General features: G+C 33.7%; 8 protein-coding genes and 2 long non-coding RNA genes across 10 annotated transcripts in view; 6 read left to right on the forward strand and 4 right to left on the reverse strand.

The window, feature by feature from the left end:
• Positions 1 to 8,497: 8,497 nt before the first annotated feature.
• Positions 8,498 to 11,885, forward strand: LOC144420901 (uncharacterized). The gene is made up of 6 exons (XM_078110737.1): positions 8,498 to 8,526; positions 9,896 to 9,994; positions 10,166 to 10,284; positions 10,973 to 11,141; positions 11,232 to 11,353; positions 11,587 to 11,885. Exons 1-6 carry the CDS (start codon positions 8,498 to 8,500, stop codon positions 11,883 to 11,885), a joined length of 837 nt encoding a protein of 278 aa, XP_077966863.1.
• Positions 11,886 to 20,838: 8,953 nt separating this feature from the next.
• LOC144420868 (uncharacterized) lies at positions 20,839 to 21,442 on the forward strand. The gene is made up of 2 exons (XR_013474772.1): positions 20,839 to 20,970; positions 21,247 to 21,442. It is a non-coding gene; the product is annotated as an uncharacterized LOC144420868 (long non-coding RNA).
• A 496-nt stretch (positions 21,443 to 21,938) lies between these two features.
• Positions 21,939 to 23,341, forward strand: LOC144420873 (uncharacterized). The gene is made up of 3 exons (XR_013474777.1): positions 21,939 to 22,036; positions 22,236 to 22,348; positions 23,185 to 23,341. It is a non-coding gene; the product is annotated as an uncharacterized LOC144420873 (long non-coding RNA).
• A 104-nt stretch (positions 23,342 to 23,445) lies between these two features.
• On the forward strand, positions 23,446 to 63,280 carry LOC120343325 (receptor-type tyrosine-protein phosphatase C-like). The gene is made up of 27 exons (XM_078111311.1): positions 23,446 to 23,576; positions 23,809 to 24,096; positions 25,303 to 25,405; positions 26,288 to 26,408; positions 26,758 to 26,934; positions 27,230 to 27,437; positions 27,761 to 27,863; positions 28,281 to 28,412; positions 28,793 to 28,948; positions 29,288 to 29,373; positions 29,564 to 29,645; positions 29,983 to 30,044; positions 30,182 to 30,288; positions 56,057 to 56,153; positions 56,501 to 56,565; positions 57,046 to 57,180; positions 57,347 to 57,478; positions 57,610 to 57,761; positions 57,895 to 58,030; positions 58,521 to 58,621; positions 59,072 to 59,202; positions 59,500 to 59,576; positions 59,953 to 60,075; positions 60,479 to 60,613; positions 60,812 to 60,951; positions 61,047 to 61,182; positions 61,488 to 63,280. The coding sequence occupies exons 1-27, from the start codon at positions 23,468 to 23,470 to the stop codon at positions 61,566 to 61,568; spliced, it is 3,375 nt and encodes a 1,124-aa protein (XP_077967437.1). The 5' UTR covers positions 23,446 to 23,467; the 3' UTR covers positions 61,569 to 63,280.
• Positions 30,448 to 36,482, forward strand: LOC144421090 (receptor-type tyrosine-protein phosphatase alpha-like). Its single transcript, XM_078111312.1, has 14 exons — positions 30,448 to 30,531; positions 30,884 to 30,948; positions 31,540 to 31,674; positions 31,852 to 31,983; positions 32,116 to 32,267; positions 32,399 to 32,534; positions 32,703 to 32,806; positions 33,253 to 33,383; positions 33,681 to 33,757; positions 34,145 to 34,267; positions 34,664 to 34,798; positions 34,984 to 35,123; positions 35,219 to 35,354; positions 35,660 to 36,482. Exons 1-14 carry the CDS (start codon positions 30,462 to 30,464, stop codon positions 35,738 to 35,740), a joined length of 1,617 nt encoding a protein of 538 aa, XP_077967438.1. The 5' UTR covers positions 30,448 to 30,461; the 3' UTR covers positions 35,741 to 36,482.
• LOC120343328 (uncharacterized) lies at positions 46,083 to 55,901 on the forward strand. The gene is made up of 16 exons (XM_078110413.1): positions 46,083 to 46,209; positions 46,469 to 46,628; positions 48,001 to 48,099; positions 48,365 to 48,477; positions 49,625 to 49,793; positions 49,883 to 50,004; positions 50,252 to 50,542; positions 50,890 to 50,992; positions 51,559 to 51,679; positions 51,798 to 51,977; positions 52,273 to 52,480; positions 52,797 to 52,899; positions 53,234 to 53,365; positions 53,717 to 53,872; positions 54,873 to 54,958; positions 55,786 to 55,901. The coding sequence occupies exons 1-16, from the start codon at positions 46,152 to 46,154 to the stop codon at positions 55,899 to 55,901; spliced, it is 2,217 nt and encodes a 738-aa protein (XP_077966539.1). The 5' UTR covers positions 46,083 to 46,151.
• A 6,905-nt stretch (positions 63,281 to 70,185) lies between the features above and the next one.
• On the reverse strand, positions 70,186 to 71,214 carry LOC144420902 (uncharacterized). Its single transcript, XM_078110738.1, has one exon. The coding sequence runs from the start codon at positions 71,212 to 71,214 to the stop codon at positions 70,186 to 70,188; it is 1,029 nt and encodes a 342-aa protein (XP_077966864.1).
• A 4,496-nt stretch (positions 71,215 to 75,710) lies between these two features.
• LOC120342172 (SHC-transforming protein 1-like) lies at positions 75,711 to 94,330 on the reverse strand. Its single transcript, XM_039410885.2, has 11 exons — positions 94,054 to 94,330; positions 93,145 to 93,215; positions 92,111 to 92,297; positions 85,547 to 85,652; positions 84,191 to 84,350; positions 82,188 to 82,314; positions 81,362 to 81,511; positions 80,274 to 80,379; positions 79,647 to 79,748; positions 78,230 to 78,456; positions 75,711 to 77,821 (listed from the first exon to the last, which is right to left on the reverse strand). Exons 1-11 carry the CDS (start codon positions 94,198 to 94,200, stop codon positions 77,687 to 77,689), a joined length of 1,518 nt encoding a protein of 505 aa, XP_039266819.1. The 5' UTR covers positions 94,201 to 94,330; the 3' UTR covers positions 75,711 to 77,686.
• A 4,105-nt stretch (positions 94,331 to 98,435) lies between these two features.
• LOC120342901 (uncharacterized) lies at positions 98,436 to 103,479 on the reverse strand. Its single transcript, XM_039411950.2, has 4 exons — positions 103,266 to 103,479; positions 102,698 to 102,940; positions 101,335 to 102,098; positions 98,436 to 99,704 (listed from the first exon to the last, which is right to left on the reverse strand). The coding sequence occupies exons 1-4, from the start codon at positions 103,330 to 103,332 to the stop codon at positions 99,054 to 99,056; spliced, it is 1,725 nt and encodes a 574-aa protein (XP_039267884.2). The 5' UTR covers positions 103,333 to 103,479; the 3' UTR covers positions 98,436 to 99,053.
• Positions 103,480 to 105,732: 2,253 nt separating this feature from the next.
• Positions 105,733 to 108,950, reverse strand: part of LOC120342308 (uncharacterized) — a 5,904-nt gene continuing 2,686 nt past the window's right edge. Inside the window, exons 4-8 of the mRNA XM_039411082.2 lie at positions 108,926 to 108,950; positions 108,414 to 108,584; positions 107,901 to 108,118; positions 107,092 to 107,264; positions 105,733 to 106,090 (exon numbers count right to left, since the gene is read on the reverse strand). The exon at positions 108,926 to 108,950 is cut by the window's right edge and continues 144 nt beyond it. Coding sequence (XP_039267016.2) covers positions 105,961 to 106,090; positions 107,092 to 107,264; positions 107,901 to 108,118; positions 108,414 to 108,584; positions 108,926 to 108,950 — 717 coding nt within the window. The 3' untranslated portion in view covers positions 105,733 to 105,960. The remainder of the gene's footprint in view (positions 106,091 to 107,091; positions 107,265 to 107,900; positions 108,119 to 108,413; positions 108,585 to 108,925) is intronic.

A 108,950-nucleotide genomic window follows, 5' to 3' on the forward strand; every position in this document is an offset into this window, starting at 1 on the left:
CCAGTGGACTCTTGTTCATAGATAAAACAATAAAATTAAAGATATTAAATAGATATAACATATATATTTGAATATCCAATTCCTTGATTCAAATTCATAATAAAACAGGTACTACAGATACACAACAACATCTGAATACCTCAATCAACACTTATGAAACGATTGCTGAAGCATCAAATAGTTACGAAGACATCACCGATCCTCCAGAATGGAATCCATACGAGATAGCAGTTAGCCAATATGAGACAGTTTTATGAGAGTTAATGTAATGAAATGTATCAAAAGCGAACACAAAAGCGAAATGTGGAAATATCAAATATTCTGAACAGCAAATATTTCGTTAAAATAGTTTTGTGATAAATTCTGCATAAAATGAGTGAGTTCATGTTCTGTTAATCGACATGAACGAGAAAATCTAATTTATATGTCAATTTTTATTATAGCCATTTGAGGTGTGTAACAGTCGTATTCTTACCATTTCAAATGATGAAAGGTAGAGCATTGCTAAGATCATGTGAAAATTTACAAAGTGGAAATATCATGTAGCAAGAACAAATTTATTTTCCATGTAATTTAAATAAACAACCTTTTAATATTGGCGTTCCATGCATGTTAGTATTGAAGGAGAGTTCTCTCTTTTGTTACATCAGTTTTAAATTGATAGTGATTTAATTTTCACTTTTTGTATACTTGCATTAGGATTTAATTTCATTTTGATTGTACAACTCTACAATATACACCATTGTCAAATATTGTGTGTTTATTCAGTTGTAAAAAATTTAACAAGCTATTCACTCTCCTGAATATGTACGGTATGGCATTAGAATCTCTATAATCGTAATTATAATGAGTTTATGCCAAATCTAGGAATTGGATATATTTTCTGAAATGTTAAAAGCAATGATTTGCCGAAATATAAGACGATTCTAAGCGACATTGTCAAAATTTACTACTTGATGCCAAATGAACTTGACCACTCAAATACTTTCGAAAAGCATGTTGTGAGACTTGGTGTAATCGTTCCTCATCTTTTTATCTATTAGAAATATTTTCCCACAAGTGCAATAGAGAATCACCTCACGAACAAGATTCAAATTTTCGAAATTATAAACAAACCATGTATGTTGAACATGGCCACGAATAACTATTTGCATGCTTCAGGCATATAAACGTGTTTATTCTTTAATTTCTTTTATTAATGCACGCACATAGGAAATAACAGGTCTAGAGGTAGGTAGGTGTTCATTCGTCAGCTGAAAAATAGTTTGCACAAAACTTGAATTATGTAGCTACGATGCACTCTGGAGGATAACCGGTTAGAGACAAGTTTGCGTGACCGCTTTGTGCCAATCAAATAATGTCTCTTGCGTAAGCACTGTAATGTGGAAGAATCCATACATCTTTCTCGATAAACATCAATCACCTTTCCTTTCCCAGCACAACGTAGTGTCATAAAAAATAACATTTCAAATATCGAAAACATACTGTAACTAATTGTAATTGTGTGACTGCCGTCGCTAGGTACATGGAAAGTCCTTTATGCAGAAATAGCTGCAACGATGATTGAGATTGTCAAGTAATAATTAGTAAATGCAGAATCATATACATACAACAGTTTAGTAGACTATTGATCCCCAAATGTATTACAAAAATTTCATGAAAACATATATATATGTAAATATTTTAAAAAGGGGATTCACATACATATACGTACAATTAACAAGTCAATTCACGTGTCAGATGCAAAGAAAGTGTTGTAGACCACGGTTGTAGAGGTTCCTTGATGAGAGATAATACCAATCACTCAATATACATCATTTTGAGGTCTCTTTTTATCTATGATATAAAAACGAACTTATGGATTTTGCAACACCTATGGGCTATAACATACGAAGGAGGATAGAGGATTTGCTACTTCATGCTACAAAATCATAGTTTGTATATAACTGGGAGGGAAAAAAATGAGATAATCGCACAGCTTATGCGATTAAAAATTTTCAAGCTTAAATAATGAAACCTGCTGTTCCAGCTACCTTACCGACTATGTAGTTATTATGGGATGGTCATTTTAGCTGAATGTCAATGTGTATATCTAATTATTGGACACGTTTAGTGGACATAACGTTAGTTTTGTTATTATGTTGTTCTTCTTGTTCGTTGACACTTTTACTTGGAAATTTTTAGTGGTTAGAGATGAAATTCTTCTTCAGAAGGCTATTACTTCTATTTATTTCAAATATTTCTGTTAGCTCGGTGAGATTTGTTTTTGTTTGCTATGACGTCACTGAAAGTTCTGCGGAAATCGACGCCATTTTGTGTCCGACTGTACTGCTTCGCTTGGTGTGAATATATTTGTAGACTGTGAGCTGACGGTACGGTAAACCGTACTGTACTGCGAACAGACGTGTCCATATATTTGGGCGTAGCTCTCTTGTTTGTAAAAGGCTGACGTTATCAATAGGAATGTCAATAATTGTAATTTGTATTGGATGCATTAATTCATTAATATTTTGATATGGCCATTTTAATACGTTTTGGATTTTTCAAAAGTTACAGTAAGTTTATTACTTGTCACCTAAGCTGCAATGTGTTGCATTTCGAAGTTTATGTCCAATTACAAATCATTTGGCAAAGCTTATCTTTCAGACTGAGAGGTTGTTATGAAATAAACAGAATATCGATTTTAGACTTTATCAAAAATGGTGAGAACACCACTACCACAACTTTACACTTTAAACAATACAATAACGCATAAACAGTGAAGTATGCAGTACGACAGAACTAGGGTGATCAAGAATACCCTGCGTATCTGGATATTAATTACTCTGTAATGAAACACTAACGCCACACCGATATCATCAGCAAAGAAGGTTTTGACGAATAATTTAGTGTCACGCGGAAATTCGTTGACAAATTAATATGAATATAATTGGCCCAAGTATTGAATCTTGCGGGATGCCGAGAATGATTTAATTAAGTAACTTATAACGTACAGAGGAAACTATATCGGGAACTTTTTAAAATTTTGGTGGGTATATTCTCTCATCCTAATGAGGTACCTACAGATAGCAAGGAATGTTTATGATCTATGGAATGGAAAATTATTTCACAATTTTCCTAAGAATAGTCTAAAAAGATTTATTATAATGGGAAATATTTTCAGACGGTAGTTGGCATGTGAAGATAAAATGATTGGTAATATTTTTTGATATTAGCTGAGTAAATGCCCAAGAAACTCCCAAGTACATTCAATATCACCCCAAATTTCTTCAAATTTATCAACGTAATGCAATTTACATTACCTTAATTATTAGAGTCTTAATTAAATATTTGTTGTAAGTTTTATGTGATCTATGAGAAATTACGTTTCATTTTATTGAAAACGCAGATCCCTTCGGATTTGGGGCGACTTAATGATTTCTTTGGTGTCTGAGTATCAATAGTTGTTCAATTTATTGCAATTTCTATATCCGGATGTTGGCCCGCGTAAAATTTGGTGCATAAATTTCGCAGAACGGTGGGTAAGGATCACTGATGTCACTTAGAATAATGAAACGGGACAATTCATGATTTTTGTCATTTGTGAAGATATTACCGAATTAGAAGAATGAGGTAATATTGTTGGTGATGTAATCAAGAGCGGTGACAGATTATCAGTATAATTATGTGGTCAAAGAACAAATCTTTTTTTAACGCAGTTATATTTTATATTAATTTGAGCTAATGTAGGCTTGGTGATGGACTCATGATTTTACATATGGATATCTGTAATTAGGCTTCCCGCTGCTTGTCAGCAGGGAACCTATTGTATTCCTGTGTTTTATTATTATTATTTATTTATTATTATTCATTATATTATTAGGCTTCCCGCTGCTTGTCAGCAGGGAACCTATTGTTTTATTATTATTATTATTTATTTATTATTATTTATTTTTATTATTTTTTTTTTTCAAATTGGTCCTACAAACTTGAAATTCACCTCAAATGTGCAGAAGTTCTCAGCTAGCAATAAAATGCAAATTTTATGCATGACTGACCACGCTTTCACGCTCCAGTGAGCAAAACGCGTCTTCAGTTTTTTTGCGATTTCTCAAAATTGATACATGCTATTGGGTTGAAATTCATAACAATGATTAATGGACATGTTCCGGATACGATATGTCAAGGGTACGCATGAGTGACCTCGGCGATACGCTCCAGTGAGCAATATAGGATTTTACATTTTCATCTTCTTCTCGAGAACGCAGCTAGCAATAAAATGCAAATTTTATGCATGACTGGCCACGCTTTCACGCTCCAGTGAGCAAAACGCGTCTTCAGTTTTTTTGCGATTTTTCAAAAGTGATACATGCTATTGGGTTGAAATTTATAACATTGATTAATGAACATGTTCCGGATACGATATGTCAAGGATACGCATAAGTGACCTCGGCGATACGCTCCAGTGAGCAATATAGGATTTTACATTTTCATCTTCTTCTCGAGAACGACACTACTTAGAGACTTGAAATTTACATCACATGCAGATAATAAGTCCCCCATCATAAATTGCAAATTTTATGCATGACTGACCACGCTTTCACGCTCCAGTGAGCAAAACGCGTCTTCAGTTTTTTTGCGATTACTCAAAATTGATACATGGTATTGGGTTGAAATTCATAACAATGATTAATGGACATGTTCCGGATACAATATGTCAAGGATACGCAAGAGTGAGCTCGGCGATACGCTCCAGTGAGCAATATAGGATTTTACATTTTCATCTTCTTCTCGAGAACGACACTACTTAGAGACTTGAAATTTAAATCACATGCAGATAATAAGTCGCCCATCATAAATTGCAGACCTAATGCATAACTGATCACGGCTTCACGCTCCAGTGCACATAGCATAATTTTCAGTTTTTTTCGCATTTCTCAATTACTATTGAATATTAAGAACTCAAACTTGGTATTTGAGGTCGGTTGATCCACCACAACTTATGTTATTCTTTTGGGGTAGCACTCCCGGTCACGTGACTAAGTCATGCATGAGTGATTTTTTCATATTTCACGTTATTTATTAATATTTAATATTAGGAACTCAAACTTGGTATTTGAGGTCGGTTGATCCACCACAACTTATGTTAGCCTTTTGGGGTAGCACTCCCGGTCACGTGACTAAGTCATGCATGAGTGATTTTTTTCATATTTCACCTTATTTATTAATATTTTTATTTATTTATTTTTTTCAAATTGGTCCTACAAACTTGAAATTCACCTCAAATGTGTAGAGGTACTCAACTAACAACAAAATGCAAATTTTATGCATGAGACCACGATTTCACGCTCCAGTGAGAGTGTTTTTTTTTGTGGTTTCACAAAATTCTGCGCTTCCGGTCACGTGACTAAATCGTGCACATTACGCGGGAAGCCTGTTAAAGCTGCGAGCAGCTCTAGTTATTCACTGAAATTACACGTCCTTAAGTTTTTGCCCATGTCAAGATATTTACCGCAACATTCGAAAATTCTGCATTAGTTTCAATAATACGTTTATTTTTTTTTCATTTCAAATATTAGATTCAAAAGTTGCTATATTCTTTCCACAAGATCAATAATTAAATGATGAATTATCATATGAAATCTAAATTACCACAATAATATGAGGCTGTAACAGTAAATCTGCTATAATTCTTTACATTTGCTTTATGCTCGTTTACGGGAGACCGCAGCTTCGTTAGTAATATAAATAACGATAACACAATTATTTGGTTCCCAATAAATGTAATTATACAAATTTTCTTTTATTCATTTTATAACGGATAAAAAATATACATCGTTAGGCATTGATAAATCTTTCTTATTGAAACAAAAATATCGTAATTTAACGCCAGTCAACGTATTGAAGCATAAATGTTTCAAAATAAAGCTCCGCAATTTGGTCATACTGATTTGTCCTATATCAATCATATTATTGTTGATAACTCATATTTGTTACTAGACCCAATTATGGTTGGTTAAAGTCGGTTATTCGTGCATAAAATGCGTTGAAACGCTGGCATAAGATTTTTAATACCTAACACATTGCTTATTATTGAAGTAACTCTACGTAGTCTGATGAAATATTGTGTATACATAATCAAAAATGTCGTCAAATCCGTTGCGTGGGGTGTGATACATATATATACAATGTGGGATGTTTGGAGTTGAGTATGATTAGTAGTGGCATCATATAAGTATACTCTAGTTGGGCTATAAGAATTCTGATTTAAAGTTCTGTTATAAATAGCAATAAATATTGATTTCTTTTTGAATTACGTATGACAGTTTGGTCGTATTGTATTTTATAATGGCAATTTGACGCAACTAAGATGCTTGGGCGCGATTGCTGGTTTGTTCTGTCAACATTTCTTGCAATATCAAATGCAGGTAAGAACAATTTTCATTTGCATTTGTTTTTGTACGGTTAAAAATCATATCTAACAAGTTGTATGCATTATGCTATACCGCATTTTGCTGATTTTCTGGTATTCGTAGTTTCGTTTTCGGTTGCATAGCATATAATGCAATTTTGGTAAAGTATGCATTTTCGATATTATTGAAATCCAAGGCGTCTAATGTTATTTTTTATTGTGCACAAAAACTTATAATCTGCGCGATCAACAAAGAATATTTGGATTATTATTTTTTTTCCAGGACTTTGGAAGACAGTGGACAGGCCCTTCTACAAACTCACCTTCTATACAACTGCCTCTACCTGGTCAGAAGCAAAATCTTTTTGTGCGAATAGAGGATCAAGTCTTGTTCAACTCGATGTTAGCTTTATACAAAACGACGTACTTAACACAGTCAGAAGGTAATGATTTATTTAACATATACTCTCACAGTCAACACGAAAATATAGGGGACTGACTCCAAAAGCTTTATCAAAGTTTAACAAAGTTCGTCTATTGGTATTTGTATTTTTTATTAATTGTACTGAAAAAATAAATACTCATAATGTGTCTATTAATTAATGCCTTGCTGGTAATCTGTAACGAATATAGAGAATGTAATGAATAATGCGTAATTAGTTGATTTGGAAGCGCAACAGCCTCTCGAATAAAGCTAAGTTTTCTATCATACACTCATTAAAATAGGTTTGCATTTATTGTCAACAATAAAAAAAATATTAATGTAATAATACGTTATATATATTTGAATTTTGTTCGTAACAAATGTTTTAGCTGTAGACAGTGCTAAAATAGGATAGGATTTACATATTTATCCCGGGGGAGAGGAAAGCCGATAAGACGGCTTATTCATATGGCGAACCACGGCCTCTCGTCCGGTTACCATTCCAAGTCGGGAATGGGATTAGTTTTACTGTATTGTTTGTTTTCGGAAGCATGGACTTGGTGATGGAGGAAGCCGTAACCGACCAGCGGTCACGTGAACCACCCAACGACGGCGAGGAGTCCAGCAATCCTCTCGCACATAACCATCCCTGCATGAGATTAGAACCTGCGAACCCACGCAGAGTAATTAGAGGTGCGGTGGCGAGCGTATTCCTAACGCTTTCACATACCATGCGCCACGTTTTAAACATAATGTTTCAGATGCGCCGTAAATCTCTTGTATAAACATATATACACACGTACGTTACGCAATAAAGCTGTTTTTAACAACGAAGAGAAAAAGGTACGATTAAGGAGTATAGTTAGGCGTAATATTGTGACAACAGGCCTTTAGCGGTCTTACTACTTACTGAATACAGCGCGAAACACCGCAAAGAGCGCAAACAGCGCGAAACAGAGGGAAACAGCGCAAAACAGTGGGGAAACAGGGACCTCAAGAAAAATGTGCACCAAGATGGCGCACAACCTGAAAATAGTATGTGTGTGTGAGTGTGTGTAGCGGATTCAGGTTGTGCGACATATTGCTGCACATACTTCTGGAGCACCAAAAAGGTAGATAAAATTTCGCATGATGACCTATAATCCGGTACATAACCTTGTAAATATACCGGAAATAGCGCCATAAAACCATGGACAGAGGCGCCGTGGTTCTTTCGTGGCAAGAGGTGGTAATGACTGGGTCTCCTGTTTTGCGCTATTTCCCTCCTGTTTTGCGCTCTTGCGGTGTTTCGCGCTGTATTCAGTAAGTAGTAAGACCCGGCCTTTAGTATCGGTCTTACTACTTACTGAATACAGCGCAAAACACCGCAAAGAGCGCAAAACAGCGCGAAACAGCGCAAAACAGAGGAAAACAGTGTGAAGCAGAAAAAAAATTTGCAATGAGTTCAGGGCACCTTGTTTTGAGTTGGAGTACCACGGCAGCAAATTAAAAACACAAACCAACGTATGTAGCCAGTAATGCTGTAATGGCAGGTCTGCCCCTGCTGGTGACACATTCTGGGTACCATAATTTAGAACATTTTCCATATGGATATGGTTGGCTTTAGGGTTAGGGTTAGGTAAAAAGGGACCTCCAGAAGTATGTGCACCAAGATGGCGCACCGGAAATAGCGCCATAAAACCATGGACAGAGGCGCCGTTGTTCTTTCGTGGCAAGAGGTGGTAATGACTGGGTCTCCTGTTTTGCGCTGTTTCCCTCTGTTTTGCGCTGGTTTCCTTCTGTTTCGCGCTGTTTTCCTCTCTTTTGCGCTGTTTCGCGCTATTTTGCGCTGTTTCGCGCTCTTTTGCGCTGTTTCGCGCTCTTTTGCGCTCTTTGCGGTGTTTCGCGCTGTATTCAGTAAGTAGTAAGACCCCTTTAGTATCAATATCTACTCTACTCTACCCTCGATTCTAATTGGCCTTTGCTAATCAGCTGTTTGGCCTAGCGTCGCGTGATTTTACTCCAGGCTTCTTCGAGATTAGTACTTGCGTCACAGCAAGCGATTTTACGCTTCGCTTTTGTTGACAACGGTCATTTGAAGTTTGGATGAAAAAGGTGGTATTTAGGGGTCATTTTCAGCATGTTGCGGATTGATTTATAATAAATTTTTTAGGCTTTGGCAATTTAACTGGTTGTTCAATGGTTATTGGGAGATATTTGGAAAGTCTGGGCAATGGAAAATCCATGTTTCAAGCTGATAAATGACGATTTGGGGCTCCCGAAGTATGCGAACCAAGATGGCGGACATCGGAATGTAATATGTGTACTAGGTTAGGGTTAGGCCATAATTTTAGGTATAAATACTACGGGAGGCTTTTGGCTAGTCTTCGAACTGATAATAGGACTAAAATGAGAAAACTTGGAAAAAAATTATCGCCTAACCCTAACCTGTTACCCATGTTACGTTCCGATGTCCGCCATCTTGGTTCGCATACTTCGGGAGCACCGACGATTTTCTATTTTTCCAGAAGTTCTGAACTTTTTAATTCAGTAGGGAAAAAATAGTAAATTTTACTAATTTTTGCTAAAAGTCTAGAATGAATGTCATAAAGTCCGTCCAAAAGCTAACGTTGATAATCGCCTGTTGTTTCTAAATCCAACAAGCCGTAAGTGGGTGACGTGGAGTAAGGAGAATAAATTTTAGGTACAATCAAAAGTCACCATGTAAATCGCAAAAAAACGGCTTGGCGTGGAGAAGCCAAGTGCAATTAACAATTTTGGCATGAAAAGGGTCAAAGATGCAATGCGCCACCTCTAATCATGCAATGCGCCACGTTTGGCGCATGCGCCATAGGTTGGCCACCCCTGCCCTACACAGTAATTCGGCAGCAAAAACAGAAAAAACTATAAACTAGAAGCAATTTAGCCTGGGAGAAACTGCTTCAATTTAGGGCAAGTACAAAAAGCAAGTTTGTAACACATATCATGTTAACAACTACCTTCCTCAAACCGAACGTCTTTCATTTATTGGAATAATTTAAATTCATCAAAATACAGCTAATCACTTCTGAATAACTTATAACGAAACACATATGTTGTAGTTCTGGTTCCACGAGTTTATATTGGATTGGAGCAACAGATGAAGTCTCAGAAGGACATTGGAAATGGGTAGATGGATCTTCAGCGTCGATTACTTCCTGGTAAACAGTTTTCCTATACACATGAGGCGACTCCTTTTACACCATACATTTTCAATGTTTTGTTTATGTTGTTGCATTCATGTCGTAAATACGGATAAGACAATGTATACTGACTATTACTCTAAAAATACATTTTTATAGAAGTCTTTCGAATAATAAATTTATTCACAGGAGCTCGGATCCAAAAGAACCGAATGGGGGAAATGGAGAAAATTATCTCGCAATTGACATAAACGGAAAATCGTATGATTATGGTTCAGAAAACCGAAACCGAATTATATGCATGAAAGGTCAGCAAATCTATCAAGTCTAATTATTAAGTTCAAAATGATATACATTTAGGTTTTAAATGTTTGAAGTGCTCTAATTGGTTTTTTTAAGTCCTCTTTCGAGAGAAAAAAGTTTGTTGACCACCGGCTTAGCGTTTAATGCGGTAGACTTACCTGTGTTGACATGGCAGATTACAAATCTTGGGTTCAAATGTCATGTCTCGTACTAGGCCCCGGAGAAGTGAAATGGATTGATTATTGTAAAGATTCCGGTCTTTTCAAATAATAGTAGCTCAATATAAAATTAGGATTATGTGCCCTGATATCCCAATTGTATTCTTTTGTATGGATACTGGGAGCAGTAGTAGTAAGATTACAACTTGTCAAGAGTGTCGACTTAAAAATTAAACATTATAAGAAAAACAAACCTATAAACGGTGTGGTTTTGCACACTCATTCATGATGCAATATATTCAAAACTGTCCGTGAATTTCGTTCATCGGCATCGACAACACAACCACAAATTTATGGAAAAAATAGAATGTGTGGTTCAATTTTGGGTGAATTCAACACTTTTATTTTCCAGATTTATAAACTCATGCGATTGAACATAATAAGTCTAGCAATATATTATATATATATATGTTGTTTTAAGAGCAAAAACAGCAACCAACAACCATTCTTGCTTATATTTTTATTTTATTTGCAGTGTTCCCCAAAACAATTTTTGGGGATATATACAGACTGGAAGCAATTGGAAGACCTCCCATTAAAGTTACTTATGGAACAGCTCGTACAGTTTGCGCGAATATTGGATCGCGAGTTTTGACATTGTCATCGGTCACAAATAATATCATCAAGAACCATCTAAATTCCGAGTAAGTAATTATCGAAAATGAAAATTGGTTGGTTCTGATAAAACTGAATATATTAATTTTCGAATACTTCATGATATTTAATCATTTCAGCACTGATGACAAGCTCTGGTTGAATCATAATTCCGACTCTAATTGCTATTCACTATCATTGAAAGATTACAAATCGCGAACCACACATTGTTATGAGCAGCATTACTACATCTGCGAACAAGGTATGATATGATGGAATTTATTCAAGTTATTGTTGCCAAAAAAAATAATTTACTTATTCTAGCAGTTTACTCTGCCATGCCCTGTCTCCTGAAGCTCAATAAAATACGATTTATATTCAAAATACATCACATATATTTGAGTACGCTACTAAAATTTCTTTGAAAAGTGATTTATTAAAAATAAAATCTCAGCTCATCCTTATATGCATTGCTATTTATTAAAATATTTTCAGCTGGACCGCATGATATGCAATTATCTTTAACTAACTTCATTGCAACTTCCTATAATGGCACAAAAGAAATAACGTGCACGGTGTCTGGGTTTCCACCACCGACTGTTAAATGGACGAAAGGAAAAACTGCACTTCATTCAACATCAATAAATAACCAAGCTAAAGTCGGACAAAAATTGGTTTTGAATCTAAAACAATTGACAATTGAAGACGAAGGACAATACAAATGTTCTGCATCAAATACAGTTGGACAAAAGTTTTACGAGTTTTCACAAATTCTTAATGTAAAAGGTGAGTAGCTGCAAACAGTTGCGTTTATGGAGTAGGCTGGACAAGTTCATTTGGCATTACTTCGACGTAATTCGACGTAATTAATATCAAAGGTGAGAATAGGAAAGATGTTGTTCATGAATGTATGAATATAAAAATAAAATTTTATATCAAGCAATTGGATTTGCTTTATTGAGAAATATTTATTTGTGAACCATTTATTTGTTCGTTGTTGCTCTACTACTCTTTATAATGAAATCTGTAATGCTACTATGTGTTAAAAGATATACAAACATGTAACGGCTCTGGTGAACACAGGTTTTATCACATATTTTCAGTTCCAAGCAAACCATTGATTACAAAAATTACTTCGTCACCTTGCAATTCCAATTTGTTGGTCATTTGGAAGCCACATGTTCGTGTAGTTGGAATCCAACACAGGTATCTAGCGCAAAAAATACGACCAGGTGTTCCATTCCAGAAATAAACACATCTCACGTAAACTACCATTAAATATGGAAGAGACTGAATACCGTTTGGATTAGGCTGATATGTTGAATGCTAAATTTTCGGTATATTTTTGAATAATCTAATTTAAAATGATTACTAACAATAAAATATCATAATAATAAACAAAAACATTTAACATTTCTAGATACTAATGCATTATTCAAAATACTGAATTTAGCTAATCATTTTACTGGTGCTTGTAAGCGATTTAAATACGTCTATTTGTTGGCAGTTTGTTTTAAATCATCTATGATTATAGGATCTCCGCTTTAGGGGTCATATGGTTGAAATTCTCAATAGGCGTTTTGCTGTTAATCTAATAATTGCGTTTCCCCGGCCGGATTGTTGTTTCCCTGGCATCGATGAAAAAACGCGACAAAATTTCAAAAATTGCTACCCCCCGCAGAAGTACATACTTAATTGAAAAATCTAATTAAATCTAATGCCGTTATATCATAGATTTGAGATAATGGATCCTATCAACAGCAACAATTATAAAATTTACTCGACGACGCCGAATAATTTCTCCATGACGTCCAACGTGACAGGTCTGCAACCGTCGACATCTTATATAATTAAGGTATTTTTTTGGTATATATAGGATTTATAAATTTTAATTGGCCTAAATTCTCTCTGTTCAAACGACTATGGTCGTATGAAAAATTACCAATTTCGAGTTACCTGATACTAAACTTTCTTAGATTATGCCATGCTTAACAACTACGTCAACTTGCCTCAGTAAATATGCCGCAAGCACAAATGCAACCACTGAAGGTCCACCCGGTCCCGTTACAAAACCAAGTCTGAATATGACTAACTATGGCTCCTGCCATGTATCTTGGGCAACAGTAACGAACCCGAAATATATATCCGGTTTCAAGGTTTGTATACTGTCTACTGACGGTGTGAATGAGATAGCGCATTTGACAAGTGGATTTTTTATCACTTTGTGTTTAATTAAACGTAGAGACTATCATGTGACATGAAATCGTCATTTGTTTTAGAATTTCAAGTGGTTCAAGTTGATTTAATTTAATTATATCAGCATAAAACTCTTTGAAACTGAACTCCATCTTTAAGACATGTTTGATGCCGAAAAAAAGACAATAATGTTCTGTGAATTGTAAAAACAATTATACCTAAAAACTAATCATTTCATTTTAACTCGTCATCAACTCAACAAAAGCCATAGTGTCGTCATACTATGAAGATGATTTTAAAATAAATGAAATATTTCTGCCATCTGAGAAAACCTCATATGTTCTTCCGAAGATTTACAATAGAAATTACAATGTCTCTATTCAAGCTAAAACTTGTGCAGGGTTTGGACCAGGGTCAGAGGCGGTGGGGGAATGTGTTACCGATACTAATGGTAATTCAAAATTTTTCTTATTTTCTCTACGTTTCAGGTTTTCGTAATTTGATATCACAATCAAATATAATTATTTTCGATTATGTATGGTATACATCATATACACAATATATATCTTTATTGCATTTCCGCTTAGATTTCATTTGTAATTGCCGGCCAGATGCAATTTTATTAAATACGTAGATTACGTTGTAAAAATAATACCACACTCGAATAGTCTATAGGCCAGGGTATTATCTCTTTATTTGAACGCAAAACGCATATTATGCTTACTGTATGAATAAAAATGAAAAATTTATGTAATTCACAGCACCATCCAACATTCAGGCACCAACTGCCAGAGATGAAATGACTGAGTCTGGAATTATGGGATTTTCTTGTTAGCAACACAATAATATTTTGTCGGTGATATATATAACTAACCTCATACATCTAGACACAGACACACAGATCTCAAATACACACAAAAAAGTTTTTCCCTGTAAAGAACGAATTAAATACCTCTCACAATGCTACAATTTTATTTATTTTTACATTTATGTGGGAGATTTGAGTTCTTACATAGTTTGTTAAAAGCGGATTTAATAGAAGTTTTAGCAACCTTTAACTGACTGGTCAAATGTTCATCGGTCAATTGCCTTCTCCTTCTGCCTTTGGTGAGCTTCATTTTGAAGAAAAGTTATCTTATAGTAACGATGGCACCGAGCGAAACGGCGAAAGATTTAACTAACCGACAAAAGCAAAAAATATATATATATATATTTACTAATAATAAGTAAAAATACCATGATCTCTTTCAACGAAATAGTAAGTATATTTGTGAGCTTTCGTTAGATCATGGTCCAACTTCTTCGAACAATACAAGATATAACTTAATCAAATAGCCATATTTGATATATTCGCTATTTGATTAAGTTATATCTTGTATTGTTTGAAGAAGTTAGACCATGATCTAACGAAAGCTCACAAATATACTTACTATTTCGTTGAAAGAGATCATGTTATTTTTACTTATCACTTTAATACTATCTCGTTCAAGCATCCTTGTGGAGAGTACCACATACGGATCCGAAGGAGAAAGTAAACAAGGAGAAAGGACCTGCAGTTTAATACACAATATCCAAGTTCCCTTACTAATATTACTTATATAAATATATACGTATATAAAATCAAAATAAAATGTTCCCATTAACGCTTTTTATGTTTACAGTACCATCTATTTTACGAGCACCCACAACCGAAGAAAAGATAACTGACAATGGAACTTTAGTGATTTCAATTAACGTTCCAGATGAAACCAATGGCCCTGTGAGGTATCTAGCTTATCCTAAATGTTTTCCTTGTTTAAAACAACTGTAGGTTTTGAACAATTCGAAAAATAAGAATTCACGAATAAAGCAACGCTATATTTTTAAAAAATAAAATGATAAATCATATATATTTTATTTATTTATTGCTCGTAGATTTACACGGGACATATTGAGCTTTGTCAAGAATTACATTCTTCTTAATTTAATAATTTTGACTTCTATCTCTTATATATTACAGTTGTTTATTCATCATTGTTCAAGGCAATATAGAAGCTAAATTCCTATCTTTAATCGAAAAATCACGTATGGCCGAACTGAGTTCTGGAAGACTGCAAGATGAATACATTGCAATTGCTCTAAATAGAAACAGGTTTGTCTAACTAAAACAATTTATCAAATAGCCTATCATATTGCGCAGGTTGCATTGTCTATTGGCGTAACTAACAATTTCCTGAATATATTGTTTATCCCTCTCAGAAAAGGAATGACTAAGTGGACTTATGCGTGCTATTATATGTCATATTCTGCATAAATGTAAATTATTTGATTTTTGTTATTTAGATATAGCTAAAACAGCGTAAAATTATTGAATCAGATATATATTCGAGACATATGTTTCACCCTTCTATTAAGCTGATTTGTTCATAACTGACTCAAAGGTGATTTGTCATTAACATTTACGTAGTTAAATTAAAAACTATTCACGCACTGTACCAATTTGTTGATATAAATATAATCATTTTTTTTTTGCTTTTGAAGCATTGGGTCAAATCGTTCTTCCATCAATCTTATTCTTGGAAACGGAAAAAACACTACATGCGACGCCAGTAAACCAAACCATCAACAACAAACAAACAGCTCTGACAATGTATATAACGCATACAACAAAATATTATCCAATTCGCAATCTTACAAGTGAGATAAACTGCGGCAGTTAGCTTTTATTGATTGTCCTATTTTCCTGTTTTCATTTATGATCATAGAAACAATATTTCTGATATCAGCTATTGTTTGATTGAATATATATTATGAGAATACTGTCAGTTTGTAACTTATTGAGAAACAGCATATATCTATTTCATTTTGCAGAATATTTCTTGTAACGGCAACCCCGATTAAAGACACAGTTCTATTCAAAGTCAGTGATGAACTTTTAATCGGGAAGATTGTTCCAGATACCAATCAAAGTAAATTTGCAATTTTCAATATTTAATCTGTTTCGCACATTAACGTTCTTTAATTAAATTACAACACAAATTGTGACACAATAGATTCACAATGACAAATTTTTTTTCGTAACCGTTCAAGCCGCCTTAAATTGAGGTTTGGATGATAGAGGTATGACATGTTGGTGAAAGTTAATCCTGGTCTTATTCCAAAGTACAAAATACATAATAGTTTGTTACAGCTTGACGATTCATTCTACAAGCTTCGGCAATTTCTTTCAATTCTTTAAATTTTATGCATTACTCAGTCATTACTCAACGGCTACGGTTTACTTTCATTTTCATACAGATGTCATCTTAGGAGTGGTAGCTGGAGGAATACTTGCTATCCTATTTGCTCTTGGGTCTGTATATTATGTGAGGCATTACAATAATAAAAAGAAACGCAAAACCCCTGAAACAATATCGAGCATTTCAATAAATGTTTCAAAAAAAGAAAAGACGGAATATGTATCAGCAGGTGAGAATGTCGACATAACTAAAACTCTTTAACATGTTTAACTTGACTTTTGATGCCGATATGTAAACTGTCACCATTTTCTTATTATAAAAATGGGTCAATTTTTAATTCGTTTTTCCCACTTTTTTCTGGTAAATTTAATCTCATTAGCACGAAGAACCCCACAATATATGACAATTGCTAATTTACACGGAGCGAACCTATAAATCGTTTTGTCATTTAATAGTTTTCCAATCAATCTCTTTCATCGTTATCTACTGTACCAATTGTCTTGAAATTTTCACTGGTGAAAGATTGTTGTTGTCGCGAGGAGTTTATTACTTAATTTAATTCATAACTTTCTGTGTATTACATGTAGCGGTTTTGCGAACGCAGGTAAGCGTTTCTCGCGCTTAACCCCAATAGAAGGTTTTTTGGAGGGTAGAGTAGACTATGGCAGCGGTACTGTGAAATATTTTATGAAACATTTGTGACTTGGATCATTTGGTATTCAAATTCACGTTGAGACTGAAAGCATGAATCGTTATCGTCACAGGACCCTGATATCCGGATGCAGATAATGGTAAGTTACCGAACCTGTTCCACAGTTCCAGCTTTGTTCAGGATGGGACTAGTTGAAAAATAATTCGTTTTGCCTTTCGTGTCTATATATATGTGTATAGCCATAATGTTTATCAATAAAACATGAAAATGGAAAATATTAATGGGATATAACATATAAATTCGAGTTTCCGATTACTTGATGCAAACACATATAACAACAGGTACTACAGATACACAACATCATCTGAATACGTCAATCAACACTTATGAAACGATTGCTGAAGCATCAAATGGTTACGAGGACATCACAGATCCTCCCGATTGGAATCCATACGAGATAGCAGTTAGCCAATATGAGACTGTTTTATGAGAGTTTTAATGTAATGCAATATGTCAATTATTTTTGTTTTAGAAAAAATCAAATAATTGTTCAAGTTATACGTTATTGATCAATGATTTTGTAACCCAGGGGTGTGCCTTTGTCGTTGGGCCATATAACATATTTCAGACATCTGGGCCACACAATAAATTCAGTTTTGTCAAAGAAATTAAAAAATCCTCAAAATGAAAAATATTACCATTTCAGTTGAAAATTTCGAGTTCTTGCACAGTTTTTTAACACCAGCTTACATGACTGGTTAATCATAATACATTTATTACATACTTTCTTTCCATTTGAGGAATATTAGGATTCTTATCAGGATTCTATGCTTAATGGGAAAAAATCTGAGTTTTGATAAAATCCACAATAAGTAGCTTGACGGACCGGTCTGTGACCCACCTCTTGCACACCACTGTTGTAACCCCCACTAACACCTGACAAAAGCAGCAAAATGTGGAAATGTCAAAATATCAGGAAATCTGATTGCTATATTGTTAGCATATTTTCTCAACCAAAAAGTTAGATAGCCAGATAACAATTCAGACTGCCAAGCACATCATTCAACTTCGCTAGTTTCCCCAGCTAGCCATAACACTATTTAATTCTGTTACATTAGTGATGACACTATGTCAAAAGCTTTTTCTGATTAATTTTATGACGAAACAATACGAAAGGCGATTTTTTGATTACTCTCCGATTGTGACGGGGCCACAGATAATGAAGCAGCGGGCCACATGTGGCCTGCTGGCCTGGTTTGGACCACCCTGATCTAGAACTTTATTATTATTATTACAACTTACAAGACAGCTGATACACTCTCAAATTTATTAACTTAAAAAGTTATAAATCAGCAACAATACGTAAAATTGTTTTATAATAAATTATGTATTAATTAAATAAACGAGAATATCTGTCAGAGATCGAGGACTTATCAATCAAAAGTTAGGGGATCCCCAAAACAGCGCTCTTACTCTATAGTGACACCTTGTGTCCCATCACTAATTAATTATTAACTCGCTAATTATAAGACATAATTTGCCCTAAATCAATAGGCTTCTAGTCCGAGTTATGATGAATGCACATGAAAAATCTGGAGCAGATTCAATCTCGTTTTCGTGAGATATCGCGTGCATCTAACAGACAGGCAGACAGTTTTCAAATGATGAAAACCGAGCAATGGTGAAATTATGTGAAAATTCGCAAAATGAAAATACTATGTAGGGAGTACAAATGTATTTCTTATGCTAGTTACATAAACAAACTTTTTATCAAAGTCTGTCATGCATTTTATAATATTGAAGACGTGTTCTGGCTTTTGTAGTAATGATTAATTTCCCCTTTTCGTATACTTGCATTAAGATTTGATTGTACTGATAAATATATAGACACTAGAAAATATTGTGTGTGCATTGATTTTTGAATGATGTTACAAGATTTTCCGCAGAATACGTTTTATTAACACAATAAGAGTTGGAGTTTTTCCCAGTAGCCAATACTAATGAGTAGTTTTGGAAGTTCAATGTGATATTGAAAATATTTTCATATTTTTTGGTGGGAATGATATGCAGAATATTAAGGCGCTTATAGGCGAACTTGTCAAAGTTTACTACTAGATTCCAAATACACGCAAACAACATAAAATAGAATCGCAATGTGGGATTTATGGAATCATTTTTATCTGATAGGTTGATAAACTAGTAATTTTATATATTAGAAATAATTTCTGACAAGTGCAAGAGGGAGTCGAGCTCATGGATTCTATTATTGAACTACTAAACAGAATACTATTATCAGTCACCTATCTACAAGTTTTGTCAATATACCTTTTTTCAACTTCAAATTATCAAAATTATAAACAACCCATGCATGTTGAACATTGCCATATGTTGTGGATAGTGGAATGCATCAGGCATATAATCGTGGTAAATATTTGACGTCACGAGCAACCAACATTTCTACATTAACCTCGCTGCTATTGATATGAATTTAGCCATTCAGGTATCTACTTTGAATTTTAGACGGAATATCAGCTTGAATGTTGTTTTGCCTCGCACAATTGTATTACATTTTGGCGCAATTAATAATCATATTACCTTGAATGCATACACATGAGCAATGACGACGCCGTAATGGACGTAACTAAAATGAAACGGATGCTCGTAAATGAAATAATATAACTGAAATGTATTTCAAAGGTTAACCAGCAATAGAAAAGTTAGCGTGACCAACTGTATCAATAAAAAAAATGTTTTGTTATTTCACGTAACCCCAACTGTTAGTTTTATTAATATGTTGTTGTTTTTACTCATATCGTTAAAAATCGCCTTCCTCTTTAATTACTGGATCAATTGCTATTTCAGTGTTCAAAGATGGTATTTTGCGCTAGAAGGCTATAACTTTTATTTATTTCAAATATATTTGTGAGCTATATGGGATTCGTTTTTTTTTTTGTGTGCTATGACGTCATCACAATTTGCGTACCTCTTGTCGGTTATGCGAAAGTGGGAAGTTTTTTTATGGGGAAAGGTAGACTGTACCGAAAATATACAAATCGATATGGGGCCCTGTGCTAAACAAACTTTTTACCACGTACCAAAGCTAATAGAAATCACAGTAATAACTCTTTCATGTCAAAACCTGATTACCCGACAAGGTTGATATAGTACACAAAATCATATTCCATGACATAATACGCTCCACTACATCGATCAACACAAATCGAAATGATACTAATCCTGATTGATTGAAATAATAATATTTTTAAACTAGGTTCCCCCATAGGGCCCCATAAGTTTTTCTTATTAATGCTGATTACTTATATTTCTTATTGTTCTTATTAATATACTAATAATTGGTTGATGTCGATATTTATATTTCATTCATATAACATATCGGAACGCTGGTATAAGACTTGTAATATCAAGCCTATTGTATAATATTAATATCAATGCTTATTATTGAAGTAAATCAACGTAGACTCCTGAAGTAAATTGTATACACAACCAAGAATTTCTCAATGTTGTCAAATCCGTGGTGCGTGGGGTGTGAAACATATACATACAATGAGCCATGTTGGAAGTTAAGTATTATAAGTAGTGGCAGCCTGCAACTATCATCTAGTCGAGTCATGATAATTTTGAGATAAGGTTCTGGTGTAAATGACGAAATGAATTATAAAGCTTGATTTCTGTTGGAGAAATTTTTGACAGATATGACAAATTATTTTTAATGACGGCTATTCGACAAAACTAAAATGCCCGAGTGCAATTGCTGGTTTGTTCTATTAACATTTCTTGCAACGTCTGATGCAGGTATTGAAAATTCTGAATTCATTTTCATTTTGTTCATCAACTGTAAATTCCGGTTATGTGCATTGGGAAATGTCACGCATAGTTGAGTAAATAGTAAATACGTGCGATCAGAACCCCTATGTGATATTTGTGTTTTTGTAATTTTGTTTTTCGGCATAGGTATTTATTTCAGTTTAGCTTATAAACTATTCTTGTCAATAATATCTAGCATTGGATTCTTGGCGTCAAGTTATATATTCTTCAAGATAAAATTTGTGATGAATAATTTTTTTACAGGACTTTGGAAGACATTAAACAAGCCTTTTTATAAACTCACGTTTTACAACACCGATTCTACATGGCAGGCTGCTAAAACTTTTTGTGAGAACAGAGGATCAAGTCTTGTTCAACTTGATGTTAGCTCTATAAAAGATGACGTTGTTAATACAGTCAGAAGGTAACATTTTATTTCATTAAGACACTGCTTATGGTATTTGCAGATTAGTACTTTTGATAATTTATTTCCGTCATAGTTGCACTAAATATTTAAATAAAACATGTCAAATCTGTTAAAATTTAGCTGCATTTTCTATCATATATTTTTTCAAATATATTTCCAACGTCATCAGTCAGTAAAAGGTTTGTTCTGCATTTAGAAATTATTTGAAATTCGAAGAAATAATTTTTATAAATTTTCTCCAAATAACATAATATTCGGTTTGACTTTTTTGTAATCTTAGTCGTAACCGGTGATTTAGTTTAATAATTTTGATCCGTGGAGGAATGATTACTCCGATTAATTCGAAAATATATTAGTACTTAGAAATTTTTTTCAGTTTTGCATCAATTTAAATTAAAAGTTTGCATTGCATTTACATATTTTTTACACAAATATAAATCTCTTGTATTCATTGGGATAAGTTAAATGTCATAATACATATCATTACACCTATATGATTTATATATAAAAAAAAAATTCAATATGTTATAGTTCTGGAGCAACTGATTTCTATTGGATTGGAGCAACAGATGAAGCCTCAGAAAACCAATGGAAATGGATAGATGGATCTTCAGCCTCGATTACTTGGTGAATATATTTTTTTGCATCTTAATAAATCTAACAACTTACAAGATAATGTATGTTGACCATTGCTCTCAATCATAGTTACGAAATCACACATAAGTGGCTTTCGAACATGAATATTTATTTTCACAAATGTTCTATTTAAAAGCTTCTTACCAAATAACTTATTTTATTTTTTAATTCTCGCTTTGGTACTTTATAGGAATTCAGGAGAACCCAATGGAAAACGTGGAGAAAATCATCTAGTAATTGGCAATAACGGAAATTGTTATGATTATGATAAAAAACGCCACGAAGGAATTATATGCATAAAAGGTCAGTAAATCAATCATAATATGTACAAATTTTCAGACATTTATTCGCCCGATTTCTATCATGATCAGTTTGTCAAAGAAACGAAATAGCTTCATCACCCGGGAATTGTTATGACCCCAATGAATTCCATTTTTTTCTACCTTCCAATGTAAATTGATCTTCACAATATTATCATTATTTTAGACGAAACTGAGAAAACCAACGTCTAATTTTGTATGGAACGATTTAAATATATTTGTTTCTACGAAATTATTGCAAAATGTAATTCCGCAATTTATAAATATTTTATAATTACTATTAATCTTCAAAAGGATTCTCGCGGTAAAAATACAATTGGTCAAGAGTGCTAGTGTAAACAATAACATACATTTCATGAAAAATATCGGGATGAACGTTATATTTTTGCGATAACTTATCAACAGTCCAATAATGCTCTAAAAATCGAGTAGGATCTTGTTACAAGCCATATTTAACGATGTTATGTACAAGATAGTTATTAGTTGTCAAAATTTGATATAAAAATTGACAATATCTCTTTTAAATTAAACCGATGTATCTTTGTAGAATAGTTTGTATAATATTTTACCCAAGATACGACATATACATTCCTAATACGTCACAAGATTTCAAATGAGCAAATAATATAATATATTGGGAAATGGGAATCAATTTTTTATTATTTGAAGTGAATTTAATTCGATCCCTTGTTTCAATGAGCATAAATGCATACGCTTAAACAAAATATTAGGCCTAAACTTCATTGAACGTATTATGTTTTCAATAAACCAAAACATCAACCAACAATTAATCTTCCATACATTCATATTTTGTTTTAGCAATTCCTTTTACAATTTCCTCGGGATTATACAGACTGACTGTTATTGGAAGACCTCACCCTAAACTTACTTATGAAACAGCTCGTGCAAAATGCGAAAATGTTCGATCACGAATTTTGAAATTTTCATTGACCACAAATACAATTATCAAGACCTATTCGGAGTGAGTAAATATCAAAAATATCAAAAATTAATATTGGTGAAGTAAATCTAAGTATACTATTTTCGAAACTCTAAACTATTCATGAAATTTAGTCGTTTCAGAACTGATGACAAGCTCTGGATGAATCCTAATTTAGATTCTGGTTCTATTTGCTATTCTCTATCATTGAAAGATTTCAATTCGAGAGTCACAAATTGTAATGAGCGGCATTATTACATCTGTGAACAAGGTAGAACCAAATGTATAAAACTTAATTCGAGTTTTTGTTTCTAAATAATTTGTTTTAATTAATCTACCAGTTTACTCTACCATGCTCTCTCCACGGAAGCTCAATAAAATACAATATATATGAAATATATCTTGGTACTAAAATTTATATTTCATAAACTTGTGTGGAAATTACTTTATCAAAAATAAAATCTCAGGTCATCATTTATTCGTATTTATTGAAACATTTTCAGTTGAAACGCACGACATGCAGTTGTCAATATCGAACTTCATTGTTAATTCATATTATGGGAAAAAAGAAATAACGTGTACGGCATCTGGGTTTCCATCACCGACTGTTGAATGGATGAAAGGAAACATTTCTCATTCAGAATCAATAAATAACCAAGCTAAAGTTGGACAAAAATTAGTTCTGGATCTAAAACAATTGACAATTGAAGACGAAGGACAATACATATGTTTCGCATCAAATACAGTTGGACAAACTTTTTACCGGTTATCACGAAAACTTAATGTAAAAGGTGAGAGACCGTACACTTATACAAACAAATTTATTATTAATAAACCAATTAAATTGAATTTCATGGAGTAGGATGGACATCGACAGAGTTGGTTTGTTATTACTTGAGTATTCGACCTAATTAATATAACAGGGAAAATAGAAAATGTGTTGTGCACGGATGTATAAATATATAAATAAAAGTTTATAATATGCAAATTCTTTTGCTTTATTGGGCATAAGAAATCATTTATTTGTTTGTTATTTATCAACTACTCTTTTATGATGAAATCTGCAATGCTGTTATGTGTTAAAACAGGGGAGTGCAACCTTTTCCGCATGCGGGCTATATATCAATAACTGGGTAAAACCGCGGGCCGCACCTTCATTTAACATAGGCTTTCTATCAGTTGCAGACACAAAATAGTGTCTTTTTGTTATTGATCTCAAGCCGTAATCATTAGGGATCCTTGCAAAAATGATGAATTGAAACGCATCAATTTCTTAAAACTGTAATTCAAATATATTGTCACGCCCAATTTAAACGACTTCAGTGAGAAATTTGCTGCTTGATACTTTTTCCGACTACTTTTGTTCAAATTTGCTTGAATGGAAGTGCTAGCAGTTCGTTATGACGCCCATTTTAGGAAAAAATTAGTAACCGAAAAGTGCCATATTTGATGCCATGACCTTCTTTCAAATGTGGAAAGTTTTTATGGTAGAGATGTATAATACGCCAAAATTAATTTCAAAATACTTTGCTGTCAAATCTTATTCTAGATTAAATTGAAACAAAACCAAATGGATCAAAACTCATTTAGCATTTGTATCTCTTAATATCAATTTTTTTCAAACTGCTTTCTAGTAGTCTAATCTTCAAAAAACCGTTCTTACAATTCATTAGCGTCTGCTTGGCCTTTTCCCTTAAATTGTTCGTTGCTCGGCGAGTGACAGATTTGTGAATCGCGTTGTTCGCTTCGCTGTTAGGACGTTGTAACGTCATAGGCATAGATAATAAATTGGACTCAAATACAAGCTTTGCAACGCAAAGAGAACCAGATCAAACTAAATTAAAAACTAGTGTAGCTGGCCGAACACCATTCAAAATTCAGCATTCCTCCGTGGGCCGCACAATTTCCCCTCGCGGGCCGCACTTTGCACACTCCTGTGTTAAAAGATATACAAACATGTAACAATTCTGTTGAAACAGGTTTAAACATTTTTTCAGTTCCAAGTCAACCATCAATCACAAACATTACATCGTCACCTTGCAATTCCAATTTATTGGTCATCTGGAGGCCACATGTTCGTGGAGTTGGAATCCAACACAGGTAACTAGCGGCACAAAATACGACCCGACTTTCTCAATCAGAAAATAACACATCTCAAGTAAACTCGCCGTTCATAAGAAAAAACTGAACCTGAATAACATTTTACTTAGGCTGACATTATAAATGCTAAATTTTCGGTATATTTTTGAAAAATCTAATTTAAAATGATTACCACCAATAAAATATCATAATAACAAAAATAAACATTTAACACTAATTATTCACTAGATAACAAAACAGTATTCAAAATACTGAATTTAGCTAACCGTTTTACTGGTGTTTGTAAGTAATTTAATATGTTTAGTTGTTGTCAGTTTATTTTGAATCATCTACCGGTATGCTTATTGAATATCCTATATTCAAATTCTATATTCTAATACGAGTTTTACTGTTAAACTAATAATGTGCGTTTCACCGACCGGATTATTGTTTCGTTTCCATGTCATCAATGAAAAAACGTGACGATCGTTGAGAAGATTTTAGTTTATTTAAAATTTGTTGCTATTATTCCGTAATCTACCAAGAAAATTATAATTCCGAGGTTGCTAACGCCCGCAGACAGAAGTAAATACCTATTCGAACAAGGCATTGATCATCTCGTTAATTCATAAACTGGGAAAGCCTTGGGGATCTTAGTGAACATGATTTATTATAAGCTGCAGTACACCGCTCACCCAGGAATTTCTGGGAGACGCGCAGAGCTCAAAGGAATTGCCAGTTTCGGTATCCCGCTCACTGTCGTTACATTGTCGCTACAATGTACTATATATTGCGTGGTGATAACGGTTTACTGATAAGCAACTGATTCGTGTATTAGCGGAGATCCTGGGCGCATACCAGCTTGTTTTTATAAACAATCGAATACTGTTATATAAATCATAGATTTCAGATTATAGATCCTATCAACAGCAACAATTCTAAAGTTTTCCTAACGACGCCGAATAATGTCTCCATGACGTCCAATGTAACAGGTCTGCAACCGTCAACATCGTACATTCTTAAGGTAATTTCGGGGAATATAGGACTTATAAATTCCAAATGAACGAAAATCTCTCTGTTGCAAAACTCTATGGCCGTATGAAAATTAATAATTTGAAAATATCTTATTCTAAACTTTTAGATTGAGCCATGCTTAACAAATCCATCAACTTGCCTCAGCCATTATGCAACAACCACAAATGCAACCAGTGGAGGTCTACCCGGCCCGGTTTTAAAACCAAGTCTGGAGATATAGAATTTTATTTGGGATATAGAATTTATAAATTTTAAATGAACAAAAATTTCACTGTTGCTAACGCCTATCGCCGTATGAAAAACTAACAATTTGAAAATACCTGATTCTAAACGTTTAGACTGAGCCATGCTTAACAACGTCAACTTGCCTCAGCCAATATGCCACAAGCACGAATGCAACCACTGGAGGTCGACCCGGTCCTGTTACAAAACCAAGTCTGAAAATGACTTATGATGGCTCTTGCAATGTATCTTGGTTAACAGTAATGAAGGCAGGATATATATCCGGTTTCAAGGTTTGTATACTGCCTACTGACGGCGTGGATGTGACGGCGTATTTGACATGACGAATCCTATTTCTTTCTGTTTAAATGTAGATAATATCACGTGAAATGAAAACGTCATTTATAATAGTAATATAGAATTTCAAGTGGTTAAAGTCGATTTAGTTTAGTTTTATTGTTTCAGCATATACAACTCTTTGAAATTGAACTCTATCTTTGAGACTATGTTCTATACTGAAAAATAGAGAATAATATTGCGTAAATTGTGAAAACAATTATACCTGAAAAACTAATCATTTTATTTTAGCTTATTATCAGTTCAACAAAAGCCATAGTGTCGTCGTACAATAAAGATAATTTTCAAAGAAATGAAATATTTCTACCACCCGAGGAAACCTCACATGTTCTTCCAAAGGTTTTCAATAGAAAATACCATGTATCTATTCAAGCAAAAACTTGTGCAGGATTTGGACCAGAGTCAGACGCAGTGGGGGAATGTGTTACCGATACTAATGGTGAATTTTTTTAGTTACTCTATGAATTCGTTTTAGGCTCCAGTAATTTGATATCAAAGTCGAATCGATTTATTTCCGGATATCAATAGTCATCATAGAATCTCCTGTACTTACGGAATAATCATTTTTAAATTATTTAGTTAAAAAAAAATCTTTATTGCATTTCCCTAAGATTTAACTTGCAATTGCGGGCCAAGACCGATTTCATAAAAATGTAGATTGCGTTAAAAATACCGCATTCGAGTAGCCTTTATTTTAATTCACATGCGTACTGAATTATAATAAAAATGAAATAAAACTATTGCTGTTGTTTGTAATTACAGCACCGTCCAACATCCAGACACCAACAACCAGCGATAAAATAACTAATTCCGGAATAATGGGATTTTCAATTAACGTTCCAGTTGAAACGAATGGTCCCTTAAGGTGATTCGAATATATATATAAAATATAAATACATAAATAGTTTATTCTAATACTCCATAATACTCTATACACAAATATAAAATGGAGTATTAATGTTTCTCGATATAGTAAAATGTTTTTCAACACAGAGATGCAAATGGACGCTTTAAATAGGTCAAATTCAATATGTAGTCAGGCCTAAGTTGCCCATTGTGAAATTACATTCCAAATAAAATAATCGAAATACTGGTTTTGAGATCTTGGAAAACTCAATCCAAGCTATATCAACCACCAGACTACAACAAATTTGGTAGGAACAAATAAGCAAAAAAATAACTTCTCTATTGTATATATATATATATTATATTCTTAAGATAGTAAATATTATCAGTGAATGCTCAAATATTTCCTGATCAATTTAATCTTATACAATATTAGTTGTTACTTTATCGTCGTTCAAGTCAACGTGGGGAGTAAAATATTGACCGATTTCAACAATGCACGTATGAGTAAACTGAATAATTCAGAACTCAAGGATGAATATATTGCAATAGCTTTAAACAGAACCAGGTATGATTCAGACATAAAGTTTTGCAAGCGTATTTCTTGTGTGGAATGTGACTGTTGCCAAAACATATAATCTATCTGATCAGCTACTTACTTCGTTGAAGTAGATGTAAGTAGGCGTAGCATAACAATAACACATAATGATAGTTAGGTATTATATTCTGCATAGGTCCAATAACAAAAAATGTGAGTGGGTATGTTCTATATACAATATTATGAAATGCATTAAACTAAATATATCGTAGATTATATACTTTGTATTCAAACACTAGAACCCTCAATATTGAAAAATATTTTTAGTAAACAGAATTATGCATATATAAACAAAAAGCTACGTCCACACCGAAAACACTATGTAATACCGTTTTTTTTTTCTTTCAAAGCGTCAGGCAAAATCGTTCGAAAATAAATCTGATTCTTGGAGATCAAGCAAAATCGAGATGTGACATTACAGGAAAAAATAATGGTGATGAAGGAAAAAATTCGGAAAATGTGTATGTTGCGTACAATAAACGATTGTCAGTCGCTAAAACTTACAGGTACGAGAATAAAGTTTCCGCTTATCGAATATTAAACTTCACTGCTTCTATATGAGTATCCCAAATATGCGAGTCCCACCTGCCCTACGTTCCTCGTCGTACCTCGTAACAAGTGGGACACGCCATTTTTGAGACACCGCCTCTGTATTGCAAGATTTTAGTTCTATTTTATGTGTGAAAAGAATAAATAGATAAGCATATATTCTGGATAACGGATATATATCTGCATATCAGCTGCGAAGAAAATATCTTTGAAACTATAGCTTTCTGAAAATTGAAATATAAACCATATGTATTGTAATTTTGAACCTAACTACAAGCCACCTTTGTATGTTGCAGAATATTTCTTGTGAGTTCTACACCAACTAAGAAAGGTGTTTCATTTGGTGCTAGTGACGCACTCGTGATTGGGAAACCGTTCGCAGGTGATGAAAAAAATTTCCTTTTTTTTGGCAAAAGTGAACATTTTTTACACGAAATGAAAATTTCACAATAATGTTAGCTTGCAACACCTCAAACAAAATTTTGCATAAGCCATAATATAATAAAACGTTATATTATATATAAGTTATTATGTATTATATAAGTTATATATATAATATTCTATTGTTGCAGAAGAGTGGAAAACTTTCCTTAATATTGGACTGGCCGTGGTAGTATGCATATTGCTAGCTGTTGGAATCGTTTTCATAGTCAGGTATTTAACTTTTTAATAAGATCAATAGGTTTGAAAACATTTTGAGGTCTTCGACAAATAAAATTGTTCAATAAGATTGGAACAATAACCCATGCTACCATTCGAATACTTTTTCAATTGTTCTCTGTAAATGTGGCCGTTGTTTAATTATCGACTTGAATGCTTTGTGAAGCATGACTTATATTTTGATACGAAGCAGAACACAGTTGGTTTCAAGATCGCTGGAAAAAACTAGGTCATTTGACTCGAATGAAATATGTGATTGACACCCAAAATTAAGTACCCCTTTTCATCTCCTTATCTGGTGTAACCAAAAATAAATTTTTACTTGTAATAGACAAAGAAAAAAATCTAACAAGAAAATTGATCAAATTGTTCAATATCGGAACAATCAACAAGGTAATCACGTTTATGAATTTTTGGTAATGAATAGTTGCATTCGGAACGTATTAGTAAGCTAAAACATACACACAACAAACAATTCAATAAATTGTACTGCTTTCCTGTATTTTTGAATGAGTATTTTTATTAAGCAGTTGAAGAAGAAGAAATACCAAGCACAAATGTTGCACTTAGTTATTTTGAAGAATACTACAGGAATCTGTTTCATAATGAGAAAGCATTGTTTCACGAACAGTTCAAGGTAATCTGGACCCAGTTGGGAAAATTGTTGATTTAATTTGCACAAAAGCATAATAAAATTTACTTTGCTAAACCATGAAATAACTGATACTACGCATATGATATGAAAAAAATTGTACGTGCATTAATTTGTATATGACATCATTTGTATATGAGATCGAATCAAAAGCAAATATGAAAAGTACAACGTTCGCATCTACGCCTGAATTAAAAAGGAAAAATAGATATAAAAACATATTACCATGTTAGTGACAAATGTAATACCCTTATTTTCATTTTTAAATACGACGTATTTATTATACTCATTACACTCTGTCTGAGGGTCTGCACAAGCGACCACTGGTAGGTAAGTACTTTCTGGTTCGCCATTACATACCCAATGCTCGCTTTGAGCGAGATGAAAGGCGTGAAACTTGAACTCTGGGTTTTCACCTGCGATGCCATCATAGTTTCAGCCACTCAGCTGCCGCGCCCTTCACTGTTGCTATGACTATATTTAAACAGTCATTTAAGAATAAAAAGAGAATCTAAAATAACATTGCAAAAATAAAAAAAAACGGAATATTTTTACTCAACGTTTGTTGTCTTTCTTATAGATGACGAAACTCGTGTTTGGATCAAAGCAAATGACACTGGATACATCAATGCATGCTACGTTAATGTAAGTGGTTTTTGCATTACAGCTATGATTTAAAATAGATATATAATTCACACACTCAGATATTGGGCTAGTTTTTGGGTCGCTTTTGCATTTTGACCTTGGAATTTATGTGTGTGATATATAAAGTCAAGTATTACACTTCAAAGTATATAATACAATTTTGGTGCTCCTGAAGTATGAGCACCAAGATGTCGCACAACCTGAACTCTAACCTGGTACACAACCTGAGTTCAGGTTGTGCGCCATCTTGGTGCGAATACTTCAGGAGGTCCACAATTTTTTACTTTACAACGCTATCTGTATATATGTATAAAACTGAAAGATATACAGGGTGTCCAAAATATTTCGCCCGATTTCATAGTAATGACAATTTGAAAAAATTCTGTCTTCGTTTATCAATAGTTCTTATTGCGCTTGTAGTTCTCATTTATCATACAATATATTAAAACTTACAATAATATTACGAGCAAATTTTTCGATTGTTATTACTATAAAATCGGGCGAAAATTTTTGGTCGAACTATATATATTTATATATATATAATACAATATTTTACTTTCTGCTAACCAACCATGTTTTTGACATCAACAGGGTTATGCTAAATCACGTAAATATATCGCAACTCAAGGTCCTTTACCAACAACTGTTGATGATTTTTGGTTGATGGTTGTTGAGCAGGAATGTAAAGTCATTGTTATGCTGGCAAAGTGTTTTGAAGCAGGAAAAGTAAGCAAAATCGTTAGCGATACAGAAATTTATATAAAGATAATATTTATATATATATATACGTACATGTATTAAAACTGCAAATGACGTATATATGTATTGAACAAATTAACTGTTGAAAAAGCATGAATATATTGTTTAATTTATTTAAGGCTACTTTTTATTTTGTACTTGTAGAAAAAATGTCAAAAATACTGGCCAGACTATGGAATTACTTCTAGTTTTGGAGTAGTTAAAATTGTTAACTCAGAAGAAGTAAAGTTTTCCGGCTTTATACGAAGAACATTCCAAGTAGAAACAAATGATGGGGTTAGTATAATTTTGTTTCATAAGCAGGCAAAAAGTTCATTAGGTCCTTCTGGTTGATAAAATTCTAATTTTCTTTCAAATATGTCACGTGAAAATGAGTATGGCAATGGGATTCAAGCGATTCTCTTTTAGAATATAGCAATGGAAGTATTGCAATATCAATATGTAAACTGGCCGGACCATGACATACCATTCACAACATCGAATCTTATTAGAATGCATAAAGTTGTGATTCAATGTCAAGAAGAGTTTGGAGATGATGCGCCGATGATTGTGCATTGCAGGTAACTGCTATATTTTCTTTTGCGAAACTAAAAAGTATTTCAGATATTTAACGCGTACAAAGATGATGATTTGAAGATAACATAGATTAGGAAATATTTTGAGTATTGAGTGAAATTAATATTTATTTTAGTGCTGGTGCTGGAAGGACGGGAACATTTATAGGATACGACTATTTGCTCGAAGAAGGAAGAGATACAGGAAATGTTGATGTATTACAATGCGTATTGAAGATGAGATCCCAACGTGTCGACATGATACAAAATTGCGTGAGTGTTTATCTTTTATTAATAATTGATTTTAAAGAGTTCCAACATAAAAATAATTGAAAACTACCATATTACCAATTTCTGTCAGTTTTATATAATAATTTGAATTGGAGATAATGCTGCCAATAGAAAGAGAATTTAAAATTTGAGCAATCTTTGTATCTTTAGGACCAATACGTACTTCTACACAAGTTGATTCTGGAAAACTACCTATTTGAAAATACTGATTATAATGCACAAGATATTGGGCACGAATTTCAAGAAATAACAAGGTAAGATTAACCATGAAGTAGAGCTAGAAATTGCATCTAAAACAAAAGAACAGTGCTCAAATATATGTACAAGAAGCATTACGGATACACAGTAGATTACCGGCAGCATCGCAGACTCCACGTCGCCTGATGACCAGATGGCAACGAATGCAAACCGCCAGATGGTGCGTAATTTTGATGACGTCATCACACACAAAAACGAATCCTATATAGCCCACAGAAACTTTTTAAGAAGTGTAGTAATAGCCTTCTAGCGAAAATACAATCTTTATCCATTGAATCAATGTATTGTCGTAAATGAAAAAAGCGATTTTTTCATAACCACGAGAATACAAAAGAATCAATTGTCCACTGGCTGGGACGAAGTAAAACTAGTATTTCTATATTTGCTGTTATTTCATTGAAGGGTTAGGTATTGAAAATGTAATTTTGCATATTCTATTTAGCCAGGAAAAACGGATCGAGTTTCTTGCTGAATTTGAGAAATTGTCAATATTAGAACCTTTGAAATGTTCTAAACTGATGGGAAGACGTTATGAAAATAGGAGATACAATATATCAGACGATGTGATTCCATGTAAGTGGAATTATATATTATAATAATGTATATTATTTCGTCTCTCTTTTTACATTTCTTATTGGACACGTAGTGGACATAACAATCGTTTCAATATTATGTTGTTGTTGTTCTTCGACACGTTTTGAAGTAATCGCTTTTCTCTTTGATTACTGGACCAATTGCTTTGAAATTTTCAGTGAGTAAAGATTATATTTTGTGCTAGAGGGCTATTACTTTTATTTTTTGCCATGACGTCATCAAAATTATGTGGCTACGTGTCCATATATTTGAGGATAGCTCTCTTGTTTTCCTCAGACGATCACAATGCAGTTGTTTTGGTAATGTGCAACAATGAAGGAAGTGTGCCATATGTAAATGCATCGTGGATAGAGGTGAGACAAATGAGTCACTGCTGTCGGGATATTTTTGAAAATCACAGATCTTCATTAACACCGACTTTGGTATATGGCCAACATGTTTAAAGTATTCTATCCAATTAAGGAGTCCAGCTGCACACCAACACAAACGTATTGCTGTAACCTTTCGGCCGACCAGAATCAGACTTCCTCAGACAAGCAGTTTACAACAATAATTTTATTGAATATTTTGAGTTGAAGATAATGCTGCCAATAGAAAGAGAATTCAAAATTTGAGCAACTTTTTTTTATCTTTAGAACCAATACGTACATCTACACAAGTTGATTCTGATGTTTAGAGTAGTTATCAAATGTTAACTTTTATCATTAGTCACATCTTGATATAATGCTTATTTATCACAGACTTACGATGAGAGCACCAGTATGATTGCAGCACAAGCACCGATGAGCGAAGGAATTCCATTTTTTTGGAGATCTATACTGGATAACAGAGTTAATACTATTATCATGCTATCTCGCGTTGAGGTAAAATTCTGTAAATGCTATATTTTGCTTCAGTAAACCTATTTGAAGTTAGTTTAGGATTTTTACAAAACAAATATCCACTAAAACAGCATCATTTTATGCCGCCCAATCATTTATCATTCCGGACTCAGATTAACGCAAGGCTCATCGCTTTTTCTCGTAGTATCATACCGTTGAGCAGCGGCTCAAAATTATTGCCTTTTTATATTGGCATAATTGTTACTAATCAATTACCTCGGATATTTTTCAATATTTTACTATATAGTTATACAAAATATCCATAAAGTAAGCATAGGAATTCAAATATTTATTAAGTGAAAAATGAAAATCCCTAAAATATACAATCGCACATACAATCTACAACTTCCAAAGATGATATACTACTTTCCTACACAGGAATGCATTCAGTATTGGCCACATGATGTTCGCGCTACGTTGAGCATGGAAAACGTTTCTGTTACTTTGATGGAAGAAAATATAAATGGATCAATATCTCGTAGAATTTTTAAAGTGTTCAGAGGAAGCCAACAGGTGAAAATACATAAAAATTATATTATATTTTTATACTAGAAAACGATACTGATAACTGTTCATAATAAAAATTTGATATTATAGAACTTACAAATATATGTCGCATCCATTTTCAAAATCTTTGTTAAAGCACGAAGGACAGTGCAAATATATTAATATCTAAGAGTGACGAGTTTTAAATTTAGACTCATGTTACTCAAATACAATATTCTGACTGGAGCAATGAACAATGCCCAGAAGATGGAAGCATTGTTTTGGATATCATAGGAGAGATGCAGAGAAATGCAAGAAGTGTGCAGGGATCAGCTTGTCTTATCCACTGCACGTACGTAATTTAATATAAATTTCCATACGTGTCAACTATATAGTGATGAAGAATTTCAAAAATCGTTAGACATTAATTTTTGCTTATTATCATAGCGACGGAGCTGGACGCACTGGAGCATTTTGCGCAATCGCAAATTTGATAGAGAGATTGAAACACGAGAATAAAGTTGATGTTTTCCGAGCAGTGAAAGATTTGCGTGATTGCAGACAAGGAATGGTTCAGACTTTGGTAAATGCTTCTACATGATATTTCTAGATGGATTTCAAAAAAATTTCATGTGAGAATCTAAATACACGACTGCGTTGGATCTTTAACATTGATTGTTCATTGTACATTGCAAAAACTCACATATACAACCTTAATTCTGGTATTAATTTAGTCATTAAGCAACAAGGCTCTCATTTTTTACGGCTTGTTGTTATTCAATTCTATATACACGCCTGTGAGCCCAATATTGCCTATCTCTGTATATTCAGTTGCTTTTAAGTATTGTTGTCACGAAAACTAAAATAACGAAGATATTATAATTGCAGGAACAATACAAATTTTGTCATACTGCAATCTGCAACTACATGAAGTCGTTTGAGATCTATTCCAACTTTGAAAATAAATGACTGAACAATGTATATACGTATATGCTTTATAATTATTCTACTATACAATCTATTCTACTATCTATTACATTATAAGACTTCAGAGACGTGAGGGCCAAAGCCTGAAAATAGCGAATAATCTGGTTGAAATTTAACCCTAAATCATTTTATTTATTAATAAAGTTTGCAGTCCGCCTAGTATTACTGATTTCTGCGTGGTGCGCCCCTTATGGCTGCATTTAAAAAAACCAATCAAACCCGATTTGCAAGTCTGAGTCTATACTGTTGTCTTACGTGAAACGAGTGTGCCATTCCGTAAATATTCCCTTATTGGCTAGCAGTCAGGTTGCTTTAGTAGAAACGTGGATCTATTTTGTCGTGAAGCATTTTTTTTATCGATTATAATCGGTAAGTATGTTGATAGGTCTGTTTATCTGTTAGATGCACGCGATATCTCACAAAAGCGAGTTTGAATCTGCTCCAAATTTTGCATGTGCAACCATCATGGCTCGGATCAGAAGCCTATTGATTTTCGATGAATTATGTCGTATAATTAGCAAGGTATTGATTAATTAGTGATAGGACACACGGTGTCACTATGGAGTAAGAGCGCTGTTTCGGGGGATCCTCTAACCATCGATTGATAAGTCTTAGGTCTCCGACCAATATTCTCGTTTTCTGATTGGGTCTTTTATTCCCAATACCAGAAGTTCCCTTTTTTGTCTGTTTCATATATCCAATCACTACATTTTTCCAGCGAGATATAGCTTTTACCATAAAGTAGATGATTATTGATATTCAATTTGGTTCGATTAAGCAGGCTTTGGGTATTTTCTGAAACTAATTTGCCGAAACTCAATGACAAACGCCACGTTTTAACGTAATGAAACAACGGTTTGAGATATCACTGGTAAAAGTATGTCCAATATATATAAGTATATCCAACCATCATGTTTTTCTTCAATATATAGCTTTCACTATATATATATGTGTGTGTGTGTGTGTGTATATTAAAAATCATTCGCTATTCGTCATTACAGTCAATAATGTCAAGTGTGTTTGTATGTTTGTTTATTTAAGCATTGATTATTGAAAAGTAGAGATATCATCAAGATCTTCAAATTGGTTCGATTGGATACCAGGCTTTTGAGTATTTTCTGAAACTTATTTGCCGATACTTATTGAAATAACGCCACTGTTAAAACTTAATCAAGCAACGGTTTAATTTAAACGGTTTGAGATTTCATTGGTAAAGAGTTTTTCTTGAGTTAATTAATGAATTATAATCACTGATTTCTGCAATAGGTTTACTGAATTTTTTACTGATGAGTTCGGCAACGTGTTATACATATACAACCTATTTACTCCATTTGCATATATCAGTAGCGAATTCATATTGATGGTTACTGTGGATGTCAATAATTTCAGCCACTTAGTGCTGATAGCGCATACGATTTTCGCAAAACGACGTCGTAACATGATTTATTTCTCATGCGATTTGCGGTGACAGACTTTTTATGCAATCATTTTATGACATGCAATATGGGTTTCGCATTGTTTTTCGTATTTATAATTTGGTATTTATCACGTGTATTTGTATTAAGATTTAAGAGTAGATCTATTCAATTATCTGCTACTTGTAATATATCAATTCGTTGTTCATCTCTACAATATATGTGCATTTAAAACAGCAACATTACGTGTTTGATGACTCTGATGGTTGGGGTAGTCGATTCGAAATGCCCAGCCCTATTTATTACATTATTGGTAATGACTCATCAAAGGCTCTTCAAATATTGGCCTACTTGATTTTTCCGCGGAACTATAAGCTATACTTGTTACTTTGGCATAATTCCAGGCAAAATAACAAATAATAGGCTATTTCTTGACTTTTATATCTAATTGTAAACTATATGTGGGGTTTTTCCGCTTTTCTGATTCTATAATCAATTCTTTTGCTAAATTATCGATATATAACTTATTAGAGTTAGCCAGCAATGCAATATATGATAGAAGATATGCAGTTGGTGGTTACTTCGAGACTCAGTGATAGTCTGTTTCCTATATGAATTCCCTAGAAATGAAATAAGAAACAAACAAACGTCATATTAGTTGAACTAACCGGTCTTCTTCATTGATCTTCTCCATGGAACCTGGAGAGCTATGTTGAAGTCCACGCAAATCCATGCTCCACGTCCAAAAACTGCAATACAGGGCGAAGTTTGTCAAATTTTATTCCTATATTAACATTTTATTAATTAAGCGAGTACAAGTTTTCCATATCTATCCGTGTAGATCAGGGGTGGGCAACCATTTTCAGCTCGCGTGCCAAAATTGGCTAAATTTAACGACAAAATTCTTCCGCTTGCCGATCAAAATTAAAAACAATTCTTTGCTAGTTCCAAAGCAAAAATATACAATAATAAACCTTTAAACATACACAGACAGATTCACTATTCAGCGAAATTCAGTCTGACAAATAGATTAATTTTTCTTATTCTATAAATTAGTGAGACTTCTGATGTTGCATTATCGCTAAGAGAGATTTACATTGGGTTTATATTTTGTAACTTTCAAAAAAATACACGAATTACTGGTTATATCTGCCAGGCTACTCTTATTACGAGACTTAATAAAGTTCATAACTGAGATTCACAAGTATATTTAGATGAAAACATGGAGAGTAATGCAGTTGTAAAGTTTTTGGAACCGAAAAGATTTCGGGAATGGCTTACCAATCAAGCGTCAGAATAGAGCCAAATGGATGCTGAATAAATGCATTATTAAAGATGACTTAGCAAAGGCTCTTTAAATATTGGCCTACTTGATCTTTCCGCGGAACTATAGGCTATACTTGTTACTTTAGCATAATTTCAAGCGAAATAGTAACCTATTTCTTGACTTTTCCTTTCTAATTATAAACTATATGTTGAGTGTTTCCGCTTTTCTGAATCTATAATCATTTCTTTTGTTACATTATCGATATATAACTTAGAGTTAGCCAGCAATGCAATATGTTATAGGAGATATGCAGTTGGTGGTTACTCCAAGACTCAGTGATAGTTAGTCCTTATATGAATTCCCTAACAATGAAATAAGAAACAAACAAACGTCATATTAGTTGAACTAACCGGTCTAAAATTTGGGATACTGGTTATTAAGACATCTAACCACGTTCGTGGTGAAACTTATATGCAATGTTACTGGTATTCAGCATGGCAAGGTCTTCAGTGGTAAATTCAGCCAACAATATTTTTTGGCATTTCTTTCATATTCGTTGCCACCCATCTTTTTCTTACATTACACCCGTCAAATATTTACGGTGCCTGAGTATATCGGATCAGCCCGAAGTTGGTTTGGACAACAATGTAACTGGTACTTTAACAATTTAACTTACAGTAAGATTAGCTCTCTAAAAACCTGCTGCCCGTACTGGTACATTTATTACATAAAACGCCATTGCTTGGTCGCCTACCTTCAGTCGAAAAGCTAATCAAATAAAAGTTTAGTGCAAACCATTATTACTCATTATACATAGTGTTTAATTTACAAAACATAGTCTGAGTAATTTTTAGGGCTGAGTTCGCGGACTATTCATTCGTCTACTCTACAAAAACAAAATTAGTTTATTATTGGAATATGAGAAATGACTATTCACAGGTGCAAAATATATGTATTTTATCGACCCAACATATTATTCAAGAGACCATTCCAGTTTCGTTGTTATCACAAGCATATTCCTCACGTTGCGGGCGTTCAGCTGCTACGGATCTTTGTGACATAACAGATAAACTATTGTAGGTTTTCATGAATTGTGAACGGATCTGAATGTATCGTTATGCGAATATTACATGTTGTAGAGCAGGGCTACTCAACTATTTTCATCAAAGGTTCGTTCACAAACTTTTAAAATCACCTGGATCAGAATATACTATACTACAGAAACAAGTTAATGTTCACCACCATGTCTAAAAATCAGTGAAAAATGTATGAAAAACTAGACTACAGTTTTTATGCCGGCATTGACATCTTTTTGATCAGTGAGTGAGTCGATGCTCTGAGGAACTTGTATTACAATGACAATTTTCCACTGCGGTTTAAAAAAAAGCTTTACATCACAAGAAGTAGCCGCGGTCCAAGTTTAGCACTCGAAAGATTCGGATTCGGACCGGTTGAGTAGCCCTGTTGTAGAGCGCAGACGAAAGGCTTGAAGAGCAGGATGGCGATGGTTTATAAACTGGACACAGTGCAACGCGAGAAATCATAGTTTGCACCATACCAGCGGTCCCAACTATTTTCACTCATGGGCCAATTTCATACAAATATCAGGCTTCCAATGTACCCAACTACGATTATGGAATGATGTAGTATAATTCAATATACGGGGAATACCAGAAACACTTAATAACCGGTTCCAAACAGACCACCCAACCTTTGCCGGGACTTTATTATTGCAGTAATAGATATCAGTGTGTCAGATTATCCCACAGTTACTCACAATTTAATCTATCGATGACTAACACTCCAAACAAAGGCTAAATAAAACATGAAAATCATCCACTTACGAATCAAAAAGTCCAAAACTCATTGACAGACGTCAGCTCCCCAACAACCGCAGAACAAATAGAGCGACGTGTGGCAAATTTATAGTTGCCAGATTGAGGATCGGCGTAAACAACCAAGGTTATTTGAAGTATGTTTGGGGCTACTATATTATAAAGAATGGAAACTATACATTCAAATCATCTCTAATATCTCCAGTTTTAGACGATAAATCGGTCCATAGAATCCAATTCAAAGCTTCTGCGTTTATATAATTGCACGAATATTGCAAAATTGGCATGAATATATATCTAGTAGGCTTAACAACAAAATGATAAAAATGTGAAAAAATATACGTTTCATTCATATTTGTCCATCTTCGAATGTATATTTCACTGCTAATGGCATAATTCAAATGACCTCCCCCTAGCCTTCCGAGCGAGTATGGCCACTGAGTTTAGCTGTCTTTCGGATAAGAACTATTGTAGCGCATACGGTGGATATGGGATTTTTAGCATTGTTCCAGCGCAAATCTGTGAAGACCAATGGGACATACAGGTTTTTTTCTCTATCTAGTGTTACGGGTTCTCAACACATGACTCGACGTTATCAACTTATATTAACGGTAAACATAGAAAGCACCGCACAGTAGAACAGTCAAAAAAATACTACCACGTTTTACAAGAATAACCAAGGACATGAAACATGGGTGGCGCTATAGGGTATATTACGTCATATCGTAACATCCCCCTTTTCATAAAAAGTATTAATACATAAATGTTCACGGCATGTATCTATCAGGAGTACGAATGATTCTAGTTCGTGTTCTGCGTTGTCTGAAATTCGGAGTCACCGGTCTCTCGTTCGATTCCGCTTCATCTGAACGAGGAGTTTCAGAATTGTTCGCTTCATTTGACGTTAGTTGTGGCTCTGCATGCGAAGCTGGTCCCTGTTTTATTTCCTTCTTGTCAACGTATGTTGGTCTTAAAAACCATCTATTCCTCCTGTAGTCTCTTCCATCGATATTCACGCGATATGACCTTGGAGACAATTGCTCAGTGCAAGCACCAAATCTCCATCTCCCTTTGTTTTCAATAGCTTTCATGAGCACTTTTTGGCCTTTGTGAAGCTTCGAAAGTTGTTGTGCCACGATCGTAATATTTCTTAGATCTTGCACGTTTCTGCTCAATTTTTGATTTGACATTTCTCTCAACTTTCGGCGCGAGCAGTTTCTTCGATATTGGAATAAAACATCTTGTGCGACGGGACATTAGTCTTTGACTAGGAGAACTGTCCATACCATCTGTTGGCATATTTCTCCATTCGAGTATAGCTTTATATACATCTGAGCAGTCTCTTCGTGCCTTTTTAATCAGATTCTTTGCTATCTTGACGGCTGATTCAGCTTTACCGTTCGACTTGCTATGCAGCGGAGATGACCTTCGATGCAGAAATTCCCAACTTTTGGCAAATTCTCGAAATTCAGCATTTGCAAATTGTGGACCATTGTCGGAGATCACTGTATCTGGTTTGCCATGTCTGCTTAAATTCTTCTTGCAGCATCTGATCACCCCGATCTCGCAGTTGCGTTATTCAGTTCGAGTTCCCAAAAATCTGAATAGTAATCGACAGTAATTAAATATTGCTTGTTAAACACAAAAAATAAATCCATTCCTATTTTACCCCATGGCTGGTTAGGAATTTCACTGCTTATTAACGGTTCTCGTTGATTGTCACGTGCATGTTCCATACATACACTACACTGACCAATATAGTCTTTGATTTCTTGGCTCATTCGAGGCCAAAATACTATATCTCGGGCCTTTCTCAAGCATGATTCAATACCCATGTGACATTCATGAATGCGTTTAAGCGTTTCGGGCCTCGGTGTCTTAGGAATTACTATTCTATGGCTTTTGTACAAAACATTGTTTTGGTAGCCAAGTTCATCTCTATAGTTCCAGAATTCTTTCAGGCAATCATCGACTTCACCTTTTGTTTCTGGCCAGCCAACTCTAATTACTTTTTTAAGCATTCGCCATATGCATAATCGGCAAAATTTATCTTGTTTAATTATCTCTAAAGTTCTTTTCTTCGCCAATTTGAAAATTTTCAAAACTGTCCTTTGCGGGTTGGGGTACAGGTACATTATCATTTGTGCACAACCTAGAGAGTGTATCTGCTATATGCATTTCTCCTTCAGGCTTGTACTGGACTTTTAAATTGTACTTTTGCAGTCTAAGCAACATTCGCTGTAATCGTTTGGGTGCTGCTAACATAGATTTTTGAAAAATAGCATCTAACGGATTGTGATCACTTTCTACAGTCACTTTTCGACCAAAAATATAATGATCAAATCGTTCGCATCCAAACACGATCGCCAAACATTCTTTTTCAATTTGTGCGTAACGACGCTCTGTTGTCGTTAACGAACGCGAGGCAAAAGTAACAGGCTTACCTTCTTGTAACAGAGTTGCCCCTAATGCGACTTTGCTCGCATCACATTGTAAGGTTACCTCTTTTGAAATATCATAATATTGTAGAATTGGTGCAGTTGTTGCTAACGTCTTGATATTTTCAAACGCATCACCAAGCCCTCTCATCCACTTGACATCTTTGTACGTCAATCTACGAAGAGGCTCACAAATTCTGATAGGTGTGGAAGAAATTTAGCAAGATAATTAACAAATCCTACAACACATTGTACCTGTTGTACATTTATTGGTTTGGGCATTTCAATAACACCTTGAATCTTCCGTGGATGTGGTAGAAGACCTTTATCAGTCAATAAATGACCTGGATATGGAACGGATTCCAGTTTGAACTTGATTTTACTTTTGTTCAATTTCAAATTTCTGCTCCTTGCCCTTTCAAAGAGTTTTATTACCTTCTGATCATGATCTCTTACCGCTTCTTCATATGTGTTTCCACTTCCAGCAACAAGTATATCATCGGCAATACAGCGTATATCTTCGAGACCTTCTAGAACTTCATTCAGTCGCCTCTGAAATGCTTCCGGAGCTGTCGAAATTCCAAACGCAAGCGTTTCCATCTGTATCTAGAAAATGGAGTTATAAAAGTAGTTAAATAGCTACTTTGTTCGTCAAGCTTGATTTGCCAGAATCCATCTTTTGCATCTAAAACGGAAAAAACTTTTGCGTTAGCTAACTCTGGTAAAACAACTTCAATATTTGGAATAGGATAATGAGAACGTCTTAAAGCATTATTTAGGTCTTTTGGGTCCAAGCATATCCGCAATTTACCAGGTTTTTTAACTGCTACCATATTGCTAATCCAGTCGGTAGGTGTGGTAACTTTAGCAATTACCCCTCTATTCTCTAATTCCTCTAGTTTATTTATAAGATCATTGCGCATTGCAAAGGCAATTCTCCGAGGTTGATGCTTTATTGGTAGAGCTTTGGTATCTATTTCTAGATGATATTCTCCCGGAAAACAACCTAGACCTTCAAAAACATCAGCGTACTTTTCTGAAATATCATCAACAGTTAAAGAATTTTCATGTTGAACTACAATAGATTGTACAGTACCTTGACTTTGAGGTACATTGACCTGCAAAAGTTCCAACTCTTCACAAGTCTGAGCTGAAAGCAACGGATGTGGGCCCCTTTCCACAACAAGGAAAGACAAATTGTAATTTATACCGTTGTGTTGGCATAGAAAGTTACATTGACCAATCGGCTTCAGCAAGCTACCATCATAAAACTTCAGTGTTACACTACTTTCTTGTAAAGCTGGATTTTTTGTACCTAGCACTTTACAACAATCATTGAAGCTTATCACATTACTGGTTGAGCCGCTATCGAGCATGCATTTAAACAAAACTGGTTTTCGACCACCTTTCGCATGTAACTTCAAATTAACGAACCAGCGGACACCTCTAGACTGAATACTTCCAACAGTCTCAAAATTATAAGCTGAGTCGCTTGATTTATTGACATAATTATTAGCAGAGTATCGTTTTAGATTAGTTTGTTTACAAACAACAGCAAAGTGATTTTTCTTATGGCAAGCGTTACACAACACACCATATGCAGGGCAGAATCGAGTCCCCTTTTTGTGACTTCTGCCACAGTATTTGCATGTTATATTAGCTGTATTGTTACCAGTCATTGATCTTCTTCTTTGTTTGTATCCATGCTTCGCTTTCTTCTCTTTATAAAATGTTTCAATTTCTTCATAGTCTACAGTCTTTTCGATTTTCTTCATTTGCTCATCGGCCATTTCACTACTGCGACACATATCTATTGCAAAATTCAAAGTTAGTTCACTTTTTCTAAGCATTGCAGCTTTCACATTTTTATCTTTGCTACCCAACATAATTCTGTCTCTTATTAGTTCGTCAGTCATTGGTCCAAATTTACACGTTGACGCTAATTCTCTAAGTTTAGTGACATAATCATCAATTGATTCATCTAGTCTCTGGTCGCATGTATAAAAAACATGTCTTTCATATACAACATTTCTAGTAGGTTAGAAGTGTTTATCTAAAGCGCCTAATATAGATTTCACACTTTTTCTATCTTCTTCAGGTATATTTTGTAGCAATCTTTACCCATTACCCCAAGTAATGTGGCGACACGAATTCTACCAGACTTTTCTTCTAATCCAGTTGCTATTTCATAATTCTCCCATTGCGATCGGAAGAAAGACCAATTGGCTGCTGCATTTTTGTCTATTTCCCCAGCCAAGGGTGCGGGGATACTATTTGAGGCCATTGAACAGGAAATATGAACGTACCTTGTCGAAGTAAGACTTACTAGTACACTTCATTCCATATGTGTCACAGCTTCTTCATCGAGTCTAGCGTTTATTGTTGATCCGTCATCGCTTCTGACACCATGTTTCGTTCTCTATCTAACGTTACTGGTTCTCAACACATGACTCGACGTTATCAACTTATATTAACAGTAAACATAGAAAGCACCGCACAGTAGAACAGTCAAAAAATACTACCACGTTTTACAAGGATAACCAAGGACATGAAACATGGGTGGCGCTATAGGGTATATTACGTCATATCGTAACAATAGGCGTTTCCATGGGGCGCTGAAAGGGGGCATGTCAGAATTCAATAATTCAGTAATACATAATCATATGTAATAAAAATTATCACATTGAGAATGAATTGTTGTAGTTTTCTGAGAACTATGTTTAATTAACTGCGTAAGTGTTACGCTTGCTGGAAGTGAGATGGCAGTTTGGTTAGTAATGTTAACAACGATACCACAGTCGTTTGGGTTGTACTGTAGTTTGTATATTTACAGATTCCCTTTTACTTATTTTTGACAAGCTTATGCGAAAGATAGTGGATAAATGACGTTCAGCGTAAAGCAATCTACCATATTAAAACAAAAATAAATTATGGTTCAACTTTAGTCAACGTATTGAACAATAAATATTTTTTTAAATAAAGATCCTCTATTTGGTCGAACAAATTTCTAACAGCATATCATTCTAATGTTGATTACTCATATTTCCTATTAATAGTTGGGTAATGTCGATATTCATATTTCATTTATCTAACATATTGAAACGCTGGAATAGGACTTTTGATATCGAAGGCTTGTTATTGAAGTAATCTACGTAGACTCATCAAGTAGTTTGTATACACAACCAGGAATCTTTCAATGTCGTCAAATCCGTGGTGCGTGGGGTGTGATACGAATACATACATTGTGCGATGTTTGGAGCTGAGTATTATAAGTAGTGGCAGCATGTTATTATAGTCTAGTCGAGTTATGATAATGCTGATATAAGGTTCTTGCATAAATAGCAAAATAAATTATATAGATTAATTTCTGTTTGAGAGATGTAATAAAAATATATATTTATTCTATTGTCTTAATGATGGTTATTTGACGAAACCAAAATGTCCGAGTGCAATTGCTGGTTTGTTTTCTTAATATTTCTTGCAACGTGTGATGCAGGTATTTGAATTGAAATTTATTTATTCCTCATTTTGTTAATCAACGATAACTTTCGGTTGTATGCATTGTTGCTCGTGAAGCGATCCCAACCACCATGTTATATATTTTGTAGTTTTGCGTTTGTTTGACAAATAGGCATTTATTTCAGTTTCGCTTATGAGGTAATTATTCTCAATAATATCTCACCGGGGATTCTTGGCGTCAAATTTTTATTATCATTCCCAGATAAATTTCATAATGAATGATTATCGTTTTTCAGGCCTTTGGAAAACAGTGAGCAGGCCTTTTTACAAACTCACTTTTTACAACACTGATTCTACATGGCAGGCTGCAAAATCTTTTTGTGAGAACATCGGATCAAGTCTTGTTCAACTTGATGATAGCTCTGTAAAGAATGACGTTGTTAACACAGTCAGAAGGTGAGGATTTATTTCATTAAGACATTTACCATTAGGGTTGCCAACCTCCCTTTATTTCAAAGGACAATCCTTTATTTGAGATTTTTGTCCTTGTCCTTTTTAAGACGATAATTGTCCTTTATTTTTTCCAACGTCGTTCTGCCTGACAGTTAAAGTACTGTGTTTGATATTGTTTCGTTCTTAAATCGCCTCCGTTTATGTATTTGCAAGCTTTTAATTATTATTTTTCATTTCGCTTTGGTACGGCACAAATAGCCAAAGAAATATCAATTTTATTAACAATTTCAAATATTTTACATTAATTTTCCGAAGATGGCGAGTGGCAACACTCCAAGATTTGAGTGAATTCTAGTTGAATAACTGAAAATTCTACGTATAATTGGTCTCTAAGATTTTAAATTATCTCTCAACTCTGCGATAACGTATTTGGAAAAAAGATTTGACTTTGAAGAAAATTCAACATTTGGAAAATTATCTCTTTTGGATAATCTTTCTCCAAAATATCATACACTTGTAAAAATTGTAGAGCATTTGAAGGTAAAAGACAAACTTAATTTGAATATGTTTGACCTATTTGATGAAGTTGCACTCATCCAAAAAAAAAATTGCACGATTCAAAGCACTAAACTGTTCACAGAATGCAGCTTGATTGAGTCAATGTTAAATAAACATTAAAAGATTTTTTAATATATCTTTTTAGCTTGTATATAATTTGTATTTCATTGTTTTATATTGTTCTTTCCTGTAAGTTACAAAATAAATGATGACGGTAATCTATGTCCTTTATTGAGACTTTTCATAGTTGGCAACCCTACTTACCATCGTCACCTAAACACGTAAAAACGAATATTGAATAGAACGTGGATGGTTTAAAGCCACTGATAAAGTTTGACAGTTTTTGCTTATGGTATTTGCAGATTAGTACTTTTGGTAATTTAATTTCATCTGAGTTGCACTGAATAACTAAGAACACATGTCGAGTCTATTGAAATAAAGCTGCATTTTTAACATATATTTTTTCAAATATACCTCAATAAAGAAACAATTTCTAAGAAGTTTTTCCAAACATCATCATATTTTGGTTTGACTTTATTGTAATTATAGTTCGAACCGGTGATTTAGTATTAATAATTTTGACTCGTGGTCGAATGATTAAGTTTAAGTCCACAATATATTGGTACTAGGAAAATTTCCACCAATACTCAAATCTAAGTATTACATCGATTTGATCAAAACTTTGTTCATCCATTGCGTTTGCAATGTTTTTACCCATATAATAAATTTCTTGTATTCATTGAGATAAGTTGAATGCCATAAAAATCGCAACATATTTATATTACTTATATACAATAAGAAAACCAATATTTTATAGTTCTGGAGAAACTGATTCCTATTGGATTGGAGCAACAGATGAAGCATCAGAAGGACATTGGAAATGGATAGATGGATCTTCAGCATCGATTACTTCTTGGTAAATTATTTTCTTCTATATAAGCTCACCATTGTTTTTGCAAAATATAGTTTGCAAGATTTCATTGGCAAATAAACAAAAGTTGTAAAGGTAAATCAAATCCAAAATGGTGATGATATTGCTGCCGACAATCTATGCTGACCATTGTCCTCGGCCATTATAAAAAAAACATCTTTATAATTGATTTTGAACCCATTTATTTTTACAAATTTTATCAAAATTGAAACTTGCTCTATTAGTTTCTACTCTATTTGATACTTTGCAGGAATTCCGGAGAACCAAATGGCGGAAGCAGAGAAAATTATCTGGCAATTGTCAGGAACGGAAAATTATTTGATGATGCTTCAAGTCACCGCAAAGGAGTTACATGCATTAAAGGTTCGAAAATTCTAAATATTTGTGGATTTTATTTGAAGTTTTTTTTTCTGGTTCAATTTGTCAAAGAAACAAAATATCTCCGATAGCTTCATTATTATATTTACCGTCGTAATACCTTCTGTTTTAATACTGCAAAAATAAAAAATTGATTTTTGCTATCCCATACATTACTCGAAAATTTACAATTAAAAAAATCAAACTTCGTAAGAAAAGCTGAAATTACAATATTTTCTATAAAATTATTCCCAAAATATTGTCATATCGTCACGCTAATAACCGAATTGCTTAAGTCATTTTTAGCAGTTTTGAGAAAAACGTAAAAAACTTCCTAATGATATCGTTATGCCATTGAGAGTCAATGATTTGCCATGGTTCAATTATTTGATCGTAGCCGGATTTAAGTTAATTTGTATGACGCAGTTAAGTGACGTCATAATGGCGCACTGTGACTTAGGCAGAAATGTGTCTATGACTTGGGGACATACGCATTTTTGCAACTTTACCATATGCACCTGTCCTGAAAACTAAACATTCCAAAAACGAATGTAATTCTGAGTATCTGCAATGTCTGATACCGAAAATAGCTAATCAGTTTCAATTACATTATTTTTTATGTTTAAAAATATATATTTCATCAATATAACACGATCTGCACACCCACCGAAATAAGACTAAGATTAAAATATAAAGAATAAAACAGCAATGCACCCAATATAAAAGCCAACCAAGATGAATTGGACTCGGACAGTGAATTTGCAAGTGCACGCCTTCCTATACTGTAGTATAAATTCAAATTGATACGCGCTAAGCTAGAATCCGAGATGCAGAAAATTGAAAATATTTCGCAGAGGTTATTTTGCCTTTGTGACGTCACAATAGTCCTGCTGTAACAAGGATAATTCATTATGACGAAACAATTGCACAAATATGCATGTCATACTAAATCTCAATTTTCATGGGTTTCGGAATTCTTAAAATAAAATCTGAGTTAACAGACAGGTGAATTCTAATTTAACACTGTTATTTTCTAGATATATGAACCAATATATTTGAACAAAATAATAATTCTAGCGAATATATAGTATTCTTTGTAAAGCGAAACAGCAACCAACAACCATTCTTGCTTACAATTTCATTTTATTTGTAGTGTTTCCCAAAACAATTTCTCAGGATATATACAGACTGGAAGCAATCGGAAGAACTCCCATTAAAGTTACTTATGGATCAGCTCGTACAGTTTGCGCGAATATTGGATCGCGAGTTTTGAAATTTTCATCGGTCACAAATAATATCATCAAGGCCAATTTAAATTCCGAGTAAGTAAATATCGAAAATGAAAATTGACTGTCTCTGGTAAAACTAAATATATTAGGTTTCAAACATTTATCATATTTAATCATTTCAGCACTGATGACAAGCTCTGGTTGAATCAAAATTCCGGCTCTAATTGCTATTCACTATCATTGAAAGATTACAAATCGAGACTCACACATTGTTATGATCTACATTACTACGTCTGCGAACAAGGTATAATATGACAAATTATTTGAAACTTTATTCAAGTTATTGTTTCCAAAAAAGTTTATTCACTTATTCCAGCGGTTTACTTTACCATGCCCTTTCTACTGAAGCTTAATAAAATACGATTTATATTCAAAATAAATCAAATATATTTAAGTACTAAAATTTATATTTCATAATTTTCTTTGAAAAGTGATTTATTACAAATAAAATCTCAGGTCATCATGTATCTGTATTTATTGAAATTTTTCAGTTATAACGCACGAAATGCAGTTGTCAATAACGAACCTCATTGTTGATTCATATTCTGGGAAACAAGAAATAACATGCATGGCATCTGGGTTTCCACCACCGACTGTTAAATGGATGAAAGGGAACATTGTACTTAGTTCAACACCATTGAACTATCATTCCAAAGTAGGACAAAAATTAGTTTTCAATCTAAAACAATTGACAATTGCAGACGAGGGACAATACAAATGTTTTGCATCAAATACAGTTGGAGGAATTCTTCACAAGTTTCCACGAACCCTTAATGTCAAAGGTGAGTCTGTAAACAGATAGTCACATATATAAATAAAATAATAAACCAATAATTTGCCTTTGTGGAGTAGGATGGACATCGACAAAGTTCATTTGTTATTTCTTGACTATTCGACTTAATATAAAAGATGAGAATAGGAAAGATGCTGTGCATGGATGTATGAATATATAATTAAAATTGTATAATAAGCAAATAGTTTTGCCTTATTGGGCATAAGAAACCATTTATTCGTTCGTTATTGCTCAACTACTCTTTCATATTGCAATCAATCTGTAATGCTACTATGTGTTAAAAGATATACAGACATGTAACAGTTCTGGTGAATACAGGTTTAAACATATTTTCAGTCCCAAGTCAACCATCAATTACGAAAATTACCTCGTCATCTTGTAATTCCAATTTATTGGTCACTTGGAAGTCCCATGTTCTTGGAGTTGGAATCGAACACAGGTATCTAGCGGCACAAAATACCATCAAATGGTCTTATCCAGAAATAAACACATCTCTCGTGAGCTCACGATTAAAAAAAGAAGGAACTGAAGCTGAAAATCTAATATTACTACCAATGAAATATCATAAAAACAAAACATTCAACGCTAAATATCTACTATACAACTTTTAAAATACTTATCTAACCGTTTTACTGGCGTTTGTAAGTAATTTTGGTGCGTTTAGTAGTTGCCAGTTTGTTTTAAAATATCTATGCTTATTAGATCTCCTAGTCAAACTCGTAATGTGTGTTTTAATGAAACTCCGGATTGTTGTTTCGTTTCAATGGCATCAGCGATAAAACGCGCCGATCGTGGAAAAATTTTCAACTTCAAATTTTCAACTTCAAAAAGTAAATATGGCAGTTTTGGTATCCCGTTCACTGTCGTTACGAAGCACGCTGTCGTTATAGGTGCAATATTGCGTGGATGGTAACGATTTGCTGATATTCGGGCCGATTCATGTATCAGCGGAGATCCTGGAAGACCGGATTGTTTAATAAACAATCGTATACCGTTATATCATAGATTTCAGATCATGGATCCTATCAACAGCAACAATTATAAAGTTTTTTTAACCACGCCGAATAATATCTCCTTGACGTCCAATGTGACAGGTCTTTCACCGTCCACATCTTATATTATTAAGGTAATTTCTTGGTATATAGAATTTACAAATTTTGAATGGAGGAAAATCTCTTTGTTGCAAACGCCGATGGCCGTATGAAAAATTAACATTATGAAAATACCTGACTCTAACCTTTCAGATTGAGCCATGCTTGCCCACTCCGTCAACTTGCCTTAGCCATTATGCAACAACCAAAAACGCAACCACTGGAGGTCTACCCGGTCCTGTTACAAACCCAAGTCTGAAGATGACTAACTATGGTTCTTGCAATGTATCTTGGTCAACAGTGATGAACCCGGAATATATATCCGGTTTCAAGGTTTGTATACTGTCTGCTGACATTGTGAATGATATAGCGTATTTGACAAGATTACTTTTTATTACTTTCTGTTTAAACGTGGATTTCATCATACGACATGAAAACATGATTTGTTTTATTTCATTTAAAGTTTCAAATTTATTTAGTATCATTTAATTCTTCTAGCATATACAACTCTAGGAAGTTAGACTAGGTATATCTTTAGGACTAATTATTATCGATGCCAAAAAATTGGGAATGATGTTCCGTAAATTGCAAAAATAATTTTACTTAAAATCTAATTATTTTATTTAAGCTCGTTATTAGTTCAACAAACGCCATAGTGTCGTCATACTATGAAGATGATCGCACAACAAGTGAAATATTCCTGCCATCTGAGAAAACATCATATGTTCTTCCGAAAATTTTCAATAGAAAATACAATTTCTCTATTCAAGCCAAAACGTGTGCAGGGTTTGGACCAGGGACAAATGCGGTTGGGGAATGTGTTACCGATACTAATGGTAATAAGTTTGCTTTTTCATCAATTCTTGTTATGATCTTGTAATTTTATATCACTGAAAAATAATTATTTCCGATTTCCACATAAATGCCTTCAGGCTACTTACGAAATACTTCTTCATAAGTGTATTAATATTCATATTATATTGCATACCCGATAGTATTCGGTTAGGGTCCCGTTCTATAAATATTCAGGTTACACCTATAAAAATACCGCACTCAAGTAGCGCAGAACATACCCCTCCTATTGGACAGCATAATGCATATGCGCAGTTGAATATGAAAATCAAGATTTGCACCAAATTTTGTGCTTTACAGCACCATCTAACATTCAAGCACCTACAACCACAGATAAAATAACAAATTCCGGAATATTTGAATTTTCCATTAACGTTCCAGATGAAGCAAATGGTCCTATAAGGTATTTTATAAAATTGATGTTTCTTGTTAATATAAAATGGTTTTCGACGTAGAGATACAAATTGACGCTTTATATAAGTCAAATTTAATAATTGTCGAGGCCTAAGTTGCCTATTGAAAAATAACATTTTCATACAAGAATTGAAATTCAGGTTTTAAGACCTAGGTGAACCCAATTTAAGCTATATCAACCACCAGACCCCACAGAATTTGGTAGGAACAAATAAGCTAATAAGCTAAGCCTACTTCTTAGTTGTAATATATTCTTAAGATACTAATAATTATCAATGAGTACTTAAATATTTATGAATCAACTTAATCTTTTACAATATTAGTTGTTACTTTATCGTCGTTCAAGTCAACGGGGAAAGCAAAACATTGCCTGGTTTCAATAATGCACGAATGATTACACTGAATAACTCAGAAATTGAAGATGGATATATTGCAATAGCTTTGAACAGAACCAGGTGAGATCCACATTTGAACATGATAACATACTATGTCAAAATTATTGTGTAGGATTTGTTCTTTGTTGCCAAAACATAACTTCTTTCCAATTGTTTTTGTTTAAACTATGTGTAAGTAGGCGTAACATAACAAATACACATAATGACAGTTTGATATTATATCCTGCAAAACACTAAACACAATCCTTCTTGTGGGTTTGTTTAACATACAATTTGATCATATATATTTGTTACGAATTACATTTATTGAAAAGTCGACTATAAAAATAAATGTTTAGTACCCGAATCATGTATATATATATATATATTTTCTTGTCTAAACATTGTGTAATACATATTTTTCTTTTGAAGCGTTGGGCATACCCGTCCGAAAATTGATCTGATTCTTGGAGATCAAGTAAAAACAAAGTGTGACATTAGCGGTAAAAACAACACTGGTAATGGGAACAATTCAACAAATACGTATGCTGCATATAACAAGAGATTGTCACTCTCTGAAAGTTACAGGTACGAGAATAAAGTTTTCGGTTCTCAAATATCAGACTTCATTAATTTTGGATGAGTGTCAAAATTTCGTTTCCAACTTGTCCTACTTTCCCCCTCGCTCTATTGAATATAAAGTAACAAGTGGAGATGTTAAGCTTATAGATGTTAAAAAGCGAGTACTAGACACTGAAAAAGACGTTTTTAGATAAATAGCAGCGTTCTTATTTCTTTATTAAAAGAAATCAAACTTCAGCGATTTGTCTTCCGCGTCAACGAAATATTACAGTTCTGAAAAAATACAACATTAGCCGCCATTTTTTCAAAATTTAATTCATTCCTAAATTCATACAAAAGTCAAACAAATATGTTCAAAAAAATGTCAAATGAAAGTGAATCCGCATTATTGGCCAGGTATATTACATCCCACAAAATCGCTAAAAAGAATCGTTTGTTTATGGGGAATTTGAACGCAAAGGTATGATGCAAGTTTTGAGAGTCATTTCTCCTGATATAAAAAGTAAAAATTTTCCAGCATCAGTCTTCTAACAACACAATTATGAACCTTAACAAATCGAAACTTCGGTCCAGAGATAATCACTTGAAGCCGTTATTGCGAATACAATGTACTGAATTGGAGCCACGTTTTGATTATGTTTAATTTTTTTTTCTATTTATAATTATATACATTGGGATGTTTTTTGTGTAACAAAAGAAGCCATAAGTAGCCATTTATATGTGGTCGTATGCAAGATGAACAAGTAACTTCATTAGTTACTATCAGTTGAAAATTCCACGTTAAAAGTCGTGCTTGTTATTCCTCGGGTATTCTATCACTCAATTATTATAAATAATGATTTTATTACTTAAGAAACTGCGATGCTAGGTGTATCTGAATTCAAGCTTGCAGCCTATTTTAAAATTTTCGGAACCCCAGCCGTGACGTTGAAACTATATTTTTTTAAAGTCGAATGTAAACAATATACAAGTAATATTCGACCCATGCCACCTTTGTATTTTGCAGAATATTTCTTGTGACTTCTTCAACAACTAAGAAAGGTGTTTCATTCGGTGTTAGTGAGGCACTCGTTATTGGGAAACCGTTTGCAGGTGATTAAAAAAATAAACGAAATCTAACATTCGATTTTTCTGTCAAAGTAAACATTTTTACACGAAATAAAAATTTTACAATATCGTATACAGTTCGCAAACATCGCAAAAAAACTTATACGCATAACCTGTCCTATAACATATCGAAAAGTTCTTCTAATCTCAAATTTTTGCAGATGAGTGGAAAACTTTTCTTAATATTGGATTGGGGGTGGTAGTTTGCATATTGCTAGCTGTCGGAATCTTTTTCATGATCAGGTATTTAACTTGTTACTGAGATCAATAGGTTTGAATACTTTTTGAAGTTTTCGACAAATAAAATTACTCCATAAGATTAGAACAATAATTCTTGCTACCATTCGAATACTTTTAAAATTGTTCTCTGTAAATGTGGGCGTTGCTTTAATTATCGACGTGAATGCTTTGTAAATGCATGATTTAGATTTTGATACGAAGCAGAGAACAGTTGGTTTCAAGTTGGCTGGATTAAACTAGGTCATTTGACTCGAATAAAATATGTGATTGACACTCAAAACTAAGTACCCCGTTTCCTCTTCTTATTTGGTGTAACCAAAAATAAATTTTTACTTGTAATAGACAAAGAAGAAAATCTAACAAGAAAATTGATCAAATTGTTCAATATCGTAGCAATCAACAAGGTGATGACAACCACGTTTATAAATTTTGATTCTCAAAAGCTATATATATATATATATATTCGAAGCGTATTAGTATGCAGTAAATAAGTATGCTAACGTAAATATAGCAAGCAATTTAATAAATTGTGCTGTTTTATTGCATTTTTGAACGAGTATTTTTTTACGCAGTTGAAGAAGAAGAAATACCAAGCACAAATGTTCCACTGAGTAATTTTGAAGATTATTACAGAAATCTATTTCATAATGATAAAGCATTGTTTCACGAACAGTTCAAGGTAATATGAATCAAAAATCGAGAAAATTGAATATTTCTTTACACATAATGAGTTTGAATATTTATTTTACAAGTAAGTCATACTGCATAGCATGTATTAAATACAAAAGATAATTGTAACATAAACATGAATTTTGGCTAATTTGTACATGACTTCCTTTTCAGAGAATAAAGATCGAATCAAAAGCAAATATGAAAAGTACAACGTTCGCATCTACTCCTGAATTAAAAAGGAAAAATAGATATAAAAACATATTGCCATGTTAGTGACAAACATAATACCTTTACTTTCATTTTTAAATACGACATATTTATACCTATTACACCCTGTCTAAGGGTCTGCACAAGCGACCACTGGTAAGTAAGTGCTTTCTGGTTTGCCATCACATACCCAATGCTCGTTTTGAGCGAGGTGAAGGGCGTGCGACTTGAATACAGGGTTTTCACCTGCGATGCCATCATAGTTTAGCCACTCAGCATCCGCGCCCTACACTGTTGCCATGACTATAATTAAACATTTGAAATTTTAAAAAAAAATCCAAAATAACATTGAGAAGGTCAAAAAAAAAACGGAATATTTTTACTCAACGTTTGTTGTCTTTCTTATAGATGACGAAACTCGTGTTTGGATCAAAGCTAATGACACCGGATACATCAATGCATGCTACGTTAATGTAAGTGGTGTTTGCTTTACAACTATGATTTAAAATAGATATATAATTCACACCCACAAATATTGGGCTAGTTTTTGGGTTGCTTCTGCATTTTGACCTTGGAATTTATGAGTGTGATATATGAAGTCAAGTATTAAACTTCAAGGTATATAATACAATTTTTACTTTACAACGCTATCTGTATGTTTGTATAAAACTGAAAGATACACAAGGTGTCCGAAATATTTTGCTCGATTTTATAGTAATAACATTTAAAAAAAAACTGTCTTCGTTTATCAATAGTTCTTATTGAGCTTGTAGTTTTCATTTATCCTACAATTTATTTAAACTTACAATTGTTATTACTATAAAATCGGGCAACATTTTTAAATTGTTATTCCTATAAAATCGGGCGAAAATTTTTGGTCGAACTATATATATTTATATATATAATACAATACTTTACTTTCTGCTAACCATCCATGTTTTTGACATCAACAGGGTTATGCTAAATCACGTAAATACATCGCAACTCAAGGTCCTTTACCAACTACTGTTGATGATTTTTGGTTGATGGTCGTTGAGCAGGAATGTAAAGTCATTGTTATGCTGGCAAAATGTTTTGAAGCAGGAAAAGTAAGCAAAATCGTAACCAGTACAGAAATTTACATGAAGATAATATTCGTTAATATACATGTATAAGGACGCAAATGACGTATATATATTGAATAAATTAACAGCTGCAAAAGCATATATATATTGTTTAATTTAATTAAGGCTACTTTTTATTCTGTCTTTGTAGAAAAAATGTCAAAAATACTGGCCAGATTATGGAACTACTTCTAGTTTCGGAGTAATTAAAGTTTTCAGCACAGAAGAAGTAAAGTATTCCGGCTTTGTACGAAGAACATTTCAAGTAGAAACAAACGATGGGGTTTGTATGGTTTTGTTTCATAAGCAGTCAAAGGTCTCATTAAGCTTCTGGTTTCCCTCTAATTTTAACGTTACGTGGAGGTGAATATGGCAATGAGATCAATACTCAACTTTCAAATAACTCTCTTTCAGAAAAGAGCAATGGAAGTGTTGCAATACCAATATGTAAACTGGCCCGACCATGATATACCATTCACAACATCGAATCTTGTTAGAATGCATAAAGCTGTCATTCAATGTCTAGAAGGGTTTGGAGAGGATGCGCCGATGATTGTGCATTGCAGGTAACTGCTATTATGTCTTCGTCAAAACTAAAGAGTACTTCAGATATTTAATGCAGTACAATGATGGTGACTGAAAGATAACATGAATTGGAAAATATTTACGAATGTTGAGTGAAACCAATATTTATTTTAGTGCTGGCGCTGGAAGGACGGGAACATTTATAGGATATGACTATTTGCTCGAAGAAGGAAGAGATACAGGAAATGTTGATGTATTACAATGCGTATTGAAGATGAGATCCCAACGTGTCGACATGATACAAAATTGCGTGAGTGTTGTTTATCTTTTATTAATAATTAATACTTGATTTTTAAGAGTTCTAACATAAAAACTAGAATTCGTTTGAAAACCGAAGACTTATCGATCGAAGGTTAGGGGATCCCCCAAAACAGTGGTCTTACTCCATAGTGACACCGTGTGTCCCATCCCTAATCAGTTAATAACTCGCTAATTATACGACATAATCCATCCAAAATCAATAGGCTTCTGATCCGAGCTAAGATGAATGCACATGCATATTGGATTTGAACTTAGAGCAGATTGAACCTCGCTTTCGTGAGATATCGCGTGCATCTAACACACAGACATACAGACAGACAAATACCTATCAACATACTTACCGATCAAGATCGATAAGTAATAATTAAAAACTACCACCTTACCAATTTCAACTGTCAGTTTTATATAATAATTTGAGTTGGAGATAATGCTGACAATAAAAAAAGAATTTAAAATTTATGCAACCTTTGTATCTTTAGGACCAATACGTGCTTCTACACAAGTTGATTCTGGAAAAATACCTGTTTGAAAATACTGATTATACTGCACAAGATATTGGGCACCAATTTCAAAAAATAAGGTAAGATTAACCATGAAGTAGAGCTAGAATTGCATCTAAAACAAAAGAACAGTGCTCAAATATATGTACAAGAAGCATTACGGATACACAATCTGTCACAGTAGATTACCGGAAGCAATGCAGACTCCACGTCTCCCGATGACCAGTTAGCAACGAACGCAAACCGCCACAAGGTGCGTAATTTTGATGACGTCATCACACACAAAAACGAATCTTAAAAAGCCCACAGAAAGTTTTTAAGAAGAAAGAAATAGCCTTCTAGCGAAAATACAACCCTTATCCACTGAATCAATGTATTGTCGTTAAAGAAAAAAACGATTCTTTCATAACCACAAGAATACAAAAGAATCAATTGGTCCACTGGCTGATACGAAGTATAACTAGTATTTCTATATTTGCTGTTATTTCATTGAAGGGTATTGAAAATGTAATTTTTCATATTCCATTTAGCCAGGAAAAACGGATCAAGTTTCTTGCTGAATTTGAGAAATTGTCAATATTAGAACCTTTGAAATGTTCTAAACTGATAGGAAGACGTTACGAAAATAGGAGATACAATATATCAGACGATGTGATTCCATGTAAGTTGAACTATATATTATAATAATGTATATTATTTCGCCTCTCTTTTTACATTTTTTATTGGACACGTAGTGGACATAACGATCGTTTCAATATTATGTTGTTGTTGTTCTTTGACACGTTTTGAAGAAATCGCTTTTTTCTTTGATTACTGAACCAATTGGTTTGAAATTTTCAGTGAGTAAAGATTATATTTTTTGCTAGAGGGCTATTACTTTTATTTTTTGCAATGACGTCATCAAAATTATGTGGCTACGTGTCCATATATTTTAGCATATCTCTCTTGTTTCCTTCAGACGATCACAATGCAGTTGTTTTGATAATGTGGAACAATGAAGCAAGTGTGCCATATGTAAATGCATCGTGGATAGAGGTGAGACAAATAAGTCACTGCTGTCGAAATATTTTTTAAAAATCACAAATCTTTATTAACACTGACATTGGTATGTAGCCAACATGTTTAAAGTATTCTATCCAATTAAAGAGTCCAGCTGCACACCTACACAAATGTATTTCTGGAACGGTTCGTTCGACTTCCTCAGACAAGCAGTTTACAATAATCAGTTTTATATAATAATTTGAGTTGGAGATAATGATGCCAATAGAAAGAGAATTTAAGATTTGAGCAACCTTTGTATCTTTAGGACCAATACGTACTTCTACACAAGTTGATTCTGATGTTTAAATTAGTTATCAAATATTAACTATTATTATGAATCACATCTTGATATAATGCATATTTATCAAAGACTTACGACGAAAGCACTAGTATGATTGCAGCACAAGCACCGATGAACGAAGGAATTCCATTTTTTTGGAGATCTGTACTGGATAACAGAGTTAATACCATTATCATGCTATCTAACATTGAGGTAATTCCCTGTAAATGCCAAATTTTGCTTCAGTAAACCTATTTGAAGTTGGTTCAGAATTTTGACAAAACAACTATCCACTAAAACAGCATCATTATATGCCGCCCAATCAGTTATCATTCCGGAATCAGTTTAACGAAAGGCTCATCGCTTTTTCTCGTAGTATAATACCGTTGATCAGCGGCTCAAAATTATTGCGTTTTTATATTGGCATAATTGTTACTAATCAATTACCTCGGACTCGGATATTTTTTTAATATTTTACTATATAGGTATACAAAATATCCATAAAGTAAGCATAGGAATTCAAATATTTATTAAGTCAAAAATGAAATTCCTTTAAATATACAATCGCACATACAATCTACTACTCCCGAAGATGATGTACTACTTTCCTACGCAGGAATGCATTCAGTATTGGCCACATGAGGTTCGTACTACGTTGAGCATGGAAAACGTTTCTGTTACTTTGATGGAAGAAAATGTAAATGGATCGATATCTCGTAGAATTTTCGAAGTGTTCAGAGGAAGCCAACAGGTTAAACTACATAAAAATTATATATTATGCTTTTATACTAGAAAACGATACTGATAACTATTTATGATGAAAATTAAAATTTGATATTACAAAACTTACAAATATATGTTTCGTCGCTATCATTTTCAAAATCTTTGTTAAAGCATGAAGGACGGTGCCAATATACCAATATCTAAGAGTGACGAGTTTTAAATTCAGACTCATGTTACTCAAATACAATATTCTGACTGGAGCAATGAACAATGCCCAAAAGATGGAAGCATTGTTTTGGATATCATAGGGGAGATGCAGAGAAATACAAGAAGTGTACAGGGATCAGCTTGTCTTATCCACTGCACGTACGTAATTTATTATAAATTTCCATACGTGTCAACTATATAGTGATGAAGAATTTCAAAAATCCTTAGACCATAATTTTTGCTTATTATTATAGCGACGGAGCTGGACGCACTGGAGCATTTTGCGCAATCGCAAATTTGATAGAGAGATTGAAACACGAGAATAAAGTTGATGTTTTCCGAGCAGTGAAAGATTTGCGTGATTGCAGACAAGGAATGGTTCAGACTTTGGTAAATGCTCCTACAAGATATTTCTAGGTTGATTTCAAAAAATTTTTATGTGAGAATCTAAATGCACGACTGCGTTGGATCTTTTACATTGATTGTTCATTGTTCAATGCAAAAACTCAAATATACAACCTTAATTCTGGTATTAATTCAGTCTTTAAGCAACAAGGCTCTCATTTTTTACGGCTTGTTTTTATTCAATTCTATTTACACGCCTGTAAACCCAATATTGCCTATCTCTATATATTCAGTAGCTTTTAAATATTGTTGTCACGAAAAATAAAATAACGAAGATATTATAATTGCAGGAACAATACAAATTTTGTCATACCGCAATCTGCAACTACATGAAGTCGTTTGAGATCTATTCAAACTTTGAAAATAAATGACTGAACAATGTATATACGTATATGCTTTATAATTCTTCTACTCTTCAATCTATTCTACTATATATTCCATTATGAGACTTGTGGGTCAAAGCCTGAAATAGCCAATAATCTGATTAAAATTTAACCCTAAATCATTTTATTTAATATTAAAGTTTGCAGTCCGCCTAGTATTACTGATTTCTGCGTGGTGCGCCACTTATGGCTGCATTTAAAATACCCAATCAAACCCGATTTGCAATTCGGAGTCTATACTGTTGTCTTACGTGAAACGAGTGTGAATTATACCGCTGATTTTGACGATCGAATTTGGATCTGGTGATATTTATTCAAATTTACAAAACGCCATTCCGTAAATATTCCCTTATGGGCTAACATTCAGGTTGCGTTAGTAGAAACGTAGATCCATTTTGTCGTGAAGCATTATTACTTATCGATTTTAATCGGTAAGTATGTTGATAGGTATTTGTCTGTTTGTCTGTCTGATGAACGCGATATTTCACGAAATCGAATTTGAATCTGCTCCAAATTTTGCATGTGCAATCATCATGGTTCGGATCAGAAGCCTATTGATTTTCGATGATTTATGTCGCATAATTAGCGAGGTATTAATTAATTAGTGATAGGACACACGGTGTCACTATGGAGTAAGGCGCTGTTTTGGGGGATCCCCTAACCATCGATTGATAAGTCTTCGGTCTCCGACCGATATTCTCGTTTTCTGATTGGGACTTTCATTCTCAATACTAAAAGTTCTCTTTTTTGTCTGTTTCATATATCCAATCACTACGTTTTTCCCTCAATATATAGCTTTTACCATAAAGGAGATGATTATTGATATTGAATTTGGTTCGATTTAGCAGGCTTTGGGTATTTTCTGAAACTAATTTGCCGAAACTCAATGAAAAACGCCACTGTTCAAACTTAATGAAACAACGGTTTGAGATATCACTGGTAAAAGTAGATCCAATACATATAAGTATATCCAACCACCATGTTTTTCCTCAATATATAGCTTTCACTACATATATATATATGTGTGTGTGTGTGTATATTGAAAATCATTCGCCAATCGTCATTACAGTCAATAATGTCAAATGTGTTTGTATGTTTGTTTATTTAAGCATTGATTATTGAAAAATAAAGATACCATCAAGATCTTCAAATTGGTTCGATTGAATACCAAACTTTTGAGTATTTTTGAAACCTATTTGCCGATCCTATTGAAATAACGTCACTGTAAAAAATTAATCAAGCAACGGTTTAATTTAAACGGTTTGAGATACCATTGGTAAAAAGACATTCACTTTGAGTTCTTCTTGAGTTAATTAATGAATTATAATCACTGATTTCTGCAATAGGTTTACTGAGTTTTTACTGATGAGTTCGGCAATGTGTTATACATATACAACCTATTTACTCCATTTGCATATATCTGTAGCGAATTCATATTGATGGTTACTGTGGATGTCAATAATTTTAGCCACTTAGTGCTGATAGCAAAACGACGTCGTAACATGATTCTTTTCTCATGTGATTTGCGGTGACAGACTTTTTATGCAATCATTTTATGACATGCAATATGGGTTTCGCATTGTTTTTCGTATTTATAATTTGGTATTTATCACGTGTATTTGTATTAAGATTTAAGAGTTGATCTATTCAATTATCTGCTACTTGTAATATTTCAATTCGTTGTTCATCTCTACAATATATGTGCATTTAAAACAGCAACATTGCGTGTTTGATGACCTCTGATGGTTGGGGTATTCCGCTAAGTTTACTATTAGAACCGAAAAGTCGATTCGAAATGCCCAGCCCTATTTATTGCCTTATTGGTAATGACTCATTAAAGGCTCTTCAAATATTGGCCTACTAGATTTTTCCGCGGAATTTTAGGTTATACTTGTTACTTTAGCATAATTACAACGAATAGTAGGGTATTTCTTGACTTTTTCTATCTAATTGTAAACTATATGTGGAGGTTTTCCGCTTTTCTGATTCTATAATCAGTTCTTTTGCTAAATTATCGATCTATAACTCATTAAAATCACCCAGCAATGCAATATATTATAGAAGATATGCAGTTGGTGGTTACTTCAAGACTGTTCTAATATGAATTCCCTAGAAATGAAATAAGAAACAAACAAACGTCATATAAGTTGAACTAACCGGTCTTCTTCATTGATCTTCTCCATGGAACCTGGAAAGCTATGTTGAAGTCCACGCAAATCCATGCTCCACGTCCGAAAACTGCAATACAAGACGCAGTTTGTCAAATTTTATTCATATATTAACATTTTATTAATTAAGCGAGTACAAGTTTTCCATATCCGTCCGTGTAGATCAAGGGTGGGCAACCTTTTTCAGCTCGCGTGCCAAAATTGGTTAAATTTAACAACAAAATTCTTCCGCTTGCCGACCAAAATTAATAACAATTCTTTGCTACTTCCAAAGCAAAAGTATACAATAATAAACCTTTAAACAAACACAGACAGATTCACTATTCAGCGAAATTCAGTCTGGCAAATAGATTAATTTTTCTTATTTATATATATATTAGTGAGACTTCTGATGTTGCATTACCGCTAAGAGAGATTTTACATTGGGTTTATATTTTGTAATTTTTAAAAAAATACACGAATTACTGGTTACATCTTCCAGGCTACTCCTATTACGAGACTTAATAAAGTTCATGACTGAGATTCACAAGCATATTTAGATGAATACATGGAGAGTAATGCAGTTGTAAAGTTTTTGGAACCGAAAAGATCTCGGGAATGGCTTACCAATCACGCGTCAGCATAGAGCCAAATGGATGCTGAATAAATGCATTATTAGAAATGACTTAGCAAAGGCTCTTCAAATATTGGCCTACCTGATCTTTCCGCGGAACTATAGGCTATACTTGTTACTTTAGCATAATAACGAATAGTAGGCTATTTCTTGACTTTTCCTATATAATTGTAAACTATATGTGGGGACTTAGGCTTGCACGTAATTGACAAAAATCAATTCCGTAATTACGGCAAAATCAATTACGTAATGACCCCGTAATTGCGATATTTTTCCACGCATTTAAACCTATCATAACAACCAATTGAATCTACTTCTTTTCCGAATGGGACATTGAAGTTGGGTTTTCATATTCTTGGCAGTACTACACGCCGGCGACAGATGTTAAAGACAAATATCAAGGAGTGAATTCAAATAAATTTTATTCTGATTTTTATCTTTTGTGTTAGCTTTGGTTTTCCTTTATCACCTTCGCAAATTAACCGTCCCATTTTTATGCGATCAATTTTATTTTATCATTACCGACACTGGTATACGGATATTTATGGAAACGATAGTTTTTTAAAACCACCTTAATACTGAATAAAAATTACGGGTTTCTAATTTATTAACCAACGACGAGCGTATTCACTCGTTTGATTATACTTGCGATTTCCTCGCGACGAAGACTTGTTTTTGCAGCGTCTTCTGCATTATCCGACATTACTGCCTTGTTAAGCATTTTATAATAATAATTATTGATGTCGACTTATTGACGATATTCCGATTACCATGCTTCATTTTACATTTGATCATCTCGCGGACTGAATGTTTATAACATTATTTGCGATAAATTTAGATCAAATGTTATTTATTTGAGTATAATTTAAATATCGAACTTATATGATATGCCTTCTCCGAAAATACAAAAGTTATATCGCAAAACAATGCATTTTGTGACATTTATTTTACACTCACGACATTTATTTGCTAACTCAAGTCGGCGATCCTATCGGCCAAGATTGACACAAGTTTGGTCGAGTGCCGGTGGTATTCAAGTCGGCGATAAATCAAAATAAGTTGGCGCATTTGGTAAGACAGTTAATCATATATGGCCGAAATATTGAGAGGAATTGTGAAAAACATCATGCGGACTGATATATAACATCATCCGGACTGATATATAACGATAAAACCGTTAACAGAACATCAAGATTTTGTAATAGAAAATGGATCTCGCACAGAATAAACACACTGGCTCATATTTGATTATATATGATAGCAGTTAAATTTTTTGCGGTCCGCGAGGAATCCGTCGTTTTGCTGTTTCTCTGCCGTCTCAATCGCTTTACCGATGCCGAGAAGACGAAGTTGCGTTGGTTCATTACGCAATCTCTCTTTTGTCGTCATATTGCTATTTGATAAGCGCGACATTAATTATCACGGCGAGGTATTGGCGCGAGTGATCAATCGCTCTTTTCGCTTATTTGATTCCAATTCGTCGCGAAAGCTCTTCGTTAAATTTCACAAGATCGTCGTGTTGAAAGGTTATGGACATTTTCCTGTTTATACCCCAAGTCTGAAATAAAACAGCCAAAAACAGTATGATATTCCATGTTCATATATCAAGTGTTGATATTAACAATAAAGAATGGTTAAGCATTGCTAATCCACACTTGGTGGGGAATTCCCACTATTTAAACGCGTGACTATAAAATAGAATAAAATAGAAACGGAACATATATACCATAAGTAACGGAAAACTGGAACAAGTAAATAATAAATAAAAGTAAAATAGATACAAATGTTTGATAGACCATGTTTGAAAGATTGATCTCCTGCGTTCATAAGTCATTTCACCCGAAGAAGTTGAAACCGGGCGTGTTAGCGTCCATCGGTCTTAACACAATTCTTCCCCCTATCTACGGTTATTATGTACATTGGCCATGGCCAAGCTAGATAAGATGCGAGAAAAGTTGAAACCAGGTGTGTTGGCGTCAATCGGTCTCAACGCAATTCTATCCCTTATCTACGGTTAAGTTACGGGAGAAGTTAAAACCAGGTGTGTTGGCGTCAAACGGCCCTACTCAGTTCTTCCCCCTTAACTACGTTAATAATTTACATTGGCCATGCCAGAGAAGTTGATAATAGGTTAGTGAATGGCAACGCGTCATGCCCTCCTTCACATACGTAGCAAGAAAGGTAAAAGAGAGAAAAACGGCTGCGAATACCGGAACTCTAACTTCTACTTGTTGAGCTTTCATTTTTCGCAATCGACGAAATTGACTGCTTTGAAGAAAGCTCGTTTCAATGCAATAATTACGACTTTACGTAATTCGTAACTTCCCTTCCGTAACTCAAAATAATTACGTAATTACGTAAATCCGTAAATTACGTGCAAGCCTATAGTGGGGTGTTTCCGCTTTTCTGAATCTATAATCATTTCTTTTGTTACATTATCGATCTATAACTTATTAGAGTTAGTCAGCAATGCAATATATTATAGGAGATACGCAGTTGGTGGTAACTCCAAGACTCAGTGAAAGTTATACCTTATATGAATTCCCTAACAATGAAATAAGAAACAATCAAACGTGATATTAGTTGAGCCTACCGGTCTAAAATTTGGGATACTGGTTACTAAGACATCTAACCAAGTTCGTGGTGAAACTCATATGCAATGTTACTGATATCCAGCATGGCAAGGTCTTCAGTGGTAAATTCAGCCAACAATATTTTTTGGCATTTCATTCATATTCGTTGCGAGTCATCTTTTTCTTACATTCCACTCGTCAAATATTTACGGTGCCTGAGTATATCGGATCAGCCCGAAGTTGGTTTAAACAACAATGTAACTTGATGTAACTGGTACTTTAACAGCTTAACTTACAGTGAAATTAGTTCTCTGAAAACCTGCTGCCCGTACTGGTACGTTTATTACATAAAACGCCATTGCTTGGTCGCCTGGCTGTTTGTTCTTCTAATCTAATACTTTTACATTACTTTTCTAAGTTACATTACAATACTGATTTACCCTTTATCAATTACGCCAGTAAAAGCTAGAATTTAATATAGAACCGTTTACCGTTTCCAAACTGCGGTCGATATATATTCAAGCGGTTTTGAAAAATGTTCATGTTATAAACTAAGTCAATTTTATTTGAATAGTAGCCTAAGTGTTGAAAATTCTGAAAATACAGTATATATACATATATATAGAATTAAATTCATTAAAAAAATCTGTGGTAATCCAAGCTTATCGCTTACAACATCAGGATCGTGATGGCATCAACAACAATATTGGAAATATTTAAATTCTATTATTTTACCTTCAGTCGAAAAGCTAATCAAATAAAAGTTTAGTGCAAACCATTATTACTCATTATAAGAGTCATTATACATAGTGTTTAATTTACAAAATATCGTCAGAGTAATTTTTAGGGTGTGCCTGAGTTCGCGGACTATTTATTTATTTGTCTACTCTACAGAAACAAAATTAGTTTATTATTGGAATATGAGAAATGACTATTCACAAGGGCAAAATATATGTATTTTATCGACCCAAAATATTTAATTTTCAAAAATATATCGGTTTCATTGAGTGGTCACCTCTGCATGCTATTTGTGGGCAAAGAATCGTATGAAACGATTAATTTTTTACAATAACAGAATTATTGAACAGGTTTTCGTAGTTTGTTGCAGGCGGTATGGGAGAATATGTGGAAAATCTGTATTTGGGATACACGAACTTTGTGGTCTTTACAAAAGTAAACCATCTATGTCTGCTGTATTTGTAGCCGCTTTGAACATTCACTACCATATATTTTTACAAAGGCATCACACCTTTACGTTGCACTGGTCTTTGCGCGATACATGGCATTTTCAGTTATCATGGTTTCATATCAACATGCAAAATCTCTTGCTTGACTTTAATTGTTCGTCAATTCACTACCAATAGCCACAAAAATGTTCAAGAGACCATATCAGTTCCATTATTATCACCAGCATATTCCTCACGTTGCGAGCGATCAGCTGCTACGGATCTTTGTGACATAACAGATAGATTATAACCTATAGTAGGTTTTCATGAATGGCGAACGGATCTGAATGTATCGTTATGCGAATGTTACATGTTGTAGAGTAGGGCTACTCAACTATTTTTATCAAAGGTCCGTGCACAAACTTTTAAAATCACCAGGGTCAGAATACATATAAGTTAATGTTCACCACCATGTCTAAAAATCAGTGAAAAATGTATAAAGAAGCTACTAGACTACAGTTTTTATGCCGGCAATGACATCTTTTTGATCAGTGAGTGAGTCGATGCTCTGAGCCACTGCGGTTTAACGAAAAATGCTTTACATCACAAGAAGTAGCCGCGGTCCAAGTTTAGCACTCGAAAGATTCGGATTCGGAACGCGGTCCGCCAGTTGAGTAGCCCTGTTGTAGAGCGTAGACGAAAGGCTTGAATGTACGATTCATCTACTTTACAATTGTGATAAGACATTCCTTATGCTCCTAATCGAAAGAGCAGGATGGCGATGGTTTATAAACTGGACACAGTGTAACGCGAGAAATCGTAGTTTGCACTGAACCAGCGGTCCCAACTATTTTCACTCATGGGCCAATTTCATACAAATATCAGGCTTCCAATGTACCCAACTACGAACATGGAATGATATAGTATAATTCAATATACGGGGATTACCAGAAACACTTAAAAACCCCGGTTCCAAACAGACCACCCAACCTTTGCCGGGACTTTACTATTGCAGTAATTGATATCAGTGGGTCAGATTATCCCACAGTTACTCACAATTTAATCAATCTATGACTAACACTCCAAACAAAGGCTAAATAAAACATGAAAATCATCCACTTACGAATCAAAAAGTCCGAAACTCATTGACAGACGTCAGCTCCCCAACAACCGCAGAACAAATAGAGCGATGCGTGGCAAATTGATAGTTGCCAGATTGAGGATCGGCATAAACAACCAAGTTTGGTCATTTGAAGTATGTTTGGGGCTACTATATTATAAAGAATGGAAACTATACATTCAAATCATCTCTAGTTTTGGACAATAAATCGGTCCATCGAATCCAATCCAAAGCTTCTGCGTTTATAGAATCGCACGATATTGCAAGGCTGGCATTAATGTATATATATATATATATATATGTATAGCATCAACAAAATGATAAAAATGTGAAAGAGCATATGTTTCATTTCCAATTGTCTATCTTCGAATGTATGTTTCTTTGCTAATGGCATACCGGTGATTCAAATGAACCGTCCCTGGCCTTGCGAGTATGGTCACTGAGTTTAGCTGTCTTTTGGATAAAAACTAGTGTAGCGCATATGTTGGATATGGGATTTTGGGCATTGTTCCAGAGCGAATGTGTGAAGACCCCTGGGGCGCCGGGTATGATGCGGGTGGATATTCTTTATTGATCGATCATTTTCCCCGTAGCTGAACTAATTGAAAAAGAAGCAAAACTTTTGTCAGTGTTATAGTTCTCCTTGTTGATGGCAACTATAATTATTATTATTGAGGCACCTTACTTCCCAACCATTCACACCAACAATCAGCTCATATATTCAAGTATTCACATTTACTTCTAACACAGCACAGCATCAAATTTACGTGTTACTCCTAGAACAGCGAAACGAAGACACACAGTAAACAAGGTATTCATGCGCCACAACATACATAAAGAAAATAGGGCACGCATGAAAAGTCATTAGAGCATAACAATAATACAATATTATACCTATTGTATGACATCCCCCTTTTTTCGATAAATAAAAAAGAACCATTATATGCACATAAAAGGGGTACACTCTAATCCCTAAACTTGGCTGGAACTTGTGTAGTTCTTCCTGACTTGGTTGTCTGAGCTTTTGGTATAAATCCAGTATTTCTATCCATTGTAGGTTGAGGTTCTTTATGTGTCTCTTCTGCCTTTATTTCTTTTTCCTGATTTTGTACTTCTTCAGGAGTTGTACTGTTCTTTAGATTATTATCAATCACTGGAGCTTGTGTATAATAAAATGGTTTCAATTCAAATTTCTTTTCATTATACTTTGACTTATTTGCAGCAATTCTTGGTTTTAGGTGTTCACGAGTTCTCCTATATAATTTCGAATTCAATAGAACTGTGTAGGTTCTTGGCTCTCTAACAGGATTTGGTATATTTTCAATTTTTCCTGGCTCCCATATTCTTCTTAGATCATTCCACACATATACATCTTCATTTTTCGACAGTGGTCTTCTGTCAATGGAAGCTTTTCGATCATAAAATTCTTTTTGTTTCACCTGTTTATTTTCATTAATCTCTTGCTGCTTTTCAAGCTCTGTACTTTTCGATTGTAAAGACCGTTCATTCATAGGCATAAATGTTCTTGGTCTTCTACCAAATAACAATTCAAATGGTGATGGTGTTTGATAATCAAGTGGTGTGACTCGATAAATCCATAAGCTTGATTCCAGAGATTTCCCCTCTTCTTTGGCTTTTTTCCATAATGATTTACAAGTGCCAATAGCTCTTTCTGCGAGACTATTTGCTTGGTGATGATAAGGTGAACTGAAGGTCATTGTAATTCCATTAGCATCACATTTTCCTCTGAACAATTGACTCACATATTGAGATCCAAAATCTGCTAGTATTGTGGAACATAAACCATATTCTGCAAGTACATTTGAAAATTGTTCACATACTGATTCAGCTGTCATATCTTGCAGTTTTCTCACAACTGGAAATCTTGAAAAGTAATCCACAATCATTAAATACTTCTTGCCTTGGAACTCAAAAATATCTGTTCCAAGTTTTTCCCATGGCCTTGAAGGTAAATCAGGTTTCATCATTGGCATTTATGCTTGAGCAGAATGATATTTGTTACATAACTCACAACTCTTTACCATGTCAGTTACATTTTTTGTAATTCCAGGCCAAAACACTGATTGTCTAGCCAGCAATAAACATTTAGTTTCACCTTGATGTCCACTGTGAAGAGCATTCAAAACTTGTGACCTTAGTTTGCTAGGTACAACTATTCGATTTCCTTTGACAATGAGGCCATTTTCAAGAACTAAATCACATCGAAAGTTCCAATAGTCCCATAACTCTTGTGGACATTGTTTTCTTTGATCAGGCCAACCCTTGTAAATAATTTCTTTCAAATAGTTACACACCATGTCTTCATCTGTCGCTTGTTTTATAACTTCCAAATTTATTGGTGGTGCTTCACTTGCCATGAAGTGTATTTTATATTGCTCGCTATTCTTCTCTTTTTCATTTTCAATCACTCTTGACAACGCATCAGCGACAGGTATTTTTATTCCTTGCTTGTACTTGACTGTGACATCAAATTTTAAACATTTTAGCAATAACCGTTGCAGTCTTGCTGGAGCGTCAACAATATTTTTCTTGAATATTTGTTCTAGTGGAGAGTGATCTGTTTCAACAATAGTCCATATAGATAATATTCAAATTTCTCCAGACCATAAGCAACTGCTAAACATTCTCTTTCTATGTTAGAATATCTGCTTTCGGCATCTGTGAGTGCTCTTGATCCCATTGCAACTATATTTTCTTCACCATTGCAATCAATTTGTCTAATCCAGGCCCCAAGACCTTTTAAACTTGCATCACATTGCAAAATTGTAGTTGTGTTTGGGTTAGGGTCATAATATGATAAAATTCTCACTGTACACAGTTCAGCCTTTATTCTATCTAAACCATGTTGATGTTCAGACTCCCAAACAAATTGTACACTTTTCTTTGTCAATCTTCTCAGCGGTGCTGATAATTCTGCAATTTTCGTTGAAAATCTGTTGAGATATGTTATCATTCCGAGGATGGTGAGCAATTCCTTTGCATTTTCCGGTGATTTTATATTCTTTATCACTCTCAATTTATCCTCAGATGGTTGTATTCCTTTATCTGACAAAGAATGTCCATAGAATTCAACTTTTCTCTGCTTGAACTGCAATTTCTCACTATTCAGTCCAATATTATTTTTTCTGCATTCATTCAACATTTTTATGAATGATTTGTCATGTTCTTCTGGTGTTTCACCATACACGATTATATCGTCGGCTATACCAGTCACATTGGGGATATTTTGAAATATATCATCTAGCTTCTTCTGGAATATATCCTGGGAAACACATGTGCCAAATGCGAGTCGCTTAAATCTATGTCTTCCAAAAGGTGTATTGAATGTGCATAGTAGACTTGACTCGTCGTCTAGCTCTACATGCCAAAATCCCTTTTTTGTATCGACAACAGAGAAATATTTCTTCGCATGCAATTTTGGCAAGATTTCATCGATTGTTCGACTGTAATAATGTTCCCTCTTTATATTTTTATTTAGGTCCTTTGGGTCTAAGCATAGGCGTACCTTTTGTTTTCCATCACTTGTCTTTGTGACGTTGCACACAATTGAGTTTACCCAGTCAGTAGGCTGTGTAACTGGTTCTACCACATCATTTGCAATCATATTTTCCAACTCCTTTTTGTACAAAGGTAAAATGTGTACAGGCACTGTTCGAGGTGGATGTACATTCATCTGGTTGTGCATTATCTTTTAACTGAATGTGGTATCTATCATGTGGAAAACGACCAATCTTGTCAAAACAATCCTTATATTCATCAAGCAATTGACTTTTCGTGAGAATTCCTTTCTCAGCAGCTTCTTGACAAGAATTTTCTGTATTACACGGATTCACTTTTTTCTGCTTTCCGCTCTCAATATCATGGATATTTACTGTTATTACACCCAATTCTTGCGACTGTTTGCATCCAAGAACTGATGGGCTTCCATTACCTTCAACTATAATGAAATTAATCCACATTGATTTTCCATTGAAAGTAACTTTTATCTTTGCTTGTCCAAATGTTTTTATTCTTCCACCGCCATACTTATGTAGTATGCAGCTATTGTCTTTTACATGGAGCTTTATATCCAAGCGTCGTAAATCATCTCTCGTGATTGTACATATATTTGCTCCTGTATCAATTTTTAGTTTTACATTGAATTTGTCATTCAACTTCACTTGGACAAATATTTTCTCTTTGACAGGGACTGATCCGCTTCGTGAAATCATACCATTCACTATACTGTGTTGTCTATGCAACTTATTTGAGCTTATGCACCCAATATTCCCTGTTTCGCCTTCGCTTGATCCACCATCATCAATGTAATGGCTATCAAATTTATCCACTACTTCGTGTAGCTTATGTCTTTCTCTTTGCATTATGCGGCAAACTCTTTTGAAGTGCCCGATTCGCCCACAGTGATTACATCGTACTCCTGCTGCAGGGCAATCATCATATCTGTAGTGTCTTCCGCCGCATTTTTGACATCTATCTGCACTGGACTTATTTTCATCCTTCATGCTTGGCTTACTGTGTCTTTGTTTTCGAAACACTGACTTGTTGTTGGATTGTCTATATGCTGGTTGTCTCTTCATTGCATGTAAATCATTGGTTGTGTTATTTGTTGTAATAATCTCCATTTGTGCTTTGGTACTTTCCTCTGTTTTAGCAAGATCATAAATTTGTTTGAATGTCAACATATTACCCAAAGCAATTGCATCTTTACGCACTTTGTCAGATTTTAAACCAAAAACCAATGTATCTCGTAGTGTTTCATCTACTGCAGTTGTAGCATAACCACTTTCATCAATGAGAGATCGTGCTTTTGTGACAAACTCTTCTAGAGATGTGTCACCTTGTTTCAAACTTCGCAATTGAAAACGAGCTAGTATCTGGTTACTTTGCGGTTTAGTATAAGCTTCAAGCTTTTCCAATACTCTTGCCAACTTCATGTTATCACCCTCCTCTGTCCAAACAGATGTATTGTAAATTTCAAGACCTTTATCATTGATCCAGAGTAATAACATTCTCACCTTGTAGGCTTCCGGTTTATCAGCAAGTGGCCCGTCGAAGATAAGGTCGCACTTCTGTTTGAATAACTTAAACCGCTTATGCATATTGCCTGCACTCGTCCAGTCCATCTCCGGTGTTTTAAATTTATCCGCCATTATGCTTTGTTAAGGCAAAATAAGCTTACCGGTACGAAGTTTTAATCCAGCGTTGGTTTTCACGGAAGTAAATTATAATCCCACTTCTGACACCATGTTATAGTTCTCCTTGTTGATGGCAACTATAATTATTATTATTGAGGCACCTTACTTCCCAACCATTCACACCAACAATCAGCTCATATATTCAAGTATTCACATTTACTTCTAACACAGCACAGCATCAAATTTACGTGTTACTCCTAGAACAGCGAAACGAAGACACACAGTAAACAAGGTATTCATGCGCCACAACATACATAAAGAAAATAGGGCACGCATGAAAAGTCATTAGAGCATAACAATAATACAATATTATACCTATTGTATGACAGTCAGAAATCTGGCTGATAGTTATTCGGTAAGTGCAGAGGAATTCTCACTACTGGCAATGTGAACATTGGTAATATTTAGGGTTACCATATTTTTGTGACCTCAATGAGGGACGCTTCCGAAGACCATATCTGTGACTTTATTAACTTTAAATTTACCGATTCCACATCAGGGGCCTACATTTAAAACCATCCCGACCGTCTTCGTTGACTATATTGTCATTGACAGTTCATGCGCCGTCTGTCAAAATGTCGGTTTCGGTTCGAAAAATATAAACGAATTATTACATTAACGTTGAGCACCCCTTTGGCGTACGGGCTTACAAGTAACAAATTGTAGCAGTTATCCGCTAATAAAGTTAGCGGAAAACTACGAAACGAACAAAATCACGCATTCACCTTCAGTAAGTAGGCTACCGATAAGCTACACAGCAAAAACACTAACGAGAACATGCTTATTGGTAATATTTGTGTATTATGCTGACTGAACGCCAAAGCGGAACATTTGGCTTACCGGTCCGGACGCCGTGACAGGACGTTGAAAAGTGGGACCGTACCGCCTAAAACGGGACGTATGGTAAGCCTAGTAATATTTATATTGCTGTTGCAGCTGGACGGTTTGTACAGTCGCCAACAGCTTTCTCGGCCTTTTGTAATAAATGACATGGATGTGGAGTCGGCTGTATAGGCCGTGGGGTTTGAAAATGATGAGTGGAGTCAATGCTGCAAAACAGTTCAGATTTGATATGTCTGCAAGATAAAAAAAAACAAAACGGAATTAAAACATAAGCGTCCAGTTTACCGCGCATTTATACGTCTACATATTGCCCGTGATAGCAATGCTTATACATTGTTGTAATTCGAGGCAGCCGTGAAACACCTGCTTGAAAATATTGGTTACGCTCCTGATAGTTCTGTTTGACTGGTGGTTAAAAAACAACAAAAAACTTCTTAAGAACAGAATATTTGTATTCAAGATAATTATAATATATATATCTTTGCTACAAACACAGAGATCAACAGAATAACTTCAGAAATAACCAGACTGAAAATAGAAAGTTGTCAGAAAGTTCATGAAACTCCGTATGGTGTAATCTTATACTATATCATACATCGGGTATCGATGAGGATATCATAAAAGGAAAACGAATATAAAATTCAACCTCAAATGATCGGATTAGACTCAATAAAGCTAAATTCGCATAATTATTAACTTTGTAGCTTAGAAGGGGTAAGATTGTTTAGCTATATCAAACAGGACAGGACTGAAACAACAAACTCGTGCACAGCTTTTCTGATATTACACACAAACTAACATATATGTGCTCTTATCATAGGTTTGTGAATGAACAATGGGCATAAATGACGGACATTCAGCTTTATGCTAAATAAGAAAGTTGAAAAGATGAATTAAGTAAAAATATTGGAAAGAAAAAGACTGAAATGGACAAAAAAGCAAAATCTCATAATATTTAAAATATACCAAAAATGTTTGGTTTGTTGGCTACTTCAAGAAACAAGTAAATAAAATAAAGTAAAATATGTTGAAATGGTGAAATAAATCTAAAAGCATGATTAAAAGATAAAAATGGACAGCACTCAATAAAAAATTAAGGTATGATTTTGTATGACTAACTTGGTTCAAATTCTGCAATTTCACAGAGATCTATGTGATGAAACTTGAAATAACGAAACCATGATGTATGTATAAGGCTTTCATAGTAAAAATATGAAAGACGCAAAATTCCTATTCACTCCAAATTAGTCAGTTTTAAATACATTAAAACAATTCAATGATTATTACAAAAATGGACTGATATCTCAGTATTTAAGTTGTTCCTAATTTCATTAAATAAGAAGATCAAAAGAATAAGCTTGGTACCGTTTTTTTTTTATTAGAAGACTACCTGCACCACACTCATAAGATTTTTACATGAATTATCTCAATTAAAGTTGGCTTGCTAGTAAGTGGGAATAATCTATGTCTGAATACCTAGTTGGTATTTCGAAATTATGCTCTGCAATTATTTTATATTAGAATGTTCATCAACAAAATAATAATGTATGTAAAATATCACAAGTTTTGTCTCGAGATACTAATGCAATATCAGTACATTTTGCCTAAAATCATAAATCAAATTAATTGTTATTTTCTTTTTTTACTTTCCATGAAATAAATAGCTTCGAAATGTAAAAATAAACATGCTGCTTTTAGAAACATCGATTCAAAAAGTTTGTCGTCGTGCTCCCTACTGAAAAAAAGTGAATAAATGGACACACAAGACTGATGTTAAAATTACGAAACGTTGAATAAATTGTACATCAAGAAGTTCAAATTATACATGATTGACCATGCCATTTTTGAAACTAATACTAGAAATACTAGAATTTTGTATATTAAACTGCCAGTCCTTTCACTCTGTCTACTTTCTACTTCAAATCTGTATATGGCTATAGTGAAGTCTCTTTCCACGAAATAGCGAATACATTTGATAGCTTTCGTTAGATAATGAACTCATGGTCTAATTTCCTCAGACAAAACAAGATATAATCAAACGTCGTAGTTAGACTATGATCTGAAAAAAGCTAACAAATAAACCTGCTATTTTGTGGAAAGAGATTATGTTATTCTATTTATCAAACTAATAATAGTTGATAAAAAGTAAAAACCAAAAATCTTCAAATATATGTAACAATTTTTCATGAGTTTATTCAGAAAATATTTGTAACACATTTGAATATCAATGTTTCTGATCTGTTTGATGTAAGAAAGTTATTGGAAACCGCCAAATGAGCCTAAAATTTGATTTTATTGTACAATTTTTGTTCATATAGTAATTTACCGATTCAGCCTATGAGGCTTGATAAAAAATTCGACACTCATGACAATATATAAGTTGGATGAAGTACGAAAAAAGCGAAACTCATCGTTCAATTTTTCTTATGACAGGTTGTTGTAGCATCAACATTGAACCAGATGATACAATAGGTAGATTATTATTTCTATGAAACGATATCAAATGACAAACGCTGTCAAACTGGCGGTCTTTAGTTCGAACCTAGAAATAAAATAAATCCTTTCAGAGAGCATATTGTTAATAGTAATAAAACTAGTATGGATATTCTGGAGCAGTTTCAACCAAGTCACCTAGGTTTCCGCAAGTTTACATAGAAGTTCGACTCTTCATTATTATATGTATATTGTTTAACTGTGATCAAATACACAGGCATAATTATTTGCACAGGGGTTCCCCAAGCCCTCAGGGTTCTGCTCTACCAAAATGGCTGAAAACCACTGTTCGACTAAAGTATTCATGTTAGCAAGTTTTGAACTTGAATTAGTGCACCTGTCTGGGGAGCTCGGGCTTTGATGAAGCTTGAGTGCGATACCAGCAATTCTAGTGAAATGAAAATATAGAATATTCTATTTGTTAGTTACTTTTTCAAAAAAATTTTTCAATACTCACCACTCCATTAGGATCAACAAGAAAAAGATGTTTAGTGTGACCATCATGCAAACCACTCAATACAATTTTTCCGGGCGTTGTACTCGATTCACGTACTAAGAAATCGCCATCTTCTTTCAAATAAATTTCTGCATCATGTCGACTCAGTTTTCCATGGAACCAAGGTTCATGCTGTAGTGTTCCGATACCAGATGACTTATCCAGCATTAAAGTTTTTTCAAATGGTTCTGTAATGAGAAAAAGGTGGTGTGATAAAATATCAGCACCATAGGTACCGGTTAAGATTAAAATGATTCAAAACATAATGGCTTGGTGGTTGAAATGCTCGTGTTAAAACCCCATGCCAAGTAGGCTATATTGAATGAACTCGGCAGTGCCAATACAGTCCAAAATAAACTAGCTCACTGCTTTTTGAACCCCAATGTCTGCTTGTATGGGGCCTTCTTAAGAGTGAAAAACATATAGAAAGTGTCATATAACAAAACTGATATATCGGCCAACCGGGTTCACATTATTACGAATTTGCAAAGTATGAAGGAGTATATTACATAAACCTAGAAACAACATGTTCGAATAATCGCAACGTACATATGTGGTTGTATAATAGGAATTTAAAGAACAGACCACAACACAATTGATGTAAATGATATGGTTTTTCGCAGAAAGTTGGGAATACCAGGTATCATATGTCCTCGTATGTTCTACAATACTGGGAATTAATACAATACACTAAACAAAAAAAATATTACAATATTCCTGGTGGTAATAAGCCATAAAATCTTATTGATGATATTCCCAGAATTAAAAGTACGGTATTTGAAGAACTTATTCAACAACATCTTGTAATGCAAACTGCAACTAGTCTGCGTTAAGTTTCTAAAAATTTGCAATGTTTCACTATTTAAAATGTGCCAATTTAGAATTGTATATCATCAATAGATTTAAGAATATTTCTAATATTTCTAATATTAAGAATTAAATAGTTCTAATAAAGTTGTTTTATTAGATCTGTAAAATACAAAAAAAATTTTTCACTTCGAAATGAAACTCAGAGTGAGCGAAATACAGCAACAGACTCAGTTTATTTAATAGCAAATAAGCAATATCCCAAAAAGGGCATATAATACTAGCATAGTGTAATAAGTCACCAAAAATAACTAACAAAGAAAAAGCTATATTGAGTAAATGCTTGCATATTGCAGTTTAATAAAAAAAAAGTGACTTGAAACAATCCACACACGGCCAGGAAGCAGCTAAGTAAAGGGGGATATAAAACTGATGTTCCGGGAATGAAGAACACCAAATTTTCCCAAACATTACAAGGAAACCAATACATGTATCAGGAGAATTACTGAAATAACTTGCAATACAATAATATTGTATGCCAGGCAAGAGATTGAAGAATGAAGAGACTCACTCATATCAAAAGCATCCATTGAGGAGCTACTTTCATGCCTTGCGGGACGATGATCTTCGATTGATAATGCCGCTGCTATTGCTAATGCTCCTCCACCTACAGCTGTGAAAAAAATAATACTAATGAATATGAAAAGAATTGATTTGATAGGTGGGACTTCCATTTTACAGGATTTGCTATTCATTCATTTTGTGAAAATAATGTGGGTTTTTGTTGATATTTAACCGAAGATGTGCAGTCTGGGTTAGTTCAGTTACCAACATTAGAAGTCTGCAATTAAAATAACGTCGGAGCTCGAAAATAAGACCTTTGACTCCAATACTTATAAAAGCTTGTTAAACTAGGGCTCAAGAGTGAACAGACCTGTATAGGACTATGTAACTCGGTAAAGACCCACTGCAATAGCAACTATTTTGATTTTAAAAGAAAGATTGCCTCTGAATTCAAGAAGTAAAATTTTTACATTTGAATAAATCTTTTTATATATGTGAGGGCAATCAGGTTCGAAAAAAGATTCTCCTAAACCAAAGCATACGCATATGTAATTCTAATGTCTCCATCTGTTACTTGTATTAATATAATTGAAAGTAGAAACGAATAAAAATATATTGGAGAAATTGCACTCACATTTTTGTGGAGAGGAAGGTGGTGTAGTTAGATCGATTAAGTTACTTGGATGTCTTGAAGCACCAGATTGACTCAAATTTGACATTGGATTATTAAAAACTTTCGGCTGAAAAAGAAAATTGGGATTAAAATTTCAAATTGTTGATTGGGGAGCTTCAAACCTTGTTTTTTTTTACGACAATGAAATAATCTGTACCAATGTTCATCAGACAGTGCTATGGGATATGCTAGTTTATTCCAAATGATACTCCATACTTCAGTTCAGCATTGCCTGCCCAGTATATTACACCCAGAATGCCCAAGGTAAAGTCGCTACATGTTAAACCTGTGATGTCAACGTGGTTGAGTTCAATAAATCACGCACTAGGCTATCAGCCTTATCATGATGGACTTTTTAATGAAATAAAAGTTATCTTATTGCTATTCCAATTTCAAGTAAGATAAATTTGAATTAAATTCAAGCCCTAAAATCAAATGGTTCGAGAAATAGAAGATCGGAAATTGAGTTATTTCAGATACTCCCTTAATAACAACAGGTGTTACATGGTGCCTAATTGAAAATATCAGTACAGGAAAATAGTATTTTAGGAACATTAGAATCACACAGGGTCGGTAATTATTGAAAATGAATGATTGTGGTGCACTTTCAGTTGCTACTGCTAAGCTACAATATGGCCCTGGCATTTGTGGTCATTCATATGACCTCCAGAAGTATGCGCACCAAGATGTCGCACAACCTGAACATAGTACGTGTGTACCGGTTAGGATTCAGGTTGTGGGACATCTTGGTGCGCATACTTCTGGAGCACCCATTCATGACATTGCTCTGATGTGGGTTCCCTTCACCTCTTAGTGAGTACATATTGTAACTTATTCATAAACATGAAATAAAAAAAAGCTTGAAAATCCCCAGAGATGCTCGGGAAGGGCTGCAAAATTTGCTAAAAAGCCATCAACAATATCTATACAGTGAAACAAGCAAAAAAATGCTTAGAGGCTGTGATTTAAACCACTCCTCCTTGAAAAGAAAAACTCATACCACACTCTTAGAAAAGTTGTTAAGTAATTTTCAGATAAAAATGATTCACCTCTTGCTGTTGTATGCCAGTCTCACTTTGATGTACAAGACTAGTATTTATATAATTATGATCTTCAAAACTTCTTTGTTTTATTTGTCGATTAGCTGGTGTTGGGGGAGGCTGGGCATCTCCTGAGGCTTCTGGTCGTCCACCAACAATCTGAAAAGCAAAAATAGAAGTATAAAAAAACGGTTCATAAAAGACATTCATGTTTGACAAGTATTGCCAAGGGTCAAAGATTGCATGAAATACTTCTAAGCTTGCATCAAAATAAAAAGGTAATTTCTTTATATTCAGGATATTTCTAGATTAAAACATCTGCAACTGATATATATGTTAGTGCATAGAAAGCAAGTCTCATTTTAGGCTTAATCTATTATTTTGGCTTGACAGTTGCCAGATTGGCATCACTACTCAGATGGGGTCCACAGGGTGGGTGATAACTATCTGAAAAAGAATTACTGGACTCAGTGTAGGACAGTTCACATTATGGCTGGTAGGTGACAGCTTCTTCCACCATAAAGTTTGTGCATCTGCAACAAATTTTTGGTTAAGTATTCCTACGCCCAAAATGAACTGAAAAATGAAAGAGAGACTATTGTTTACCAGTTCATAGACTTTCCTCTTCCCTGAGATAAATATGGATATGGAATATGAAATATTGATATGTTACTTATGCAAACAACAAACAAGGCATTAATCAATACAGAGTAACGAATAAATATAGCTTTTTATTTCAGCAAATCTTATTTTTAGGTATGCAAAAGTAAGGCAAAACCAGGATATCTTCGAAAATAGCAAAAACCAATAATTTCTTTATTAGAGTATGAAATACCTGTTGAGTGCTGACAGCTCCATTATTAATATTATGTTGCCCTTCTAATCTTTTGTCAACTATGCCGGCTTCAGGAGGTAACTTCCCTGGTATTTCATTGTAATATTCTGGTTCATCATCTCCCCATCTGTAGGCAATACAAAATAACGTTTGAAAACTGGTAATATTGGAAGAGTTAGTCATATAGCCTATTAAGCAAGAATAGTCAAAACCAATAACCCATTATTCAAATACATTCAAAATAAATATTTTTTGAATATTGATTATCCAGTACATTCTAAAATGAATCACTTAAAACAGAAAATATGCATATATTGTGTATTCATGAAGATGTGATCTTATAGAGAAAAAGTAAGATGAACATTAATTGATCAGTTGGATCAGCAAATATTCAAATTTTTTTTAAGAAACGCGAGTTAAATTTAATATATGTATTCAGGCAATATTTGTTTGAGTGTTCCAAACACATCATTTTTCAATATTATTCACACTGTACCTAAATTTATATCAGGCTCATATTACAGAACAGAATATTAGTTATTCATTTGTTGTGAATGCTATTGAAGAGGGCTCAAATTTTGAGCTTCCAATAAATCCTTATAGAATAAGTTTAAGTGAAAAATTTGCACAAAAATGCAAAAAGGTTTTATGATTATTAATAGTAGCAGCAAGGAAGACCTTTTACATAAGCCAGTTCTTGAGGTACTTTTGTGTTTACTCTCAGTCTCAAGTATTGAAAAAACAGGAACTGAGCATGTATGATAATCAAAGGCAACTAATTTTGAAAAAATATGGAGTGAATGTAGCTGTAGCAGAAATAAATAAGACCATTTGAATTCTTGACAACAGAGTTGGGTCAACATTCAACAACCACTGAAACTCGAAACATTCTGTGGCAAACAAATCCCACAAAACGTGGCAACTCACATCAATGATTATAAACTGACAAAACAAACAAAAATCGTAACCAGAAACCAGTTGCTACTTTTTTTAATTGCGAACATTCAGAAGACGCTTTCTACTCTGTACAAAATTGTAAATTTTACCATACACTTGCCAAACAAGGACCACACATAAGCATACTATATATAATCATGGCCAAGCTTAATATCAACACCACATACCAGTGGTGTGATCAGTCTTGCATTACGTATTGTATTGACGTTGCCAGTCAGGTTAGATAATGTTTACTGTGTATACAAACACATTTAATCCTAATGGATGGCAATAAATTTTATGCCTTATACAAGTAAATTTATATTTTAAATAGATGAAATAGGTCTTCTTTAATCTTAAAAACAAAATATGGGGTCTGCCTGAGGATCGAACATTCAGAAAACAGAAATAGAGGCTCGTCAGCACACAAAACTAATCTCATATTCTAATTCATAATTATGTGTAATATTTTAAATTCTTGACTTTAAAGACGATTTTCATCAACAAAAATTAGCATTTTAAAGAGCCTAATAGCATTGAATCGAATTTCCTAAATTTGTATCTTTAGGAATAATTTATAACAGGTCGATTTGGAAAATTATCACTTTGGACAAATGAATGCACAATATGATCAAAAATGCATTTCTCAGAAACTGAGATCCTGAGATCTACAAATATTGCCCCACTACATGGCAGTGCGGTAATATCAGGCCAGCCTAATATCTTTCTGCTCGTTGCTGAGCTGTGATATCACCAGTACCTATTTATATTGCTGCAGCAATGAAAATGAATTTGCTCAGTATTAATTCAAAGCTTTTGATTAAGATATCGGATTTTATTGTAAGTTTATTGTAAGTACCAGTCCTGTGGATAGTCATTGGACCTACATGCCCATATATTTATTTGATCATGACCTCTTTCATTCTTGAAAATATTTCAATAAAAACGTTTCTAGATTTTCTAAACAGTCAAATAAGAGCAAGAAGAAAACTCCAAACATATCTAAAAGCTAGTACTGAAGACTCAACATTAATTATTCGTCTGAAACAAAAATAGAAATACTGGACCTTGATTTTCCATCATGAAATAAAGGTTCTGTGCGATCAGGTGGTGTGACAGCTTTAGGTGGATTCTTGAGGTATTCTTTGAAACGTAGTTCAAATGCTTGACCAATTGTATTTATAACATCTTGTGCTACACCATCACAACATTCTAGAACATGACATGCTGAAATAAAAGAGGGATGATTAACCAATTTTAGGGTAGGATTTACGGTACTCTCGTAGTGTCTACCAGGTTAGGGTTAGGCCATAATTTTATTCTGATTTTCCTTATTTTAGTTCTATTACAAGTTAGGGTACTGTCTGTGTTAGCCAAGTGAATATACACCCTGCCCATAGGTTTCCGTCCCTTTACACAACTTGATGTAAAGTAGGCAAACAAAATTAGTTACCTCCATATTGGTAAACACACTTCTGGAGCGGCAGATTAACTTATTTATTGTAGGGTGAGAAAAAATAGTAGAGAATAAAATAGTAAGGTGGCTTAATAATATTATGAATCATGGCCGTCATCTGTAGTCTGGCTATTAGTCCATGTTGGATGTAGGAGTAGTTACTCAGCTATTTGTTTCAAATGTGGGTCAAAGGCCATTTAAATCCAAAGAACTTTCATATGTTGAAATCTAAGGAGACAACAGCGAACTTGCTACTCTGAATTAGGTCTGGCATCTAATTTAAATTCCAGTTATTACAAATACAATTATTTATCAATGAAATCATGCTTTATGTACTTATTCTGTAACATGTAAAATTTTAAAAACAGTAAAAGCAAACAGAAACTAATTTTAGGTCTTCCGGTTTCAAATTTTACTTAAAAATAATTCTTTTAAAAATCCCTTTCACTAGACAGAAATAACAAAATTCAGTTATTCGGAAAGGCTTAGCAGTGTAGGCTTCCAGTACTGACTAGCGATTTGAGAGTTGTATGATAATAAATACGAGTTATTAACTTCATAGTTCTGCTTAAAATAGCATTCATTGTTTTTGAAAACATATTATATCAGAGACCTAAATAATAATTATTTTAAAAATGGATGCATTTCACAATAAATAATAACCATGTACAGACAAAATACATTAAACTAATTAGATAAAACGCAACAAAAAGTCAGTTTCAATTATAGCGTACTGAATAAATCAGACAGTATAGTACTCAAAAGTGTACTGTACCTGTATAAATGTTTATAAATAGACTAATCATACTATTTTCAAAAAATATGACCTGTAACTAGTTACTAATCTGACCTATAAATTAACTACCTAATCTTTGGGGATTTTTTTCTCATATTAAGTAACTTGGAATCCAAAACTTTTTGATATATGAGACTAATAAAGTAAATAAGACTATTTCTACTCACATACCTCTATTATTAATAGGATCTTTTGCAACATAGGCAACAAAATCTAAAGTGTCAGGATCTCCTCCAGATGCAAAGGATATTGATTGCATTTGATGATTCGCGATAAACTGCAAGAAAAAATGAAAACTGTAAACATTCGGTAAAGTGTTTCATATAAGCTGCTTCAAACAAGGCTATGAATAAGCAACTACCGGTATGTATCTTTTGAATTGATAGATACAATCCATTATCAAATATCAATTCCATGTAATCAGTGGATTAAGATTCGCAAGTATATACAAAAAAGAATAGATGCGGGGAATAGATTAAAAGAAAAAGTATGAACATTGAGAAAAAATCATAACCTGGAAATATGATATAGATAGATTCAAAGTTGAAAATAAAAATATATAAACAAAACCATATAATTATAGGTGCCCCATGAACAAACTCAAAAGAGAATTTTCCTTGTTATATATGTGAAATCAAAAACCAACCATGACTTAGTATAGCGTAATGGTTGAATCTCACTGATTTCAACAAAACATAACTTTCAACTTGATACTCAAATAAATATTATATGGCTGATATGGATAACAGTAGCAATGATATTGTGAAAGCCAAAATATTTACTACTTTCAGATCAGATCGCCCACAACACATAATATTAATTATTGATATATCGTCAGGCTTGAACGAACCGCATTATTCACAATTCAACTGCAATACTGACAACATACGGATATATGACTAAGTTTAAAATTTTGGTTTTCTGAGAAAACATAAAACGATTGCTCGTTATCACGGTGATTCAACCAACAGTGGTCAAATGCAGTTAACACCAGGGATGGCCATTTCCGAATACTAAACTATTCCGAATACATTCTAAAATAATGTTTTCGAATCTGGAATTCCGAATACATTCTAAAATCAAAAATAACACATTTTTGTTTAGTTGATTAAAACCCAGTAAATTAGGAAATAAGCTTCAATAGAAATATCAGAATGAAGCCACAGACCAACAGTATATGTACACAAAGTAATTGATAGTTTATAGCTATTAATAAAAAATAATAGCAACTTGTGACACAGTCAGTTTATTAAATTTATTCACTTTGTACAAATGACCATATGAAAAGATAGCCAAGGAGTTGTCTGACGCTTTCTATCATTGGTACCATGATATTACGATAATAGTCTATTGACAAAAATACTACTTGTATTCAGATAATTGCCTTTAAAAATTCTAATATTTAAGCCTAGAGTATTCTACTACCTACCAGTATATTTGTATATAAATTTATGTGAACCATATTGTTATTATGTGTAACATATTGTTGTGTTTGGAGTTAGAAATAAATTAGTAGAGAATAGATGACCACCACTGCCAGCGCGCAGCCAGGATTTTCGAAATCGGAAATTCTCATTGCCGCCTGTAACACCCACCGCGATTCCGCGCTCGTTGAAAGGGCCGTCTTGTCAGCGTATAATGATCATTCTGTTACGTAAAATATTCAATCCATGACAAATACAAGATTCTAAAATATCTTTCGCGGTTGCTTCTTCTTAGTAAAAAAAAAAACATTTCTATTTGGTCCACGGCAATCTGTGACCTAAAATTACAAGATAAACTGCTTGATGTATTTAATTTTAATATGTATTTTTGCAATCTTGCCAACTCGTTATCGCCGTTAGAAAAATCTCAAATAATTATATAAAATCCTGTTAAGTGTAGAGAATAATTAATTTCATACAATGAATATACATATAAAGTTTAGCAGTAAATTAAAAGAACATATTCATCGCCGCGATTATGCCACCTGTTAAAAGAGTCGACTTTTACAACAAATAATATAACAACGAATATATATTTTTCTGTTGTGCAAAGTGATGAATTCGTGACCGACACGGGCATATTTAAAATATCTTTCTCTTATTAATTTAATGGTCTTCAATTTAACCTGCGGTTGCGTCGACAAAATAATATTCTCACCACTCTTATATACCATTGCAATCCGCGGCCATAAAAATAAAAACGTGAGGTAAACTGTTCGATTAAATATTGTTTTTATCCGTATTTTGCGAATTCGGCAAATATTTAGATGTACTTGTTAACAGTGACTCCGCTCGATCGAAATGCTAAGAGTAAAATTTATTTCATCACAATAAAATTGATTGAATATACTTTAGATTAATTATATTATATACATCCTCACACCCAGGGAAAAAGTCGCGTTTCAAACCTTGTATCGTGTTAACCCGAAAATATTTGACGGCATATTAAAGTAATGGATAATCAAGCAAATCCCGCCCTCAATTAGTGACGATATGTTTCTAAACGGCGACCAAACATAATGTGTGCACACGAAATTTTGCGATTTTCACTGCCTGGAAAAGCGTTTTTTAAATTTTCGCGGGCCTCAATAAAACTTATGTTGTTTACGGTTTTATTTTCAGTATTTTAAATTGCCGCTTTTCAATCAAAAAGTTGCGTTGTCTTTAGAAACTCGCCGCCGATGAACGTATTTACCAGATTCACAATTCCGTGCGCGTACAAAAATAAAATAAATGTTATCGTTAACGTGGAACAAATTTGTGGAAAATTTTCGTTTTAGAGAAAATAACACAATCGTAAAGGCGTTTGCGGGCCTAAATAACACGTTACGCTGATGAGTGATGAAAACAATCACGCGCAAGTTTCTATCGAGAATGTTTTCATTCAACGGAAACGTCTTGAAAGCGGCGTCGAAAATGTGTGACGTCACACAAATATCCGATATTCTTATGAACGTGAATTCCGATATTCGAATGACGAGATATTCGAATACATTCGAATACTTTATTCGAATTGGCCATCCCTGGTTAACACATGCAACAAAATATATGAAATAATAAACAGTCCGGAGTTATTTGAAGAGGAAGTTCCACAAAGTCAATAAACTCATTTGTGATAAAGCAGGGCCACACAACAGATTCTCGTTGTGTATTACCGTAATTTGAGTTATCCCAATTTATCATTTGAAAAGTTTTGACCATATTTTCAGCAAACTCGTACTCCAAAAATACTTTGTTAAAAAAAATTTTGTTTAAAATAGTTCGAGTTTTAAAGTTTTGACTATATTTTCAACTTTTATTTGATGCTCTAATGTGAGCTTAATATTATTTGTTACAAACATTTCATATAGTGAGTATAATGATTATACCAAATTCATATCAGATCGCAAGAATATATTTGTTCCAAATGCAATAAGCATGAAATATATTCAAAATAACCTACCGGTATTACTCATTTTCTATTAAGCACAGCAAGGCAATACTTGGCAGACAAGTTTCGATCTAGTTAATTAGCAATATACCAATCCTATGAAAATTGATATAAACTAAATTTAGTTGAATCTCGTCATAGAGAATCAATCAAAACGTGACAAGACTTTGGGGAATTTCCAACCTAACTGCAAATACAAATGATAATTAACAACATAAAAGTGCAAATCAAATAGTTTTATTATGTTGGAATTTAAATAGTCCTTGATCATACATTCTAGACTAAAATTGACTGTGTATGCAAGTATTAAACTGATCATTGAGTAACATAATCGTACAATAAGCCTTTCAAGCTAATAAGTTTAATACCCACAAACCAAAATTGTTGACATTTAACATTTTCCAATATTACGTATAAAATTATTCTAAGCATATTCGTCAATAAACATGCTCATTATAGTTATGTTTATTATTGCAAATCCGATTTTGACGTAATAAATATTAATGCCAAAAAATTATGAAAGTTGAACCTAATTGAACATCACAACTAGCATCCCATAAAAGTCAATTCCGGTATATTTTTTTCTAACATTATACTACATCTTAAATAGTTGGAATATATAACTTCATAGTTCATTTGCAACATATGTTTCTCAAAACCAATATATACTACTATTTATTTTCCTTACCTAAATTCCCCTAATTGCAGAGATTTGAACATTATATTTTTTCCAGTATTACATTTGTGTGCGCTATGGCCTGTTGGTTGGACTTAAGAAAGAAATGCAATGAAAAATAAAAGCAAGATTCTAAAAACTTTATAATGATACACATTATATACACATTATTTTATTGTCATTTTCCAATTGCAAATTAGGGCTTTAGGTAAATTTCATGAAAGAGACTTGAGTATGTATCCTAAATTTGTCAGAGTAGCCTACTAAAAAAAAAATTCTGCAATCAAAACGTGTAATTTCAAAACTATCCAAATATGAATATTATTACTTTGAAAAAAGAATAATGTGAAGAACCTTATTAACAATAAGATTTGGACTTCATAATTTGACAAATCCGTTGTCAATCGAGATCAATAAATCATACTAATGATAAACAACAAGTAATTATGCAGTGTGTGCATTTGAAAAGATGTGTAAGATATTGGATCATTCAGAAAAAACATCTTTGTTTACATATAAACCTCCTACGTTGAATAATTTTGCAAATACTTATTACGCAGGTAGATGATTAGGTGAATCAATAAGTTTTATAAATATTAGATTATTTTCACTAGGTCCATCAAACGCCCCACACACAGTGCTGCAAAAAGTGGAAAAAGAATATCAACTATCCGAATAGGGGCGCTCTTGTAGTATGTGCAACAAGATGGCGGACACCTGAACATAGTATGTGTACCAGGTTAGGGTTAGGCCATAATTTTATTCCGATTTTCCTTATTTTAGTTCTATTACGAGTTCGGGGACTAGCCAAGTGACTCCTGTAGTATTTGTACCTAAGATTATGGTATAACCCTAACCTGATACACATACTATGATCTGGTGTCCGCCAACGTGTTGCACTACAGGAGTATCCGAATAGGTATACAGATTAAAATGAGTTGTGAGCTATTTTTGTTGCAAAAATTTTTAGAAAAATTATGTGACACTTTCGATTCATTCCAGAATATTACAAACTGTGTAAGTTTCATATTAAGCACCGCAGCAGAATTAGAGATTCCAGGAATTAAACAGTTACAAATTTCCATGTATTTCATAGGCAGTCTAGTCTAGTTAAAATTTTGATCAAAATATTAATCAAATGATCATTAGCGATGTATCGCCAAATAATATATGAGAAAATTAGAAAACTATAAAGGCAAAGGCGTGTATATAAATATTTTTATAATGGATTTGAAAAAAACAATAATTTTAGAAGGGCAACAGCATGACAATGTGGCTTTTTTCAAATGTCAATATTTGTTGATTTCTATAAACATAGGTGTTGTATTTTGCAACAAAAATTTCAAATTTTTAAAAATGTGTATCATTGAGGATAACAACTTAAACTATTCAGCTATATGTACCTTCAGACATAGTCTACATACAAATTTGAATTGAAAAGAAAATTATAGTTAATGAGATGGAATGTTGAGAATACCTATTTGAACTACCATAAGTAATAAAAATTTTAGTTCCACTGTAATATGTCGCAAAGTAGAATTAAACAATTTGTTATTTGATTAAATATACACAGGGGAAGGTGTTTAGTACAACTTTGTGACCAAATTATTATCATTGCATCACAAAATTTTACTGAGAAATCAATAGATTTCGACATCTCCACTGCTGTGATAATTTATTCTTTCTGACATAAAATCAATCTTATTATCCCCGTACCTCTGTGCATTAGTATAATTGGGTAAATTAGATTTTAAACTCATGATTGATTCTTTTATTGGATGCATTCTGACACATGGTCATGCATCTCAATTAAGATGCTCATTTGTTGCTACAACAAGCACGAAACTATCAGTTACACCGATGGCACAGTGGCAATTACATCAGAGCCTGCCCATTCTGATCCTAATTCTAAACAAACCATATCAATAACAACAAAGTGTAACAAAACTTGTGTTGCCAGTATTCCGAAGAACATTAGTAGCCGATAGTATGCAATATTAATAACAACTCTAAGCGTCAACTTTACTTTCGATTGTATTTGCAAAAAGAAGAAAAAACCTGTACTTATCATTTGAATCACAAGATTCAAACCTAAAAGGTGATGGATGGATTATGACAGTATAACTGTCAACTGCACTTTCCATCGTATTTGCAAAAGAATAAAAACTTGAGTTTATCATCAAATTGAATTGAAGGACTCTTATAACTCTCAGTTGGTAGAGATTTGTTCAAGTTAACATCCACCATACCTCACTCATTCTGAGAACCTAGTCAGAGCCGAGAGGCAAGTTTAAAGATGATTAATTTTTTGTCTACTTGCACCCACTAAAATCATTTTTTGCAGAAACGAAGTTAGTGAGCTAGAATGAGTTATTTTCAAATTAAGAAACTTTTGTAATGAAAGAATGCTCGTAGCAAATCTACAACAAACAATATCTTAGTTAAGCAGAAGATGATGAGAATATTTAATCTAACTGCAGGCCTTTGGTGAAATTTAGAGTTAGATAACTCACGAGAAGGTTTCAAACTCCATGTTAGCTATTGTCATTTCAGTGATCACCAGTAACTTTCCTCACACAGAGCTTTTTCATTACTGAGTATGTGTGAAGCACATTTTCTTTAAAGTGTATAAATATCATCAATACCTGTCCCGAATCAGTGACAACCAAAGTCAAACTTGCTGTTGAAATTGTTAAATTAATCAATGATAATGAAAACTGTAGATTGGGACGTTCTCCTAGAATTCGTGAAACTTCTTTCGGAGTCTTTTTCCTTCGAGAAACCAGTTGATGTGATCGTCTTGTGGCCATCAATATTCTCCATATTGCTTCCCTTTAAAGTAATATCAGAATAAATCATCAGAAAAAATTAGTAAATGGATCAAGCTATGGTATCAGCTACATTGTCTGATATAAAAAGTTTGGAACAGCCGTTTTTTCCAGAGTGAAGGTTTAAACTTGCAAGTTGCAAACTAATCCTTAAGCCTGTGACTTCCACTTATAAAAGGATTACTGACAGTATTATATCTCTTAGAAAATTACAGACTTTTTTTACAGTTTTACAGACTCTTTGCCCTAGAATAAACATGGATAAAACACCATTAATATCTAATTGTACCACAACAAATAGCATGGACCAACAACTACACGTAATCATTTTGAACCGAATCTGAAGTAATTTGATCATTGATACCTAGCAGTAGATGCTTTACAAAGCCTTGTTCACTTTTTTGATGGTAAAGGCCATAAACAACATGGTATAAAAAAAATTTAGATGCCTAAAAAAATTGAGTTTTTTCAGCAATTGGCCTATATTATTGGTCTTACATAAGAAGTAAAAAAGGCAGTATTTTACTTGCAGATCGACTCTTACAGGCTGGATACAATAATAGTCGAAGCGTTAGAAAAATTGCTTCTGAATTCATTTCAAGATTGGATCTTTCATTGGGTTCATACCCGTGAACCCTTTTGACACCAAGATTTTATATACTGTGAATGACAATTACAATGACTAATGCTTATTAATATTCATTACATCACCTCACCATAAACAGATATGAGGAAAGATAAGACCTTCCTGTATACTTATCATGGTTCTTGTACACAAATTGCATACCAAATTTAACACTAAATGGTCAGGCTCTAACAAAAAGGGATAAACATTTTGACTAGAAACTCACTTTGTTGCCTGTGTCCTCATATCGAATTGTAATGTCCGCATACTTTGCCTGACTTCTATACATCCAAGATACTATAAAAAAAATATGAAAAACAAGATAAAAAATATGAGAAAAATGCTCAAATTTATGAACATGACAGTTCAACAATTAACTGCAGTAGGTTATGTATCTTACACTCAAACGTGGCTGAGTACCTAGTTCACAAAACAAAAATGAAGGATAACCTTGACAATGGCAAAAATGAAATAAAAATAGGTTTTCCATGAATAAAAATAAAACAGTGATATTTTGGGTATAATATCGGATCTCACAGGGTTTAGGGGGAACTTGAAAAAAAAAATATTGAACCGTCAGGCTATTACTTCCCCATTTAAGTAGCGGAAATTTGAAATCGATTGGTCTATTAGTTAACAAGAGAAGCTATCTCAAGTATAAAATACGGAAAAAAATCATCATTTCTACTTTCATTGGTATGAGTCTGGCATTATTTCGTTCTAGCGAAGTGAACGCTGTAAGAGCTTAAATGATGCCAAACAAAAATGGGGTCTAGCCTAGTACTTCTAGTGAGCTTGGGTTTCATTTTACTTACTGACTTAATACGCCAAGAATTTCATTCCACGCTGACCGACTTTTTTTTAAAAAAAAACATGAAAATTTCCCATCATATTCTAGTTCTGTGTTATTTAAGCAGTTCTGGCGCTCATTTTACATCAGATATTTGGCATTTTAGGTCACAGCGTTTACAGGTTTACTTCGCTAGACCCCATTATTCTTCTATTCAGTTATTCTCATCGATAACTGGATAAGCCTGTAAGTTTCCTAGATTATTCATTGAGTCATTGCAGCATACACAGAGTTTACTAGATTATAATGAAAAACATTAAAACCATAATGTGCATCAAATATTACCCGAACTGCATAGACGACGCCAGGTCCCATCACAGAATTATCTGGATGGAGCCATCCTCTTGAAGGTTTATTCACAAAGCTCCCTGATTTCCTCCATTCATTTGCTTGATCTCCTTCGATTACCTTTTTGTTTTTCATTCGATTCATCTCTTGTATTGTTTGCTTATTAAATTCACCAAAATCTAAGTCATATATCAGAATATATATAAACGTTTACCGGCGGAAAAGATAAAAACAAGAACAGCTCGGCTACGTCCAGACGTCTGAGACTAACTGTGAAATGTCAAGTTAGATAGAGATAGAGATATTCTTAAAAATTGTTGATCTCCAGCGCCACCTCACGATGATTCAGAATAGAGCAAAAATTACGACATACCGATGTGAATTTTTAGATACCTATGTCGGAAAATATCGGCCGTCAAAACGCGACCCTGTGTTTTCAATGTGCGCTTTGCCACTGCTTTTGATAATATTAAAACATATCCAAGAAAAAATCAAGACATGTCAGTGCAATACAAAATTTCATATTGATTTATAAAAGGGTACTGAGATTTTTTAAATCAACTTAAATTCTTTTTATTAATTTGAAAATCATTGTAGCGCTGCGTGTGTGAAGTGCTAAATTTATATCAGCGATTTAAAATGATATAATGATACGTGTTTATTTAGACTAAATTAGCATCCAGTTTATTCGAATCAGTGATATATATCTCGTTATATTTGTTCGGTTGGAATTCTAAAAATTTAAAGATACATTTTGAACAACTGGTTGCCGAATACTTCAACTATTAAACAACTATTAAATGGATGTGAAAATATCAATAATATTTGCTTATTGCACAGAACCGTTAACTTGTTTTCTACCAGAAATGCATTAAATGAATTCGTTGGATGTACTGAACTAGAAATATATATAGCTCCGCGGTTGGGCCGAATGAAAAGTTTCAATTTAAAAAAAGAAAGTAAACGTTTAACAATGAAACGAATTTCACACATTTCCGGCTTGTTGCCTGCGGCTCTTTTACCATAATATACTGCACACATCTGGCAGTGTTCATTCCTTGATATTTGAATATACTATTAACAATAACCAATTTAACATTAACCAACATTGCATAACAAATTAGCGATAGCGACTATGACATTTGCCCGACTTACAGAAAATGACGTTAGGAAAAATTTTCGGCAATATGTTGTGTTGTTGAAGCCGGTTTCAAACCGCCAAAAATTGAATTACAATTTTAAAAAGTCATGTATACATGTTTGTTTTGTTTCTTGTTAGCTTTTTATAGTAGTTTTTCTTGGAAATTATACAAGTGAGTGAAAAATCAGATTATTTTGGGAATAATTGAAGCAGGAAAATCGTCAAAAATTTGCTTTTCTAAGTCACTCACAAAAATGAACGTTTCGTTAATCGCAATAAAGAATGAAGTGAAGAAGCCACAAAACACAGTTTTGTTACAAAAATTTAAAAATTGAACACCACAATGATATTTTTAAATCCGATGACGGATCGGTATAAATCAGTGGTTCCCATTTTTTGGAATTTTTCAAGCCTCGCGCCCCACCTCAAAAATAACTAGCTAACAATAAGCTACAAATAACAGATGGTAAGGCGAAAGTATGTTTCATTAAAAAAAATCACTTTGGAAATACGTGGATGGAACGTAAATAATGAAATAAATGAAAGTTTTAAAATCGTGCAAAATGTGAATATCCGAAACAGGGCGGGCGAGATCAAATCTAACAAATATAATATATTTTTATTATTAATTAGCTTCCCGTCCCCTCAAAATTTGTGTACGCGCCCCTTATGAAGCTTCCCACCGTTTAAGAACAACTAAAGGAAACTCGACTTGATTCAGTTTATTGGGATTAATTAACTCGATTCACGAGTTAACTTGGTTGTGCAACTGTCGTGAATGGTGCCGTACTTAGGTGGCTTTAGTGGAACAGCTGTCATAAATATCGCCAATATCTTCAATGGGAACTGCACATTCTTTGATATAAAGTAGTATTCTTTGAGGGGTTATTCCAGTGACCGTCACTAGCAAGTAAATCCCGAGAGTTGATGAATAACACCCACACTTGATTTCGTCCATTTGGAATGCTTCTATGTCCAGAACACATTTGACTATTTTAATCTAGAATTGGATTAAAGCCATGATAAAATGGCAAACAGTGTCAGAACACAATGGCGTTGCATTTCACTCTGAAGATAAATATCTAAAATTGAACGTTTAACAGTATATTCGAATTATTGAGACATAATTACTTTTTACTGTGGCAAATACGAGGTGCTCAAGCGCAGCAATTGCTGTACCATCAATCAGAAAACTTGTCACTTGTCGCAAAAATTTCATTTTTTTTCATTTTTTATTATATACAAATTACGCCTCTGGAGCAAGATTTTCAAGATATCAAAAATTATAAAGTAAATTTTTATTTGTGCTTAATGATTATAAATATAATACTTACCAATTCATTGAAATTCCTGAGATTTAAAGTGTAAAAACACCCTTATAACTATTCGCGGTAACACTTCTTCTCGACACTTCAGACTCCTATAAATCAGGCAAGTCTAATTTTATCAAGGCCATGACCTTGGAAACATGTTTACCGCATGATGTTGGCCAATGTTCTTATAAAAAGTTCGTCATCAAAAATCGACGAACACGGTTCCGTGAAAACATAGGCTTCTATTATATTATTAATGCGCGTTTGTGGTGTGTTTTATTACGATGAGCAGGCTTTTTAATTGCTTTTGAGATAAACATGCCTTCTATGTTTGACACCTCATATCGTCATTGTTAAAGTTCGCAGGTTAAATACAATAACAGAGAAGATTTCTTTCATTTCGAAGTTTTGTTCTGCGTCAAACTGATATATATCATAAGCAAGAGAAGTTGACTATTACTATTGTTAGGAAAAGATGCGCAGGAGGGTGAGTAAATTCAATTTTTAATTAGTACGATAACTATAGATATTTCCGAATTTATAAGACTCAAAATACAATGTCTTGTTGTCGAAAGATCAAGGTAACTAGAACGTCTGCAGTTGAATAATATTTTATCATTACAGTAAAGAGTAAACACTCTTTAATGTTCTGTTAAATACTACAAGTGTTCATAGCAACAATATGTTTTACAAAACATTATTTCTTAAGCACCGCAAAATAAAATAGTGTTGAAATTAGGAGAAAGTTATCTATTTCTTCATTTACTTTTTTGAACTATATTTTGTCAAGTAAACAGCAATCGGAACAAACAACCAACATTCAAATATCTAATCTTGTATACGAGTATTATTTTATGCGTATACAATTCTTTTTGAAAATTATCTATTCAACTTTTCTGTAAAGCTTGACTGTAGGTGAATTATTTCACATTGTAGTCGTTGTTAAATTTATTTTACAGCTTATAATTATGACGTTATCGTAATCCAATATACATGTGATGACATAACACTTCAACTGACAGATAAATGCGCACATAACACAACGTGTTGGTCGAAAATACCCAAACGCAATTGCATTTCATATATTTTGGAAACCCGTACGTAATATACACATTGTATAGAGAGGCAATAGAAATGGCCTCGAGCCGTTTGGTCATATTCAAGGAGAGAATGAGCTAACGAAATAGAAAATTAGTAAATATTGATAACTTGAGTGTACGTACTGCTCACGGTTGCTAATTTGTCAGCTATCGCGCGTAATTGCAATATGGATACGGTATATTACTCTAAAATTATTGTAATATTTGCATTATTTTTCGATATTCTTTTTATCTATGCTTTCGAAATATAAATTGTTTATTGCTTTTATAAACAAGGTGATGATAGATGTGCAGATATATACAGGAAGTGCTGTACGTGTAAAACTCCCGTTAATTCTCTGATGTGAAAGCATTTGCCTCCGCGTTGGCTGCAGAAGGATTAATTAATATGACCAAATTTGGGCGATAGTTAGATCATGTGATTATCGAGAATATTTAAAATAACTTCGAAAAAAATTCGTTGAGATTTATGTTGTCTATATATGAGATGTGCCCAGCTGAAATGACAATGTCTTCATTATCAGCCGATAAGTAGAAGGATCATGCGTGCAATCTTGAGGATTGATATTTTGTAATATGGCGTCTGCTTGAAACAGCTCGCTCAGCTGGCTGTCTTATCCTTTGAAACATTAGCAGCCATCTGAGAGGTTGGAACACGCGGATGAGTTTTTCACCGTTTAAAATACTAACTTAGGTATTTCTACCTAAATACACTTTCAAGGAATGTGACTGGGAATTCGAATATTTATTAAGATTGAACCCTGACATCATGCAAAGAGTGGGTCAGCGTAAATATTGAATAGACGTGCACCTCATGCCAAAAAATACGTAACTGGGGTTTAAAATTAGCATAATTGCTTGATTGGGGTAGAATGGTATAGGAAATTACACTTGGTATTTCAATTTTTTATTTTATCAGTATGCTAAATAAAAAATCTGTTCATTGATATAAAGCATTCAAACTAAAGGAATTCTGCGTTATATAGTTTTCAATACATTTCGCCTCAATTCAGTTTAACTCTATTTTAACGAGGATTATAAGTTGTCTGAGTGAAAATTTGGGTACTCCCGCAGTGTGTGTACCAGGTTAGGGTTAGGTCATAATTTCATTTTGATTTTCCTTATTTTAGTTCGAGGACTGTCTGTGTTAGCCAAGTGAATTTTTCAGTACAAGAGTGACTATCCGTTGAAATCTCTCAAGATCCAGTGAAGTTGTCAAGTTCATGGCCTTATTGCCGACAAATGGAAATGTAAATCGTTTTTTCACAATTCAGCATTATACCGAGTTAGCAGTTACTTGGACATGATAAAGGTCCGAATTGTTCAGAAGTTTGTGCAATCAAACCACGTGTTTGGTTTGTCCGATTGCTTACTAGATTGAAACTCGAACACGGCCTTATCTTCTTGAGCTCATTTATATACCAAAGATTATAGAACTCTTTACTAATGTATATCCCCAGTTGCTAACGAATTAATGAAAGTCGACTCTAGTGGTAACTCATACAAAGAATCCATAGGCGCTCTTGAATTGTCTTCAGGGGGAAGGGAATAATAAACCTGCGTGCTAAAATTATCACCATTTTTTTCTTTCGTGTCGACATCGGGTTTATTTCTTTCATTTATTGAGCAATTCTTCAAAATACTCGGCACGTATTTTGGATGAATTTCTTCATATATATGCTCCCTGTGAATTGTTGACTGTTTTCGCGAAAACGTAGGCGAATCATTAGTTGCTCGGTGATGCGGGTCAAAAGACAAATTTATGTGTTCCTTGACCTCTGGTAAATCATTTCTTTGCTGACGTGTCCTCGGTTTATTGTTTTCGTCGACGTATTTGTTTTTGATAACTTTATGACGGCTCGCCTTGGTCGTTTCAGGTGGTAGATCCACGTACTCTGTTATCTTGGCGTCAGATTGCAACACAATGTTCTGCTTATTCTGCCTTTTACAACATAAAAACCACAGGATAAAGCATGCGAGTATGATGATTATTGCGATTGCACAACATAAAGGAACAATGATGTCAATCATCGATGATTTTGAGTTTGTATTCTGAGTAAATCTGTTGTTGACAGTAACAAATGACGTTGTTTCCTGAGGTAAAGAATCACAATATTAAATGAATGTATTTCTTACTTCTCTCCTAAACACATCAATAGCAATAAATACGGGGCAGGCTAGGTAATGTTTTCCAACCCCTTTTGGTCGCGGACTATTTTGAAAGCAAAATTAATTGAAAATTGAAAAGACACGAAAATTAAACAAACTTTTATTTTTTTCTGAATTTATTCATCCGGACAACAGTACTCCCGAAGTATGTAAACCAAGCAGACACCGGAACGTAGTATCTGTACCAGGTTAGGGTAAGGCCTTGATTTTATTCCAATTTTCCTTATCTTAGTTCTATTACGAGTTCGGGGACTGGCCAAGTTTATCCCGTAATATTTGTATCTTGAAAATTATGGTCTAACCCTAACCTGGTACACATAGTATACGTCCCGGTGTCCGCCATCTGGGTTCGCATACCTCGGGAGTATCCAGACAACTATAAAAATATCACTTATTGCTTACAATATCTTCTGAGAGCTGAGCCAGAATTGTGGATTCGAGAAAAATTTACAGACGATTTCGATTCCGTGTTGAACAAAATTCAATTGCTTTACGTTTTAATTACTATTATCTTGTATCAAAATACCCGATGTAGCCAATATGACTGCAAAATCCATTTGCGGACAAATTTGTGTCCGAGGCCTTGGGACTGGGAAACCATGAGCTATTAACATGGCAACTAATATAATATTCCGATGAAATTTATGATCCTGATCCACGATAAGACAAGGTTGATGTACTTAACATTTCATAAATATTTTTTTCGACATTTTTAAAACACCCAAAACCAATTTTCGTCATAATTGTATTTAATGATGCGTAATAATGTTAGGATGGTTAACTGGGGCGTTTCTCTGGATAAGTTTGGATGTACGAGGTCATTAAATTTGTTTTCGAACCCATACGTCGCACATCGAATAATATTAAAGATATCATGACAATTGATCTCGCACAAAACAGTGCTTGAAAATTTAAAACTCTCGAATTAAAATTGATGTGCATTTTATAAATAGTAGTGGTTTTCAACCTTATCCATGAAGCGGGACCCAAATGAAACATTCCATACGCTCGAGAAACTCATGTCCATGTGCAACAGTTCAATTGTCTTTCATTGTCCGAATTGCATGAACTTTAAATATATATAAAGCAAACCTTATGCTGGCAAAACAGAATAATATTTTCGGTGTAGCAAGTTTAATTATTAATGGCGGCAAACCTAATAGGTTTTGCTTTTTGCTTATATATATATTTAATCATTGTATAGTAGTCTATATCAGTATATCTATATACATATATCGATATATATACTGTATACTAATATAGACTCTCGACCATCATGGACTGTACTGGTGGAACTACAGGGTCCCGCGGAACTCTGGTCTATAGGTTGCCCTTCAGTTAGTAGGTCATTAAAGGCTTGTCGGAATCTTAAACATGAGCAGATATACTATATAATAATATAGACATTGTGCTTTGAATGTAAACTTGCGGCACCCGTGGACTGTACTGTTGGAACTATAGGGTTCCGCGGAACTCTGGTTTAAGCCAATGGCTTATAGATAGTTAGTAGATCGTTAAAGGCCCGCTGTAATCCTAAAAATTAGCAAATGCTTACCTCTTCGCTTATCAATATGAGACACGAGTTTGAAATGCCAAATATTTCTATATTTCCTTCCGCTTGATCAAACGCAGACACAGAAGCCCGACCAAAAATCTTCAACGTGTGATTTTTAGATTTCGAAATATCGTTCGAGTTACTCCAAGGTGTAAAAGACATTATATTTCCCAAAATGCATTCGCAATCGGTATTTTGTTTTTCATAATTGTTTGTAATTTCCTTTTCAGATAGAGAAATATCCCACATGTTTAATCCGTACATTGAACCATGAAAATTGTTGAAAAAATTACATTCCTCTAAATTGCAGTTTTGCTTTTCACCGACGAAAATATTTACAGTATCTGGTATTACAAACGATTTCAATTTGTGATTTGCCTCGGCACCTACAGCTTCTCCGTTTACGTACAAAGCTGCGACAGTTTCTGAAGAGCTAATTGTGGAACATATTTCGTTCCATTGATTTGAAAGAAAAGCAGATATCCAAAACTCGAATTGAATTCCCCTTTCTAATGTCAAAAATAAGGCTCTTAGTTTTTTGTTACCCGAAATCGATAATATTTTTTTGCTTTCGTCTTTGTCAAAAATTGCGAGCAATTCACCATCAAAGCTCCTTTCAGGGTTTGCTGAATTTTTTATCCAAAAACATATTGTAAGACTAGTGATTTGCTTTTCAAATTCCCATGGTATCTCTACGTACATAGCGTTGTTTTTTTGATTTTGTAATTCTGTCGATGTAAAATGAATGAAATATCTTTGACAATCTGTAAGATGAATACACGCAAGGTGAGGCTTACTACATGCGTTTTATTTGTGATTTAAGCTTAGATCACGCAAAAGTGCAATTAAACAAAAATAATCCAGTGGTTAAGTTAACCCAGTAGTGTGATTCGAGGGGTCGCGCAAACCAATTCTTAGATCGTTGTTATAATCAGCAAACCCGATCTTGTTTTTAAGCTATAGGTTTTGCATAGTTTTGTGAAATAAAGGAGCCTGTTGTTAATGTTGCAAAAGAAAACACATTTTGATCTCAAAATTTTGATTCCAACAAATGGGTTAACTCCTCATCTTTGTATACTGTAATTGTTTCGGAAACCGACATAGGCACCATTTTTAATACAATCCACGGCGCTCCAGAAGTGTGTGTTCCAATATGGAGGTAACTAATTTTGTTCGCATACTTTACATCAAGTTGTGAAAAGAGCATGAAACCTATGAGCAAAGCCTATGGGTGTATTCACTTGACTAACACAGACAGTCCCCTAACTCGTAATAGAACTGAATTAATAAAAATGCGGATAAAATTATAACCCATCCCTAACCTGGAACATATACTACACTACGGAAGTACCCGATCCACTACCTTTGCATATTTTGATCCAAGTTGAATTTAAAAAATCGTTTTCGTTTTCTTCATTTTCTAAACTTTCTATCACGCGATAAACTGAATCATTCGTTAGTAGTGTAGGCCCGAATATTCCAAGACACTTTTTTGAAGGTATACAATCTTGCTTTGTCTCCTCAAAGGATGAAAAAACAAGGTTTGACGAAGTATGTTGCAAATTCGGTGATAAATTGTGAGGAGATTGGCGCCACGTACATTCGCCTAAAAATTGTAAAAAAAAACGAGTAGTCAAGTAGTACATATAGCATAAAACATAGGTTAGGGCTCTTCGAAACGGTTTTATATTGGATATTGCATAGTTTCTCAACGTGTGAAAAGTTGTTAAAATAGCTGACTGACGCCATGAGTATTTAACGTTCATATATATACAATTACTTTTATTAGAAGTTTACCTCGAATTTTTAACTTTTTACAGTGCAATTTCACTCATCTCATTTTTCGATTCATAAATTTTTATCATTTCCGAGCGATTGCCGGTAAAAATTTCTCAGAATGTATATATAGTAAAAAAGAGGTTAATAATTACCTGCATAAACTTCGAATGATCGGTAAAGACAAATTTCCAAGAGTAAGAAACTTGACAAAAATCGCATGATTACAGGTAAATAATACTTAACTCTATTGGAATTCTTCTTAGAGCGAAAGCCAGCCAAACTTCAACCATACACCCTCTTGAAAAATATTATTGTTGATCCACGTTAAAGCAATTGAATTTTCATCACAATTTAGCTAGTGTAAGTAGCCTTCTATGACTATGACATAATCCAATACATGCGAGTGAATACAAATTTTGAAAAAAAAGAGTGGTTTACTAACAAAATTGTACTGATTCCGTTTGATATTTTACCGTGAGTCATTCGTATTCGTGACGGCCTAGTGAACAAGAAAATTATATGAATCCTGGTAATTTTCTGCTTCTCGTCGTTATCACATAGTCAAATGGAAATATATATAGGCTCAAGCCGCTAAACAAAAATTAGAACCAGTACTCGTGTCGGGAAATATATTATTTAGTTGGTCAACGACGAAGACTCGTTCCATATCATTGAGTTTACCGTTATAGGTTATAATAAGTATAAGTTTATTTCGACTCCATAATCAGCAATAAACGATAAAATAATTGATAAAAACAAAATAAATAAAACTGACTATAGAATCGGGAAAGCAAACGTTGGCCAACAATTTTCTGTTGTCAATCATAAACGCGTAATTTCTATCTGTTATTTCGGTCTTGAAAGTTTTTGTACAATAGTAGTGCGTATTCATATGAAATGTGTCATCGATGAAAATACAAGAATAAATATCATATATATATATCTTTGTTCAAATTCAGGATTATGCGTGGTATAGCGCAAATTAATAGTAAAATGAAATCGAATCCGCACAGAAACAACACTTCGTGTGTTAAAAATAACTAATATATTTTATATGATTGAATATTTTACACATTGTATTTGTTGCAATTTCGTGAGTTCCAGTTTCTTTATCTGTTGAACCTAGTTTAATAAAGAACATGAATAGTTTTTTTTTATATTTTAAAGGAGATTGGAGTGATGAGGAAAAAGAATGGACATTGCCTATATTCGTCAGGCATACATGTTTACAAACTTCAAAATGCATAAAGTACATTGTGCTCGTTAACGATCACAAAATAGAGTATTAAATATTTTCGCGCCCATGTCACAGAACATAACACTGTATTTGTTGTTCATTGGAATGCGCAAAGGTTATACATGGACGCTTTATCGGACACGAGAAAGAGGGGATGGGGCGATTAGTTAGTTAAATTGTTGTTGTTGGTATTACGTTTTATTATTCTTGTTCTGGTGAAAAAAATCGCTTTTCAATTCAACTTTGTAGAAAAATTTTTTTTTCAAATTTTCAATGGTCAAAAATTGTTTTTTTCCGCTAGAAGTCTATTTTTATTTATTTGAAAAATTTGTGTGGGCTCTACGGGACTTGTTTTTCAATTTGAGGCTTTGTGAGATGACCATCTGGTGAACAGACAGCCGGTACTGTAAAATATTTGATATGGTACTACTTCGCATTGGCTTTCGTGTCCATATACTAGAAAATTGCTCTCTTGTTTTTTGCCAGCCCGCAGAACTTGAGACGAAGATGGACGATGGTTTCAGAGTAATGATTTTGTACGGTCGCAAATCTGCTTTAAGCGTGGATTTTACACTATTTTAATAAAGTCTCTTCGTTTGCATCGTGAATTTCGAACCTATTTGTGTGTCTTTGCAGCACATTGGATCTTCTGAACTAATTATTACAGTATTACTAGACTGTATTAGTGGCGAGCACCTATCGGTATTCCGGTTAAGTCGTACCGTTGCAGTATATATTATTTCTACCGACTGCTTCAGCACATTTGAAATGCCCAAGCGTCGAACGAGGGGAATGCAAACTATTATCGTTACTTCTGATTGCGCACTTGTATTTACTCATTTGTGTGTGGTGGGCTGTAAATGCTACGCTGTAACAAACATCGCTGGCCTGCCTGTCTTGAAAGCAACTTATCTCGACAAACCTGCAGAATAATATCGTGCTGTACAAAATGCCTATAATTCTCATTTTTATCAAACTGATTCACCGGTTAAATTAGGACTTCATGTTTCAGAAAAATATGCTGAAAACAATGTCGTATTATGAAACTCGTGCTATACATTGCCGAAGTTCAATGTAGTATCACCAGAGAAGGAAAATAAAGTGAAAGTGCCCATGTATGGAGGACACTCGTTATTTTTCTTTTGAGATCAGGCAGACACGGACATAGGACCGCCAGGGTTGTGACCATGACAAAACTTTACTCTTGCTTTAGGACAACAAATATAGAATGTAATAGAATCGAAAATCGTCCCATTTCTATTTCGAGTATTTCAATAAAATTAACAAACAAAATTTAGGCGCCATATTTTTATACAATACGTTTTCTTGGTTAAAAGAAACGCTACCCAAGTTCCCACTCGAAATTTAACAATTGAAAGTCAGATAAAATGAATAAACTCATTGATTTTGTTGCAATAAAATGTATTAACGTCAGTCAAATTATACTATTCAGAATTATTGCCTATTGAATTATTATTAAACAGGTCAATGACTGGCCCATCTTAATTAAAAATAAGTTTAATCATATAATCTATGAATTCGTCTCATCTTGGAGTTTCTGATTTACTAAATAATTCATTTGAATAATGTCTAAGGTCCGATAGACGGAATCACTCGGATTCTTCAATGTATTTCTTGATGTAGTCGCACAATTTTCCAACTGCTGGAATTAGAACGTCATCATCGTAAAAAGCGTAGCAGACTCGAAGATAATTGAGATGCGATTGCGATATTGAACATCTAAAAAAAGTTGAGTGAACAAGAAAATGGAGTGATATTTCAACAAATCTAAAATAAACCCAAAATGGCGCTCCAACAGTATGTGCACCAATATGGAGGTAACTAATTTTGTTTGCCTACTTTACATCAAGTTGTGTAAAAGGACTGAAACCCATGGGCAGGGGTATATTCACTTGGCTAACACAGACGGTATTTAGTTAGAGAACTAAAATAAGGAAAATCTGAATAAAATTATGGCCTAACTCAAACCTGGTGCACACACTACGGGAGTACCCCATAGCTAATATGGCTGGAAAATTTTTATTACTTATTATTTTTATTACTAATACAAAAATTGAAATTATCTTAAGATAAATAATTGAAGTGAAAAATAATTTTACCGCATGATTGCCATTAGGGATATTTATTTCGAGGATAATACACAATAAATAAGATAAATAAAACACAATCGGTGTTAGCCAAACATCAGCAAACCGAAGTTTTTCGGGATAGAAATTTGAAAAGTCGGCAAATTACATCGTTTTGCTAATCAGTGCTAACCAGATAGCCTATGTCACATACGGTTATATTTACCGGATATTTAGTCTTATTTAAAATCAATTCTATATTAATGTAAGAAGAATGCGTTAATTGAAAATTGCATATTTTTTGGTTGAAATCCACTATTATGTTGTAATAACTGAAGCATAGATTTTGAATTCACTTACTCTAAAATATCAGACAATCATATTACTTTTGTATTTGCTACAAATCAACTCCATTACAATGAAATACAGGGTGTTTAAAAAGTAATGCAAAAATAACAGAAGTTATGATGAAATGCTACTTAAAACATTTAACGACTGACACCTTTTAACAGTATTGAATTACGGTGAAATGCCATTTACACATTTCACGACTGACGCTTTTTAACGTTGTCATGACGAAAAATTTTACCCCAATTTTGAGTAACCTATTTACCACTTTGTATTTAATCAGCTCAAAATGACATCTTGACATACCTGCTTCCAGGTATGAATGTAATTTCTTCTTTACATTTTTCGAGTAGAACATCGGCTGACAAATGCCGTGGCAAAGCAATCCATAAAAATTCCCCTCCAGTTGGATAATTGCAAGTTACGCCAAAAGCAGATAAACGATCAGTGATCATTTTATTCAACTCGTGAATAAGCTTCTGAAAATTCGAATACACTAAAATTATTTATGTTTATAATTTTTAAGGATTGGGAACTTGCTAATATAATATTCTGAATCTTTTGTACAAAGTCCCCACCACTAATGCAAAAATGTGAGATTTAAGAAAAACACTCCCGTCACGTTTTAAAGTAACAAATTACTAATTGTCCAATTAGGGTTAGCAATGATTTTTAAAATTTAAATTTCCATCGTAATTCGCATTCCTAACCGTAACTGGATAATCACTAATTTTCTTATTTTGAACGTTTGCGCGTTTTTTTTTGGCGGGGGCTTTGTACAAAATATCCGAATTATGGAACAAAGCGGCTCATGATGAGACATAGGAAGTTTATGAGGCGCATCGTGCTTAAGGTTATAACTAGTTATGGGCGGTCTAAACTGGAATAACTTTATAGCTGAAAAAATTCAGCTTTGAATAAAAAAAAATGTAACGTTTTAATTAACTGGTCATGTTCGGTCGAAACTGGAATTACTTTTATGTAGACACAATTTTTTTAATATGTCGCTTCAAATGGCCATGAGAAAGTAGAATAAAATTAGTTCACAAAGAGTTTTTTCATTTCTGATCAAAAATAATTCCTTTACAAACGTAGGCGTTCAGTTAGCACATTACCCGATAATGAACTCTGGTCTTTTTGACGTGATCTTGTATTAGTCCAAGTTTAAAAGCTGAAGCAAGTATTCCACTGGTATATTCGTTCCATCCACTTCCACTATCACTGAGAAAGTATGTTTCAAAAATGCGAAACATTCTTCGTGGCATTTCGAACCAACCAACACGAAGACCGGGTGCCAAAAACTTTGAGAATGAGGATAGTGTGACCACACTTTCTGAAAAAAAAAAGAGAGCAATACTAAGGACATGAAGATCAATCATATGATATCGCAATATGCACCGGAGGGATTTTTGCTAAGCGATCACCGGAAATTAACAGAATTGTGTTATACATAATTAATATATATGATTGATTATTTTACATATTGTATTTAGTATAAATGTCCTATTGATTCATATTTTGAATGCAGTGTGTATGAATCAATAAATTCATTTTACCTTTCTATGTCATTTACTTTCTGCTACGGAGTGTCTGCTTCTATGGAGTTAGTTGTTTACAAATAAGCTTACCTTTATAATCTTCATCGTCTTTATTATCATGCCAGAACAACCTTGTGGGGGGTTTTGCTAAAATTGGATCGTCACAATCAGGGGATGAATACGTCAGAAGATTATACACGTCATCAGAAATAACCATCAAATCATATTTCCTTGCCAGTTGGATTATTTCTTTGCATCTTTCTGTAAAAACACTCATGACTAAATGATTGTTTCGTTCAATTTGTCAAATAATTTTTAGAAAAAAGGTTATTGCTTTTTACACCATTTAAAATAATACGCTAAAAAATTATTAATATCAGTAAGGGATACTTTTCAATCTTAGTGCCTAAAATTGGGAGATCCCTGAACTTGGGCGCATTTAGGACTCGCATGACCACGGGTCTAACGTCATAGAAGGATTATAATTTATATTGTTGTATTTTTGTGACACTGTTTTGTTCTACGACGCCACGTTTTGCAAATGTTCGTTTCAATGACCCTACCGAGTACATATACATATCTCTAATAAATTATAAGCAAACCGTCTGAATAGACATATCCAGTGGG

Source organism: Styela clava, chromosome 3, assembly GCF_964204865.1.
Source record: "Styela clava chromosome 3, kaStyClav1.hap1.2, whole genome shotgun sequence".
In the NCBI taxonomy this organism is placed as follows: domain Eukaryota; kingdom Metazoa; phylum Chordata; class Ascidiacea; order Stolidobranchia; family Styelidae; genus Styela; species Styela clava.

Bases quoted from the DNA above. Each gene is read 5' to 3' on its own strand.
- LOC120342172 (XM_039410885.2), bottom strand. From the start codon at position 94,200: ATGAATCGAATGAAAAACAAAAAGGTAATCGAAGGAGATCAAGCAAAT. The intron at 85,653-92,110 runs GTATTGATGATA...TTTTTCTTGCAG, and splicing joins TTGTCACTGATTCGGGACAG to TTTATCGCGAATCATCAAAT. The intron at 79,749-80,273 runs GTGAGTGCAATT...TTTTTTTCACAG, and splicing joins ACCTTCCTCTCCACAAAAAT to CTGTAGGTGGAGGAGCATTA.
- LOC120343325 (XM_078111311.1), top strand. From the start codon at position 23,468: ATGAATCCTAATTTAGATTCTGGTTCTATTTGCTATTCTCTATCATTG. The intron at 29,646-29,982 runs GTATTTAACTTT...TACTTGTAATAG, and splicing joins GGAATCGTTTTCATAGTCAG to ACAAAGAAAAAAATCTAACA. The intron at 59,577-59,952 runs GTGAGACAAATA...TATTTATCAAAG, and splicing joins TAAATGCATCGTGGATAGAG to ACTTACGACGAAAGCACTAG.
- LOC120343328 (XM_078110413.1), top strand. From the start codon at position 46,152: ATGTCCGAGTGCAATTGCTGGTTTGTTTTCTTAATATTTCTTGCAACG. The intron at 49,794-49,882 runs GTAAGTAAATAT...TAATCATTTCAG, and splicing joins AAGGCCAATTTAAATTCCGA to CACTGATGACAAGCTCTGGT. The intron at 52,481-52,796 runs GTAATAAGTTTG...TGTGCTTTACAG, and splicing joins ATGTGTTACCGATACTAATG to CACCATCTAACATTCAAGCA.
- LOC120342901 (XM_039411950.2), bottom strand. From the start codon at position 103,332: ATGCGATTTTTGTCAAGTTTCTTACTCTTGGAAATTTGTCTTTACCGA. The intron at 102,099-102,697 runs GTAGTGGATCGG...TTCATCTTACAG, and splicing joins TTGGATCAAAATATGCAAAG to ATTGTCAAAGATATTTCATT. The intron at 99,705-101,334 runs GTAAGCATTTGC...TCTTTACCTCAG, and splicing joins TCATATTGATAAGCGAAGAG to GAAACAACGTCATTTGTTAC.
- LOC144421090 (XM_078111312.1), top strand. From the start codon at position 30,462: ATGAAAAGTACAACGTTCGCATCTACGCCTGAATTAAAAAGGAAAAAT. The intron at 33,384-33,680 runs GTAAGTGGAATT...TGTTTTCCTCAG, and splicing joins ATCAGACGATGTGATTCCAT to ACGATCACAATGCAGTTGTT. The intron at 34,799-34,983 runs GTGAAAATACAT...TTTTAAATTTAG, and splicing joins TGTTCAGAGGAAGCCAACAG to ACTCATGTTACTCAAATACA.
- LOC144420902 (XM_078110738.1), bottom strand. From the start codon at position 71,214: ATGCCAATGATGAAACCTGATTTACCTTCAAGGCCATGGGAAAAACTT.
- LOC144420901 (XM_078110737.1), top strand. From the start codon at position 8,498: ATGGACAGAGGCGCCGTTGTTCTTTCGTG. The intron at 9,995-10,165 runs GTAAACAGTTTT...ATTTATTCACAG, and splicing joins TCAGCGTCGATTACTTCCTG to GAGCTCGGATCCAAAAGAAC. The intron at 11,354-11,586 runs GTATGATATGAT...AAATATTTTCAG, and splicing joins TTACTACATCTGCGAACAAG to CTGGACCGCATGATATGCAA.